Raw genomic sequence first — 144,179 nt, 5'->3', positions numbered from 1 at the left:
CACTGTACTCAGCCTCATCCAGCCAAAACTCCACCTTCATATTTTGCTCATAATTTGCACACTTCTCACCTCCTGGGCTAACCAAGATCAGGGTATCTTATGCCTGTGTATCTCTTTTCTTCAACGCACTCCATTAGATAATCAAGGCATCTACCAGACCAGTGGGGATTATGGCTAAGTGACAGGAGCTGCCCTATAAGGACATCTGTGCTGGATCAGGCCCTTGAGCAGCAGTGATGGTGAGGACTCTGTTTAGCTGCAGTGGTGTTCACTGCCCCTGTGCTTAGGTCCTGGCAAGTAGTAGTACACGGCTCCTTGGAAGTGTTTGGGAATGGTCATATGGTAACAATGTCCCTATGGTGGTCTTCTCTTTTACTAGGCTTTGCCAGATGCTTCTGAGAAATCAAATAAAGTCAGTCTCTCTCTCTCTCTCTCCCACCTCCAGGAATGTCTGGATAATGTGTTGAAATCTTATGGTTTCTCTGCTATCATCTGTGAATATCAAATACAACTAGAAGCTTGCAGGAGCAGCACAGACAACACCAAGTTAGGTGCGTGTGTCAATCTGCTCGAGGGTAGGAAGGGTCTGCAGGAGGATCTGGATAGGCTGGACCGATGGGCTGAGGTCAACTGTATGAAGTGCAACAAGGCCAAGTGCCGGGTCCTGCACCCGGGGTGCAATAACCCCAAGCAGAGCTACAGGCTGGGGGATGAGTGGTTGGAGAGCTGCCAGGCAGAGAAGGACCTGGGAGTGATGGTGGATAGTCGGCTGAATATGAGCCACCAGTGTGCTCAGGTGGCCAAGAAGGCCAACGGCATCCTGGCTTGTATCAGAAACAGTGTGGCCAGCAGGGCTAGGGAGGTGATCGTCCCCCTGTACTCGGCTCTGGTGAGGCCGCACCTCGAGTACTGTGTTCAGTTTTGGGCCCCTCGCTACAAGAAGGACATCGAGGTGCTTGAGCAGGTCCAGAGAAGGGCGACGAAGCTGGTGAGGGGCCTGGAGAACAAGTCTTACGAGGAGCGGCTGAGGGAGCTGGGCTTGTTCAGCCTGGAGAAGAGGAGGCTCAGGGGTGACCTTATTGCACTCTACAGATACCTTAAAGGAGGCTGTAGCGAGGTGGGGGTTGGCCTGTTGTCCCATGTGCCTGGTGACAGGATGAGGGGGAATGGGCTAAAGTTGTGCCAGGGGAGGTTTGGGTTGGATATTAGAAAGAACTTCTTTACTGAGCAGGTTGTTAGGCATCGGAATGGGCTGCCCGGGGAAGTGGTTGAGTCACCATCCCTGGAGGTCTTTAAGAGACATTTAGATGTAGAGCTTAGGGATATGGTTTAGTGGAGGACTGGTTAGTGTTAGGTCAGTAGTTGGGCTAGGTGATCTTGGAGGTCTCTTCCAACCTAGATGATTCTGTGATTCTGTGATTCTGTAATCTATTTGGACTACTACTGAGCACTTGACCTCCTTTTATCTTGGGGCAGTGAACCACTAACAAAGTGGTTCTAGGCTGTCACTCTTTAGCATTACTCGGTGCCATCTTTCCTGAAGAGAGACCACCAGGACCACCTTGTTCACGGTGTGCAGATCCTTCCTGTATGAGTGTAGTCCAGCTGTGAGCACTACAGTGCTCATAGGTCAGAGTCACTGGTGAGTTGTACAATCAGCCTGACCTGGGTAAAAGGCTATTATTGTTGGAGAATTTTTATTCACTGGCATTTTGTGCTCACTTTGCACTGGAGCAAATGGTATGAACAGTCCAGAGAGAATCAGAAATCTATAACATTCAAGGACACATTTCATTCACCTTTGTATCAGTTCTGACTTGGCTACATGAAGAAAGCTCATGTCATACTCTGACAGCCTCGAGTTATTCCAGTTATGCCCCATAAAATGTAAGAAATGCAGAAGCAAATCATTAACCCCAGTGAAAAGCAGCCACCCCAAGAAAATCATTAATCTCTGAGCCCAGTAACCCTTTGCACATCTGAAGCCTCCCCGAAAGCTCAGACTAATAAATGGACTGATTATACTATGCCTGAAGGTCAAGAATTTGGAGCTATTTTTGTACAAAGGGAGGAGGAGTGAATTCCATGACTGAGGAACCTCTGCAGCCTCCCCAAATCCCTCCCTCGACTGAAGATGCACCAGCCCCAGCTCCCCCCTAGGCTGCTTACTAGTGCCTCTGGGACCTGTGTCTTTGCAGGCTGGCAGCTAGAGTTTCCCTTGGGGTTGCTTTGGTTTTGTAGCCAGAGCTGGGTTATGCTCACCCCTACACAGACAGCCTGTGTTTTGGGCTGTGCATGGGCCAGTCGAGCAGCAAGGCTGACACATATCCTTTACATTTTCTGCTACTGTGTTACAGGGCATTTTCTTCTTGCTTTTTGAACACCTCTAGGGTGAGGGAGGGTGGTTAAAGGAAGACGGGAACGAGTTTGAACAAAGCCAGGCATCTGATATTTTCCACCTGGGAATAATCCATGAATAATCATCTTATTCCAGTAATACCAAAATTGCAAATCAGTTGAAATAAACAGTACAAGATTCAATGGGTTTAAAAAAAATATTCTGGATTCATCTTTAAGTGCTATGTAATGGTAAAAGTACCAGGCTTACAGACAATGGTATGATATGCTCAAGGCCCAGCAGATCTGCTGTTTTATTCAGAGAAGAAACACCCTCAGTCTTAATTCTGCAACTCTAATGGCTTGTTCAGGTCATTCACAACAGCCTAAACTTGCCCTCAGAAATCCTGGGAAGCTGTTTTAGAATAAATAAAAGGTTGAGCATAATTTGTTAAAGTGTGGAGTGGCTCACTTTGAGATGTACTCAAGCACTTGGCAGCTTGAGGTGTCCATAGCAGGTGCTGGATTTTCTATAAAGAGACAATTTATAAACAGAGCTGACAACTGGGAAAACAGAGTGGTGGGAGAGCGGCATTCCAGAGCCGGCAGTGCCTGGATGCGCCGGCGCACAGCTCAGGAGAGCAGCTCTGCTCAAGGGGTTGGCAGATGAGCAAAGGGGTGCAACTAGGAGTACTGCTAGGTGTTTTCAACTGGACACTGCAAATCAGTTTTTAAATTTTGTCCTTCCTTAATCAACAGTAAATGTTGTTTAATTCCTGTATTGACTGCTCTTAACTACTTAACTATCTGAACTGTCTAAAGAGAGAAACCCTCTAACAATTTTACTTCAGCTTGCTTTTAAACATGATATAGAGTTTTGCTATTTTCTGCATTATCAGCTTGGCTCACCATGTGTTTGTATCTCTCATATCTTTGGAGATGACTTATTTCACTGACCATTCCTCAAATTAGACTGAATTTTTTGAGTGATTTAGAGATACAGAACATCCCCCAAAGAGGCAGGGCTTGGGGGTGTTGTTACAGCAGATGTGTTTGTAAGCACTGACGTTGCAAGGTAGCTGGCAGAGAGGCAGGGTCCAGCCCCTTGTACCATTAAACTTCATGCTTCATGGGTTAGATGGTCCTTATTTTCATTTTGCTTTCCAAGGCCAAGCAAGTTCAGCAGGAATGCAGACATTTCACCACTTCTTCCACTGGTTTTATTTATCTGAAACAAGCCAAGGAAGAGAAGACAAAACCAAAAATACTGCTAGGTCTTGCTTCACTTTCTCACTTTGAGCAAGAATGCAATTGATCTGAGGAAGAGGAGAGGTCTGGGGTTTTACTCCCTACCCTCAAAACACAGGTAGTGTCGCACATGCTCTCATTTTTGTATCGTGGTTGCAAACTCATAGTTTCATGACTTCATTCAGGGCTACATCTGCTTCTGCTTTTCAATCAGCTTCATTCTACTTCTTATCTTCACATTCTTCAAGAGTTCAGATACACATAGAGACAAAATCCTTTTTAATTTGCAGTCCTTCTTATAATTCTGCAACAGAGGGGCTGCAGCACATAACATTTATAACTCTGACATGTTAGGTTCAAATCCCTGCTTCACCTGATTCATACTGGGATTTCGTTTAGGAGAAAACATTTCCCACTACAGTTGATTCACACTGTGTAAGTAATTAAATATTCATTGGGCTAGAAAGAAGAGTTTTGCCCTGGGCACTAGCAATATGCATGGTAGAAGGGTTTTCCCTCTCTGGGTGAAGCTCAGCATATCTGTGGTTCTGCAGCAGGGCTTGCATGTGTGCTCTCTTTTTCATTCCCTTTCTCCAGAATCTCCTTTCAGGAGCCAAGGATCATTTATTGCTGCAGCTGACGTTTTGATTTGCTGCTATTTTTGATTCCAGCAAGGGCACACTTTCAGTGCAGAACTGTGTTTCAGTACAAGACTGCTAAGCAGTTGTAGATGTGCTGGCCAGGACACTGTTGAGTTCTGACAGACGTTAACTCAGAAAGAATGATAGCAGGTTTTAATGATGGAAATTTGGAAGGTTAGAACTCATAGTACTACTCTGCTATTTATAGTCCCAAATTGGTAATTAAGGCCTTTAAACATAGCTGTAGCCCTGTGATTTAGTGGGACCATTTACTTGCTTTCATTGTTGAAGATCCCAATGTACATTGCTGGATCAAGCCTCTAGAGAGCAGGTCATGAACATTCGTCTACACACTCTCAGATGCGAGTCTGTAAGATGTATATATATTTGACCTCTTAATTACCCATGGGTGCTATACTGTAACATATTACAAGCTGTAGGCCAAACTAGTCATGTGTCACCTACTGCAGCATAGGAGTGATGTAAAGTATATGCCTAATTTTAAGCAATTGAATTATATCTACTAATAGCAGTTGCTGTTATTCTATTTTTCTGACTTTTTTTTTTCTTTTTTTTTTTTTTTCAGGTGGATACTAGAGGTCCTAGGGAATAATTTGAATATATGTTTAAATTCAGGCTCATCTGTAAAGTTCTTCAGCATGTGCTAAACTCCAACTACATACCTACTAGCTTTTCCAAGCAGGATAATTTCTGGAATTGATCAAATTCCACTGAAGAAGGAAAATGACAACGATAAATTTTTCATTCGGCCTATGCCATAGAGATCAGTGAACTCTTGTTGACTTTTTGGTGGTCTCATGTTGACAGTGTTTCAGTATCCCTGGAATTTTAAGAATGCCTCAAAACAGGTTAGATCCAACCCAGGGGATTCTTTATTAGACCTCTCATATTCTCAGATAAAGAAAAATTGCATATAAAATTGCAAGTTATTTATTTATTTATTTTTTAATAATAAAGTGATTAGGATACATGATCTTGCCATTTTATCTGTAACAAATATATGTGTATATGGTATGTTTTGCACATACAAACAAATACTTAAATATATATATCACCTTTTCAAAGGACTATTTTGCAAACTTGAAAATAATGAGTGAGAATAATATAAATAGGAAACTGTGGCTAACAGCTGAGACTTATTCACAAATACATGTAGCTTAAAAGCAGCAATCTCTAATCAGAAAAGAAATTTATATTGATTTAAAAATGACTTTAAAAAGGGGAAGAGATGAAAATACAAAATTCAAAGAAACAAAGAAAAATGATGCCAATGAATATATAACTGGGAGGACAAATGTTGTAAATGACTAATAGTGAATGGAATAAAAATCCCACAAGAAGAAATCTAAAATGGGTAGCAAGAGATATTCAGGGGCAGAACTCACAAAATTGTGGATTGAAATAGAGGAACTTAATAATTATGATGGAGTATCACAGCTGCTCAGTACATATTAAAAATATATATCCATACTTGCTAATAGCAGTGAAACCCTATTAATTGCAAATATATTAAAGGATAATACGGAAGTGAAGCTAATAAAAAAGTCTTAAATAAGTCAGTAAATCAAGACTATTTATACCTGAAGATTATAAAAGGCTTGTAGATCAATACAGTTGACTTTTAATACCTCCTGGAGCCCTGGAGAAATTCCAAAGAACTGGGAGGCAGGTACTGCTGAGCTAATATTAAAAACAGAAAACAGATAAGTAACTCTAGGACTTATCCTGTTCTTGACCCTAGGAAAATTAATGTTGTTATAGGTTTCAATTAATAAAAACTGGGAGATGGTAATATAATTAAAGCCAAGATACAGAGAGTTGTGGTAAATCCATCTTCCTAGGGTAGGCTGCTGTTCTTTTTGAGATTGCTCATTGAGTGCTTATTATGTAGTTGACATTAAAAAAATATGTTTATTTGGTCCCATATGATATTTTTATTTAAGTGTCGAGAGACCATCAGAGCATTATGCAGATTAAATACTCTATGTAATATGTCACAAATGTAATAGCATTAAAGGTACTTCCACTGAGTTCTATTCCATTTTATAATTTGGTCAATGGCCTTAAAAAAATGAATTTTCAATTGACATAAAAATTGAGATGTGGAAGAGATATGGGATGGAGATACACTGTGATCTGGAGGATTCCACAGAAAAGCAATGTTCATTTCAGAAAAGCCAACCCTAAGACGATATGCCTGGGCACAAATGCAAACTAGGCTTACAGGACGAGAAAGCAACCACTGGGAAGAGGTGCTGGAAAGCCTGGCAGACAATCAGCTACATGGAGCTTCTCTGATTAGAGCAAGAGGATTTATGAGTTTTGTAGTCATGGCCATAGACAGGGGAAGGACAACAAATCAGCAACCTCTGCGCAAAGTGTGGCCTTCCTTTCCTCTTCCATACACCAGGAATACTGTGGTTCCTTGGCTGTGTGGAGGGGAAGAACACACAGGCAATTCATGATGCCTGGAGGAAGCCATGGCAGGGGGTGCCAAAATGTTACCTGCCATCACAAGACAGATTGTGCCTCTACCTATGTTTGGTACTATTGCAGCTCTTCTTGTTGCTTCTCTGAATAGCCATACTCCTCTCAGAGTGATGCTGGAGCAATGAAGATGGCTCAGAGAAGAGCACTGCGAGTGACTAAGGAGTGCAGAATTTGCTGTATGGGGAGAGACTCAAGGAGTTCCTTCTTTCCAAGTCACTGAAGAGGAGATCACATTCCCTGTCTGTCCTTTCACATCTTCACTCAGATTCTCTGCTTTCCTTAAGTGCTATTTCAGAGCATTTCCTTGATTTTCCAGGGCTTTCTGCACTGCAGCCCTGCTTCCACGGGTTGCTGTCATGCTGGAGAGTAAGAGTCCCAAGAGTCCCCTTCACTCCTGTGAAGCTCGGGCCTTTATTAAACTTTTGCATTAACTGTGGCACTCCTGCAGTCTTTTGGAGCTACCCCCAGTACTTTCCGTGCAGAGAAATGCTTTCTAAGCTTTCCATGTCCTGTTTTTAGCCTATATCTTTTTCATTTTTCAAGAGTTTTAAATTATGTAGGAAAAAAATCTCCATAAAATCTTCCAAGTGAATTCACTTAGGAAAGAAGAAGCTGCCTGTGACAGTAATGGTAAGTGACTCTGCCTTGAAGGAAGTCTAGGAAGTCTAAAATGAGTGTAGCTAGGTCATAAATTAAATTTGGTCAAGAAAATCTCTTGACTTGTTTTACACTGGAGATAATCAAAGCAGTGATAGTTGTTATGCTTTTGTTGTTTTTGCTGTTTCATTTTGTTTTTATATTGATAACCAGCTAACTTCCTTCTTCAAGAACAAGTTACCATATTGCTTCATGCTTGGAGTTTGGGTGAAATAATGCATCAGTCACTGCAGGTCAGAAAGTGTCCTGAACTGGAGCAACAAATCAGTGACTATTCCACACACAGATCTTAGCAAATCTCATGCTAAGATACACAATTAATTTACCTTGTCTTTGGTAAAACAAAATTATGTATCATCTCATCCACATATTTTTTTCAGTTAGCTAACAAAAGGTGAAGAATATGAAGAGTACACAGATATGAAGTATATAGATAATACAATCAATCCCTGAATGAGTTACTGGTAGTGGGTTTTAGCTAGTAGCTAGTACATTATATCTCTCAGCATTTTGATATGTATATGAGAAGAATTAGTCTGTTGGCATTCTGAACATTGGGAGTGACTCTGATCCTACCAGCTTGCCTGATCCTGTGTCTAAATTAACTTAGTATGTAAACTCAAGATTGAGAATGAAATAGCTCTTTATTTTCTTTTAACATGAGAGCTTTTCAGCTGTTCGAGTTCTTTGCAAACCCACTGATTAATATGGGTAAACAAAGAGAAGATATACCAGAAGCTGCAATTACCCCACATGCTGCTGATCACCAAACAACATCACTGAATACAAGTTCTGCTGGTCTCCCCAGTAGGCTGAGGGTGACCTGTAGAGTGTGGGTAGAAAAGGGATGTTCAGTCCCAATGGACTCCTCCATCTCTTCCATAGTGCATAAGAAATGAGATCAGAAGAGTGTGTTCTGTATGAGACCTCAAAGCAAGCGCTGGGCAAAGTCACACTCCTATCTCCAGTGGTTTTTCTGGCAACTTTTCTCCTTGACTTTGAAGCATCTTTTACCAGATTGCTCCAAGAAAATCTAGGTGACAAAGGCAAAACTGATTGAATAATGGTGCTGTAGTCCAGACAGTCAAGAAAGCGTGGTGAATTTTTGTAGCTGCCTAGGTATGTAGAAGTGCTGCTGTTTGTGCAAGGCTCTTTGGAAATATTTATGTACTTGTGAGCAGGCATTTCCTATTACAGGTCTGCACAAGCCTGGAAAACACATTCACCTGACAGTTTGAAACCACCATGCATTGTGTCAGAAACAAAACTTGAATTTCAGAGAGTGGGCCCTACGCCTGTCTCTCCTTTGATACATCCCGTCCCCCTGCTTCTCAAAGCAAGGTGCATACCCTTTCTCTCTCTGGGTTTGAAGAAGTGCTGTTTTCACTTGCAAGGCTCTAACTGTGTGCATTGAGCTCTGATTAAAATCTGACCCTGCACATGCAAATGAGATGTGGCCCTCGGGCTCTTGGCAACAGACCACGGAGGTCCTCCGGCTGTGCAGCTGATGCCTCAGTGTCCTAAACCGTGCTGTGTCCTACTCGGACACCAGGATTTGAAGGACAGGCTTTGTTTGGGGGTTTTGCCTTGTGAATAGTAATTTGTTCTGTGGTGACTTCCCAGCTGTTTTCCAACGGGCTGGCGTGTGACAACTTGATGTCTCCAGCCAGTCTGAAGCTTCCCAAACCTCCAGCCATGATGAGGGAATATTTATATCTCACACGTACAGTGGGCCAACATTTTCTAAGTTATCTTGGCTCTTTATTCCACCCAAAAGTGTTCTGTATCCACTGTCTCTTTCCAGGGGGAAGGGCAATAGGAGCTAACACAGAGTCAGTTGGATGTCCTTTTGTGTCTAGCATCTTGCCTCTAAGAGAGAATAGGTATAAGTGGTTCAAAGTAAGGAGCAAGAAAATTTATGTAGGAAAAATATGTCTGCTAACTAACCACCCCTTGTATTCATATCTACTGATTTATAGCATGAATCTAGGTAGTTTTTCTCTCTTTAAGTGATTTTCTTGGATAAATAAGGAATGCTAAATTCCTGCTAAATTCTTGACTACAGTAATATCTTCCAGCTGTGAATTTCACAAGGCAAAGATAAGGAAAAATACAATTTCCCATTCCTACATTTAAAATTGGTTGCCCATCCATTTCTTAGGTATGAATTCCATTATAAGAAATGTTAACAGACTGCTGTAGTATGCCTTTCCAGCCTAGGCAGCTATTTATATATATTTCCAGTTTCTCACCTCAAAATTAACTGTCTGTAATCTTTCAGACATGTCTCACATGCCTCAAACTCCCACATCTCTTTGAAGATTTCCTTTGTTTTCAACATGCTGTCTCTGCCTCCTCTCTAATATTTGTGATGAGTTAGATATTCATTTAAATGCAGTTTTAGTGTATCCTTTTCTGCATCATGTGACATCCCTATGACTACATTATCTACAATATAATCACAATTAAAGGTAATATGAGCCTATCTAAGATCAAGCACCCCCTCCCTCTATCTTTTATGAAATGAGTTTCTTGGTCCTAAATCTTCTCTATTTCAAAATAGAAGTTAATAAATAAAGCATACTTTAATAAGATTTTCATGTGCAGCTACAGAAATATCATCACAGAAGGAATTTTCCAGCAAAATTTTCACAGCATGTTCAGCAGCATATTAATGTGCATTTTTCATTCCTAAAATGCACCGCTGAAACCAATCTTAACCAAAGCCTCAGTTCACTGGGGGAAGAATAGGACACTTCTGTACAGATTCACAAGGCAGTTTCTGTGGAGGGAGGAAACACCCTTCCTTCAAGTGATACTATTAAACCTCATTAAACTTTGAGCAGTACAATGGTACTTATTATGAAGAATTTCAAGCAAAAGCTTGAACTCCTCCTCCTTGATCTTTCTAGCCAATATGTTATGGACTATTTTAAGAAAGGAGCTGTTATTATGCCCGAGCTACCTCCGTACCATAGTCAGAAAGAGGGTAACAGGATAAATCCTCAGCTGTATTAGATGTGTTGTGTTCCTACACACTCCACCACCTTACAAAGCTTGTAAAAGGAAGAACAGGATTTTCAGTATGTGTTTTTAATGTGATATGAGAAATGATCTGTTGAAAGATTGTAAGCATTGTACGTGTTCTTAAGAGATGAAGCTGTATTTCAACTACAGCTTGTCAAGAAAATGAATGAGACAAACATTTTCCTAAGCATTAATATTACGGGAAGCTTTGCCATACCCCACTACGGGGGTCAAATCTTAGCAATTAGTTTTGGCTACTAAAATGCAGACCAAGTTGCATTCTGTCTGTTTTCAATAACATTATTGACACAACAGTGTGCACCAGGTCTGCCAAAGGTAATAAGGTATGCTAAAAGGCTTGGTACTTAGCATACTTCACACCAGTAACAGGGTTTCACACAACAGATCCATCTTTTATATAGGCTATTTCTAAGAAGAAATTGGAGCTCACTGTTGTAACTCATTAGAGCTACAACTATAGTGTGTTCTTGCCTTGATGATCATACCGAGATTATGGAGAGGATTAGATGTAATGTAGATCAACCTGAAATGGAATTTTTCACTTTTCATGAAAAAAAATATTCTTTGTTTCTTTTCACTTGATATGTTTCTTTTACTTTCAAGTTGCATATTTCTATTTTGATCTTATTTCTTAATGTTTGGGTCTATTTCAGAAGGACCTTTACCAAATAAAAAGTGGAAAAACAAACTTTCAAAATTTGAAAAACTAGGCCTTGATTTTTTTTTTTTTTTGAATGAAAGATAACAATTCAAAGCCTTCATAACACTTAAACTTTTTTTGAAAATTAAAAAACAAACAAACAAACAAACATACAAGCAAAAACAACAACAAACTCCTGTTTTCTAAATGGTGACTGATTCCAGTCAAAATTTGCAAATTGTTTCTTCCACATTCTACAGCTTTCAGTGAATTTGCTAACTGAAAGTATTTCACCACCTCTCATTCTCCTTCCTTTGAAGCAATTTTTGAAGTGTTTCATCTTTCACCCAATTACATTCTTTTGTATTCTGTCCCTCCTAGCCTTCTAAGTTCCCAAATTCTTCCTTACGTAGCCTACAAAATATTCATTTCCTTTTGAGAACATGGAAGCCTTAATCACTGTGGATTGTGCAATAAAGACCTCCAGGAAAAGCGTTAGTTCACCAGAAGAATCTCTAATTCTTGAGCAATTCACCCAGATCACCCACCTCGGTGAGGATCCCAGCCCAGAGGAGCAGCACAGCTTCCCCGAGACACAGAAACCCATGGTGTGGAGAACTGCATGGTGTGGAGCCTCCAGCACCTCAAGTGATGTGACCAAATTGGCTGTGGCCAACGTGAGCAGGAATGAGGTTCAGTAGCACATAATAGGGAGGATATAACAGAGATAATCTGATTGTAAGAGTGAAATGTCCCAAATGATGACAGAAAAAAAGGTTGTTCTGTTAACCATCTTAACTGCATTACATTTTAGTATACACTGTGATACGGCAGTAAAGGTTAGAGCAAGCTGACAAACAGGAATAATTTTTAGAGTAGCTCAAACTATCTGTCTAGGGACTATGTGCTCCAAAGACCATCTCACAGCAGAGGCTGTATTAATAGCTATGTATCTAGATGTATTTACTTAAGGGCATGCAAGGAGTATGTTACTCAGCATGTGAGGGAGTGGAGGCAAGCTATCCTAGAAATGTCAGGCCACTTCATGGCCTAAGCCACTTAAGATTTTGGGGTCTTGCTTTGTGATTTAGGGTCCTGGATAAAAAAACCGTGACCCGTGAATTCTTGTAATAATTCTTCATTTCTCACTCACCACATTAGTGTGAGAAACATCTCAAATAATTTTCTTCAGACAGGCTCTTCTGTGAAGCTATTTTATTCACGATGGCAATGGTGGGCATCCTGTCAATCAGAAGCACATTTTAGTAAACAAATCATAACCTTTTATTCCCTATTACCCAACACCTGATCACCTCCCCTGTTTCCTCATTGGCTGAGTAATACAGGTTCACAAGCTACTCGACACTCCTCTATACCATATATGTACAATTTTTCTTTTTTTCAACCCTTTAATTTCTCCTTTCTTATGTTTTGAGAACTTGTGATCTTTGTTTTACTGTGCTCACACTGCTCATCCTGTTTTTCTCAAGCTTCTACCTTATTTTGGAACAATGAGGTCTTCTACTGTCCATTTATCTATTTAGCATTTCTCCTCATTATGACTGCACAACTACCTTGGAATACAGAAAAGTAATTCTCTACTGAAAAAAATAAATAAATAAATAAATAAAACACACAACTTTGTTTCTCACATTAGCACACTGCTTTTAAGGCAGTGTCCTTTATTCCTCTGGAAATGTGTGGCTCTGGCCCTGGTGAGGCCAGCCCAGGCAGTGGCCAGACCCTGCAGAGGACGCAGTGCCTGCTGGAGCAGCCAGCCACAAGATCAGAGTGTTTAGCACCCTTCAAGTCCAGGCTCATGTAGCACAAATCTCCATAAATCTGTGAAAGCCAAATACGTGAGCTACTGGCAGCAGCACACATGCGTACTCCCATCAGCACAGTCTAACCGGCACTCTGTTTATGAAAGATATTTGAATTGTTGACTTTTTTTCCCAAATAACTTATGTGCTTGGTTTGGCAACCTCCCCTAAATTTGGTTTTGGCCTCAGCCTCTTCAGTCTCCAGGCACTTTCCATGCATAACTGCTAAACCCGTAGAGAAGCAGCAGCCCCCACACCATGCCCACCACCCCTACTGCTAGCACAGGCACCCTCCCAGGCCCTAACACAGAGACCAGCCCATGCCAACTTTGTGCAACCCCCTATCTTGAAAGAAGGAACAAACACTGCTGGCACAGAGATGTGGCTGCCTGAGCTTGAGCTGTGCCTAATGCACAGGTGCAAACGTGCTATGTCTCTGCAGCCATTTCTGCAGCTTTCATCTGAGGAAACTGGTTTCTCTTCTGTCCCCAGGATCTCCATGCTCAGCCATTTTCTGTCCTTCCCCATTGCTGTTTTACCACCTGCATGCACAGTCCCACCCTCTCTTTGCTGATGGTTGTGCTCTGCCAAGCAGAAGTGCTGTGAGTTTCGCAGGTGCATCTCTCACATTTGTTTTTTCTTCTCTCTCCAGCCAGCCAGTTCTGCTCTGCTCTCTTCACTTCTGTTTTTTATCTTTAGCAGTGTTTTTTTCCACCTCAAGCATCCTCAGACACTTTACTTTTCTATCACTCTTTTGACCTTATCTCTGGTCAGGATCTTAAAAAAAAAAAATGCACACACTATTTGTCTAACCACTTCCCTTTCTCATCCTCTTCACAGGAGAACATATCATTTTTTTTGTCCTCTTTCCCTTTCTTTCTGCTAGGTCACCAAGGGCATCCTCTAAGAAGGGTTAAATTGACTCTCTCCTCTATTCCTGCAAGCCAGGAGTTGGAATTCATTGGTAAAACTGTGGCCTGCTGTGGCCACAGAACATGCCATTAAATAATAAAACAATATTTGCATTAAACAACAACAACAGAGTTCTTTATTTACCCTTCCAGCAACCTCTACCCTCCATTAATTTACCTTCTCTGAGCGTTGCTACTGTGACTAGCCTGACTTTTAGCAGGTTTTCCACTTCTAAGTTTTACCATATCTTTTATTTTGCCTTTACAAACAATTCTGTCTCACTGTCCCGAGTTGTCCTTCCTCTTCTTCTCCCTCCTTTCTGTCCCTCAGCCTTTCAAAAATGCATCTTTGGGCATATCACCTCTTCTCCCTGCAAACTGGGTTTCGGGGTTTAGCACTTGGGAGGAATGCCCTCCACTGAAGCAGATTTCAGAGAAGCAATCAGACACTTGAATTATTATTATTATTATTATTATTATTATTATTATTATTATTATTATTATTATTATTTTCCTGAATAGCTGCAAAAAGGTTGAAGAGAGGGTAGGGAGGCCAGCAAAGGTCTTCCCCTCCAGACCTGCACAGCTGGCCATATACATGAAGAAATTAAATCACCACAGAGCAGCAGTGGTAGCCTTGGCAGGAGGCACAGGACAGCGGGCAGGGTACCACGGGGACATCTGACTTATTGTAAGTGCTGTCTTCCTTGCACTGCAACTATGCTGTAATTATCAAAATGTGAATCTCCAGTTTTGCCTGTCTAAAAGCCAGATACATGGTCTGAGACAAAATATTTCTCTACAGCCCTGTGGTGTGCTCCCAGGCACATGCCCTAACTGACTGCCTGGACCAAACCCAGGAGCATCCCAGTGTATTGGCGAGAGCTGTTCAGGAATGGACATCTGTGTGAATATACTGAATGGGGCCAGGAGTAGGCCTGAGACTATGCCTGTAACATTTTGGCTCTTGACAACCCTGGCAGTGGCAGACAAGTTCCAGTAGCAGGGTTAGCCCATGCTGGTGACTGTCCCAGGGGCAGCTTGACTCTGGCCACCCTTTGGAAGTGAGATAAGCTGTGTGAGCACACTGTGCCCTGCTAGCCACCCTGGGGGTTAGAGAACCCATATTCTTCCCCAAAACAGATGTAGCCTCTCAGTTTGTCTTAGGTGTGTCCTGGTATGCATAAAAAATCACCCTCTTCAGGAGATTTAGGCACAGGGGCACTTAATTTCTGAATCCTTCAGAGCCATAGGCAAGGAGATAGGTGCCTAGATAGTCAGAGCAGCCAAGAGAGTGCTGCTATTGGGCATGCAAGATAGCACAGCTACAGTTGCCTGAGGATGTTTTTGCCAGAAACTGTGTTTTTGGTATTTCAAGTGCCTCAGCAGGTTAGACAGGTTTTTGAAAATTCGGTTTCTTGTAGATAGTCGCCTGAAATCCACGTATTCATCACTGAAGCTCCTCAGTGCTATTTTGGTTCTCATCAAAATCTTATCAGCTGGTTTTAGGCATCTTTGCTTAAAGAACTGAGCAGTTCGCATTTAGATCTAGCTTGAAATTCTGCATGCCACGTGTTGTTTCTGGCTTGGCAAGTTGGCAGCTTGTATCCCTTGGTGGGCATTAAACTGGTGCCTGTTTTGTCCCTTGCAAGGCACAAGAGAATCAGTAGAGTGAGTCCATGTGCTGTGGGATTGGGGAGTAAGCAGGATTTTCCCCAGATGCCCATAACAATTTTTGCAGCAGCAGCACTGAGCCCATGGGCCTCATCCTCCCCAGCTCTGCACATCTGCACCATGTCTTTAGAAGGACAGAGTACACCAGGCATGCCCACTGGCAGATTCATAAAGCAATTGCCGCTGTAATGGTTTACATCACTTCATCCATTTCCAGGCTGGGCCTGGATAGGGCTTTTTACTTTCCACAAGGGAGGAGCTAAATAAGTCCCAGAAATCTTGTGAACTGTGCTAGCACAATGTGCTAATTTACTTATATGCAGACTTTTTCATGACAGTTGTTTCTTGATCTACGCAATTTTCATGATTCCTGGAGCCCATATTAAAATGACTTATTGGTTTGAGCATTGTTCATATCTTGCTTTAGCTTTGTGATATGTGGTTATTTTAAAGACTGTGCTATATGCCACGAATGATTTTGTTCAGACAGCTTTCCCCTTCTCTGTTACCTTGGTGGAATTTTACACCAATATTCCTGCCTGAGGTAAGAGGGATGTTTAAACATTCAGTAAAACTCAGAAGAACCACCCATTATCTTAAGCAGAATTCAAGAGGAAAAATCCCACCACACAGACAGAAATCAGAGATGGAGACAAGCCCACCTTTCTCCCCACTTAGGCTATCAGAAGCTTTTCCATTGCCTGGGGTGGGATCAAGATCAGCTCCTAGATGAGAGACAGTAATTTTTATGTTTAGATTTTCTAAGAGCACTTTTCAAAACCACCAAAATTGTGATTTTAAACAGTATTCTATCTTCATGTTGAGCAACAATAATGAAAGCCAAACAGGAGAGATTTCTTTGTGGGTAGTGCCCTTGTGGGTAAGTACACAGAATATTGATCTTCTCTATATATTTATGTTTCAAACAGTAAGCCATGGAGAAGAAGAGGAGACACACTGGATTATCCTGTGAAATCTGAAAAACTTGAAAATGGTATTCATAAACAGCCCATAAATTAAAAATTAAATAAATTTAAATATTTATCTACTTCAGTGGTGAGTCTTTTGTGGGCAGCATCTCACACACACACAAAATTGGTTTATGGAACACACCCTGATACAATCTGACACCATGTCAGAACACATCAGTGGTTTAAAGAAATACTCTCTTTTCAAGGAAGAAAATTATCAGGTTCCTACTCCAGACATGTGTCTATCCTGCTCATGTCAGATGAGTGTCGTAAGGTGAGTTTCCAGTGTGTTTTGCATGGCAACATAGCAGTCTTGCATTCCCAGATACCCAAATTCAAATGTGATTGCACCGTGCAGCAATTGTTCTGTATGGAAATTGTTTTCTGAACACATTTCAATATACATCTGCCTTCTCCAACTGCAATCAAAAACAGCCTGAGCAGGGTTAAAAAAATGAAGAGAATTCAGCTTCTGAAATTTCCTGTTTTTATTTTACATCATCTTTGTATGCTACCACCTTTTCAAGTGTGAGTGTTTAAAAAGGGCAATAACTCTTGTTTACCTTATTTAGCATTGCTAATTCCTTTATGGGAGAAAGGAAACAAAGCTTTATGTTATTCTATACCAGCTTCAACTGTGCAGTTAAATATGGACATGTACAAGCATTCAGGATTTTGTTGAGTGACCTGCGGAAATGTGTTGGTCGAGTTCAGCCTTTCATTTGGATATTGGACAATATATTGGGTGCAATATAAATGTTGTCCCCTTGGAAAAAATGACAATATAATAGTTGAGAGAAAAGAGATCGTCCTTGCTAAATGGAGGAGGCAAGGGGAGATAAGTAATCCCCTTTAGACAAACCACAACAATTATACAGCAGGTGAAGGATGGTGAGCGAAGCTGGTTAAAAGAGATCTTCTTCAGTGGCATATTATAGAAATAATATATTATTTATTAAAAGCAGCAGAGTCTTGCACCCCACAGATCTCTGGAGAGTTGTTAGTAGTAACTACAATATTCTCTCTATAGTGATGTTCTGCTTTATTATTAATGCACAAACTCATGAATTAACCATATCTATAAGTGCAGGCGGAACAACTGGCTTTAGGAAGCTAGTTCGTTATTCACAGAATAGGGGAACAGTGTGGCTGGAAGCAGTGTGGGAGATGATCTGCTCTCCTTGTCTGCTAAAGCTGTCTGAACATTTTCACTGAGATTCTGACCCTTCTATACGGGTCAGAAAAGCTGGGGGGGGGGGGGAGTCTTGAATGACATTTTTACTTTTTGACTAGCAGCAGCATCCAGGGGGATGTGCAGAGTGGATGGGATCTTCAAGAGCAGACTTTGCATTAATATATTAATTAATTAAGAGACCCCCACAGAGTGGGGAAGATCAGAATTCAATCCACAGGACTTCAGCAGTTCATGTGACAACTGTGAAAAGCAGCCATCCCTGTCAACTCCTCTCTCCCAGAGCTGTCTTTCCAAGGTTAGTCTACACCATGCCTGCTGTAGGGTGCTCCCTTCTTACAGACACAGAGCTAGCTGCAGTTCACCTTGCAGCAAAAAGCACGCAGCCCAAAGAGACCAGGTTCTATGGGCTGGGAGAGATTTCTCCAAATGTTGGCTTGGGTAGCAGCCTGCAATAGAATAAGTGTTTGGAGAGATGTTATTGACTCAGCTACAATGTTCAGAAGGTCTTCAGCAGAGTCATTTAGCCTTAATATGGTATCCAAAAACAGCTTGCTTTGTTGTTTTTCTCTAGGTGTGTCTGTGTTACCAGGGAAGGACCGGAGAGCTGAATTTCCACTTGTCCAGTGCTAGCAGCTCAGCATGGAAATGTTACGATTACACTTTGCATCCTATAAACCTCTCCATGCCTACAAGATTAGAGATGTAATATCAGCACTGCTATTAGATGGCACATTTTTGAAAGAGACCCTGCTTCACCTCCTCAAATGGTAAGTAGTTAAATCAGAGCAAAATTGGAGTCAGAATCTGCCATTTTAATGCTTTGCACACTTAATCTCCAAAGGGGAAAGGCAAGCAGATGGTTGTAGGTGGGTTTTAGGGAAGCTGCATGCAGGCACAGATCATGCCAGCACTAAAAGGGAGAAAGGACTATACTGACCAATGGATTATCTCTGCATATGTCTCTGTCACCAGTGCAAGCTCTTCTGTTTATTTTCACATGACTGTCAAATGTGAAGCTTTCACTGTCACTGCTGAAGATGTGAGGTTTATTGCAGTGTCTGTGCTGACTGCTACTGGCTACCAGGGACTGGTCCCACCAAAAGCAGGCACCAGGCTGGTGGGAAGGAAGGGACCCTATGGCTCAGACCCTGGCACTCACTGGGATGTGCACCTTCCCATGCACTGGCACTTCATGGGATGGAAAGCAAAGCTCAAACCTCCCCCAAGACACAGGAAAAAAAATGAGACTTTCCTTCCTCTGGGAGTATGGGCTGTGCTGTCATGAACCCTGTTTGCCATGGTAACCTCTGTAGAAATTAATTATACTTTATAAAAAGCCTCGTTTGGGATCAGTGCAGTCGCAGCTCCCAAAGGGACATCCTGCAAGGCAGCTGTGTCAGGATGAGCCCTTGAGGCAAATGCAGCCAGCAGGGGAGAGGCTGCTGACCCCTGAGTGAGTGGTGAGCAGGAAGGTTTTCTACAAAGGGGTGGAGGCAGGAGCTCAGTCACCTAAGTGCTCCGGGAGAGATGGAGAGAGGTTGAAGCCAGCCAGCCCTGAACTGAGGCCACTCTGAATCTGGTGTCACACTGAATTTGAAATTCATCAAAACATGCTCACTTTAACAAGAATGATATCAAAAGTCCAGGGAATGTAGAAGTACTGGCTGCCACAGGATGAGAGTTTGGTGATCAAACACACAAACAGTAAACAATGACTTCAACTCTGTTAATTTCTGTCTTTCTTTAAGGTTAAAATATAAAATAATGAAAATAGAAGGAAAGTGGTCCTCATTTTTGACACTGCAAAAGTCTTTTTTTTTTTATTTTTCCTAAAGAATTGTTATTCTGTGTTCTCCATTTCATACCAATATATCATTCTTTCTCATCATGAGCAAATTAAGAATGTATCTTATGCATTAAGTTTGATAATTAATTAGCTAAAATTGTAGCATTCAGAAAGGCGCCATCAATAACTCGATGTTCTCAGATGCCTACAGTAGTCTGCATTGGAGCACTATGTTCAGTACCCTTGGTTATAATTTTGATGAGGGAATAAAGTGTTTTCCTACAAAATTGGCTTAAAAAGATTGCCAGAACTTTGTAGGATAGGATAAGATGAAAAGAAGGCCTTTCTAGACAGGGAAAAAGAGTAAAAAATAGCAAATAACTATTAATTAAGACAGATGTGACACACTGTAGTTAGGATGCAGAGGTCAATGAAAAATGAGTAGGAAGTGTTCCTGCTAAAATAATTCAAGGTTTTAGTGGCATCAACAGTGTGAGGCTGTTGGAAAAAAAGGCAAATATTGTGCCATTAGATATTGGAGGAGCGGGGACATCATGTGAAAGTCACAGGAGGTAACTGCTGCATTTGCTTGGGTGAGGCTCCTCAGTTGAAATGAGATTTCTATACTCAGATTTAGCACTTGCAGTTGTAAACAAATAAGAGAAAGTCCAAAGAAGATCAGAGAGAACATCAAGAGAAAACACAACTTATGAGGACTTGGATATACTCTGAATAGAACAAAAGACGGCTGAGAAGGGACATAGAAGCTACCCATGAAACAAAAGATAGGAATCAATTGCTTGCCAAATTCACTAAGGGTGAGATAAGATGCAATTAACTTAATTAAAGGTCAGCAACGTTAGACAGGAAGAAAACTTTTCCAACAACAGATGTAGTTTGCTTCTGAACAAATTACTTATGAACATGGTGGCAATGCTATTGTCCCTATTCCTATATCCCTGCCACTTGACAAATATTATCTGGGATGCTGTGGTTATGCTTGATGCTGCCTTATTGCATAGCATTGTAACTGAAGTCCTTTACCACTGTACTTTTCCATGATTTTATGTCAAGTGAACTGTCACTGTACAAAACCTCCTTTGACATGTTCCTCCAGAATACATCATCTGCTAAATCCCTTGTTTAGATAGTTTTCTTACCACACATATTTCAACCACTGTTTTCAGTAATGATAATAATGATAATCTATAGGATGAAGATTATGCCTTTCATCTATTCCTCTCCAAGCTCCTTACAAAGGTGAAGTTAGCACTGGACTTATTCAGAAAGTAGGTGGCAGATGTACAGAAAAGTTATGGGATTTCTGAATGTTTGTGAAGAGTGGTGGTATAAAAAATGGCACATACACCAGGAACTGTGTATCCCGGCCTCTTCCCGAGCTGCCAGACTTTAGTACTTATCCAACAAATTATGTTGATGAAGATGGAGCACCCAGTTTGTGTCTCTGATATAGATTATTTTTTCTTCCAATATAAAGGAACAGTAATTCTCTGAAAGCAGAGGAAGCTCTGTCCAGGGTAAAATCCAGAGATTCCATGAACCTCTTGCAGAGTGCAGGTTAATGCAACCTGAGAACTGAGGCCATCATGTTAAAACAGAATTACTTTTTTTTTTTCCCTATGGTGAAAAACATGTTGTTCTGGTTGCGAAACCGTCTATAATTTGATTTAGTAAAATAAGAATACTTTATGTCAACAGAAGCTAATATTGTCTAATTAATTAAACCACTTTATGATGCAATCTGTAATATAATATGTTTTCACATGGTATTGAGTTTTCACAGCACTGTCATCCACTGTAAAGGTTACTATCTTTCTTTTCCTTTCCTCACAAAAACTAACCGTAAAACTTGAAACCATTCTGGGAAACTGTTTGGATACACAAAGAATATACAACTCTTTTTTTTTTCTCTCTCTCTCTCTTTTTTTTTTTTTTTCCAATTTTCAATGCTCTCTGAGCTTCTTATAAAGGGTTTTTTTTGTTGTCATTGTTTTTGTTCTGTAAGCTCCGTTTGGTTCATAAGAGAGTAGATGTGCAGAACCAGGTCCTCCAGGGTTGCGGTTTATTTTGCATCTTTCTCACAACCTTTATAATTGCAGATGTACATTGAGATAAAGATGCAGTTCTTTTGCAAGAGTCTGTTACAATTTGTAGATGTCTGTGTTGCTCAGTTTCCTGTTTTATAAAGAATGCTCTGTATTCAAGAGCAAACTAGGTTAATGCCATGAAAGTGCTGCCTTTTCAAAGTGTTCTTGATATGTGTTTTTTGCAGAGAGCTGAGTAAATAGTTTTGTGACCCTTTACAAATGAATAAGGAGGAAATAACTTGGCTACCTTTATTAATTGTTGTTTTGTTACGACTGAGAGTGTTTGTATTGGAAAAACATCTGAAAGTCATATGAAGAGATGACTGCTTCATTGTGCTGAATATTCTTCACACATTCATCTTAGTTTGTGCTCCAGCCAACCTACCATGCCATTTTTCCTTCCTTCCATCTTCTTTTCCTTCTTCCCTTCTTCCTTTATCAACCACAAGCAGTCTGTGCTTGCCAAAATTAAGAAAAACAACCATATATCACAATCTGAAGTAACCACAGAAACTTCAGAAAAATAACTTTTTCGGTCTTCTAGTTGCAAAAGTCTGTAAGAGAAGGTGGTGGCTTAGTAGTGCACTAGTGAAGAACCTGGTAAAACTTCCACTGCCCCATGCAGATTGCCTGGGGCAGAGCAAATGTCCTCCAAATGCCTAGAGGAGACGCCATTCCCAGGTCACTCCATGAAGCTCAGGGGGCCTTGTCCAGAGTCACAGGGGGCTTGCATGGGTTAGGTGCTGATGGGCAGCTGTGGCCTGCAAGCTGAGCCTCTACCCTGGGCTGCATGCTGCATAACAGTCAGCATGACCCAGGTTGGCCAGGAAGGGGTTTTCCACTTCCATTAAGATTTCTGAGACTCCAAAACTGTTACCATCCCCCTTTGGGGAACAAACCCATGGCCTTTCAGGCTCATGCATGTGCACAAGTATGTGACTGAGAATTTGGGACCGGAGAACATGGTCTGGTGTCAGAAGCAGCTGCAAATCCCATGAGTTTTCCCAGTGCCAGTTCAGGTGTACAGCCTGTTTTATCAGCAGTGTCATGTGCTGTGGGCCTTTCATGCCCCCAGTCCCCCTTCTGAAACTAGTGACCAAGCATGCACACAACACCATATGCTTGCCGTGCATAAAATTTAGTGTGAAATACCAGTCAGGATGTTTTTTTTCTGTTACTTGTTGTAACGCATGCTTGTTCCAGACAAGCAGACTCTAGAACGGCCACACACCTATGGTATCAACCAGATAATAACAAGATAAGCACAAGCACAGACTGATAAAATATGAGGAAAAAGAAATGTAAGTATCAGAACAATTTAGACTGATTCAATAACTTCTTTGCATTTATGGCAGGAGGAGATTGTGTGCATGCAAACGTAGCAAGCACATAGACTGGGCTATGCAAGGCAAGCATGTCTGAACATGCAGATGTGAACATGCCCACAGCAGAAGAGTTTCGGTGCAGGGCATAAATATATCTAAGGGACAAATGACACACAACTCAGTGCAGTTTAACAGTGTTCAATTAATAGCCATCCTTTACCATTCAAATGGTTTCAGTAATAATTTTATCACATTATAAATCCAGTCCCATGAATTAGTCAAAGTGCATTTGCTTAAAAATTTAAATCCCTTGGTGCTTGGGGAAATTGATGGTTAAATTATTGATGGTTACTTCCACATCATTCACTTGGCCTTAATAAAGCACTTGAAGTGTTAGTCTGACTAACTTTGCTTCCACTCGTATGGTACCAGTGTAATAGACATACCTCAGTCCATTTTGATGCTACTTTTTGAAGATAATTTGTTGATAACATACCTATTGATGGCCCTGTCACCGAGTGCACTTGCTTCTTAGGCTTCCACTTCCCTGGCTTCTAATTAGTGCCTTATGAGCTGTGTATCTGGTTTTTGTACTCATCTATACAAATCTTGTACTCATTTATACATGATCAAAATATTATCCAGAACTAAATGTGATACAAGTCTGAAATCACCCAGTTTCCATGGATCACACTCAATGAGACAGTCTAACTGGAGTCCAGCTGAATGGGTAACACAGCTTAAAGCCAGAGCTTAAACCAGGTTGAAAAGGAATGTCCTTGTGCTTTCAGCACTCTCCTGTCTCCACTGATGTAGACATCTTCCTCCTGCAGGGCATCTGCAGGCTCTGCAGACTGTGCCTTGGATAAAGATGAGTTTGCTCAGAGGATGCCAAGAGGTAAAGGAGGGCAGAGGCTGGGGCAGGGCAGCCCCATGGTGGGTGTGCAGCAAGGATCAAAGCAGAGGGGGACATCACAGGTAGAGCAGGAGCTGGCACACGCACTGTATCCCAGGAGGGTATCCCAGAAGGTGCACTCCAGTTGGCTCTGCTGCTGGGTGCAGGAGGGCAAATCTGTTTGGAGAAAGGGAGCAAGGGACCGGCCCTCAGTGTAAAGAGGGATAAGAGGATGATTTTGTCAACATGATTTTTATTTACTGCCACACAGGAACTCTCCTTCCCTATTTCACCTGGGCCAGGCTCTCATACAGGCTCCCTTTCAGCAGAGGGACCATGGGGGTGGTGGTTGCACCATGTGTGCCTCTTCTCAGCAAATTAGCCCCCTGCATCTGTTTTTCTGCTGCCACACAGCTGCAGAAGGACACGGTCACAGTTTCCATCACAGTCTGATCTCTTGCAGTTTCTGTAAGCCATCGGGAAGGAACCAGAACAGGAAATATTTGTTTGCGCGCAAGGTGCATTTTAGCAGCAGAACTGAAACTGCCAATGTCAAGTCTGAAAAACAGATGGCTGATAAAAGTAAAATATAGTTCATTCAGGAAGCACATAAATTGATGCAGCATGTTAATATTTCAGTGGTTTGGGCAGCTGCACTGTATGTGGTGCGGTGAGACCACCCCTTTCCTCCACAGCACAAGCTGAGCTGCAGTTCTTGAGAAGCTTTAGGTAGTCAGATAGCCACTTTCTAGATTTCTCCAACAAAAATCTGACCAGTTCTGGCAGAGTTGTTGTTAAAAAACATGGTTTGCTTTGCGGTTGAAGGAAATCATCTTTGAAGGGAACTATCACTTCTCAGTTTGTTCTGCTGAGCAGCAGAGATGTGCTTGGTCTGCAGAGCAGGAGCATGGTCAGCAGCTTCCTACAACTATCTCAGAGCACCAGGAGCTTAAATGGGGGAACTGGGGTGGGGAGACAAAACTTACTCCCAAGCCCATGTGAAAAATCCTTGTAGTGCATAACAGAGCCCATTAAAAACCAGCTACAGGGAATCACAAATTTTGATGCAGCTTCTGTAATTAGGAATTGCATGGGTATAAAATGTCTCAGGAATTGCATGGGTATAAAATGTCTCAGATTTAAAGGATGAGTAATAATCCAAATTCTTGCAAGTAAGTGCAAGTCCAAATTCCCCAGTAAATCTCTGAGCAGTTGCAGCCTGCTTTGAACTTGCCTTGTTCGGGATGATGAAACTAAGGAGGCTTACAGTAAATTTGACTTACCAAAAAAAAAAAAAAAAAGGAAGAAAGAGAGAAAAAATCATTTTTCTTTAGAAAAAAATAAACAAACAACACAGTTGTTTGAACCTGTTTTGAGATATGAGGCTTTCCAAAGCCAGGGAAGAATATGGTCCCTTGTGGTCCGTTGCTGACAGTGTACTGAGGTCTGCGCAGAGATTTGGCTTCTCTGCAGAGAGGCAGGAGCTGGTGCTGAGGGCTGCGCCTCTCAGCCGGGCAACCACTCCAGCTCTTAGCCTGCTTCTCAGGGCTTGTTTGGTTTGGTTTTGCTAAGCACTGCTGCTTTCGGTTCCTCTACAATAGCAGAGCTTGTGTACAGAAAGGTCAACTTCAGGCCAAGCCAGGATCTTTTAACTTTTTTTTTTTTTTCTCCAAACCTGGTATGCAGACAAACTTTATTCTGAAGAGATAAATAAAATTTATTCATTTTGAAAAAATGACACTGGAAAATATTAGAAATAATTACTGGACTATAGCTTTTGGATTCATTCTTTTTATGTGAGCATCATTAATGTACTATAGATGTCAACTAAATGCTCAGCATCCCTGAAAAGAACACAATAACATACAACATCTGGATCAGAGTGGGTTTATAAAAAGCATTATTAAAATGAACTGATGGGATTAACCACTGCAACTGAAGAAAATAAAATCCACATTTTCCCACTGAAAGTGATCTGAACTTTTACCATATAGGGAAGTACGAGTCTCTCTTTTCAGCTGTTAGCAAGAATGGATCCAAACATTGTATCCTGATTTTAACTTCAAGGGTAATCAGCGTAATCATCTCCTGTGATGACCCAGTGAGCTCTGTGGTGGTGATGGCTGCTGTTGTGATGCTGAACTCTTCCCCGAGAAATAGATTTTGGCCAGAGGCAATGTCATGCGTTGTCCCCCCTCCTGTGTCTCACTGCTGTGTATCTAAAGTCCGTACCCGAGCAGACTTTAGAGCAATTTTTTTTTTCCTTCCTGGATATTTGGTATTTCTCTGTATCTTTCATTTTGGGCAAAAGGTATTAAACAATTCTGACTTTGCTGATGATGTTTAGGCAGACACAAAAAGACATGTAGCAATGACACAAAAGGATTCATTTCAGCTGCCTGTGTACTCACCAGAGAGCTCTCTTGATCAGTCTGCCTAACCTCTGTAGGCTGCATCCCACCATGTGCAAGCACATAACCAGAAGGGAGCTTTACCTGAGAATCTTCCACTCTCCACTGGAAATACATGCTTGGCCACTTGAAGCCACCACCAGGTGAGCTAAGATGCTGCCCACCTACAGCAGTGCTGCTAGCCATGGGTCACCCAGTGTGATGTCCCTCTTACCATGCTGAAGTTCAGCAGATGAGAGAACTTTCTCCTCTGTGAGCAAGGGACGACATATGGTGGAGAAGCATTGTGGCCCAGACCCATAAGCTCTGGCCCTCTTCAGGTTCTTGCTCCCTGTTCCCACTGGCCTGCTGGCCCTGGGAAAGAAGCCACCAGAAATCTGAAAGGAGTCTTGTTCTAGCAGCAGAAAAAATGTAAATGGTTTCACTGTTGTAACACCATGCTTTTTCTTTTTTTTCCCCAACTATTGTTGGTTAAAGAAACACCCTGGCTTGTTGAGGTTAGACTTTTCCTGTAGATGTCTTTTTTTCTGTGTGTGTATGTGTGAAAACAGGAATCTGGCATGGGCTTTCATGGGAGTGGATCTGAGCCTTACTGCCACAGCCTGTTTGTGCTTTTTGTCTTCACTTGCCCAAACCTGGGGATAGGGAGGCCGGTCCTGGGGCTGTCTGTTGAACACAAAGGCATTCTGAGGTCCATAAGGGACCCCAGGTCTGACAAGATAAGGCCTTACAGCTGCAATAGCAGATGACTAAGCATGTAGAATTTTGTGTGACCAAAACAGCTGAGAGAGCAAAGGGGTTAACAGCAGCGGGGTGCCAGCAGATGTATAGCTTGAGCAAAGGCAGGGCAAAGGAGTGGCAGAAGGAAGGTGGCTCCCTTGCCATGATGACCATGGAAAGCCTGGCTCTCCACACCTAGACACATGGGGGACAAGGCACCCATAATTCATCCTATTTGAAGATGGCAGTGGCCAGGATTGCAATCTGTGTGTCGGATCTGTCTTACCTGCAGGGGACAGTCAATGGGGTGTCACTGGAGGGACCATGCAAGGGCTAATCACAGTGTTGTACAACAGCCCTGGCCATGGCCCAGCAGAGTGGGCAGGTTTCATGAGTCAAAGGAAGGTCCAGCTGACCCCAGGCAGAACCTGGTATTGGGCTGCAAGGCAGAGGAGGCAAGTGTGGGCAGCTATCTTCAGTGCCAGGCTGGACAAGGTACATTCATTCCCTACTCATGACCCCTTCAGCCTCATGATGTGGAGGGTTTTCCAGGGAAATAAAACATCAAAGTGCTCCACGGCTCCCACACGCCCTCCCTCTTGCCCTTCCCCAATTCTCTGCACTACATCGTCAGGTCTATGTTTGGCTCCTGGGTTAAGCATGAGCACATCCATGGGAGTGCAGAGTGAGGCAAACCCACTATCCATCTTATTTTGTAATTACCCTGATTTTCTGGATCTCCAGCATGTCTGAGCACCTGCTTGTGTGCTGCCAGAATTTGGCATGGGAGTATAAAATGATGGATCCTGTCTCTGTCCCTGGGCTTCTTTACAAAGGGTAGAGAACCAGCACAAAATGAGGTCATTGAGCCAGGGACTTACTGTGAGAGACAGATGAAGTAAAGGATATAGCCCTGCACCAGGCAGTCCAGAAGCAAATAATGAATAATTACCCCTCTGCCTGCTGGTTATCTACTGCTGGAGTAGTGCCCAAGAGGGACAAGGGGAGTATTTCCTGCTGCAGGTGGTTGGTTGACTCTGCAAACTGCAGATAAGGTAAGAAGCAAAGAAAAATGTTGCCATCCTAGGTATCAGACAGGTCTCCCTTGGATCAGCCCTCCTTGTAAAGACATCGTGCTGCCTTTGATTTACTAAACTGCAGGCACTAACAAACCTGTAGAGTAGGTTTGCAATGTAAAATGTTAAAAATATGTGTATTCTGTGAGCCAAAAGTCTAGTTGTCTCTGGTGTAAGTCAGTTAAATTAAGTATAACTACATGGGGAGAGGGTGGAGGCTGTGAATTTCATCAGCCTGAGAGATCTCTTTGAATCTCTCACATTTTCATCATAGAAAAAAGGAACATCTGGACATGTTGTGCAAGGGCCACATTCTGCTTTCAGTTGTGTTGAGGCAAACCCAGAATCATCCCAATGGGATAATACAAGATCTACCCCAGGATAAACAAGAGTGGGATCTGTCACCATATTTTTGGCTTTACTGCTTTGTTCTCTAAGCTTAACCTGTTTGTGTCCAGCTTGCACTCATTTTACGCTCCCTGAATGACACATAGGAGAAGTAGGAAAAATCTAAGAAGACTCTATTTTTTCGGTCAAGTAAGTTTTTTTATTGTTCTTAGCATTCTCAAATAGATAAATAAATAAATAAATAGAATAAACAAACAACCCCCCCTACACACCATTTATCCCTCTTTCATAGAATCTTTTCTCCCTTTAGCAACCTGTAAATTATTTCTGCTGTCTTCCTCCCCCCTTATATTGCTTATTTTTCTTTCTTTTCACTTCCACTAAAGAAGAGTGAAAAACTGAGAGTTTTGTTGTTGCTTTTCTTTTCCCACTGGCTCCAAAGGCCTCAGCTAAGAAAACAAAACTTCTCAGCTCACTTAGGGCCATGCTGGGAATTGTACTTCTCAACTGTCTCCACTGTATGCCTTTGACACTCTTTGGACTATGAAGAGTTTAGGGAACACTAAAAGGCTGTCAGATACAAGTCTTCCTTTTTTGATTTATATCGAAGTCCTTTTCTTGCTTTCATGCCTTCAATTCTCTCTTGTTTTGGCCAAGCCAAATCTGAAGCTCTATTTTTAAATGAACAGTTGATTTCACTTCCCAGCTAAGACTCATGCACAGGGTGTGATTTATGCATCTGCTCTGAACACCTGATGGGGTTCAGGCTCAGACACTTTATGTAAGCAGGATGTACCAGGGGGTCTCAGTGTAAGCACCCCAAAAGGAAGGCACCCAGAAGCTCTATATGCAGCTTTGCATCCAGAGATTCTCAGCAGCCAGAGCCTGTCCCAGGGTGCCAAACCTGGGCTGAGTCAGTGATGCTCACACAGACGTTTTAGCAGGGTCCTGTCCAAGGCCTTTTCCACAGTTTATATTTAAAAATGACAAAAGGGGAAATTTACTGCAGAAGTTCCTAGGATTAAATCTGCAAATAACACTAGGAGCTGCCTTTTCTACTTATGCTTGCCTTTCCTCCAGCTCCCTGCTCTGCTTTCCCAGAAGGTACCTGGGACTTTGCAGCTTATTCTGCTTGATGCCACTGCAGCTCTGAGATAATTGGCTTTGTTCCTGGGAAAGAAATGTTCTTGCCCCGGTAGACATGAAAAAGCATCTCCATGCAGGCGTTTCCTGATACTTCTCTCTGCCAAAACTAGAACAGTGAAGCAGGAGTTGATGCTCGAATAGCCTTGGCATAAGGACAGGCTGATGCATGTAATGCATATCATTAAAAATAGTTAGCACAAAGAAATGGTTGTTGTTTTGCTTAAATCGAGCTGGACTCAGTAGCTAATTAAGTACAGACTTTTTCCATGGTTATGTGCAGTTTTCAAATTCCTATAACACAAACTGTTTTAGAGGATAAGTTAAATACAGAATGCATTGAGTTTGGTAGAGAAAGTTTAAAGGTCTGTATTTTCCCACCAAAGCTATTTGATATCAGCTACAGAGTGGGTGTGTGTGTGTGTGGAGGGGTTATGACCTCTTTTATTTTTACAACCATTACCATGATTTCATAATACTGGCAGCAGTCACTTCAAGTGAGGGACTAGACTTTATTACTATAATTATATGCTAGTATGTGGGCATAAAACAGAAAAACTTTTCTATAGATAAATGCCAGTAGCAAAATCCTTTTGTCCAACAAATAGTCCTTTAGCAGTGTTATGAATATTATATTAACCTCGATAAAGGCAATGCCAGAAATGTCTACTGTACATGGCACAATTTCTGTGTTCTTGAAGCAGCTTTGTTCTAAGAAAAGAATATACTTAGTGCTCAGAGCATGCAGTGCCTTCCCTTTGCAAAGCCTATTAAAGATGTTCACTTGTTAATCACAACGGCCCATTGTGGGAGACACAATTTTAAACAGAGGAGAAACGGAGTCAGGGAAGGTTCTGCTGAATGTATTGAAAGCAATTTTGGGTGCCTCCACTGCAGTCCAGTGGATTTGTCCAGACTGTGTGATGCAGGTCGAGGGTGACACGGGGTGAGACACGGGGCTCCAGCAGGACCCACACCCCCCAGAGCATGTACCGTAATTTGAGTTTCTGGAGGGGTTGCAAAAGAAAAAGATAAATCCTGCAGGAGAGACGTGGGTGCTGGGAAGGGCACATCTGCATTGAGCCCCATCCCTGCTGCAGCCTGGGCTGCTACAAGTCTTGGTTGGGGGATTGGGTACCCAGGTGGGACAAATCCCTGCAGCACCAAGAAAGCTGGAGGTGGTAGGGACAGGTGCACTCTGAATTTGGGTCCAGACAGGTCTGGGAAGGATACAGCAGGCAAAATTCTGATCCTAGGCAAGTGGTGGTTTTGCCATCAAGGAAGCGTTAGCATTTGGCCATTTTTCTCTCCCTAACCTGCAGGAACCCCAGCAACGGTTGGTCTCTCATCAGCTGTGCAGGACTCACTAGCAAATCAGCTAATAGAAACACAAGTTTAATAAAAGAGATATAAAACCCAACAAAATGTTGGTCTTGAGGTATGTACATTTGTTTCCCCACCCCTGCTTTCCAATAACCTAATGGAAGGGTAGAGAAGGACATCCAAGAAGACATTTACTTTTTCTCCACTGTCTTGTATTCCAATTGTATTACATTTTTTATCAGTAGATAAAAATGGGCAATTCAGTAAATAGCACATTACAGTGCAAAAGTAGGTTGCTGCAACTTTGTCTCTATTATCATGTTAGCAAGGAATTAACAAAGTTAAATTTTGTGAATATTTCATATTGTCATTTTGAGTATTTTTCCCTATTTGTTAGTGATCTGATTTTGACAGATGAAATTATTTTTAGGTTGTTGCCTGATAGCATATGGAAACATTTTTGATGCATGGCTGAATCACAAGCTGTTATTATTAACACAGGTTATCACTCCTACAGGCCATGCAGCATCAAGTGTGCTCTGTGTTTCTGCATGACTGAACCTTTTTTTAAAAAAATGGCATATTATAAATATGGTGCTTTCTGATATACATTTTCAGTGTAACTATTTGTTTCTGCTGTAAGCCAAGAATCAGAATTATATTCACAGATCTCAAAAATGGGAAATAGTAGTGAATAATGAATTATATCATCTTGCCACCCCCAGCTGCATTCATTGCTTATTTTAGGTGGCTATATCTAAAATGAAAGGTCTGGTCTAAAAACAAACAAAACAACAAACACACACACACACACACACCAAAAAAAAAAAAAAAAAAAAGAAAAAAAAAGAAAACAGAGACTCATCCAAAGTAGAGGATATCATCTATTGATTGTTCACCAGGAATGACGAGGAATTTTTATACCAAAAATTATTCCACTGCAGCACTGCTGAGGACTTCTCTTGCCTTTTCTCACTGCAAGCAGAATTATTTTGGTTATAGGATTCCTTGGCTGGTTATTATTTCCATTGTACAAATAGTATGGTGTAGAAGAACAAGTGATAGAGCTGAAGGAATGAGAGCTGAAGGCCTGATTCTGCCTTGCTCATTTTCAGGGCACATACTGATTGTGTTCTCAGTGTATGTATTGAAAACCCTGTAATGATGTTGAAACTTGAATCAAAAAAGAAAACTACCACACACAAAAGTCAGCCTTCTGCTTTGGAGGATGGCCAGAACTGGTCTGTCTTCCTTCAGGCACCAGCTCCATTTTGGAGAAGGATGTGGACCATACATGCTCATGACAGAAAACGAGGAGGCAGGCAGTAAGAGAACCAGCACAGTATTGGGCAAGCAAGTGCTCAGGCAAGGATAACAAATTCCCTATTTACTCACCTGATAAATATTTTTGTCATTGCTATCCTTAACTGACACAGTCTTCCAGACGTGGTGCTCATCCTCATCAGGTTCAATGATAGACCTGACTCAGCAAGTGTAATAGATTTTTACTTCTCTTTCAGCAAGATTAATGAGCAATGACCAGCAATACTCTGGCTTGTCTGGATTGCTGGTTTGAAAACACTCATAAATTGAACTTCAAAGTTGATCAAGTCAAGCAGATATAAGATAACTTCACTGTACTGTTATTTTGGTTATTATTATTCTTTATAATTAAGTTCCATGCAAATTGTCTCTCTCATGGAAAATAAATAAAAATAAACAGAAACCCATCTGGTCTCTCTTCTGAAACACAGAACTGCAATAGGAAGGGGAGAATACTGCCAGGGTAGAATAGGGCTGATTTGGGGATTTGTTCAACCATACTACACTTCCTAGTCCCAAGTTAGAATGTGGAGACATATTTGGTAAAAGACAAGAATTCAAAGTAGGTCCCCAAACAAGCAAACATTAAGGCTTTTGCTGCACGGTCTTGAGATTAAGAGCCTACATTACTAATTTTGTTCTGTTAAGAATAACCTAAGTTAGGGAGCTTGTTCAGCAACAAAAAATCTGAGTTTGGCTGAGCAAAATGATAACCACCTCTGAATTTCTTTCATAGCATGCCCAACACAACAGAAAACATGCCTGGGAACGACCTGCCTGCTTTATCAGGGAGAGGAATAAAAGTAGTTTCCCCCTTTGAATGGAGGTATGGTGATCTGAAGAATGAATATAAGCTTCGTCTCATTTTTCTTGGCTCAGCTGAGGTGGAACACTCAACTGGCATGCCTGATTCTGTGTTCTTTAGATCAGGCATCATCATTTTTGTTCATCTCCCACAGCACCTTAGTTTTTCTTATGAGTTTTTTGGATCCTCACTTTTCTTCTCCTGTCTGGTATTTCTTCAGAAATGAACACATCAGCAAAAATACTTCTCATTGCAGGAGCTCTGAGTGTCTGTCCCCTTTCCTGTGTGCTTCCTCTAATTTTCACTTTCCAGGTACTGCAGCTTAGGGACAGAGTACTTCGTATCTGAGTTGTGCAAGGACATATTTATGTATGAACTTTCCAGTCTGTATCCAGAATTTCTCATAATAATAATTGCACAATACACTTTGCAGAAACTGTTTATTACTCATCTACTTTTTAAGTTGTACAGGCCAGGGGAACCCAGCGTACCTCAGGCCACTTCGCACTCCAGACACACTAGATACCAAATGGGACCATTTACATCTGCAGCTGTTGGTACTTGTGCTAAAATTAGACTAAATACAAAACAGCAGCTGCATGGGTAGAAACAAACCCAAACTGATTTGCAGATGAGAGGCGGCTTGGAGAACCCCGGCATTGTAGCTGGATTTGACACAAAGGCTGGTCTAGTGTGAGTGCCCTGTGCCTACAAAGACACAATAGCATACATGTATAATGGTAAGCCAAAACTATGTTCTACTCAACCCCCTTTCTGGGGAAACCCTTTCACCGCCCTGGACTTTTTTTTTTTTTTTTTTTTTTTTTTTTTGCTTAACATATGTTACAATGTCTCTTTATGTAGGAACACACTTCCCTTTAACATGTCTGTCTTCTGCTATCCCCTCAGCCTCCCCCACAAACTTTCCCTGGACAACCACACTCATTGTGGCCAAGGCCAAGAAAAGCCCACTCTCCACTTGTGTCCAGTCCGATAGTCCCTGCTAGCTCCATGCCAAGACATTGACAGAGTGCAGGATTTCTCTCCACAGCCGTGTCACAGGCTATTTTTTTTTATAGAATTCCCTTTCAAAATGCTAGTGCAGTGGAATTTCATGACCTCTTCCACCAGCAGCTCCGTCCCGCGTAGTCCCATGCATTGTATTCAGATAAAAGGATATATTGTGGGTTTTAAGGCACAATCTGTGTTATGGGGATGAGGGCGCAGAAGGGCCAGAATGCACAGTCCACACTCTCTGCACAGCCAAGCTGGGCTTTCCAGGGGCAGAAAAGACCAAAAATTCCAACTGGTTTTCATTTGAAATCTCAGCAAAAATCTGTCCAGCAGCATTCAAATAAAATGTGCACTCTGTTATGAAGGCTCATGGCTGCACCCCCCCTATTCATGGAAATACAAGGTTATTTTGGACCTGCCAGATTTCTAGGCAGTGTGTTGCAGAGAGCAAATGTCTCTTATTCTTTGCCTGCACAGTACCATGCCAGCTGCAGTCAAAAGTGGGTGCAAGTCCTTCAGTGCCTATCACTCCTTGGGCCGTAAAGACTGAGAACTGAGGCAAAGGTTTTGATCTGTCCCAGGTCACAAGCAAATGAACTTGCACTCAACTTCACATGGCTTCTCTGAGCCCGTCTGTCAGCTGGTGAGGATGAGTCAAGGTGTAGGTGTGTTCCTGTGGCACTCCCCCTGTGCTCACTCCTTGCCCCATGGGTGTTTTCCAGCAGAGCCTGTTGGGTGCTGGGCTCACCTCCAGAGCTGAGAGGGCAGCACTCGGACCCAGGCTGAATTCCTTCTTTGTCCCAAAGAGTCTTATCTCCTAACCGTTACAGGCTCACCCTCTCTCTTCTATAAATTCTTTGACTTAATCTTGTTTTCAGCTTCAGCCAGAAAGCAGGACGATGTCTTCCATGCCCTGGTGCTTAGGGCTCTCCCTGGGAAAATGGGAAATATTCTTTAAGCCTCCTCAGGCTGAAGATGGAACTGTACATGTCTCCTATTTTGGGACCTATTAAAACAGAGAGAGTAAAGCTAATGGCTGCACATGTAAGCAAGAGAAATTATTAAATGTATCAGATCTGGGCACCCCAAGGAACAGAGCCTGATATACCCTGGGACTGTTCAGCTAAACAGTAGAGACATCTATATTTATGAACATTTTTTGAATTGCAATTTTGTTCCAAGGCATAACAGCTCCACTTGAGCCTTCCTTTAGGTGAATCCTTTACCAAGATTTAGGTGCCCTGCTTAATGGTGGATGACCTTGGATGCCATAGCAGCAGACGAGGGGAATCTGAAAGCCCTCACCCTGGGCCAGCTGTGAACCATGTTTCAAACCCGCTCGGTAGCCCTCATGTGAATAGGGCCTTTGTTAGGGACTGATGAGTAGGACGTTCAGAGAACTTGGGAAAGTATGCTTGGCAAGTAAACTCACCTAACTAATAATAAAAATGGTCTTCAGATTGCCAGGCTTCTTTGCCTGAGGCAAGCACAATTAAAGTCAATGAATTGTTTAATGTGAGGAAATAATAAGAGAGGGAAGAAAAAAAGCACACTGTTCCCTGATGTTGTTTTGGAATTTCTCTTGTGTAGATCCTGCTCTGGATTGATGATAAAAACCCTTGGCATGCATTCTGCAAAGAAATCAAGAAGCATAACAGAGATATGCGATGAGAGCCATATCCTACCTTTGCAGGGGCATGGACTCTCTGATCTAAAACATTTTTCATCCTTAGCTGGGATGATCCTTTGCCTGGCAGACACATATGTGATTTTGGACATTTTTAATAAGCCAGAGTGCTTTCATGGAGCTCTCCCAATGACACGGAGAGTTGTTTCAAATATGTTGGCAAACTTCAATCCTCCTCCACAAGAGGCCCAGAGCAGGCACTAATTACAGGATGGGTGTAGCACATACCTGCCTCCGGTGGGAAAGAACAGAGCCTGAGAACTGCATCTCCACAGAGCAGACCATCATGCTCTCCTCTGTGGAAACCAGGAGGCAGAAAATATTTTTAATGCTTTAAAAGAGGCATAATCCCTTAAGATAAGGCAGGGACTTGATTTAGAAACTGTCCTTCTCCTGACCTGGACATTTCCACCTTTTTTTTTCCACCACTTTTCACCACCACCTCTCATTTTAAATCCTAGCAGCCCCGAGTGTTTTTAAGAGGCAGACATCCCCAAGAAGCTTATGCTAAAATTGTCAAGATAGATATGGTGCTAATCCTGTGCTTTGGGGAGACTTTTAATCCTCTGAGATCTGCATCTTGAGTGACTCCTTACATAGCTTACAATAGACTGCATTTTCTTAGATAATTTGTTGGAAATCTTGGCTTGAATGAGAGGAACACATTTCTAATGGTAGCTTCTGTTGTTTTGCAGTTCCTAGTTAACTGCCAATGGACGTTTAGGTTTTTAATAGCAAAGAGACAGAGGAAGAAAGATAGATTCCTAGCTATCCCTCACCAGTACTTTCGTTTTGTGGAAAAAGAATCACAAAGATAAAATTTCTTCATTCCTCTGGCTAAGGCTTTCACTGGGGATCAGGGAGAAAGGCTTTTTCTCCAAAATGTCAGGGTGCACTATTATGCCAGACCATACAATGTGGAAATAAGGACACACTTGTTGTTGGAACATGGCAACAGTTGAGTTATGTCCTCATGGCTCCTCTTCTGCTGCTTACATGTATTTATGGAACCAAAGACCTCAGCAACTCTTTGGTCTGGGCAGTTCTTGGGGTGGAAGAGGGTAAGATGTGACTGTACACTGCATGGGCTTGGGTTAGCATTATCAAAACTTTGTGTTTTAAGCCATAGAGAGATGGTATGCAAATGGAAAAAACTCATGCATGCTACGTGAGATAGATTAAAGCACATCTCCAATCCTAACTGCATGTAGGCTCAGCCCAGGGTTCTAAGCTTGCTTTGGATGAAGGAACCCACATTTCTTCCTGCCCTTCTTTCCTGTTCCTTATTTAAATAACCTCCCCAGCAGCTGAAGGAAGATGAACAGGTGGAAAACAGCCCAAAACAGTGCTGCCCAGGAAAGAGTTCAAGGGAACACCAAGTGTCCCATGGCTCAGAGACCCATCAGAGCTTATGGAGGGCAGAACTCCTTTAATCACCTTCTCTGAAGGTACACTGCATACTTTCCTCTGTTTTCACTCATTGTACCCCTGTGTTCTCTCTCCAGTTTGGGCTAATGACTATTGCAGCTCCAGGCACAGGTCAAAGTTTCTTGTGCCCAGGGACTCTGCACACAGGAAAGCTCAGCAGGAATTTTCCCTTCCCCAGCATGTCTCTGGACACTCTTTCTAAATCACACTTTACCTGAACATTGATTTGAGTCTAAATATTCAGCCCTAAGGACTTTCTGCAGCCCCATTCCATTTGGATATGCCTTAATTCAGACATCAACTTCATCCTGTTTTTTTACTCACAAATCAAAGCATGGGAGATCCACCCTCATCCTTCTCCATCCCTTTTCTCTTTCTGCTACATCTATACATAATAATGTCTAATGCACAATCTAACTATAGTTCCTCTTTCTTTTCTCTGTCTTCAGTCTTCTAAAATTTTTCTTCAAAACCAGAGCACTTGGAAGTAATGCTTTGAAGTTTGTGATGCCTGTAATTTTATCACTCACAAATATGCTGTGTATGGCACTCAGAGATGTCAAGGTTAGCTGTCCAGGTAGACCACAGGAAAAAAAACATTTACAGAGTATGCACAGGTCGTGTTTTAGGGGTGCCCTGAGCAGAAGATATGGTTGTGGAGTAGCTGGGCAGATCCGAGCAAAGTAACCAAGCTGTCAACCCAGGCCTCCACCAGTGGTTGATCAAAGGGAAAAGAATTAGCTATAACAATGTCATTTCACCACTTGCCAATGTACAAAGGCCTCCTTGACATTAATAGAATCATTAGCAAGGTGCGATATAAAAGAAATCTCTGAGTTAAAGAGCTTTGGGTGAGAGTATGGTCTTGGACAACATTCTTTTCAGGAGAGGTGAGTTATAATATGCACCAGGTATGACATTGTTTTGTGGAAGCAGGTTCAGTGCTTGAGGACAGGACAGGTGCAGGTATCTCCCATGGAGTCACAGCTCTCCTAAATATGGCTTTTGCTTTTCTTGGTCATGGCCCAGGAGCTTGGTGAAGCTGCAAAGCAAGGTGTGCACAATGGGCAAGCTGGGGCATTGCTCAAAGGGGACAGAGCTAAGATGCTTAGCATGTGTCCTGACTTTCAGAAGTTTAAGTTTTGCTGAGCTCAGTACTCCGAAGTGCGCAATCTTGGCACTGCATTAATACATATATTTGCCAGTAAATTTCTTGGTGATTAAAAGTAGGAGCAATTTTCCCATTAACACACATTTAGGCAGCTGTCATTACTCCCATGTTGTTCAGGTGGCATGTAACTGTGCCTACCTGTAGGTAAAGGACCTGCCGACATTCTGTGGAGATCTTCCAGTTCTGCTTTCTTCTTTGCAAGGGTGAGACATAAAAAATATTTACATTTATTTAATGAAATGTTTTTTAACAAAAAACTTGACATCTCCATTCTTGCTGGTCCTAATAACTCTCATGCAGTAGAAACACAGACCTCCCCATTTCATCAGTCCTGCCCCATCACATCTTGCAACATACATGCACTTTTATAATGTTCATCTTAACATCTCCATAAGTCATTAATTTCCTAGAAGCTACAGCTTCTACTGCTTGCTTAATGTTGTTTTTATGTGTATAGCTGGTGGTTGGAGTGAAGCACTCCTTTGCTTACCTTGGCTGAGCTGTACACTGAGCCACGATAGTATCCTCCTGCATCCCCAGCCAAGTTTTCCCAGCCATATCCATGGTTTACCTTCTCTCCCCCACCACAGGACAGTAAATCTTCCTCCCCGCCCCCTGGCTCTCCACCACTTGAAGGTGCTATATGTCCTACTTTCATCTTTCTTGCTCACCCAGAGTAGGAATTTTGTGTTAACTTAATTCATCGCTCCCAGATATTTGGAGATTTGGGCCTGGATTATCCTCAATCCTCCTCCAAGATCCTGACCTCATGTTGGAGGTCAGGAAAAGGGACTTCCACAAGAGCACAATCATGGCTCTGCTCCCTATCCCAGAACCGGCACAGCTGTGTGAGGGTAAGGGACTACAGCTTGCTGGCATGTCCACTGCCAGAGTGTGAGCCCTGGGAGGGAACCATGGTTTCAGGAGGGACGTGCAGGGCCAGCTCCTCACCGTGACAGTGTTCCCACCAGTGGTCTACAAATGTTTGTGCTTTGGTAATCCTGTGAGCTGCAAAACTGGCCAGTCCTGTTCAACTCTCAAACTTTGATCAAGAAATTCCTCTTGGGGCCTATCAAAACATAACAAACCCTGCATTTAAATGGGAGCTTGGCAGCCAAAATACAGATAGGCCAAAAATCATCAAATTAACAAACGCAGTGACGCAGCTCTGTTTTGTAAACATGCTGGATGCAGCTAAGCTCCCATGAAAAGCCACAAGGCTGTGAAAACTGAATTGTTTATTCTTCCATTACATTCAAGAACACTCATAAAAATAAAATAAAGTAAATAGACACTGAGACTAGAGGATTCCCAAACAGCAAGTAAAGAAGCAAGTCTGCAAGAGGAAGAAAGAAATGGGGCTGAGTGACTGGAACTGTTTTCTTCTGTAATACCTATTTCTCCTCCTACTGCATTTTGGGCATCAAAATATCTCAAGGAAGATTTTTATGCTGGAAAAAAACCTCAAGCAGCCTGTCTACAGCAAATAACTGTTGCCCACGGCAGAATGCATTTTACTTTGTCCTGCTGGCTAGGGAAGAGGTGCTGTGTGTTCTGAAGAAGAGTTTTCCCCCTTGCAGGATGCCCTAGTGACTCCTCGCAGTGTGTGCACTAAGTGAATCACGCAGAGAAGTGCTAAGGGACTGAAGATCTTCCCTCACAGATGTGTCTGCCTCCAGATGTGATCCTCAGTTAACCAGCCAGGCACAGGTACCAGGCTATACACACAGGTATACACATGTGAATTCACTCTGTCTTCCTTTTTGAGCAGGAAGGGGAAGGAGAAGTGTGGATATATGGCTATGAGTATCATGAGCAGTGGCTCTGACCTCTTCACAGATTCCTTTGCTTTTCAGCTGTTTCCAGCCTCATATGAAGTCAAATTGTCAACGATATTCCAATTCCTTTGCAGAAGTCACAGTAAATCCGTTATTTAGTCCTACTTTATTTATTTATTTTTTCTTACAAAGATTATACTCCCTTTCCCAATCCTTCTGTTGCCTTTTTTGTTGCAGGTTGTCCATTTTCAAAGTCCAGCCCTTGAGGCTCTCTGAATAGCACTGTGAAACCTCCCTTAAGGAAGCTCCACTCTCCTGGCAAACTTTCCTGCCTTCTCATTCTCCATAATCCCTACTTTTCTCATGACCTGAGTTGTTATCCCTGTAATTTGTCTTGTCTTTGTTTGACTCATCTACCTCTCCTTACAAGCAGTTTAGGGCAGGGAACAAGGCTTGCTACATCTGTAAAAGTTTGCTACTGTGTCCTCTTAAACAACAATAAATCCTGCATCTGCCTCTGAGACTGCTTTAAATTTTTCTCATTCTGGGCCAGATGGAAAATCCCTCTGACACATTCGTATAGCAGAAAGGGTCCCACAGAAGCTCCAGAAAAGTTACACTAGCCTTTCTCCAGGAGCACAGACCTTCCAGCGTGTACTGAGGCCTGGAGCTACAGAGGATGCTAAGGGTGCCCTGCAGGAGGGTCGTTTTCCCCATTTTAAACCAGAATGAAAGAATGGACAAAAACTGGGGAGAATATTACTATAAATGGAGAGAATCCCATTCTCTGCTGGCAGGGGTATTTTGTGAGTCATGGTTATATTCTTTTGAATACAGAGCTTCTCTGAGCTGATTAAGTGGAATTAACAACACGGTTGGGAAGCCTCACAGCTCCCTGTTGCTCTGATCCCCGTGGCTCTTGTTTTACCTCTCCTGCCTTTGGGAACACTTGAGGAATTTATTAATGAGGCCCAATTACAGAAGGTTGTGGGTTTATAATCAACATTCTGGCTAATGCTGGAAAGGCTCTTTTAACTCCTTGGGAATTTAAAACAAACTCCAGAACCTGCCTTCCCAGGCATGTTTGCTCCCCCAGACACCCAGGGCAAGAGCTAGCCCCAAGAGGCACTGCAGCTGTCACCAGTCTGGTGGTGGCTCCTGAGCAGCAGCATGTTACAGACCCCTGATGCCTCTCAACAAGCTCTAGGTATGTGGGGAGGAAAGGGTTTCAATTAACTGCCCAATTATTGCCCAACATTATTTGATCAAATGAGTGGAACTGTGTGCGAAGCAGGGATGCCCAGGAAAGGTTTCTGTTGATTCTTGACAGCAGGGTTCTGCTGAATCGTGCCCAGCAGGTCCTGGCACCACTCTGTGGGTTCAGATGAGCTCTTTTGGCATGGATTTAACATCAGCGTTCAAGAAGAAGCTTCAAGCTCTTTCCACAGAAAATAAATAAATAAATAAATATTGAAAATGGTCAGCTGCTACTACAGTGCTGAGAGCCCAGAGGTGGCAAGGGGTTCCTGCTCCAGGAAAGCAAATTTCTTGGGTTAACGGGAAGGTCTACTGAAAAATTAAAATAAAAAATAAAACAATGACTTACACGAGTAAAGGAGCTCATGAAGGCTGAATTTTTGTGTGTGTGTCTATATAGCTGAAGAAGGGGAGTTTATGATTGACTCCTCATCTTGAAGACAAGTAGGACAAGTAACGCAAATTGACTTTCTCCACTAGCTGATTCTGGAACAGAACTATCATGCCAACATAACACTTGTCAAAGTATCCATAAAAAAATATTGCTATTATTAGTTTTTTTTGTTTGTTTGTTTGTTTTGTTTTTTGTCTTCTCATGTTGCTTTAAAGTAGTTAAGAATAATGGTCAGATTTTGCATACTTTTTTTTTTTTTTTTTTTTTTAATAGTGTACAACTTAGTATGTGTTGCATGCCCTAGGGTAAAACATATAGACATTGGTGGTGCAACAACTTTCAGATAACATTGAAGAACTTATCAGCTGGGAGGAACCAAGTCTAATGAGAAGAGTTCATTCATGCAACATCCTGAGAACAGCCTCTAGACAAATTGTTTCCCAAGACAAGGCTGAGTGTTTTTTTGTAGGGGCCATGTAAGGCAAAGCTAAGAACTGAACAAAGACACAAGTTGTGTGGATGAGCAGGTGTCCAGAAGCTAAGATTCCTCCACAGCCCTCTTTTATTTCACATTGTGAATACATTTAGCATGTAGCTCTTGCAGCTTTCCAGATATCTGATAACAGCTCACAACTGAGACACTTTCCCCTGCCTACCTAAAAACCTAATTTCAAAGAACTTACACGGATTTTGGTTAATTTCACCATATTGTTAAGGCTGGTTCAAAGGTTGCTGAGGTCAGACTCGGAATTAGACAGCTCCAGATATTGTATAGTATGAACACACATGTTCCCTTTTGCTAGGAATGCTGGCTAACATCAGATCACTTCAACTCATAATTTTTACTTTTTCAGCAGTGTTGTAACTTCTGAGCATTTCTGGCCCAGAAAAAAATGACACCAGTAGCTCAGCAATCAGCATAAAGCTCAACACTGTAGGATTTCCTTGATTCCTACCTATCAACTAGGGCTGCCCACCTGCTTGTAGTCTTCTACCACCCCAGAAGCAGGGCCCTAGATATTCTCTATTTTAAAGGGGAAAATCTTCCCCTTTCCGGAATTCATTTCTTCCCTTTGAAATGTATCACAAATTGTCCCTCTCCAAAGTACCCAGCCCAGTTCCAGGTTCATCAGTAACTTGCTGGAGGTTGTTCCTTCCTAATGCATACTCGTAATTCTGCTTTCATCAGCAAGAAGCTTCAGTCAAGAAGGTAGCTCCAGCAAAGTCTGAAGAGGCTGGTATAGTCCTAGAAATTTGTTCCTTGCTATCAAACATCATCTGCCGTAACAATGCATCCTCTTCTCCTTCCTCCTCAAATACGGCAAGGAGATGGAAGACCTCCACATCAAGCAGATTACATTTCTTAAGCAGAGAGATTGTCTTCAAACTGGGCAGGTAGTCATTGTCCCACCTGCTGTCCCAGCTTCAAGGAGAATTTTGGAGTCAGAGAAGAGGACCTATTGAAGACAAAGCTCCTGTACAGTCATCTGAGGGAGGCTCCAGCATGGGCTCTGTTTTTGAGCACTCTGCAAACATTTGCCAGTGAACCACTGATCTCCTAGGGCATGCCAGGGTGGAGAGGGCTGGGCTGGGCTGGTGATGAGGAGCTGACATCTGTGGCCTTGCACAGGCTGCACAGCTCATGAGCCTGCAGATTCTTTCTGCTAGATGAGGCCCTTTGGGATTTATGGGGTTATTAGCATTATTGAGATTTATGTCTGTTCACAAGGGAGAATATACTCTTCAGATTACATTACTCATTGTGTGAGTCACCATGTTGAATAACATATGTTTCCTATATTTGGTATATGACCCAATACATTGGACTTCCATCCAGAAAAATGTTCTATATAAACACCACTAGCTTTATAATTTTTTTCTACTATAAAAACCCCCAAACAACAACAACAACACAAACAGCAGCAAAAAAATTAGGTATACTTCAAATTGATTTAATAAGTTTGAATTTTTATTATTAGCATAATGTGCTATGAGACTTGCAATATGAAGCCAGAGTAGCCTACCTTAGATGACTGTGTCTAGATTTACCAAGTTTGCATGTATTCTAATGGAAGATATGTTCACTTGACAGAGGAGGATTCCGGGAACTGACTATGTCAGAACAAAAAAAAGAGCATTTAACTTCAAGAATTTTTGTACTTCCACTGGAACCAATAAGACTATTCAGGTGCTTAAAACTAAACACATGCATATTTGTTGGCATGGTTGCTAAACTATTGTTCTTGCAAAGAAGGAATAGTGATCCATCATCATCAAATGTAATGAAATGCTAGGGGCTACTTGCATTAGAGAGAATGGCAAAACTCCCATTGATTTGAATGGAAGCAGAGCAGGCTCTGACACTGAAGCACTAAGCTTGGGTAAACAAAAGATACAGCGAAAGCTCCTCATTAGGAGTATTTATGATGACTGTGGAGCCTGGGAGTCTTTTGGGTGTGGAGCCTCTGAGGTAAAGTGGTGCACTGTGCAGGCAGGGTTTTCTGAAGTTAACCAGTGTAGTGCACCCCATGGTAGCTAGCATGGTGGGTGGGTATGAAGCTTTCAGTGGACCCCCTAAGGCACAGAAATAGTGCAAACCATCAGTCACAATTTTAACCATAACACTGGGTGCCGATGGTGAGCCTTGTGTAATCTTGTGGATCTTTTTGACTACCAATGAAAAATTACTCTGTCTTATCTTTGAAGCCTGGTGTAGTGCAGATACATGGGCATTTCCATCTGTCTTGCCTTGACAACATATGAAATGCCAATGGTGTGACTGAGGTTTGGAGCCTATGCGGTCTAGGGGAAGCAGGAAAAGGATGGCTTGGTTCAGGAGGACACTGACCTTCTGGCCTTGGGTCAGCCCAGGACTTGTCAATGTGCTTTGTAAGATGCAAGTGAGCAGTCAACTTTGTTTCCAGCCTACCCTCCCATCTCTCTTCTCACTGGCACAAAGAGGGAGTGAAAACAGATCTATGCTAAATTACTTGTGAATGACCAACCTTTTGAATTCAGATTTGCCTCAGTAAAAACTAGTGGTTTAGTTATTGTTATATCACTTATCTCCAGTGTGATTAAAACCATCAGAATCACTGAGGCTGGGTAAGGTCATCACCATCAACACACTGATTTTGAGTATGTGGATATAGATTGCTAAAAGTGAAATTGCCTTGAGAGAGTAGATTCTAAGAAGGCATACATTTATTATAATAAAAACAGCGTGATAAAATAAAGTCACACATAAATAAACACTGTTTTTTCTACCTTCTACATGTTTACTTCTTGCACTTTACTTTCTGCTACAGTGAAGCCAGTTTTATTTTGTTTTAGCTTTACTATCTTGGTGTTTCTAGAGCAGTGGTTCTCACCTTCTTCAGAGTGGGGAACCTCAAGTCTTTCCTGGTACTTGCTGAACGCTATTACAAATGTCACACATACAATAACTGTCAAACTATTATGTGAATTTGCCTTTCCTATCCCCTCTCTCACATCTTTAAGCAGTCAGTAAATCCTTTGCTACAGAAAGGCTTCAAATTGAAAATGACTGTTATACTCAATTCTGGGGTTTTGTGTCATACAGAAATAATAGTTTACAAAGGAATGTTCAAATCCAAACAAAAAACCCTACTTTTATTGAAAAGTAAACAACTGACTGTTCTGTGACTCTGTATCAATATGCAAAAAGCAGGATGACCAAATAAGGGATAAAAAAGTTATTTGAGTCATTTGAGAGTATATGAATTTCACAGAGGTTTTAGCTCAAGACCTAAAGAGTGTGATTTTTGTCTTATGATTACAAAGCTATTTATATGCATCATAAATATTTTATATCATAAAGATTTTGTCTATCTTTCATTACTAGAACCTCAAATTTAAAATATATAATACTTATTTCTCAAATGTGAACATAGCAATTATTGTCTAAGACTCTGGTTATGCCTTGGATCCAGATCTAGTAGACATCAACAACAGAGAATTCAGGAAGAAGGTACAAGAAACCCAGTAGAAGAAAATAATCAAACAAAATCTACCACAAGTGTATTTCCATTCCAAATGTTTCCTCATTCCCTTTGACTCAAAGTATAAATGCTCACACAGGTAAGGTATTTACTCAGTGAGTTTTATGGTCTGTAATGGTCTACCCTTACACTCCAGAGGAGTGCCTTTAATGCTTTTGAATCTTTAAGATTTTGAGTTCGTGGATGTTGTGTGGAGGCAACTTCTACTGTGTAAAAAAGTAACTTGTTTTACATTTATATCCCTTCACTTGAACTAAGTATTTCAATACTTCCGACATCACATTTCTTTATCATGGTATTTTGTTTGCCTTCCCTTAGTATGACAGAAGGACCAGAATAGCCACAAATACTCTAGTGGCAGTCTCATAGTTTTAGTTTTTAAGTCTAATTGCTAATCCATTACATGGAACACTTTTAAATGAATAGATACACAATGGCTCACACAAATGTTATGAATGTGATATGGAAAACTTTTCACAAAAATCTTTAACTAGCGTCTTGCAAGAGTCAGATTAGCTCATCACAGAGGTATCTGGCTCTAAATCTTTACATCTCTGCATTTTAATAAAAAATACTTTTTTTTTTCTTTTTTTTTAACCAGATAAATTACTTGATTCTTAAACTCCCCCAGATATTTGTAAGCATGCTAACTGATCTTGATGATCTTGATGATTTGTTTTTTTACTCAATTACCAATTTATTACACCTCTCTTATTGCAGTGACTGTTTTATATAGTAACTCTCAAACTTTAAAGCTAAAAAAGAGCAAGTGTGGGAGAAAGAAGAATTCTACCTGCTGAAGCTTAAAGAATTTAATTCCCCAAGTCTTGATATGGAGATTTCTTTGACTAGTTCTCTTATCTTTCTGAAGTGTAGTTTCTCAATGTTAATTTCAATCTGATCTCTAACAAGTGTTGTGAAATTTATTTCTCTTTTGGCCAATATTATCTTAGTAAGAGATATAGCGACTACTTGAACAAATAGCTCTATGTTGCTTATGCTTACAAAGTTAGTCATACTATAAAAGACCATGCACTCCGAGTGCAATGAAAAAATGCAGATCTTTTCATGACAATTTATTTTTAAATATTATCTAACCTAGCACTTGGCCATTTAATAACTGTATATGAGCAATTAAGAAATCTGTGAAATTTTGTTGAGATTAATGGTTTTTCATAAGAGGATTGTCAGCTCTCAGCTATCTAGTGATATAAGCTTAGGTTTTTCTGTCTTTTCCCACTTCTTAGTAATTATTCCCTGAACATTAGATTCAGGTTGAATCAGGTTGTGTAATTTGTTAACTCTCTACCACACCAGTTTTGTAATCTATTTAGGCTCCATTATCCTGAAGATAAAGGATTTCTTCTCAGAAGGAAAGAAAAAGAAAAACATAACAAACTTTTCTGTGTTTTCTTGACCTAGAGTTCTCCCTTGTGAGAAAGGCTGTTACATCTTCTGCATGTGTCTGTCTGAGATATTACACTGCAATGTATGTACTTGAAAGACATGATCAGACATGATGAGAAGAGAAGCTGTTAAATCCAAAAAACTTTTGTGCAGATCCTGCCTAAAACATCATAATCTGTTTGTTCATCTGATAATGGGAGAGGCTGCACCTTTAGAGAAAAGAGGACTGCAAGCCTTGACTTGAATCCTGAGAGTTTGTTCACAAGCAATACAAAATTTGCCTGTAGCTTTCATGAGCATGCAATGTTCAGGAGTTTGCCAAAGACATAGCATGTCAAGTGTGTCTTTCTCCTCCTTTCCTTGTAAGCTCTCTTCTCAGTGGTGAGGATGGACTTTTGATTAATGTTGTGAAAAGTTCCTTGGATGACCTTCAGTGAATCACCGTGAAGGGGTGTCATTGAGTCAATGAGCTCCGGATTAGGGGCAAAATCTCCCAGTCCCCACTTACAATAGAAGATAAAATACTCCTTTCCCTATCCCACTTAATTTTAAATTGTTTTCCAGAGCAGGGACTGATTCCAAAGCAGATATGTTGACAGTGAATTTACAGTGTGTTTTTTTTTGTTGTTGTTTGTTTCTTTGTTTTTGTTTTTTTTGTTTGTTTGTTTGTTTGTTTGGGGGGGGGGGGGTCTTTTTTGAGAGAGTGTAATGGCCTGAAAGCCATGATATTGCAGATGATTGCACAGTACTTAAACTTCTGGGACACTGAGCATATCTACGGCTTCATGGAGGAAAATATACCCTATGCTCCATACATTGTCACTCACTTTATTTTAAAGCAAACTGATAGTACTGTGATGTAAGACACAATGTCTTGCTTTTTTTCCTTTTTTTTTTTTTTTTTTTTTTTAAGAAGGAGATGGCAGTACCAGAATGCCAAGGCTGAAAAAGTTTTATTTTATATACATGTAACACCAAGAAAGAAGTGAAAAGATAAACAGAATAGATATATCTGACTTCTTTGTGTGCCTTGCTTCTTGCTTTGAGTGGTTCTTATAGAAGTAGTATTGTCTGTGCACAGGGTTTATTGTGACTATTTTTTGTGACAGCAATCATACCCAGGGTAAAAATACTCAGACATGACTCACCAATAGGAGAGATCTTTGCTTTGGGTAACAAGAGGAACAATGGAGTATAAAAATACAGAATTTTTAAGAAAGTTGTTTTCTGTGAACACTTTTAATTATATGCAGCTGCACCTGAACTCTTCAGCGCCTATGTGTCATCTTGTATTTATCTTCAAATAGAAATGTTCTTTTCTGAGGTGTTTGATTAGCCAGTCCAATGCCAGGATTTTGTATGTATAGTATTGCCATGATACATGTTTTAAGTGAGCAGATTGAGCCATGTTTAACTTCCAGTTGTTTATTGTGTATAGACAACATTGAGATCCCATGTCTGATGCTGGACTCTGGATTCAGAATAATTTCAAGGCTTATATTCAGTTCTGATGGTGCCAAAGTCTCAGAGAAATCCCTGTGGGAGGTCAGCTCTGAAGAGGGGGAAGACAAAGTCTTCTCCCGCTCTCCTGAGGCTCCTGCTGACTTGGGTCAATAGAAACCATTTCAGGAAGGAAGAGCCACTCCGTGCTTGACCCAACTCAGCCCTGGGAAGGAAGAGGATGGAGGCTCTCAAGTGGAATAAGGAAGGGTGGGGGACTGACAGGGGTTTGACCCGTATCAAATAACAATTCACCATGACTACACTGGCTCATTATTCCCTGTGTTATTTTTCTTGTCTACTGTTAGATGTCTACATGTGTACATTAGTATTTTGACACCCTTAGGCAGACCTTGAGTTTCAAATGCACTGAGAAGCCAGGGCTCTGTCTGGCCTTTCAGAGACTTCAGGTACATCTTTTCAATCCCTTGAGCAACCTGCAGCATTTTTATTACCTCCCACTCCCTTTTTTTTTAATGTCACTGTGACTGAATACTGTTGTTCTGAGTATTCATAAGCACAACAGCTTTTAGATAAATTGGCCTCAAAATCTGTTTCATCATAATGCAAGCATTCACGTCTCTACAGAGGATTATTTCCCTGCTTCTGCAGTGTTTTCCACGTGTGTTGGCCTTCCTAGGTTATTTTAATTTATGATTCTCAGTTTAGCCACAGGCACTCTGCTGCTGGAACAGAGGGTGGTTTTACAGAACAAACATCTGTGGGGGTTTCCAGATGTAGGAAGAGTATGGAAGTGGGTGTTATCTCTCAAAGGAAAGGGAGGAATGTGGTTAGCAGCAGCAAATATTTGAATAAAACAAAGCACGTGAGTAAAATATACTGTTCCCTTTAGAAGAAAATAAAAAGAGGAAGGCAAGGTAAAAAACTACCAAACAGTCAGGTTCTATTTCAGTAAAAAATGGTAGGATTGAACATAACTGCATGTACCACAATCAACCTCCTTCTCTGGTCTGCCTTTGGCATTTATCTACATCAGACATGCCCCTGTGTGTTCTCATGTCCTACAGAAGTCAATGAAACTGAAGCATAAGCTTAAAAGTAAATATATGTTGGAAGTTTTTCTTCATTAAGTCCCACATGAGGAGTGAGTCAAAGGTAGAGAGTATGAAAAAGAAAAACCTGCAAGAAATGGAAAGTCAGTCGTGTTTTTATTTATGCATGCATGTTGTCCGCAGCCTGGAGCTGTTCAAAGCACAAGCACAAGGAGGGACTTTTCCCTGGAACTTCCCACATTGACACAGCTGGGAATGGCAAGGGCAGATGAAGACTCATACATGCCACCCAGACACTGTAAAAAACAATCCTTGATAGCAAAGGGAATTAAAATTTTGTCCCCTGAGTATTAGGTAAAGGAAATTCTGCCTCCCTGTTTGCTTCCCTTGACTAACAAAGGTTGCACTTCTACTGCTGCATCTTAGGCCACGTGGAGCATCAGCTGCCAATTTCAGCTACAGAAAAGAGCCTCCCTCCTGCTCAGTGTGCAGTGGGTGTCAAAGAGAGTCTGGCTAAATGCCCTTTAACAAGTAATTAAGCTTAATATCTATTTTCTCTCAGGTTTCACTTGATGTGAAACTGCCCAGGAGATGTGTTTGTATATCCACAACACACATGAAAAGAAAATCAAAACACGGCAGAAACAGATAGCTGGGAGAAAACATGTGTGAGGAAAGTCTTGAAGCTGGGCCGAAGATCAGACAAGCTCATAAAAGTGCAGGGAATGCTCATTATTTACTGAGTCAGCCCAGCAGCTGTGAGGCTCCTCCCTTCCCACTACAGTTTTTTATTATTATTATTGTTGCTGTTCTGAGCGGCTGGCAGGCCCTTTCAAGAATTTGTTTTGGCCCTGCATACATCTCTGCTGAATTCAATCAAGTTTGGCCACTTGGTGCTTAGGTTGTCCTCAAGAGGTCTCACTTGATGAGACCTTTCCTGATAGTTTGCCAAGAGGCAGAATCCAGGGAAGCCAGGAGCACAGTGCAGCTTCAGATGCTCAGATTAGATCTTCTATTTGGTCACAGGTGTAGGATTCCCAGCTAAGCTAATAGTAGATTGGACTGGTGTGTTTATCAAATTTTGGCCTTCAGGACTGCTTTGGGCTGGGCATTCACGTAACCCTGCCACTTGCTACACTGAGGCACTGAAAATGCAATATATTTCAACCAGAATAAAATCTGCTCATTTTAATTTGCACTTTTCCTCTCCTCATTTCTTTCAAAGGCAATTTTGGTGAAGCAAAGACCCAAAACACCAGGAGAAAGGCAATAACTGCCCTTTCTTTCTCTTTTCTTAGTCACTGTGGGGAGAAGATTGGTTGGCCAGTAATGAACACCATATCTTAACCTCCAAGCCCCCTCTCCTCTCTGAAGCAACTGTTTTTCCCTGTATGTCCTGGTCTAAGCTATAGTAATTTCTCTGTCCCATGCTAAAGCAACAACAACAACAACCACAACAAAAACACAGAATTTTATGTATCACACATCTTAAAGCCAAGGCTTCATACATCAAAACCCAAAAGATGATCAAAGAAGAGTTCTGCTCTGATCTTCCCTCACTGCTGCAAAAGAAACTGAGCTTAGGCTGGGAGGAATATAAAGGGCTCACCTGTCTTACATCAGTAAACACCTTTCACAGTCCACCAGGAGGATGCAACCTCAGATAGATTACACACTTTTTCTCTGACAATCGGAGGCTTGGGTGGATATATTCATTTTTCAATAATCTTTTAAAGGCATTAGGGGTCACTGGTGTTGTATCCTCTGCAAGGAGCTCATTTTCTAAGGTGCAGTTGTTCTGTCCCCACAGGTGCAGTTCCTTCTGCCACACTGTCTCACTGCTTTTCACCTCCTGCTACACCATTTTATTTGCTATCTGCTTTGCCAAAGACTTTGCTTTCATTTTCAAAGCATTTCAGTGGTATTTTGATGGAGTCATCCCAACATGCTGAAAGGTGAGACCCCCATCCTACAAAGACAGAAACAAACTTATGGAATTGTAAAAGTCTTGCTCCAGTGGCAGAAAAAACACCTGATGCAGGGTCACAACTTAAAAACTTAGAAACAAACCTGATCTCTTTGATCACAGAAAGCAAGACATCGATTCTGTCAGAACAAAGAATCAAACCATAACATCTCGTGTTAATAGGTCCTTCCCCTAACAAACTTCATAGTGTAGGCAGCTCATCAGAAACACAGATCTGATACCCAGCATGTGTGTGTTAACCTCCTGGCTCTCCCCCCAGTGTTTGTTGGCGTCATTAGGTTGCTAAATTAAAAAAACTCCATCTCATGCTCCAGTGCTTTGCTTTGTATCATATATATATACACAAAAAATTGTAACAGAAGAGCAGTAAGAGCACTTTTATGTTATATTAGGAGTCACATCTGAGTCCTTTTTGAGTTTAAATCCATTGCACTAAGTTAGTGTGTTTTTGTGATCATCCCCAAGGGTTAGGCACCACTACTCTTGTTATGAGCACTATTTCCAGCAAAGGATGCGAGCAGTGCCTAAAGTACACAGCAGAGAAGTGGCTACAGATCCCCCCCCCCCAAAACAAAACAAAACAAAACAAAATAAAACAAAAACAAAACAAAACAAAAACCACCTGACTTTTGCAGCTGGGCTGGAGAAACAGGAAACATCAGGCATTGACTAGACAAACCCACCAAAAGGCATGTTCAGGGGTGATTTACAACAGCAGGTAGAAATTCAAAACCTGAAAGGCAATGTTAGTATCGCTTGTGCCAGAGAACCTTGACTCTGCAATTTTGGCTGACTGGTGTGATTGTGTGTAAATCTTGTGTATGTACTGCAGTGGTTCGGTCCTAGGAAAGCCTCGCTTCACCTTTCCAAACAGCCCAGCAGAACACAATAGCACCATTTTAATCTGTACCAAGATTAAATCTGAGCACTCCAGATCAGACTTTTCCTTTCATTGAATGTAAACAATCAAATCTCACTCTGAAGCCCTTTCCTGCTTTACTCAGCTATGGGATCTTGCATTTGCCTTTCTTTATTAAAGGGACATGCTCTAATTTAAAAGCTGTTTTAAATAAAAAATATATATTTTATATTCAACAGGATGTATCTGAAAACATATTTTATCCTGGCAGAATGAACCTGGAGGAAATCTGACCTGAGCAACTCTGAGAAAAAGTTTTTTAAGCATCAGCGTCAGATTGTTATCTCCTTTACTCCTGTCAGAATTCCGAATACATCCACTGATTTCTGCAGAGCTGGTCCAGACTTTCATCACTGTAAATAACATGGAAGAGATAATTTGCTTTTGCAAGGCTCTCTCTTCACAGATTTCACCTTTGCAGTGCTCTCCCCCAGATCTTACTCTTGCTCTACCTCACAGTGCCCTTCCTCAAAAATCCCCTTTGCCAGAATAGAAAGTGTAGGTGCTTGGAAGAGTTCCAGAAGCCTTCCTGGTGCCAGGCTCCCCAGCCACGCTGGCTGGGCGAGCCTCCCACCCGCTGCTGCAGGAAGCTGCCTGTGCTCAGGGTGGGTCCTCCTTGCCTTTCCCTGAACAGCCGGGGGAGGCAAAAGAGTATGCCAAAAACACCAAAAAAAAAAAATAAAAAAATTTTTAACCCTCTGTGGCCGAAACAGGAGGTCAGGGAGAGGCCACTTGTAACGTGACATCCCATGTGCGTTGCCTGACCTCCTCATTTGGCAAGCATCTTCTTCTGGGCGAGGAACTGCAGACAATGTCAGTCATCAAAAAAAATGCAGTTCGCTTTCTAATCATATCACATGGAGGGAGGGGAGGCAAAAAAAGAAGAGAAACTGGCAAGGAAGTCAGTCCCTTTGGTCTGTAAATAATTAAATGCTGAGTGGTGTTCAAATATATACATTGAGAAAGCTTCGTTTGCCCTCCCCCTGCTTGGTGGCGAATTGAGTCCATATCACAGTTTTTGCAAAGGCATTCCTAATACTATTGTGCTGCAAATCCTGTCTGATCCAACCTTCAAATATTTATGTAAACTGAAATATGTCTGGAAAGAAGTCAAAACAAAACAAATATGCCACACAGTCTCATTCCCGTATATCCCTCCCTCCTCCTTTACATTTGTGCTAAACCCTCTCCAACCAGATCTTTACTGCTGGATGGTGGTTAATGAGTGATAACTGCAGAGCCCATTTCAGTGAGCACACTGATGGCCTTATGTCTTGGCAAATAATTTAGTCTGGAGATTTCAGGAGTTGCAAAATGCTTTTGCAGCAAATTTTTCTCCTCCCTGCAAAAAGTGCAGTTGTTTGGGGATTTTTATTATTTGTTACTACTGATAGCATTTTCAAAGAGTTAAATAAAAATAAATAAATAAATCAAGTGGGCATCTTTTTACTCCAGGGCGTGATTATACACCATTATCTATCTTGGTGGAGAGATGCCAGTAAACTCTGGCTAGCTATGTGTAAAATGCAGCCCATTGTAAAACCCGTTCACACCATTTGCAGATCGCAGCTGTCTCTGTCCTTGCAGAGGTACGGCTGACGCACACTGCCAGCTTGCTCCCGGAGGATCTGCGGTGCCGAGCGGTGCAAAGGACGTGTGTGAAACGTGCTGTGTTCACAACTGACTGCTGCGTGTGGCCGTCCGGAGGTGATGAAAGCCTGCAATTTTATTGACTTCAGTGGTGGAGAATGCTGACAGGGCTGGAGGGCTCAGGGTGCGACAGGCTGCTGCTGCATCATGCAGTGTCAAGGAAGCTGGGGACCCCTGCTCAGGGAAGTACCTCCTGAGGTTTGAAAATAGCTGTGCCTTGGTGCTCTCCCTTCTTGTATTCTCTGAGCATTATGGGGCAGGTCTTTGTGGGAAAAGCAGTGATATTCCCTTCATGAAACATTCAATCCAGCACCTATGCCTTACATGGGGCATTATAACAGGTACTTTTACCCTTAAATAGCTATTTCAAGCCCTTCAGTTGGAATGGAGATTGCATTTGCCACTTCTGTGAAAGGTCTCGATGACCCTGCCATGCAGAGCAAACTGAGGGTAGCCATAAATCAGAAAAACTCAACTTCATGAAGCCACAGAGGTGGCCACATCCTCCTCTGCAATAGTGGGAGGAAAACAGAGCAGAAACCAGAACTGTGGCTGTGATGCAGTAATTATCATATAGTCACAGAATCACAGATCCATAGAATGGTTTAGGTTGGAAGGGACTTTTCAAGACCACACAATTCATGGGCAGGGACACCTCCCACCAGATCAGGTTGTCCAAAGCCCCATCCAGCCTGGCCTTGAGCACTGCCAGGGATGGGGCATCCACAGCTTCTGGGAAACCTGTGCCAGTGTCTCACCACCCTCTGAGTAAAGAATTTATTTCTCACATCTAATCTAAATCTTTCCTCTTTCAGTTTTTAACCATTCCTCCTTGTCTTATAACTATATGCCCTTATAACAAGTTCTTTTTACAAGCCTCCTTCAAGTACTGAAAGGCTGCAGTGAGGTCACCCTGGAGCCTTCTTTTCTCCAGGCTGAACATCCCCAGCTCTCTCAGCCTTTCTTCACAGCAGAGGTGCTCCAGCCCTCTGATCATCTCTGTGGCCCTCCCCTGGACCCTCTCCAACAGCCCCACATCCTGCTTGTGCTGGGGGCCCCAGCCCAGGACGCAGCACTCCCGGTGGGGCCTCACAAGGGCAGAGCAGAGGGGCACAATCCCCTCCCTCCACCTGCTGCCCACTCCTCTTGTGTTGCAGCCCAGGACGTAGTTGGACCTCTGGGCTGCAGGCACACACTGCTGGCTCGTGTCGAGCTTTTTGTCCACCAGAGCCCCCAAGTCCTTCTCTGCACGGCTGCTCTCAATGGGTTCTTCTCCCAGTCTGTGCTTGTGTCTGGGATTGTCACGGCCCAGGTGCAGCACCTTGCACTTGGAATTGTTGAACCTCATGAGATTCACGTGGGCCCACTGCTCCAGCTTGTCCAGGTCCCTCTGGATGGCGTCCCTTCCTTCTGGTGTATCACCTGCACCATTCAGCTTGGTGACATCTGCAAGTTTGCAGAGGGTGCACTTAATCCCACTGTCTTTGTTGTTAATGAAGAGCTTAAACTACACCATCCCTGCACATCCAGACACCTCTGCACTATCTCCAGGCCACATGTCCCTGCTTCCACAGCCTGTGCATTTCCTTCTCGTGCCTGTCTGACCAGCAGGTCCTTGCTCAGCTGTGCTGGTTTCCTGCCTTCTTTACTTGCTTTCTTACACAGGAGGCATGGCATGAGCATGGCACCTGCCACACAGCCATTTATTCACCTGATCTGTTCATCTCTTTTTTCTTGGGTCCTAGCCTCCAGCTGGGAGGGTAGAGGAGAATACTGCTATAATGGTCACTGGTGGTGACCTCAGAAATGTGAGGCAAAAAGTACATTTCCAAGTGGGTTATTTGATGGAGTTAAATGTGCTGATCAGCTCCTATGGGACTATTTGCAAACAAGAGTGAGATCAACTAAATTAGGAATCTATATAGCTTTGGGCATATCTGGGAAAAGAAAACCAGTGTCCCACTCAACATGAAGTATCTCATTAAGTAGGTAGCACAACAGCAGCAAGAAAAGGTTGGCTTAATTCACTTTATGCTTATATGTTTGTAAAAGTTTGATTATGTGACAGACATGCAGGTGGGGCTAAAACAGGTGACACTGGACACAGTTTCAATACCCCACCCCATCTTTTTTCTTTTTTTCTTTCTCTCTCGTTAAAAACAAAGCTCTGGTTCTTCTCAGTTTTTCTGCATTATCCCTCTTGGCAGTTTGAATCGGGTCCCTAGCCAGCTTCCTGAGGGGCTGGACACTCATGTAGTCAAGATCTCTGTTTTGGTTTCAAAAGAACTGCCAGCGCAAGCTTCTCTCCAGACTATTCCTGATGCCTGTTGACCTCACGAGTGAGAACCTCACCTGAGAGAGAATCTCATCCCTCCAAAAACTGGGAAAGGTGCTGGGTCCAACTTGGTTCCATAATGGCAAGTCAGTTGCATCAACCCAGAGGGAGTTTGGTTTCACACTTAATTTTCTTCTTTCCTGCAAGCACCTCCCAGTGAGTGTAAGGGATTTGCCATAAAATAGACCATATACATGGCCAAAAAGCATTTTTCAGAACTCACGGGATTTTTTTTTCTGACCAAAAAAGTAAGGCTTATTGTCTGCAAGTGTATGTATGTATATTCTTAACCACTGAGAGACTTTTAACTGTAATGGTTTTAATTGGCTGGTGGCTGTATAAATAGTTCCTCATAAGACAGGACTGAAACAAGAAGTCCAGGATTCACTTTGCTCTTTGCTCTGTTCATTGTGTACAGTTGTTTACAGTATATGGGCACAATCAGAAGCAGAATTCAGGCAGAGAAGTTGGCACTATTTTTAACCCTCTCTTTTTCAGGCATGCCAAATGATTATTTTTTTTCTTTTTTACTGGCAATATTACTAGATACTACTAGCCCTTGACAGCAAACTATGCTTTTTTTTTTTTTTTCTTTTTCTTTTTTCTGGACTTTATGTCAAGACCATTTTTTTCTGTTATACCCATGTCATTTAAAGTCACTTTCTGTATCTGCAAGCTGTGGTAGATCACAGTTAAAGGGAGTTTTGAAACTCTGGAAGTAGACTGGCAGCTCTGGGGGATTCTGTGATGCCCTGGGACAAAAGCTGCCTTTACAACCATGGGCAGAAAACAGAGCTTGGAAGGAGGGAGAAGATCCTTATAGAGGTTCCTTAAGGGGTGTCCCTCCTTATAGTCACTCAACCATAGATGGACCTGCCTGCCTCTGTCCTGCTGAGATTCCCTGGTTGCCCACCCCTATGACTAGCTCAATAAATAATGCTTTATTCTCGTCTCTTCTGGTGCTTCTGAGAAAACACAGAGCAGGTAACAGGAAACAAATACCAGATGAAATTCTGAATCTAAAAACCCAAGTGGACCTTTTTTTAAGGAACCTTCCCAAACCATTCCCAGATATTCACCCCTTTGGAGCACTGTGCTGTTGTTACCATTTCATTATATACAGTGCATTTTCACATTATTTCTTCTCCTCCTTTTACCTATGGAGGTAAAATATTTCACAAATATTTCACAAATCTTAATCAGTTCTTAAATCTTTCTGAACATGTCTTAGTGAACTACTTAGAGAGAAATAAATAGAGATTCTCCTGCACTTGGGGCACAACAACCCCATGCAGTGCTACAGGCTGGGGGGAAGACTGGCTGGAAAACTGACCAGGAGAAAGGGACCTGGGGGTATTGATTGACAGCCAGCTGAATATGAGCCAGCAGTGTGCTCAGGTGGCCAAGAAGGCCAACAGCATCCTGGCTTGTATCAGGAATAGTGCAGCCAGCAGGACGAGGGAAGTGATCACCTCCCTGTACTCTGCTCTGGTGAGGCCACACCTCGGGTACTGTGTTAAGTTTTGGGCCCCTATGTACAAGAAGGACATCGAGGCCCTGGAGCTTGTTCAGAGAAGGGCTACAAAGATGGTGAAGTGTCTATAGAACAAATCTTATGGCTGAGGGAGCTGCGGTTGTTTAGCCTGGAGAAATGGAGGCTCAGGAGAGGCCTTATCACACTCTACAGGTATCTTAAGGGAGGCTTAGCCAGGTGGAGATCAGTCTCTTCTCCCAAACACCAACTGATAAAACAAGAGGAAATGGTCTCAAGTTGCACCGGGGAAGGTTTAGGTCAGATATTAGGAAAAAATTCTTCACTGAAGGGTTCATGAGGTATTGGAAAAGGCTGCCCAGGGAAATAGTTTAGGCACCATCCCTGAAGCTCTTAAAGACACATGTGGATGTGGTGCTTAGCAACACGTTCTAATGGTTGACCTGGCAGTGCTAGGGTAAAGGCTGGACCAGATGATCTTAGGGGTCTTTTCAACCTAACCGATTCTATGATTCTAGTCATGTTTCTCTGGAGATTACATTATGAGGAACATCTTTAATCTCTCATTCAATAAATAAATAAATAAATAAATAAATGGGTTTTCCACATAATCACAAAATTTGTTACCACTGGAAACAAACTCTGGAGATCATCTGGTCCAAACCTCCCATTCATGGAGGGGCACCTAGAGCAGGATGCCCAGGACCATGTTCAGGTAAGGACAATCTTTTATGTAAAGACGTGTTTCTGTTAATTACTAGGCCATCCTGAAAGCATTCTCTATACAGACAACTCACTTGTGAAACTTCACTACATGGAATATGAATGGTATCAAGATTTAAAGCCTTCTCTGTCATCTCAGTATTTTTTTCAACTGAATTATAACTCGTAATAAAGTATTAGAAAACTGCACATAGTCTCAGTGGAATCTCCAATCTGGTGAAATACTGCAAATGGTTGGACTTGTCAAGGGAAAGCTTCTACATCCTGACTATGGCTAGGCAAGATTAATTAGGAAAAAGAGTGAAAAGTAAATTGCTACATGAAATATGTGTCAATTATTTGCCAAAGTAGAACCCAAAGTGGAAATTTTGGTGAGGTAAAGGAATAGGTTTCCATTATTCCTTCTACATGCAATTATTAAATCATGTCTTTTTTACATATTTAACTTATTAACACTTCTCTTTTGGCACTAAAGGTGCATTACTGAAGTGGGAGTAGGCAGATTTTTAAAATTAGAGCTAGTAATTTTACTCTCTTTTAAATGTAGAGAATTTTATGAAGTGACTTAGTGGAATCCTTTGGTGAAGACTAGGCAACTGGAAAACTAGTTAATGACATGCAAACTCCTTTTTATTTTCTGGTGTCAGTATAACTGAATATAACTGGTATAACTTAATCACCTGGTATCACTTAATCAGCAAGACTTCTTTTTCCAAAAAAGAATCTTCAGAAACTACAGAGAGTTTATAGGTAATGTATCGAGACAGCAGAAGGATTAAATGAAAAAAAAAATTGCTCTCAGCCACTGATACTAAGTACAGATGACTCCTTTAATATTCCTGATGGACTCCTTCCCACACAATCTGGACTGAGATGATCTGCATATAATCCAAGAAAGAATCTTTACTTCTATTTTAACAGTGGAAGACATAATGGTGCTAAACAATTTTAATGGAAGCAAAAACAATCAACAGCCAAGGGACATTTGTACAGCTTTCAGCTCATTTTACAGTCACAAAATGTTTGATGTAGTAAGACACCTCTGGAGATCATCTAGTCCAACCCTCCTGCAAAAAGAGTCAACACAGGATCATGTTCAGTCAGGTGTGATCATTTGGTTTTATTATCAGGTTTGATTAGGACAAGAGGAAATGACCTAAGAACAAGAAGAAATGGTCTCAAGTTGAATGGGGTTGAGGGTTACATAGCATACTAGGAAAAAAATATTCACTGGAAGGATTGTGAAGCACTGGAACAGGCTGCCCATGGAAGTAGTTGAGTCACCGTTCATGGAGGTATTTAAAAGATGTGTAGATGTGGTGCTTAGGGACATGGTTTAGTGGCAGACTTGGCAATGTTTTGTTAATGGTTAGACTTGATGTTCTTAGAGGTCTTTTCCAACCTACATGTAAATGATTCTGATTCCATGATCTCTGATGATAAAGACTTCACTGCATCTTCAGGAAACCTCTTCCAGTGTTTGATCATTGTCAACACAACCATATAGTGTATCAGCCACTATTCCTTATTTTGCATCATCTGCAAACTGCTAATTGGCTTGACCAAGCCAATTATCTCATTGTAGAAGTCTATCAGGTTGGCCAGGAAAGATCTCCCCTTCAGAAAACCATGCTGACTGCTCCCAATTGCCTTGTCCTTCATATGACTGGAAATGGCTTCCAGGATTATTTGCTTCATCACTTTTACAGTGATTGAGGTGAGACAGACTGGTCTGTATTTATCTAGATCTTCCTCCTCACCATGCAAGAAGACACCAGTCATATTTGTTTTCTTCCAGCCCACAGGAACCTTTCTCTATCGCCATGACCTTTCTAAGATAAGAAACAGTGACCTTGCAATGATGTCAGCCAGCTTCCTCAGCAGTAGTAGGTGTATCATGTCAAGCACAATGGATTATGTGTGTCCTGTTTGTTTAAGTGCTCCCTAAGCTTATTCTCCTTTACCAAGGGTAAGTCTTGCTCATTCTGGACTTCTGGACTTTCCTCACAGGCCTGGGTTCACTGAAGGCTGACCTTACGAACAAAAATCAAGGTGAAGAAGTCACAGAGTACTGTGTCCTTTTCTGCATTCTTTGTCAGCAGGTCCCCCTCTCCATTCAGCAATGGAATCATATTTTCCCTAGTTTTCCTTTTCCTGCTGAATAACCTGCAAAAGCCTTTCAGGTTGCCCTTCACCTCCCTCACCAGTTTCAGGTCTAGGTGGGCTTTGGCTTTCCTTAACCCCATCCCTGCATGGTTAGATAGCGTCTCTATATTTCAGCTGGGTCCATTTACAGAGTTTCTCCTAACCGTCCATCCCACACAGCGCTCAAGGCTACTTTTGTTGTTGTGCTTTTTACTATACAAGAGGGACAGCTGAAATGGAGCTTGGATGCATTCTGCTGATGCCTGTGAAAAAGAACCTGTCTTGACCTGCACTTCTAATATGGCAACACATCATCCAGACATCAAAGGGAAGAGGAGAGGAGCACATAGAGAAAACTTTTCATTAAAACTCTCCCTTGTTTTTCACATGGCTCAGACAAGTTATTCATTATGTGCTCCTAGCCCTCTGATCACCTGGATGCAATCTGTTCTTTCATTTGTAGCATTCTGACAACTCATGGCAAGAGGATTATAGGTAGCAAGGCTGGCAAGAAATGAAAAACATTTCATGGTTTCAAGGTTTCAAGATTTTGAGATTTCCTCTGCTAGTTTTTTATTCTGCTTTGGAACAAAACTGAGACCTTATGGATTAAACTCTCAAACTGCCCTTACAATAACATTACCAATTCTAATGCAATAGATCATGGTTTTCGTTTAGCTTTGCTACTGTGGGAAGAAAAAACAATAGAAACATGAGACCTCACAGTGAGGCGATGACTTTGCTCTGTCTCCAAGCCTGTGTTTCCCATTCATTTTTACTCTACTCTTTACCTGGAAATGCCTTTTAGACCTTCCTGTTTCCTTACTTCTTATTCACCAGAAGGAAATTTTTGTGGAATTCTCCTGAATTCTTTCTATGATTAACATTGAAAAGGTGGTGATACCAATGCACTTCTGATTTTGTAATGTCTGCACTATACATCCTATGTGTTGTACCTCTTTAATATGTCCACTGTTATAGGATATAACAGTGTTTTTTCTGCTGTATGAACTCCCTCCACTTATTTGCAGTGTGATATTAATATATAGCAGCTCAAATGCAATCACTGTGCTCTAAAACATCCCTGGGTCTTACTTCTCTCAAGGTCTCAGCTATCCCTCCGATTTTTATTCCTCCCACCAATTTGTCAATTAGATTAGGGGAAACAGATTACATTCCCCACAGCTCTGCTCATTCCAGGCCCCCACATGAAATGTCAATCACAGAGGAATGTGCAGATACTCACAATGAGATCACTTTAAATGTTGCTGACATTTAAATAATTGTTTTTAAGATCTCGTTTTAAACTTTCTCCTGAGAATAGAGGCAGTTCACCCTTTTCTGCATTGTGGTTTCTGGTTGTCTATAAGTTCATAAAGACAACTTTCTGTTGATTTAACCTTAGCACTTGAAAACTCTCTTTGAATTGGCCTTAATGATTATTTTTGAGCTTACCTCTCTCTCCCAGAGTATCTTAAAAGCCCCAGACCTTCCAACCAAATAAAGAGAATAAAGGTATCAGACTTGGCCACATATGACTTCAAAATGCCAGGTGTTTCCAAACACCTAGTCTCCTCTAAATATTTACTGTGTCTGTATCTCTCCCATGCTAGGATGTCCATTCACATCCAGAGCAGGTAAAGAAAGTTGTTCTGGTAGAGGACTTGTTGTCTGCTACAATAGGCCTGGCCCTGAGCAGGGGCACACTGATATTTTATTTATCTTTCCCTTGAGAACTGTTCTCACCTGGGCTCAAGTTGCTGGTTTGGGGTGTGTCACACAGCACTGGCATCAATGATCAGTCAGCAGTGGCAGCTACACCATTCATCTCCATCTCTATTTCTCTAAGCGCAAGAAGCCCCAGTAGAATGCAGGACCATAACATAGTTGGGCAAGTAACATGGAACAGTCCCAGATTAGGGTATCTAAAACAATGAAAATCATACCAAAGAATGGATGACAGAAGTCCTGAGAAGAAGGACCTGGGGGTGCTGGTTAAGAAGTTCAACATGAACTGGCAATGTGCACTTGCAGCCCAGAAAGTCAACCATATCCTGGGCTTCATCAAAGGAAGTGTGGCCAGCAGGTGGAGGGAGGTGACTGAGGTGGTTGTTCCCCTCTGCTCTGCTCTCATGAGATCCCACTTGGACTGTGTTCAGCTCTGCGGACCCCAGCACAAGAAGGACATGGGTCTATTAGAACAAGTCCAGAGGAGTGCCACAAAGGTGATCAAGGGGTTGCAGCACCTCTTTACGTCTTTAAGGTCCCTTCCAACCCAAACCATTCTGTGATTCTATGATTGATTCTATGAAACATGCCAGGTAAGCAAACAAGTTGGTAAGTAAACGTGAAAGTGATATTTGCATGTTGTTTTTACGTAGTACTGGCATACCCCATGTATTTACACCAGAATATAAAAGAACACATGAGAAGTTCTATGGACAGGCTCATTTAGAAGGAAATTATGTTCCATCTTAAAGATGTGGTTAATAGAGATATTTTGATAGATATTTTATGCATGTCTCAAATATGTTATAGGAGAGATGATCCTTTCTATCAAGAAAGGGGGAAGAAGAAAGTGGATGAATCTTCTGATAACATTTTTTGCCTGGAAAAGGGACTGTTTATTGTTTAGTTATAATCTCCAGAATTATAGCTAAATACAACTTTAATGTAATAAAGATAAAGCCATCTTCCTGAGCAATTAGGGCATAAGTTTGTGTTTGGTTGATTTTCTTTTTCTTACATAGTCAGCCTTTTCCTAACAAATAACTTGTACACTTTGAAGAAGTGATAAGCATACCCAACTCCTACACTGGAGGGACTCCATTCACTAGCATAACACAAACATACAATGCCCACAATATCCTGTACGGTCACAGAATAAGTTATTAGAAACACGGATTCCCTTTTGAAAAATGCTATTTAGGCTAGGTCAAAGTCATCATAGTAAGGAACTCTCCTCCCTTGGATGTGTGGAGGGCAGTGTGTATGGTACATGCAGTAAAAAAATAATTCACTAATGCCTTTTTTATACCAATAGGTTTGTGTTTGGTACGATATGACATGATAGGCAGTCTTGCCCTATTTTAACGTGCTTCAGATGGTGCTGTGAAACATGAGCCCAAAGGATGACTACAAACTATGGCATGGTTTTGCTTGTAGAACAACAACACCCCCCACACACCACCGCCTTCCCCTCTCCCCCTCTAGAAAAAAAAAAAAAAAAAAAAAGTCTGGTGTACACCAATGCTCTTATAACAACGAATTTATAAACACAGCTTAGAAGTGGCCAGGCCAGTACATTAACTGGGATCCAGCAAGAGAACTCCAGTGAGGTCTGGGTCTCTGCAATTCTTTCATAGCTGAGGGCAGCATTACTGGAAATATCTTCAGTTTATATCCCTGTAAACAGCTTTCTGTGCTAAGGATAAACGAACTGGGAGCCACACTGTCCCCCATGACTTTTTGGCCAATGTGAATCCATTTCATCTTGTGTGGGGCATTTGTGAAATAGGAGCTGCCAAAGCATTTCCATGAAAGTCAGAGATTGCCTAATCCTTTGCAAGTGTACTGTTCAGAAGTTACACCAATTTCGGCTTCTCTTTTATTTGTGAACATTGCAGCAAATCTTTCCTTCTTGTTTTTGGTCTCCAGCCTATGCTAATTCCACTGACTCATATTGTGGGGAAAATACATTATGTGACAGACAAAAATGTTGGTCTTACTGATTCAGTGATAGAAGAAGTACATCTTGAGCCTGCTGTGTGTGATACACCTGGGACCCAAGCTAGCAAGTACTTAGATGTTTGCTGCAAGAGGACTGAATGAATACAGCAACAAAATAAGTGGCTGACACAGGGAAGAGAGGATGCAATTTTGTATTGACTGAGTGTGTATTGACCACTTATTTTGGTCCCCAGGAGGGACCACAGAAATAGGGCAGAGAAAAGCAGAGAAGAGGAAGATCATTCTTAGATGTTAACTTCCCCTCAACTTCCCTTTCCCTAATCCACAGACATGTTGAAATTTGCTATGTGACAATTCAGGGCAGTGACCATTTGATTCTGGAAGTGGTTTTAGTTGGAGATCCATATATATGTGTCTTTTTCTTACCACTTGTGGAGGTAGAGCTGTGTTGGGGGGTCTTTGCAAGAAATACCAACTACAGTAAAGGATCTCAATTTATAAGCAAGAAAAGCCAAGGCATGACTGAAGATGTGACATCAACCTTTCTCATTTGCCTCTATCTTTAATTATTTCACTTTCAAAATAATGTAAAATAAAGTAGAACCTGAGGGGAGGACAGATCTGTTCTGACAAAGGAAGAAAAGAAATGAAACTGGCAAAATAAAAATGAATACAAAAATCTGGAAAACAGAGAAGAGTTGAGTTAGTTATAAATTAAACAAAAAAGCTGTTTTGGAATACTGAAAGATTTTTGTTTAAATGCTGTGTAATTAAAAAAAAAAAAAAAAAAAAAAGTCATCTTCTTTTGAACCTGTAAATCAGGCTCTCCATGTAATGTGGAAAGAAGATCCCACCCAACTATAAAGAGACTGCACATGAGCACAAAAAAGGTTTATGCAGCTAACACAACATCCTGCTTGCCAAGATCATCTTGCTCTAATTCTCTTGTCATCAAAGCCACTTTATAGAAGAACTATTAACTCACAATTTGTTTACTCATTTTTTTTTCTTCCTAACAATTTCATCATTTTGATATTCTTTAGGCTTTTTTCCAGTCCCAAAGCACTAAGAAATTCAGTGGAGAACAAAATAAAGTAAAACAAATCAATACATGCAAATGGTCACAAATGTCACATTGCTTATCTTGCTCTGTGAAACACCAAGCAGCTGCTGGCTTTTAACAAGCAGGAAAAACAAAGCTCTGTTAGTATTCCTGTGCACACTTTGTTATTTCACTTAGCAGCTGATTGTGGAAGAAGAAAGAAACAGAAATGATCTGATGTCTTTCCTCTCAAGATCAAGCCACATCCTTCCTTAGGGCAGGAAGAGCAGGTGAATAGGACACAGGACGTTTGCCACTTCTATGGCTTCAGTTATGTACTTCATTCCATGGCATGCTTGAGAACAGCCTCCAACAACATAATTAGTCCAGCAAAGAATCGAGGATGCGAGAATCTGCTGAGGCATTTTGGCTCTGAAAAATCTCTTCTGCAAAGGACAGCTTGCCTGGCTCCATTAGTAAATCTGTAGGGAGCGGTTGTCTCCTCTGATGTGCAGTCTGTCCTCACATGGGGAAGAACAAGTTGCATCTGTTATGGTAAAAGAAATGGAAGATAGAGGTGAAGGAGGGGGTGGAGGGAGCACTGGCACAGCAGAGGAAGCACATACAGACTGAGCAGGCAGGCATCGAGCCTATGAATCCTGCACAACAAAAGGGCATGTTAGGGAAAAGGCCTCTATGCCAGCCAGACACCGGTGCCCTTCCACCCGCCTCCATTTTGCAATTCCCTCAGCAGCTGCATGATGGGGCTGCGGAGATTTGACCTTTTCTATCCTGCGGCCCAATGCTGAATCATCTGAGGTCTCCTGTCCTACCTGTCTGGACCCACGTCCCAGTTTCCAGCATAGAAAGGGTGATGTGGGGAAGGCTGTGCCCCTGACCCCTCAAAATAAGAACTACACTGCTGGTTGTGTTGGGCGCTTTGCAGCCTCACCCTGGAGGTGCATCTAGTTATGATTGGGAGGAAATAGACAGGGTTTCTATAAAAGATTGCTGTAAGCATCCTTCTGTGTGACAAGCCAAGGTAGGAAGCTATAAACCAGAGATAAGGAGTCATTAAGACACTGACAAGCACTTTTAAGTAAAGCGTTGTCATCTGTTCATGGCCAGGGGTATTTAGAAGTTTCAATGAGAAAGGAAGGATGTAGGTGATAGCTCTAAGTGCAAGCATGAATTCAGCAGCCTTCTGCCACCCGTGGCCCCAACAAAGCAGGGGTTATGTGAAACAGACTATACAGACCCTATTCAGCTCTCTGCCAGATCCAGACCAGTCTATTTAGCTCCTTATGCCTGGATACATGTAATGTTGTTGTGTTCCTAAGATCTTCTAATGAAGATCTTTTTATAATATCAGAATGAGATTGTTGTGGGGTGCAATGATGCTTGCGTAAGGATAATAACATGCAGTGGATATGGTATTTATAACCCTCGAAACTTATTGCAGGGGGACATCTTTCTTTCTCCCAGAGTTGTATAATGACTTTCTTGAACTTGTTGTTCAAATGTAACATAAGGCACTGCAGGTATCACACACCACTGCCCAGCTTTCAGCTCACCAGCAGCTGAAAGCCCTACAAGCCCTACACCTGCTGGGGCAGGATGTGCCTGTGCCACCTGTTCCAAGGGAAGGTGTGCTTGCAGGACTGGCTCATGAAACCTCCTCAAAATAATAACAATGTTCAGATGCTTCTGCATCATCTGCATTAGCCAGACAACAACATTTCTTATCTCCTGGACAATTTTTATAAATACTTTTTCCTTGAAGCCCTTTTGTTCAGCAAGGGACAGCAGAGATGATTTCTCTTTATTAAGAAACGAGTATCCCTTTTGGTTCAGCATGCACAGCTCTCACAGAAACTACCTTCTGGAGGGGCTTCCAGAGTCAGGAAGTTTGTCTTCACCTTCATATCAAATAACAGTTATTTTGGCACCACAGATACACTTAAATCTATACTAAATCAGAAGTATCTGTGGTGCAGTCCTGCTAATTTGTCCTGTACACAGAAGCCAGTAAAGTCAGCTTTCACCACTTCAAAACCTACCAAGGCAGGGATGGAAGTGTTTATTTTGGGCATTTCCCAGAATATAAAAATAGTAGTAATAAAAATACAAAAGGCATATGGTGGTCTTATGTCCGGGGATGCAGCTGAGGCTGAGCAATATGCACACATTTAATTTTTCTTTCAGAGTGAAATTTGTTTATTCTTTGAGGCTGTAAGAAATATAGTGGTTTCTTATTTTGAGCCAGGGTTCATATAATTATGTTGTAATGAAGCAGTCATTGTCCTGTATCTGATAAAAACAATATCCTAGGCAACATAGGTTTAGAAGGCAGTTAACTATTCTTCTGCTTTAAAGTGCTTGGGGTTTGCAAACAACTGACAAATAACTACATGGTGAGCACTGGGAATCCTACCTGTCTCTGAACTTGTTTGGATTACAATGTTAGAAATAAATCCTAGGGTACTAAAGAGATTTTAATAGCATGCATTTGAAATGGCCGTGAAGGGAGAAAGGGGACACCAATTACACTATGGCACCAAAGTTTTAAAGGTTAATTGCTTTTCCCATCCCCCAGCAGGCGGGTGTAGAACAAGATATTGTTCAAATACAATGAAAGGGGGAGGTAGCGGAGCTTGAACAAAAGCACCACAGCCTTTGCTTGCAGTGGGTCTCAGTTCGTATGCTTCTGCCACAACTATGTTAGTTGAAGAAATCCAGTAGAGATGGTGTCAACCAAGAGTTTGTTTTGCCTAACACCCTGGAAAAAATGTTTTATACTGGTTCATTTTAGTAAATCTATTACTCTTCGCATGCTGGAAAGGTCAGCTGGGATTATCTGCTGCATAAGTAGTGGCTGCACACATTTCTGCAAGGGAGCTGAGCTCTTGCATTGTGCCTCCTGAAACAACAATTTGTTGGTCTTTGTTTATGAATCTGCCTACCAGTTTTCAATCCTTTTCTCTGCCCCCATTCAGATGACCTGTAAACAACTTTCCAGATGGGCTCACATCTCACTGTCAATGGAGAGCCCTGGGTGAATATCCTTTTGTGTTATTCCAGTAGAAGATGTGTGTTGTACAGCTTCTCTTCTTGCATAGCCATGGGTAGGAAATTAAAGTTGCCTATGGATCAAGCTGATAACACTGACTGGAATCCCACTGGAAGTCAGCATGCTCTAATTCTTCTCTCTCCCTCTTGCCATAATTGAATATTTCTGGAGTATGTAGGTGAGAAAGATATGCATAGGATATTAAATACTGTTAGAGAAAGATCTAAATCTACTTATCTGATTGCTAGGTAAACAAGAGATTTCATTTCCTTTTCAGATGGTAGAGCCTATATCTGACAGTGACTTCTGCTGTGGATTGATACAGTCATTTACATCATGCCTGAGTTTCCTCATCAATAACAAGTTTGTAACAATAATAAGCTACCCTCTTAGCACTTTATATTACAGAGGCTACTTTTTGGATTCTGTGCCTGCTTATGACATTGTTAGGGAGAATAGTGTGCAAGGCACAGTGAAACATACATCAGACAGCTACAGTCCAGTTAGTGGCTTTGAAATCATATTTTGACTATCTGACAAAATCCTGCTGATTTGAACTCTTTACTGATCATCAGGTTTTGCAAGCCAATAATCTTCATCCCCAAAAAAGTGTAAATTGACCAGGTTCTGGTCCTTACTGCATTTAAGTAATCATTGCATCTGCAGCACTGGTTAATATGCACTGCTTCTTAATGACCCACAATTCATTCAGTCTGAACTCTTACAGAAGTAGCCTCAGCTTCAGTTTTGGGTGTGTAAGAAGCCTGTATTGACCAGCAAGAACAGTGAATTATTGATAGCACCAGACTAATAAAAGATGGCATTTATACACTGCAAAATGAAATCCTAAGTGGTTTATTCTAATCCTCAAATTCAATTGTAAGGAGATAGTTGAAAACTGAGCTTTTCTTAGGGTTGTTGACTAACATGTCTGCCATTACATGTTGTTCTCCTTGCATGAGAACTGGTCAGTACTGAGGAAGAAATTGGTTGAAATGAAAACATAAATGTTTATTTTTAATTAAAGTTCAATTTTTCCAGCAACATTTTTTTTTTCTGGTCAAATAGTTATCTTAATGAAAGTCTTCAAGGAGCTTAGATTATATATATATATAATACATATATACATACATGTATAATCATCTTTATTGTGAGAAAATTTAGTTTTTACTTGTCAGGCCAAATACGAGCTGTTGGCAGATCATCATAACTGATTATTAATTCTAAATAGTTTGGGTATGGGATTAATTATTTCATCTCATTTGTTAGTTGATAGTGTATTAATAAAGGCTTGTCTATGGGAGAGTTACAGATCCAGGCAGTTATTGCTCATCAGAGGTCTTTTAATGTTTCATCTTCTTACTAGCAATGTGTTTTTGACGTGTCTAGAGCTATCCTGACAAGAGCAGATCTCCATTTTTCTTTCATTTCAATAAACTAACCCAAAACATGGGACTCATGAGGAATTTATATCCCTTGCCTGTGAAACTCCTTCTGAGCTCTCTCTCCCTTTGGTTTGCATACACATCTTGTAGTGCCTCTGTGCTTTGGACTTTGGTCTGAGATCTATAAAGACAGGAAAGTCATCTACCCCTAAATAAAAGTTTCTGTATGTTTCATAATAGATAAACATCTATGCCCTGAACTCATGGTCCCAACTGGCATCTTGGTTGTCAGAAACAAGAGAGATATTAAGACATAAATGAATACTGAATTATAAGAATTTACCTATCTGGAGTTGATTTGAAGCATATTGAAGGGCAAGGTTAAGACAGTTTTGCTCTTGGGCCACATCTGTTTCTGTATGAAGCATTGCAGTGTCCAGTACTGACAATCCTCTGTTTTCTACCATGAGATGTGCTGTAGGAGTAGAAGTAAATAAACCAGAATGATCTAGAAATATTTATCAGAGTACATCAGCAAATTCATGCAACATATTTTTTCTCTCTTGAAACAGTAGACTTTCTGACACAGAGTAATCATCACATATGTCAATCAAGCTGTTGTTCAGTAGAAAACTGATTTTTGAAAAACATTTGGATGAACTCTTGTTAATCACCACTGAAAATCAAAGAGGCATTCTTGAGTGTGCGAGTGCATATTGAGTAATTCCCAGTTCAAGGCAAACAGAAAGTACCTATGCTATCAATAAAACCAGTGTGTGAGTTCTCTATACTCCATTATTTGTAATCTGTACTAGAGCATCTGGGCAGACACCTTCTTGTTGTTGGGATTATTTTTAATTTTGGTAAGCATTCATAATTCTGAAGCTCCTGATCTTTGATTTGATGTTATTTGGCTCTGCAGCATTGAAATAACAAAATTGAACAGCAACCTGTTAAGTTCTCCTTTAAAGAGAGGTAAATCTGGCTTAAATGTCTATTACTTATCAATTGAAATCAAAGCTATGCTTCTCACTTGACTGTTGTGCCATCACAGGCTTGCCGGGGCTCCGAATATAAAAACATGGGGAGCCTGTGAGAAACTTCCACAACTGGGTTTCACAGCATGCAGAACCTTTAATACACTGACATATGCACAGCTCTTATTTCATTGCACTGGGAGCTCAGAATAGACCTTCTGGGAGAACCTCGGCTCACGCCAGAAATCTGGATGCGCCTGACTCACATTAAGAAACAGCGCAGAATTATTACACACTGCAGGCAGGATCGCCTTTTTCCCCAGCACTGGTGGTGGCCTGCACAATGCCATCATCTCCTGAAATGAACTAGCTGTGGATGACAGCAACTTTCTGCTGTTGCCAGGATCACTGTCATGTATCTTGTCTCCTGACGGTGAGGGACATTGCTTCCTCCTTGAAGAGCAGCTTTTCAGTGTGTGAGCAGAATAGTGCCAGGTCACCTGTTGAAATTATAGCAAATTTTGCATCTATTTTCATCACTTTCCAGACTGAGATGTTTCAACGCATTTGTGTTTTCAAAACTTTATGTGAAAAAGTAGACATGATGGGATCCTCAGGATAAAAGCAACACTGTCCCTACAGCACTTTTCCTTTCAATAAAAAGTTGAAATTTGCATCAGGTGTCAGTTTAAGTAAAGAGTGTGGTTGCCTTCCTTTTTTCCCCACTTACATCTGCCTATACCAAGTGACTTCTGAGTATTTATTTTGGATTTGCAACAGATTAGTGATCATTCAAGATTTAAAAAGCTGAAAGCAGTGCAATTCTTTCATTTTTGTGGGCTGATTGTAGCTATCCTTATTCTGAAGTGCAAACTCCCACTGAACATCCCATTAATTTAAGGTGTTTTTCATTTGGTCTCAATAATATTTTGTTTTTCCTGGAAATCTTGTACAAGAAACATCCCACCTCCAAAAGTGCTCAGAGATGCAAATACTAACACAAGAAATGAAGGATAATCCTGAGCGATAAGAGTGATAGGGTGGTTTGATATTAAGAAATACCTCTGAACAATGAGTCATGGATATAGGTTCTTTTCCATGCATGTGTGAAAGTGCACTAAACCCAACAAAGCCTTGGAGTCAAAGAATCCTTAACCAACGTGAGAGATCAGTGATTAGCCATGGCTGAAAATCTCATTACAATGGTTTTCTGTCTTTGAATACTATTGACACGACACTGAATTGACGTGCTACACAAGAATGTGCTACCATGGGCAGTCCCAGGGAGTATTTTGGTTTGAAGAAGCCAGGACATTTTCTGTCACCATAGCAGTTTCCATTTTAATTCAGTATGTCGAGTAAGAGATGTTAACAGTAAAGTCAAAGGTAGCCATTTTGATACAACTTTATAAACAAGTATTTTCCTCCATCAGGTGAGTATCAGAGAATGTCATTTTTTGGTCCCAGTTAGGGGAAATGACAAAGTTTCAGAACTTCAGTGCCTCCCAGTTGACAGCATTTTTCTTTCTGGAAGAGACTAGTGGAACTGTTGTATTGACTCTCTGCTCTCTGCATGGCTCCCTGATGGAGGTACCTCATGGTTCATGATGAGGAATTTGAGGGAAATCAAAGAACCTGCTTTCACATGACCATGCAAAGGTATTTCCTGCTTAAAGGACAGGTCTGAGAAGATATTTCAAGGCAATGGCAATACTGAATTACAAATTTTTGTTTCAGCAGAGCTACTCTGCTTACAAGCCTCAGGAAATTACAAGAAAATAATTGTGACAGCAGTGTGCCATGGAAATGGAGAGCAGAAACCTGTGACATCAAAGGACCCCTTAGGCTGTGCTTGGTACCAGCATTAGTTACTCAACATGCCTGTGAAAACATGACTGTACTGAAGACAACTCTGTGGGATCTCATGGCTGCAGTTGGCCTCACAGCAACACAGTGCAGCAACATGGATGCAGAAACATCTCAGGAAGCCTGTATCCCCCCATGCAATATGCTACACCTGGTCCTGATCAAAGATAAACTAGAGCTTAAAGTACATATACCACAGATTAAGTACCAGAAGGAGCTGATGAGGCAGGATTTTCAATGTTCTGCATATAGTAATAGGGCTAATTTAGACACTGTATTTTGAAACACCAGAGCCATGCTCAGACACACCTCTACTACATGGTTCTATCCCCTTTGCTCCTTCTCTTTAAGTATTTACAGACAGTGATGAGATCTTGCCTAAACCGTCTCTTCTCCAGGCTGAACAGTCCCACTTCTCTCACCCTTTCCTCACAGAAGAGATGCCTCAAGCCTTTTATCATTTTCCAGTCCATCACACTGGATCCATCACGTATCCCATAACTCCTTGCCATATCTTCTAGGGTAGGAAGCAAAGAATTATATGTTTGACATGCAGTCTTACAAGTGTGGAAGACAAAGCTTCTTCAAGGTTTGTGAAGACTACAGGTCCCCCACCTCTCTCTCCAGCACCTTCAGACTGGCACTTTCTGGCCATGCACTTCTGTGTGAGTTTTTAGCACAGCAGCATATGTATGGTTACAAGAAAACTGGAATTGTTTCTTGAGAAGAAAATATTTCTCCTTTCCTTCTCATGAAAACATCTGAAACAAAGGGGAAACTTGCACAAGTCTAGCTGACAAACTGGCCTCAGTTACAGTGGAAAATAAGCACCCTTCTGCTTCAGGGGAAATTGTGTCTGAACACAAGGTCCTGCAGATATTTTGCCTTGGTTTCTACAAACCTGAAATTGGGTAATCTCACTTCATATTTAATCAAATGCCATCTTTAAATAGATTATCTTCAGCCAGACCAATAAAGAGAAATTCAAATCTCTGGATGTCAAGAAGTCTCTCTGTGCTTGTTCTTCCTGCAGTGTATTTGCAAGGATCTGCCCAGATTTGCCATAACTGTTCATGTGTATAGTAATATAAAATTGGGACCAGATTTTTTAAATGATGTTTCTATATTGGTTGAAGCTCTTGTATTGAAGCTCTCACTTACTTCGCTTTTGTGAGCACAGCTTGCATATTAATTTTCTGTTTTTGTTGTTGTTGTTTGTTTGTTTTCTGTGTATCCAAATAATAACAGAAGGAATGTCTTTACTTTTTCCTTGAAAAAAATGCACGTATTTAATAGCAGCAGCATATGAACTAAGTTCTTAAGGAAAATTAATTGTTTACATTGAAACAGAGTTATTATGGATGACTAGAATGATTCTCTTTGATGAAAAAAAAATATATATATTGTATTTCAAGTACTATTCTTACAGCCACTCTTTTGATGAAATAAGGCCAAAAAAGTGAAAATGTCAGTAGAGTAACATATATGCAAGAAATTCCCTCTGAGAGCATAGGAATAGCGGTAAAGACAGATCTTACTCTTTTTAAAAATGTAGCACTAGTACATTCGTAGTTATATGAAGATTGATTTTTGCCTGGATAGCTGGGGGTTCTTGTAAGATTACTGCCAGACAAAAAAAGCTCTTCACTGTCAGGACTGGACATTTTCTCTCTCTCCCTCTCTCTCTCTCTCTCTCTTTTTTATTTTTTCCTTCTTCTTGTTGTTGTGAGATTTTGTTTTGATTGATTTTTTTTTGTTTGTTGGTTGGTTGGGTTTTTGTTTGTTGTTTGCTTGTTTGTTTGTTTTTATCATTCTCCTGAGCCTATTATCTTTTCAGTAACTGATCTCTTTCCTTTCCTTCACTTTTTTTCTGTCTCTGTTTCCTGTGGAAATTGAAGTCAATGTTTATAGGTAATTTTGTAGGTGTAATGGGAAGACAAGTGTCTACTGTCTTCCAAAAGACCTTGAATTCACCCATACTTGCTAATCAGCAGTGTGAACCATGTGAATAGTACAGTTAATACTCAACATGTTGATATGATCCCTAGCAAATGAAAATAAAGTCCTATCTGAAGCAAAGGAAGGTGCTGTCTCCTGATAGTAACACTGTCCTAATGGAACGCCTTCAGGAAAAGATAAAAAATAAAAATATAAAAATATAGATATGATTGAGAGTTCAGAACGGGGTAGTATCTTCTTGCCTTTGGGGATTTTATGTATCGTAATTTGACCTGGAGGAGCAATAGAAAATTATAATAAACACTTGAAAACTGTATTAGTACAAATTTTCTCAGCTGCATTCATACCTCTCCTTGCCTTTTTACAGACAGCACTTTGTGTGAGATTTGGTTCTTTACAGAAAACTGAATTTCAGGTCTTAAGATTATCATAATCATGATAGTCTTAGCCACAAAAAAAAAATGATTGTGACAGCGGCATAAAATTCAATTTGGGCAGAAAATAGTTAAACAGTTCAGCAAATCCTTTGCATTAGGGCAATTAAATCTACAAAAACTGTCTATTTTGTCCATTCTTTTTCTCTTCTCTTAGGAGAAGATCATTTATTCCAGTTTCAGGAAACTGAAATTTCCTTTTTGCCTACTGCCATAGAAACTGTTATAGTGGTTATCCCTTTTACACAATGTTCAAATACACCTCCTTTATATACTCTATCTCTCCCATAAAACTGCTTGCCCAGACTTTTCCAGAATTGTTTCTTGTAAAGACAGTATTTAGAAATTATTTTAAAAGTTATTTTTGGGACAAAGCCATATGGAGCAATAATTGTCACCTATCCAAATTACCAGGAACATTTGGGACTTCCTGTCTAAACAATGGAAAATAAAGCCAGTGCAGATGTTCACACAAAGAGCCCTGCCACCCTGCTCCACACCCAGGGAAGGTAAGCACACCTCTGGACACAATCATATATCTCCAAAATGCCTATTGTCATTGACGATGCCACAATGAAGATTACTCGTGAATGCTCATTTCTCTGAAGGCTTATGAAGACATCAGCTATTTTTGCCAGCTTTGTTATTCTCTTATATATAATTAAAAAAAAAAAAAAGTGGAAATGGCCAATTATAATTTGATAGCTAAACACATTTATTAATCTATTATATTGTGTTAATCAAGCTAGCTGTTCAAAGCCAAATGGATTCATGTGTTTATAACAGCTTAAATATGATCAGTGTTCAATCATTTTTTAGCACAATCATAGTCTGAAATGACTGTTGAATTTCTAGATCCATGTCTCAGACAGCTCTGTAAACTCACCATTCCTTGGATGTATTTCCTAGCATTTAAACCTCTTGTGCTTGGAATAGCAGCTGCTTTAAAAATAATAGACAAGGGATTGTCGTATCTAATGGTGAATCTAAAAACTTGTTTGGGTTTCTTCTGTTGTCTGAAAACAAAATTGCAATTTGGAATTTAGTTTGAGTCTTGGAAATGTAAATAACTAAGGTCTATCAGGAAAACAGCAGTGGTCCTACACGATTAATGATTATAGCAAAATCAGGCTGGCTGCAATACTGTAAATAATTTTTATATGGCATCAGAATGTAGCTGGCTTGTGAGCCTTGCTGTTATGTATCTAAAATAAAACATGGATGAAAGTTATCTCTGTCTCTCAACATGAACATTTTTTCTTAGACAAACTAATCAGCAAGACCACCCAACTACTAAGTGAGATGAAATGTCACTTCACAAGCAAAAAGTAAATTCCTTGTAGCCTCTTTTTTCTTCAGCAGCTCCTCATCCCTCACCATGTTCTTTAACATTGACCCAGGTGAGGGAAGCGAAGAATCCTGGTAGTGCTACAGAAGGTGAAGCACAGGGACGTACAACATAAGCAACAATGTTCAACACAGAATGAACCAAAACAAGTTTTCAAAGTAAACGCTTCGTAACCTCTGGATCCACTCCTGTAAATTTTGGTATCTCCAGAAATTCCCAGCATTCCCTTCCCATCAAGATGGTGGCAGGAGTTTAACCTTATGGCTTACAGACTGAGGACATTTCACACGTTTACATTGTTAAGAATTAATAATGCAACATGTTTTATTCTGCCATTAGAAATAAATCCAAGTTAATCTGAGAGCTAAATGAGACATTATGTGCACAAAAATTCAAACAGCTTCACAGCATGACTCAAAAAAGTTATTGTATTTAGCAGCAAATTCAGGAGCCTTGCCTATATGTACCGGTAAGGATGCACACAGGATGGATAAGGCACGACAGTCAATATTTTGGGCACACAGCAGGTACCATCTTTGCTACAAAGAATTGATACTTACCAAGATACATCACACAATTATGTCAGATAATACATAGCCTGTCTACAGGGCAAAGTATGATATCTTTTGAACTGAGGTGTTTGCAAAGTGAAATTCTTCCAAGGTTGTTAGTATTAGGCAAAGGTTGCTAATTAACAATGAAACATACTGAGCATATGTATAACTATATACATATGTATGCTATATACACATACATTTCATGATCTTCCATCACATGAGAAGTTAATACAGAGCACTTAAAGGCAGCATCAAAGACGTCCACAAAGTTTTGGCTTTTATAACTTCACCTTTGTGGTTGAAAGAAAGAGAAGTGAAGCCAGCTGGAAATAACTGAGCAGCAGAGCCTGGAAAAGCCAACCACACCCAAAGCCCTTCTGCTCCCTTGGAAGAAGCAGCCAGGGGGAATGGAAAACAGAGACAGTCCCCTTTACAGTCCTTTCCCAATCTGTGAGTTCTTTTCTCCCTGCTTTCTTTCTTCCATACAAGCAAAAGCTGCACCACTTGAGCATTGAGATTGACAGGGACTTCCATGGATTTCCTCTGCCAATGCTGCAGCTGCCCTACTCCACCAGTCACCCTGCAGCATGGATCCCACCTGTCCCTTCATGTGCACTTCCAATAAAACTGGAGGAAAAGTTTATAATTACTACTTTATTCATTCTGCATGGAGGGCTTGCAAAAATAAGTACCCTGGGGCTTAGAAACTGCTGTTTCAGACTCTGAGCTTCCTGCCTCTGTGCCAGGGGATGAGAGGGGCTTAGGAGGAAGTGCAGCACTCCAGAGGGTCCTACAGGATAAGTAGCATATTTGAACTTCTCACTGGAGTTAAAACTTTTTATAGTATCATTTCTGCTCTCTGTCTGTGTCTAAATGTAGAATGGAGCAGCAAGAAGTGGTCTTTCCCACAGCCACCTGGCTTAATCAGGGAACAAGGCCAAGGGAAAGCCATCAGAGAAGAGCAGAGGATTGCATAAGGGGCTTTAGCGGTCCTTTCACACACTATTAAAAAAGTAAATTCCCAGAAGGTTGATTTTTCTACTTATGCCTCTCCACATGAATTCAAAATGAAGTTTTCCATGTGGCAGGGGAAATAGGCAGGACAGGAACCCAACTGCTCTCTGAATAGCAGCCATACCATGAATGATTACTTGCTATCTTCGTCTGTTGACAGAATGATTTGAGTTGATTTAAATAGCTCCCAGATGGCTGGCTTAATACATAAATCTAATATACACCCAAGATACATCACCCTTTACTGATTTCTCAGTCTACCTGTCATTTCTAAGTAGTTCAGTTCTCAGGTCTGTTGTGCGTGTTGGCTGAGAAACCATGTGAACTTTCACTGGACTGCTACTCCTCAGGCCACCTCTTCCTATTACTAAGGTGAAAACTAACTGCTTCTGCCTGTTGATAATACTACTAATAATAAAACAGAATATTATCTTTGCTGTAATAGTTGTAGGAACAGAAACAGCATTTCACGTCATCGTGTTCCTTGAATTCAGGGCTTAATGCCCTTTGAGACCTACCAGCCAAGTACCCAGGACCTGGATTCTGAAACAAAACTCAGCATCTGCCCATGGCATCATAGACCTTCCTTCTGACTCAGTCTGCATGCAAGAGGCAGGACTGTGCATTGGACTATACTACAAGGTAAGGTTTTCTGGTCAGGTAGAAGAAATAACTTGAAAATATGTTGTATTCAGCTAGAAGCACAATGCTAATGCAGAGTTCAGAAACATATTAAGAGAGATGGAATTTTGTACATCTTGATTTTGTAGTTCCTGAGGTATTTTCCACCAGATTTGCAAGTTCCAATGTACATCAATAGACAAGCATTGTTGGAACTTGAAAGTCTATTTGGAAACCACCAGATAAAAGTCAACTTACTCTCAGATCATCTGAATCTTCAAGACAGCTAATGTGCTTAAGATATGAAGATGTTACTGGAGCATAAATTTTTCATGTCCTAGATTACATAGACTGAGAACAAACACAGCTTCAGAAAGCATGACAACAGTTTTATTAAGGGTTAAGCTTCTTCACAACTGTATAGCTACCGTCCATTTGACTACACAGCATGGAAACACCAGTCCAAAGAAGCATTGATTTCTGATGTTCTTTAAATGAATTTTTGAAATTTGGCCCTATTTCCCTTGACTTCTAATCCATATCCAAGTTCGTTTCTGTATCTGTCCACTTTACAGCTTGTGCCCAATATCATTAGCTACATCCAGTCTCCAGCATCCTGAAATAATGTGGAGGTCAGTGAGCTATACACCACATTGTTCAATAATGAGATTAAGGAATTACTAGAAAGACATTCAAGTTACAGACATAAGAACAAGGTATTGCAAGATAAGGAAAGATGTGGATTTACACCACACAACTTGCTTCATGCGTCAAAGGAGCCTGTAGTAAATATGAAGTAGCTATTAATGTTCTGCAAGAGCAAGGAGTAGAACAATGCACTCTGCACTCATTGTGGGGTAATCCCACGTACATATGCACTTCTCACCCTACCTCACTTTGCAATAACTTCACCTGAGTGCCCTCACTGCAAATTATCCACTATCTAGATCTTGGTCAGTCATAGACAGGGGATCTCAACTGATATTTTAAAAAGATCTCCTGCAGCACATTTAGTCCAACTGTGATTGGTGTGGCCCTGATTTACTTGTTCTAAAGAGAGAAATATTTGTAAATGCTGCTAGCCAAAAAGAGCAATTTACAAACAGCCGAGTTTACAGCTTTCTCTCTTGCTGGAGATGTCTTGGAAAGGAGTGAAAGATTTTGTATTTTCTATTATAAAAATATAGTTGGAAACCCAAGAGTAGCTACGTGCAAGATAGTACGTGCTTTTGTCTTGTCAAGTTTAAGCACTACAGATTTTGCTATAAGCTAAGTGTATGCCATCCAAATCACTCATCTCAGGTTCTTACCACGGAAATGGTTCACTGATATCAATAACAGTTTAAGTATCTGTGTTCATCTCAGAACCAGAAATACTTGGCTTGTATCCTTGTTTTAATTATAAAGTTAAATCATTTAAGCCTTCATAACATGAGAGTCACTGAGAGCTTATTTTCTTCTTGATAAGCTCTCGTAAGTCAACAACATCAGTGGAATTCAGAGAAATTAATCATAAGGGGGAGAAGCCCCAAGAACCTGCGTTCTTGGTCTAAGAGGCTTCACAAGAGGAAATGGTACCTAACTCTGCTCATGCTGTGTGTTGTTCATCAAGGGCAGGATGCAGTCTTAAAATACTCCATCACCATGGAATACACATCTCACTTCAGCATGCCAGTCAATCATACAGTGTAATCCTCATTTCTGAAAGACAGACCCATGTTAAAATCAGCTTTCTCAGTCATTTGGAAAATGCAGCCTCAGTACCTCTGATTGACCAGAGGCAATTTAAAGAAGCTGGGCATGCTGTTTACCCCTCTCCAGGGAATGCCAGTGTTCACACTATATATGGGTCCTGTGTCTCACTCTCTTGTGCTAACATAGCTCCAAAGACTGATGCAACTGCATGGAGAATCATCTGCATGCACACTAACATAAACCTTTAGATATAGGATCCCATGCACTTATTTTAAAAAGAGCTGCCTTGGTTGGTAGTGATGAAATAGAAATACAGCAACCTAGCAAGAGCTGTTGAGTGGCACCCAAGTGCGAGGATGGGCTGATGTGGGCTTTCTGCTTATGGAAGCAGAGGGGGACAGCATTTGATTATGAGGAGACCCTGTTTCGTGTCTTTCTTTTACATAAAAATGTTCTTACATAGTAGACAGAAATGCAAATTGTTTTCTAGAAACATATGAATGAGTTTTAAGTTGGGGAGAAAGGGGAGAACACCATTTTTAGTGATCAAATCACCATATTATCTGGAGAGTTTAAGTTAATGTAGATACGGCACGTCTAAGACTCATCTGACTTAACCCATATTTATATTGAAATAACACCAGAGAAATTCCTGCTGATTTACACCAGCTTTACAGAGCCCAGCCCCCAGACTGGGAATGTCACCCTGTGTCCCAGTGTCACAACAGCCAGGATTTCCAACAAAACGTGGTGCATCCTGACCAGGGAAGTCGATGGCAGTCTAAAAGAAAATGACAAGCTCTGCACAAACACATTAACTGAACCAGACATTAGCAGGGAGGCTACTTCTCGTGAAACAATTAGAACCTAGTGGAAAAAAACACAACGTGCTTCATAATTTCCACCCGATTTCTATGCAGTTGGGAGTGCCTCACGTCCAAAGAAAATTGTGCTATAATCACCCAGCCTTGTGTGGATGTCATGCCCTCTAACACATGCAAACACCTTATCGAGTTATCCCAGCGTATCCTTTCAAGGACTCTGGAGGCAGCTGCCACCCACGACGGCTCTCACTGCCTGTAGCATTCCAGGCTCTCACACCTCCCTTAATACAGTAACAAAGACAGCTTGGCTGCCACGCAGCCTACAGCCTGCTATTACAGCTGCGAAACAGCTAACTTTGGCAGCCATATATCATTAAGGCTTTGTTTAAGAAACTCTCAGAATAGCTTTTCACCACGAAGCTGCTAGCGTTGTGCTCGCGAACCAGCACAAAGGAGCACAGCATCGAGTGTGCTGCTGAAAGTAATGGCTGGTCTTTGGAGGTGGTCAAAGGAAAACGGAAACCAAACCACCTCCATGTGCTTATGCCACTAGTAATCACTTAGCAATAGCTCCTCTCTGGATGCCCAGGGTTTGCAGGTCTCAAATCAGTAAGTGCATTTGGGCTCTTCTCATTTTCAGATACTAATAAGGGACCAGAGGAGCCCAAGTTAACGGCTGAAAGTCACTGGGCTGAAGGCAAATTGTTCTGAAATGGGACAGAAGTAATGCATGTTGAAACCTGGGACTATTTACACAGCAGGGCTCTGCTGGTTATTGCCTTCAGGATACTACTACCCTTCCCCCATTTCTCTCCCCCCTCTATAAAATCCTTTTGTCCTTTAGTGGTGGAGGCAGGTAGTCATCATAGAGAAAATGGGCCAGATACAACAATCCAGTTACAGCAAACAAAATTCTGCTTGCACTGAGTACACTAACGATGATGAAGCTCAGTACAGGTGCATCCTTGCTAGGATAGGATTTTCTACCAGCACTTATTTTGCAGGAGGTGAGTGATGGCAAAAGTGAGCCAGGGCTAGATGCACACAAGTGACAGCCCACTGCTTCCCTGCTGGATCAGCTCCATGGGTTGCAGAGCAAAGGAGTGGCTAGGGCAGTGGTCCCAGCTTCCCCACCCTCTCCAGACTGTGACTTGCTCCCCTGCAGTCAGAGGAGAGATTTCTTTCTCTTCTGGTCCTTTTTTTATGTGTTACATACATACTTGTATGCTGCACATGTGAGCAAGTGCAACCTTTCATAACCCAGTCCAGACATTGTTAGGAATAAAATCAACAGTGACCATAAACAAAATAACAATCTCGTACTGGAGAATCCCTATAATTGCAGTTTTCCCCTGACTTGGAAGATCATCTTTCATCTACAGGCCTCAGGGAGAATGGACTTTCTTTTCTGCGTTTAGATTCATGCTCCTTTGCATCTGCATTTTGCATTCCCTGACAATGTGTGTAGAAAGGGCTGAAGCAGTAAGTGTTTCATTTGGACTCTTCTCAGCTTATCTTCTCATCCTGTTCTTAAGGAGACATTTATGAAATACAAGCAACTGCTTAAATAATTATAAATGTATAAAATACAACACAGAGGTTTTAGGAAATGCCAGAAATGAGGTTTCTTTTACGGTCTTAATTTGATCCCATTTGCTTTAGTCTTTAATCAATGATGACATTTCTGTTACATTTCTGTTACAGGATCGCTTTCCTGATAATTACTAGCTGTCACTGCAGCCTTTAGGTTGACACTACAAAAGAGACTTGGATGCACGGAGGGGATTAAGATTGAAAGAAAAGGCTGAATTTACGTCCCAGCTCCCAATGTCTGCTGTACGGCTTTCTTACTTAAACATTGCTGAGTCTATCAGTACCTGGTTGTTCCCTAGAAAACTCTAGAGGGGAAGCAACATCCCTGGTGGGTGACAGTGAATCTGTCATCAGAATCTGGTCACAGCCTGCCAGAGGTGTAACTCTGCCTGACCAAGGCACAGAGTGCCTTCTGGGCTTCTGCTTTCTGGGCACAGAGTAGAGGGCAGGAAAGTGGAGCTGGAGGAGGTGTGGAGGTGTCACTGCCTCTTCTGGCTTCAGCTTCCTCTAAGGCCAGCTTGCAGTGATAACGGCAGCATGTGCTGCAATCACTATAGGAGAGGATCTCTGGCAGCCCTGCATCCAGGCTCTGCCTCAGATCAGTGCCAGAGGTGAGGGAAGCACAGCTAGAGGCCACTTATGCAAGGGTCAGAATAAGCAATCTGCCTGCATCAATTTTGTGGCCAAAATGAATCCAGTGGTTGAATCCAAACACAACATTTGGGTTCATCTACCTCAAGACAACTCACTGCACCTCCCTGCCTAATTTATTCGTATTGCAGTAAATGAAGCAGGTTGCTTGACACAAGAAGTCAAAGTCATTTTGTGATCCTAGTGCATACTGCACGACAACAGTCAGTGGTACCTCAAGGAGTTCATCAGTACCCCTGCTGCCTTCACAAAAGTCACCATAAAAAATATCAACACCTCTTCAAAGAGTCATAGAATGATAGAATCATTAAGGTTGGAAAAGACCTCCAAGATCATCTGGTCCAACCACCCCCCTACCACCAATGTCACCCACTAAACCATGTCCCTAAGCACTACGTCCAACCTTTCCTTACACACCCCCAGGGACTCCACCACCTTTCTGAGAAACCTGTTCCAATGCCTAAAAACAAAGCAGATTCCAATAAAAATAATTTTAAAGACCTTTGGCTGTGGTATGAAAATACAAACACATGCAAAGACAGGGAACATCTAGTAAATGTCCATTCTTTGCTTGCTTGTTTGTTTTTAATAAAAATTATAATACTACCAGAATAACCTGTTGAGGCCTTCATCTCCCAGCCCAAAGTGCCAGATTGATTTGACTGCTGAAGAAAAGAGGTACTGTTCCAGAGCAGATAGGATACTGTGACATTGCCTCTTCATCGTTTTCTTCTGAGAGAGAAAGCTACATGGGGAAACTCTCCTGTCTGCCAAAAGTCACTGTGCTAGAGTCATGGCAAGCCTGAGTTTGGGGTACTGTCTGGAAGTTAGCAAAATTCATCAGATTCATAATGTTAAGGATTTAACCCACTGGCAGCATTTCAGCTCCTTTAGATTTGCATGTTAGATAACTGGGACTCTTGAGCGTCACAGAAATGTCTTCAAAGACACACATATTTTAATTAGGTTCCTGCTGATTTAGGAAAATATGTGTTTTCCATTTGTGGGCAGAGCAAGTGCAAAACAGTGAAATCAGACAAGTACTATCAGTGGGATCAGTAAATTAACCTTTCTGAGGGTGGAGTGCCCTGGAAGACATGGTGGAGGTTAATAACCTTCCTCCGTGATGCTCTTCTCTTGATCACTCTGTGCTAGCAGCTTGCTCCTGCAGTGCACAGTGAAGACAGCAGTAGGGACAGCTGCCAGATGGTAATGGACCAGTACTCTGAGCCTTTCAAAGTCTGTTTTACCCTTCAGCAGGAGCTGAGAGCAGAGGAGCTCAAAAGCAGAGGAGGAAATGGTGGCACTGAGGGTGCCTGAATATTAACCCACTGATCTCATTCCTTACACAATATACAGATGGTCTGATATGTGCCACCAAGTCCAAATCTAAATACCTGTGAATGGTAAGCATTCACAGAGGGACATGATTTTGGTAAAAAATAAAAAAATAAAAATAAAAAATTGGTCCAAACTAATTTATCCAAGGCAACCTGTATGTGAAATTGTTCACAATAAAAAGAGATTTGGTTCCCCAAACTATCTCAAAACCAAAATGGAATACCATCATTTGTGTTTTTGGCTGTATAGGTACACTGAGTCTGCCCCTGCAAAGAAAGCAACACCCTCTCCATATGATTAATTCTTTTAAATGGTAAAAAAAAATTCAAAATATTAAAACCCTGCTATAGCTATGTTTTACTTACCAATTGTGTTACTGAAAGTCCTGTGATTACATCAAATAATGCAGAATAAAAATTATTGGACCTACACAAAATCTCCAAAAGGATGTCAGTTCTCTCTCTTCTCAATTTTTTATCAAACCATTAATTATTTTGCTCTATCCACTGATGAGTGAATACAAAACAGATAACCGTGAAGAGAGTCCCAGCATCTTAAAGAGAAATCCAACTTCACAGGAAGACAGTAAAGGAAAAAAGTTTTCTAGGGTTAAAAATCAAGGGTGTATCTTAGTTGAAGGAACTCTCTAAAATTCAAAGTACCAGGGCAATTTCCCACAAGTTGGAAAGAGGAAGGTCTCCAAAATCTTGACCCCATATATATTACAAGAAATGCTGCATTTGGCATTGCTAATACTAAGTTAGATTAAGCATCCAGGTAACAACTGATCTGCTTCATCAAGGAGGGATATTCCTACTGCAGCTAGGTTTAATAAATGCTACATTTAATAAAATCTTATTATCCCTGGTAGCATCTCTTCTGTGACCACACCTACAGGAGTAGAACCTCATTTTAAGGACTGAAGCCTGCATTTCTGGAAGCAGCAATACCATAGGGGGGAAGGGGAGAAGCCATGCTGCAGGTCTCCCTGAACTCTCAGGAGGTGGGAACTCTGCTTCCTTGCTGTAAAGGACTAAAGACCCAGTCCTTGGATTTAATGAAATTAGGAGGGTGATGGGCATTACTTTCTGCATCAATTGGTGTTGGAGGATCTCTGTACTTGACAGGTGGCCAGATGTTGGATTACATCTAAATTCAGAAACTTTCTCATTATATTTGTCCCAAATAATTTTAAAAAATCTGAAAGAAAATTACAGGCTGTATCCTGACTCTCAGAGGTTGCAGCACTTGGCACAAGCACAGCATTTGTGTTGTACTCAAAACTTTCTGCTTGAAGAAGACAGATATCTGCTGAATGTGCCCAGGGTCCTGAGAGAGCACACCCAGAAGTGAAGGCTGCTCTGTAAATGGGGAACTACTAGGGAAAAAAAACATTGTCCCCTTTCTGGTCTGAGCAGGATAGGTGCCCTCTAGCATCCCAGTACCATGATGGCCTCCTTTTCCCTCTCCCTCTGGGGGTGCAGGCAGGGCTGTCCCATGCACCCTGCTCCATCAGCTGCTCCACCACCCCTGCAGGCATTGTGTGCCTATGGCCTGTGCCCAGAGAAAACATGCTGGGTCTCCTCTCTCAGAGGGAGAAGCCCAGGACAAGTATAATACCTGCACCTCCAAAAACCAGGAGGTAGAGAGGATACAAAAGGGTGTCTTGGAAGGCAGTGCTGGGAACAATCCAAGACAATGTGAAAGCCTGAAATGAGGTTTATGCCATGTTGCTCAGTGACTGCATTTCAGTGCTAACCTCAGTCGTGCTGCTGAGGGAGCAGAGATACATCAGAGTAACATGGGAGAAAGCCTTTCACATCAGAGCTCACCTGCCTCTGCAAACTGTACCCCCTTTTTTCTCTGCTGTTTTCCAGCCAAAGCGAAGGACAAGGAGGCTGGACAATGCCGGAGAGATAATCTCTTATGGGTCTTTTATTACATGGCACACACAGTGGATCACATCCTAACATGGATTTTCTTTTTTCTGTCCCCCAGTCTGTTTTCCTTCCCTGAATGTGAAAGCTATGAAATCAACAACAGATGACAAGTGGGTTTAATTTGTGAAGTAAGAGGAATGTAAGCCTATCTGAGTAGTTAACAATTAACAGTTCCAGACTGAAAACAGGATTTTGTTCATTTCAGAAAACACCTGGGGCCATTTGCTTTGCACTAATATGTACAGAGATCTGGAATGTACCACCTGATTATCCTGGTGCTTATCAGTACATGCACGAACGTTCACATGTAGAGTAAATCCAGTTATGTCTGGATGCCTTTCTCCTTTGCTTTATGCAATTATGCCGTTTAGTCATGAATCACAGACCTTCTAATTAAGGCTCAAGGTCAGAAAAAGTGATATGGAAAGTGACCAGACTTCTAGCTAAAGGCCTCTAAAGCTGTCGGTTGTTTATGGGAATTGCAGGGCACTTTCCCGAAGGAACTAGATTGACAGGTCTAGTATTAACAGAACAAAGTTAATTCCTCTAATTTCTCCTGCATTCTTTGCAGGCAGTTTCTTCTAACCGTGGAATTAAAGGTCACACACTAGCTCCCTCCTGCACTACCTCAGCCATGCCCTACCAGCAGTGAGCCCCAGGTCCGGATGGGGGAAACAACCATGCTCAGCTACTCCAAGAGCCATCAGCTCTTTAGCATCTTGATCTGTTGCTCAAAATGATACAGCATGTTTTACTTGCTTCATGTGTTACTGGTGGTTTGGTAGGCATAAAAATAAATAAATATATAAATAAAAAGTCAGAGAGAGAGATTGCTTGGAAACCTGAAATTTCTTTTCAGTCTTACATCTCGAACAGAAAAGTTTTCCCCATGAAGTTCAAGGGTCTGCCACTGAGCTGTGCAGTTTCTGATAGCTGGTGACCTCCTACAGTTCCTGTAGCCTCTCAGTCTCCAGCATCTCAGCCTTCTGAGGAACCTTCTTGCCACGGCCCCCTGGCCCCATCTCCTCCTTCAATTTATTGGAGGCCAGGCATAGGGACCCTTTGCCATGTTCTGCAGAATTCAGCAGGAAACTGCCTCTGCCTTTTACAGGTCCTGGGGCACACATCAGATAAAGAGCCTCCAGTGCTTTGGCATTGTGATGAATGAGGATTTTCCTCATGAAAGGCAGCAGCAGTGAGACAACAGACTTAGTTCTGCCTTAGTTATACAAGATATAGGAAGAGAGAAGTAGCATCCTGATAAATGTTAACAGATGGGATTCCTCATCTACATCATTTTAAGGGATTTCAGCATCTTTTTCCTAGGTTATATACATCACCATGTTCAGCTTACTATCATGGGATGACCTTCGTTACCTCATAAACAGGCCATGCGGAGAGGCACTCCTTTCATACCCTGCTGTCTAACCCCAGGTCTTTGTTTTAATTGAACTCATAGGAAGAAGGTAAGATAATTTCAGAGGGCAAGGGTGGAATGTGCTTCACACTGGGGCTTGACCTAGAGCTATGGCTTGTGGGGTGCAGAGAGGTGGTCTCCCAGCAGCATCCCCTGCTTTGCCCCTCCAGCCAGCCAGGGCTATAAAGTCAAGGCAAGGAGCAGAGAAAGCTGAGATCAAGTTACCTTCTCTCTGTTCAAGGGAACACAGGGAGTTTCTGCTTCAGGTGGGTTTGGGGACATGGGCTGACCAGGGACCAGACAGACTTCCGCCTTCCCTCCAATCCTTTTCAGTAACATTGGTTCTCAGAGGGAAGGAAAAGTAATCCTAATGATGGAAAGAAAATAACAAGAGAAGACTGGCTCTAGATATGGTAGGCCTCCGCAGTCCAATGCCTGCCAATTTTTATTTATTAATTTATTTATTTTTTCCAGAAGACCTTTACATAATAACGAGAAAGAACAGAATTGGTCTCAGCTGTGTCCCATGTCTAGCCACACGCCTTGTCATGTCTAAATAAACTGGCAGCTGACATTTTAGCTGTTCTTAGCCATGGGGTTTCCAGAAAGCAAAACATTTATTTTTTCCACTTTGTGTGCATGTGTGTGTTAACATCCTCTTCAGAGAAACTGCAAATGAACTGCAGAAACAGACACACACACAAAAAAAATAAAAAATAAAATAAACTGAACTTGGGAAAAACAGGCTCATGGCTGAGGGCAATATGTTTCCACAGGGGAAGATGTGAGTTGGGGTTCTATGGTTTATTTGTTGAAAACAAAACAAAAAAAAAAAAAAAAAAACATTCTCAATGTCACAGCTATACCTGGGTTTAGTGATGGGCACCTCGCCTTTCATCATGCCAGCTTTCTCTCTGTGGCTTTTCTCGTGGTTTAGATGAGCTGAATTATTCTCCAGCATGGAAGTGCAGTGTTTCTTCATCCAGGTGAGCTCAGCTGGACTTTCTTTGCCTTTCACTCATCTTCCTCTCTCCAGGTCCAGATCCTTCCCTCTGCTGAGAGTAGTGCCACTTGCCATGGCTGTCCCTCAGCCAGATTAAAAGACTTCAGTCAGCACCTCAGTTGAACACATTTTCATGCCTACTGATGGATGTTTGTCACCCCGGGGAATGCTACAGAGCAGATGACAACTCAAGAGCATCAGATCTTGGAGCCTGCCCAGTTAAGCAGCCAACTCCCTAGACCCACTTCCATGAGCATTTCTGAGATGTCATGTTCTCTTAATTGCAGGGAGTTTTGGAGTTAAGGCGAGCTCTGGTGTCCTTCCTCTGAATTAGGACTGCTACTCATGTGCCGTGGACACCAAAACTGGCCCAGCTTCTTCTTCACTGAGTTTGGAAGACACAGCAGGGTAACATAATATCTCCTTCCACAGGTTTTCTCAGGAATCTTACAAGCAGATCTCTCTGGACACAAATAAATTTATCAGTCTGTCTGTGGGATTTCTTTCACTAAGTGAAACTGCATGTGGGACTTTATATCTTTGTCATTGACAAAATATTCTTGGGTCTTCTCCCTTGCTCATCAGAAAAGGAAAACCTAAAAGCAAAGACTATTTCAAATGTGATTAATGGACTAGTCTTTTGATGTAATGCCAAAATCTCGGCTGCTCAGAGCAAAATTTGGTCACATGTATAAATCTTGAATTACTCCCCCCGTCCCTCCCTTGTCTGTGATTACACTCTTTTGAAAACAAGTTGTAGCTGATTCTAATCAGAATTTCTCTGTCCTTTAAAACTGTCACATTTTGTTGTTGTTAATTGCAGGGGTCTCAGAAAAGTATTTGGTCTTGTCCTGTTATAGCTGTGGGACATGTGCTGCTTGGTTAAAGAAAGAAGCTCATTCCTAAATTCGGTCGTTATTTTTTGATTTACTTCTTGCATGTTTATGTTTGAATTAACTTTACTTTAAAGGAATTATTTTTTTTTTCTTCCTTCTTTTTTCATGGATGAATTATAATAAGAGTGACCTGATGAAAAGCAGTAGAATGGAACAAGAGAAAAAAGGGTCTGGCAGGCACAGCATATGGAAAATAAACCTGACCTCTTGCTTAGTGGGGCCAAAGTTAATGGTTATAGACAGTCTTTGTTCATGGAACATGTTCTCCTGCTCTGAAGAAAGCAAGCAATTGTTCTGCTAAATTAAAACTTAATGTGAAATAAACAGCCTTTTTTACGGGAAGAGAATTCCCTGTTCTGCAGAGTCCCCCCAGTCAGCAAGGAATCACTTCTTGCAGAAATCCTGCTTGACCACAAAATAATGTCCAGGACATCTGCTATGGCAATGATACCTGATGTAAAGTGATATTTTTATGTATGTATGTATGTATGTATGTATGTATTTATTTATTTATTTCAAGGGGAAAATAAATGAATCCCACAGAAAGAGGGTGAGTGCACACAGCACACTCATTCCCTACTGCTTTGTCCACATTGTGTGTCAAAACTCTGATCATGGAGTGAAAATTCCTGGGCACAATGACAGGACCTGTCACTTCATCCCTCATCTGTGTTGGGACAATGTTGTAAAAAGCTAACACAAGCCACCGAGCACTCCAGCTGATAAGGAAGACCTTTGATCTTTCTTTGGTGTTTTCTGGGAATGCTCACTTCTGAACCATGCTTAAAGTGGGGGCAGCACTGGGGCACCTCTCCTTGAAGCATATTAACATATTGACCTCAGCGCCTTTGTCCCAGAGTCAGAAGTATGATATGGCTAATGAGTGGGATCAGCAACAAAATACCAGCCCTGGGCTGGAATAAAGGAACAATGTCATATTGCCTGTTTGATATTCCATAAGACCTATCCTGGCAGCAAGATAGGGAGGACCAGCTGTCATTTCAAAGGCAAGGAACTTCTGAGCAGTAGAGTTTTCATTTCTACTTTCTATACATCTTTTTCTCAGGAATTTCCTCATGAAGATGCACAGCTTCTCAAGTGGATAAAAGATTTCATATGATAGGGCATTAACCACACATCTTAGAGAATTAGCCTGAAAGCACATTAATCTCACCATTAAAAAATGTGCACTTTTTTCCCAGTGTAAATCCATCTAGCCTCAACACCTAGACATTAAGTCTTCCTAAGTCTCTGCCTGATTAAATTTCTCCATAGTAGCTGATACCCTCTCTGTATGATAACATGCAAACTGATCAGTCACCTGCTTAAGTTCTCTTTGATAAGCTAAATCATTTGATTTGCCCTTCATAACTTCATAACTAAGGTAACCTCAGCCATTCTTCCTGCTGATCCCGATTTTTTCCTTTCCCCTTAAGATGTGGACACATGATCTGGACACAACCCTGTAACTGGATAGCCTTTCCCCACTCCGTGTACAAAGTGAGCAACTTTGTTTAGTCCTACTGCATCCAGCTACTTGGATCCTGCATAAAAATACAGGGCTGCATCTTGCTGGCAGGTGGATCTTGTTAGCTCCAGCTAAGATGTGAGAAGAGTTCGTTTCTTTGAAAGAGAACAAACAAGCTGCTCGGACAGAGGAGATCCATGCAGAAGAACCCCAGCCAAGTTTGGAGAGAAAACTTTGGCTGCAGTTTGTTTTATTATTGTTGTTGTTTGAATTGCAAATAAAGGCCAGGAAGGAGGCAAGTTTGGACTATGTACAGAATGTGAGTACTCTTTTTAGAGCCGGTGGGAACATTGCCTGCTCACCCCCACACACAAATACACACACTCAACTCTCAGGCTTCTCTATCCCTGGAACAGAGGAGTATGATGAGCCACTTGCAAGGGAAAAGACGAAACTCCAGATGCAGATAAAGAAATACTGGTGACTGAATTATAGACTTGAAAAACAGACTTTATCTGGGGATAAATATAGGTTGTACTTAATGTACAGGCACGTGAGGTGCCTGAAGTTGTCACACAGGAATGTACAAATCACACATAATTCTGCTCCTTTGGCAGAACTGGAAGAGCTGGAGGGCAAATATAATGCCTGCAACAGAGATGGCCAGGCAATGCAGTTCTCACTTTGAGGGGATTGCCCTCTTCTAATGATGTATGGAATGGTCATCTATCAGAGTTATCATAATATTGATATCACAGAACAGGGCTCCACTGCATAAGTACAGGCAGATGGCCATAAATATGCAACAAGAACAGGATTAAGGAGAAAAAAAGCACGTATTATCTTAATACAGAATGACAGCTCGCCACACACATGTGCACACACACAGCCTTCTGAGCTTGTCAATACAGCTCTTTGGGATGTTAACTGTTGAGGATCTGAACATTTCTGTTCCACAGTAATCTCACAGGAAAAAAAAAAAAAAAATTACATGGTGCAATACCCATAACAAAATCTTCTGACCTGCTTCAAAACAAGCAATAAGTAAGCCTCATAAAGAAAAACTAATACAGTATGAAAAAGTCCAAAGACCAGGGGGTGTTTAATTTCCCAGGGCTTTGATGAGTAAATTTTCCACTCTCCACAGTGCAGGTCAGGAACCCATGTCCATTCCAAAGTGAACACTATTGTTTTCTGATCTTTGAACCCTAACACCTGTCAGTGCCACATTCCCAGGGGACAGGACTGGGGCTGGTATTTCTGTTTAACAAAGAAAATATTTACAGACTGATCACTCCCTGAGCAACATCCATCCTGTTAACTGCTAGAAAAGTAATTTAAGTGCAACTGAAAGATATTAGGGAAATGCTGCAGATCTGAATGTAATCAGATGTCTTTTCCTGTTGCTCTAGAGATATCTGAGATAACTCCACTTACACGGGATAGCTACACCGGATTCATGTGAGGCAACTGAGAGAAGGGTTTAGCCCCAATAACTGGAAATGTTATTAATCAACTCTTATTAAAGCTTCAGGAATTCATCTTTCAAAAGCAAGTTTCCATGACACCTTATATTTTGTCATAATTCTTTGTTTGTGCAGAAGAAGGCTGAAACAAGAGCTTTCTATAAACAAGGAAATGGCCTAACTCTCTCCCTCGTGCAGGAAAAGCCAGAAAAGGACATCTCCAAAGCCAGTTGTTCCCTGGAGCGTGCCAAACACCCACCCCCTTTCAAAAGCAAGCAAAGCCTTTGGCTCCCCTCTCCTGCAGATCTGCACGTAGAGCAGGACATCCCCCAGGAGGAGGGCGGGAACCCGTGGGGCTGTCCTGGCTCCTGGTCCCTCCCTGCATCTCCGCGGCACACACACAGCTCCACTGGGCTCTTCCCTCCCCAAGCACCCCACCGTGATGTCCCTTGCTGCGGGTGGGCGTCAAAAGGGAGAGTCCCCTGCAGGGTCTGGGCAGGGTGGTGCTGGGTCAATGGGCAGGACATGTAGCACAGAGCTTCCTCTCCCAGCAGGGCTCACTCACAAAGCCTGACTTCATGTTTCGGCTCTCTGCAGGAAAAGGTCTCTCATCTTTGGGTTAGTGAGGCAGTAGCACAGGCTGCTCAGAGAAGCTGTGGATGTCCCATCCCTGGAGGTGTTCAAGGCCAGGCTGGATGGGGCTTCAGGTAACCTGGGCTGGTGGGAGGTGTCCCTGCCCATGGCAGGGGGTTAGAACTGCGTGGTCTTTAAGGCCCCTTCCAACCCAAGCCATTCTGTAATTCTATAATCACCTACACAGCAGCTTGGCCAGCAGTGACCTGCAGACATACAGGTCAAAGGGCAGACAGGCACAGCATTCACTAATAACCATTTCTTTAGGCAGCATCTGATGCCACTGGATCAGTCTGTGGTCACAGATAATAAGAGCTAAGGCTTCCTCTAATAAGGCTTAGGTAACACTTTCTGGGCACATCTGAGTGAGATCCGGGTTTTTGTCTCTGAGTCATGGTAGTAGGCAGCCCTGCTTGTTACTTTGACATAAATAAAGGTCACATTTGAGGGAAAAGAACACCTGAAGCTGCATGAGGAGTTTGGCAGGTTGGTGGTTGAACTGAGAGATTTGCATTTAACTTCCACCAGCTAATGAAACACTACCTCAGCCAGGTAATTTCCAATGCTTTCTCATCTGTGGCCAAAATAGAAGCTCGATCAATAAACAGCAGGAGCTGCTTTTGGCACAGAGGTGCCAGAGCTTACTTGCAGTTAGGACAACAGGCTGAAGATGTGATTGCTGAGTAATAACACTAGCTCTGTTGGCTTGTGATGCTCCACCCTGCGTGCCTCTGTTAGCTATTGTGTTGATGTTGCCATTAGTTTCTATACCTCAAGGTCAGGTCAGCTTGCAATTAGCAAGCAACTAGCCTGAAGGGAAAAGATAACTACAGTGGTTCAGTAATAGGGATTTGTGTTGGCCAAATATTTCGTAGGAAAATCTTAATTTTGTGATTGTTGCCTTTCTGTACAGGTATTGATTTTCACTAATTAGATTGGTATTTAAATTACTGACTAAGAGGTTTGTGGCAAATAGCTGTTAAGTCATAGCTATTTCTGTAACTGGCTCCCTGGGAGTACTGAAAAGCAAGCTGTTCAGATCACACGATCCTGTTATATGTCCTGATTGGATAAGCAGCAGTCTGATGATCGGGTTTCAGTAGTACATGTTCATGACTCTTACCCTGAAATCTCATTTCTGCAAATTATCTGCAATATCCTCATAAGGTGGGATGTACAGCAGAAATCATATTCACTAAAATATTTAGAGGATGCACATACACAAATTACAGCCTCTTGCCTAGGAGGCATGCATCCTTGTTTAATGCAGAAAGGAGCAGACATAGAGGCTTCTCCTCTGAAGAACTTTCTGCTTTGCCAGCCCTCTTGGGGCCACCTTGATGAGCAGTAAGAACTCACTCTCCAAGTCAGTTCAGCCTGTGGCTTCTTGACAAATCTTGTCAGCATCATGGCTAATTGATGCAAATTGCAGTGTGGGTTTCATACTATGGCTGCGTCTGTCTATGGGCTGGTATGAGGTTAAAGGTATGCTCATCAGATGTTGTAACCCTAGTGTAAGCTTAACTGTGCCATCAACACCCAGATGTGGCCTGCTGGGCATGCTTTCTCATCCACACAGATCATAGAATTTTGTGTTCATTTTCACCAACAATGACTTGAGCTCTAAGTCAAAGCAGAATCTGGTGCTATTTTACAGCTTTAAAGCCCTTCAACTGATTAAACTAGATGTCTCAATATGCATACAATTATAAATGTAGTGTCTTTTCTTTCAGCAATCCTGATATGGGAACATGAGAAATTGTTGGATGAATATTATGTTTTCACATTTTTAATTATGATCTTTCAACTTTTTGTTTTGTTTTGTTTTTGCATTTTAATCTTGATTTTAAAATAAAGGTTAGGAAAATATTGAAAAATAGGAAATTAAGTGAACTACATTTTTGGGGAGAGGTAGACATAAGAATGAAATCTGATGGATATTTTCACTCTGACAATTTCCAGATGAATTTTGGGTTTGTTGTGACAATATTTTTCCAGCCTTGCAAAAAAATTGTAGCTTCAGTAGTTACCCTTCTACTTGGCACTCATTAATCAATATGTATGACAGAAGCATACAGCTCTTATAGTCTGTAAATCTTCTGATTTGCAAGAGGAGCTTGCAAAAAATAGTATCCATTTAGAGAATAATTTGAAATGCTTGCAGTTTAAATTTACTTTCTGAAGACTCACAGACTAGAATCAAGCTCAGCAATATTGCAATGTCATAATACTTGACAGAGAAACCAATAGAAGATAAAAAATTGATATAAATAAATTCTGATATGAAAATCTGATGGAAAAAGTTAATAAGCCCTGTTCTGGGGAGAAGCAGACAGGACGAGACAGAGATGGGGAAGAGTGAGAGAGAGAGATTCTTCTTCTCAGTGTCTTGTTTTGTTTTCCAACATGCAGTCAAGAATAATTTAAATCAAATTTGAATTTGATGCATATGTAACTGATTTAGAGACTAAAACTCAACCATGTGAATTTGAAGACCTAAATGACTCTTTATGATGAGAAAAAAAAATAGCCTTATGTGTGGAATACACAATGAAGAACATTGCAAGAAAATGATTTAACTTTAAGAGAGCTGTGGAAAGGATGGTTCAGGCTTTTTATAAGCTAGTACCAAATAAGTCTCCTCACCCAAGATAGCATGATTTCAGGCAGAAATATACAAATATAAGGAAACCACAGGAGTGACACAGTGAGGAAGTGAGTTCTAGTGAGGAAAAGGTGTGGTTACTTCATCTGCAAGTACTAGAAAAAGTAGCAGAAGGGGGAGGTATCTTTTTCTATGTTTAAATGCCAGATGTGACAGGCCAATGGTTATAACAGATTCCTAGAATGCTTTGGGTTGGAAGGGACCCTAAACATCACCTCATCCCAACCCACCCTGCCATGGGCAGAGACACCTTCCACTTATATCTGTTAACTTTCCAAAGACTACAGAAAAAGACGTGCAATTCTCCTAAGACATGCATTTCTGTAAAGAAGGAGTGTTGAGTGCTCTGTAGCAGTGGGGGCAAGGTTGTGATGGCTGAGCTGACACCACACAGGCAGGCATACCATGGCTTGTGGATCCAAATTAGGAGCTGGCAGTTAGGTTCCCAAGCCTGTATCATCAGCAGCACAGGCTGCAGAGCTCTGGGAATAGATATAGAAGGGGGGAGCACTTTGTGCTGAAACCTGGTGTCTACCTCATACATATTTCAGACTTCCAGTGAGTCCCCAAGAACTGGGGGTTCATCCATCAGTTTGGTTTTACCAGTTCAGGGGCTGTGAGTGAGCCCTCTGATATCAACCTAAATAAGCCAAGTGGTAATAATTGGGCTTTTTTTTTTTCAAAAATGCCATTCTATTCCAACTAAAATGTTGCCCTAAATTTACCTTTCAACCCTAATAATTCTAGTGTGCTTTCCAAAACTGGATGCCCAGAAGCTTCTGTTCTTTTAGGAAGAAAATCTCAGCTGTGCTGCCAATACTCAGTCTCCTTGCTTTGGCTCTGTACCCAAAGCCCACGTACCAACAATGTCTTAAAAGAGGTGCCTCTGCTGATTTCAAAGTGAGTGATGTTAATGGCTGCATTCTGAGAACTTCTTATAGTATAACTGACATGGATTATTTATGGCAACCCAAATGGCCCAGAACAGCTATTCTAAAAACAATATACGAGAGTTGGTTATGCATCATGCTTTGCCTCATGTCCCACCTACCCCAAGTAAAATGTGTATGTAGCCATTGACAGTAACATTTTCTTCAGGCCCACATGTAACTTTGGGGATGCACCATGTTCCTGTAAAGGCTGTTTTAATGGCTAAGTGTACTCACATCCCAGTGGATGTTCCCCAGTGCTCAAACAGGTGTCCCAAAACAGACATATGACAGACTGGCACAGACAGCTTTTGGGACACCATGCTCTGGGAGAAGCTATCCTTTGTTGCAGAAAGGCCATAGACAGAATGTCAGGACAGCCACATAAGCATCTTTTGCTGGTCTGCTGCAGGAAGAGGGATGAGTGAGGTGCTGATGGTGACTCCAGAGCTGGACATGCCCTCACCACCAGTCCCATAGTGCCTGAACCCATGGCCAGAGCCTAGTGTTGGTCACAGCTTCCATCCACAGCCCTGCATGCAGCAACGTGACAAATCAGGTCTGGAGTCTCCCAGGGAGCCCAGTGAGGAGCAGAGGAGGCAGGGCTGCAACATGGGGCCAACAACCCAGAGACAAAGATAGGGCTGGGTACAGGCACACCCATGGCCCAGCATTGTGTGTCAGAAAATTATCAGTTGGAAACTCCTACTGTCTGGAGGCACAGAGAATTTGCAGCATTCTCAGCTGAGGGAATAGATGCTGAAAACCTGCCAGCAAGGGTTTTATGTTGGAGGTAAGGGAATGTAGTAGGCCTGTACAGCCTTAGTGGAACAAGAGAGGCACATCTGTAGCCTTTTCAACATTCAGCATACTTTATTTGAGCACATGTAGGTGGTTTACTAAGTCGAATAAAGTTAAAGATTTATAGATTTTACTTCTTGCAGCTCTGGCACTCACTGCACACAGCTACATTAAGTCCCTTAAATATCAGTCTGCCTCTTTCCAAAGTTAAGTTAGTAAAATTTGCTTCCCCCCTCCTCAGAATGCTGTAACCATAATTAATGTTTCCTTAATGGTCTGAGAAAAACTTTTAGGTAAAAGACACTGTGAAACCACAAACTAATAGCATTCCCAAAGAGAGAGTCGAAAAGTTAGCTGAACTCATTTTTTAAGAAGCTGAAGATTTCTTTGCAACTATTCCAAATAAGTTAGCTAATTTTCCCTTCCATCAAAACAATATAACGTCAGAGGGATGGCATTTTTTAGCTGTTATAGACTAGCCAAGGTCACATTCCTCTGCAAGGCGATTGTCTTCCAATGCATACCATTCCTTGGGATAGATAAATAATGAGTTAATGTTTACAGGGAATACTGTCAACAGAAAATAATCTAAAAATATCACATTTTTGTATTGATTTCACTTCATCTGAAAATAAATAAATAAATAAAAACAATATCAGGATAAACAGTAAATTTGCTTAAGAGTTTAATGTACAGGAACACTTAAATCGGGAAACATTATCAATACAGCTATGGTAATGTGACTACATTTTCTTTCAATGGCAAGGTGATTTTCTTTTAAAGGGAACACAGCCACAAAGCTTTGTTTCACATTTAGAAAAGCAATAAAACATACCCTACTCCCTTAAAGTGCATTTGTGCCAAAAATCAGTGCAAGACTTCTTAGTTTGTTGTGACTAATGCCACAACCTAAGTCTTTCATGAGCAACAGATGTTGCTTTCATCTCTGAACTACACAGCCCCAGTACAAAACCAGGACTGACAAAGGTTGTAGACTTCCCATAGGAATACCAGTACACCCCACATTGCCCTTCCTTTCTGCATGTCTCATTAGACCTCACCACAGTGTTGATCCATTCCATGATGACCCGCTAAAGGTTGGTCATAAGGGATGAATATAGCCCATGGTCTTGTCCAAAGATGGTCTGCGTTAACATGTGGCTGCATTTTGCTGAACTTGGTTTTCCAAAAAACCCACATAACTTCCAATTAACATGGTGCACAAGAGGAAACCTCACAATTCACTCAAACATCTGTACATCTTTACACTTATATTTACAATAGCATATTAATTTGTTTTCATATATATTGTATATATATTTAAATTAAGAAAAATATCCCTTCTGCTGAAGGAAAGGGTATCCGTTTTCAGGCTGTTTGGTCAATTATTCAAACAGTGCTCACAGCATGACTCAGGACTTGCACTTATCCAGAGACTACTGTTCAGGACTACACTGAGAATGCACATTGCAACCCTTGCACTATCCCGTGTTCCTGGTATGTGCCTGGCACTTAGTCTTTCCATGGAGTCACTCCAGGAGGAAATATTTTCTGTATCAGCCATGTTCCCTTTGCTGGGAGCAAACCAAGCCCAACAGTCCAAACTTTGAGTCATTTACTGGTTTGCTTTGATCCAAGACTGATGTTTATGCTTGTTAGTGGACAAGACAGAGAATCTCATCTACATATTTTAGGTTATCTTTCCCAAGGATGGCAGTTCAAAGCAGCAGTCCTGTGTTAAACTTCAGTGTGGAATCCAACTTTGTAATACATGTTGAAGAAATTAAATCTGAAGTAAAATCCATCACTTTAAAAATTCTCCTTTTAATTTCTTTTCCTTTCTCTTCCTTTTCACATTATTCCTATTTAATTTTACTTCTTTTTCCCCATTTCTCTGTGGCTCTTCCTCTTCACTGCCTTTGTTTTTTTTCCAGTTTATCCATTTTTTCTCCAGGTATGGCCTCATTGTTCCCCCATTACCCTCCTCCTTTCTTAATAGTGACGCTCTCTGTTAGCATGAGTCCTGGTGTATGGCATGAAACCACTGCCACTCTGCTCCCAAGTTCTGGTTTTCTGCTGATTTTTTTCCTAAAAGCCCTTCATGCACAATGACTAAAGCACTATTTTCTCCGGCCTTCTGAGCACTTCCTCCTTGCCCTGGGTTTATTTTTTCCCTTCTTGCCAGCAGTCCATCTCTCTCTCTCTCTCTCTTTTTTATTTTTCTTCTTTAAATCAGTTATACAACTCCCTCTACACACACTTGGGGAGGCTCTGCAGTGATTTGCTCATTTTCATTTAAAATCACTTGCACATCTGATGCAATGCAGGCAGAGCTGCAACACAGCAGGTTACCTTAAAATCAACAGTGCTCATAACTGCCAGATGAAGGGAGGAAGGGGACCAAAGGGCTGAATGTATCAGGGCTGGGGACGTCCCCATCCTTTCATGGAAGGTGGTATATAAAGTACTGAGTAAACAAATAATTGAAAACATCCAGTACCTTTTCATCTTAGGCTGCCTCAGGCATGGGAGGAAAAATGGGTTAATGAGGGAAAGGCTTTTAGACTAATCCAAGGCAAAAATGATTGTCCTTTCAAATACGATTACTAGGAAAGTCATTTGGAAGCCAGTGGGACAGAGCGGTGTGGAGTAAGCTGTCTCTCTGATACACATCAGAGAGACCTTCACACTGGCTGATTATAGTGAATACATAGTTGACATTAGCAGAGACAAAAAGCTACATGAGTGCCACGTTGCCTTCAACAGCTCCCTTCGTCCCTGAAAAATTTCACAGGGAACAAAAAAAGCATTATTCTTTTTCTTCCAAAGAGCAGAGCAGGTAAAGGGTCTTCTGGAAGTCAACAGCATTTCACCTTATAGAAAGAACATGAAAACGTCTCTGAGTCATCTGCAATCATTTTTACAGCTCCATGGCAATGCAGAGGGTACTTCAAATAAAGTTGGAACAACGATGCTGGGACATCTGCAATGCCCACCCCACCCTGTGCATGTCTGTTTAGCACTGAGGAGAGAGCCCCTGGAACCTGGGGAGGAAAGGTCTGCACACTCAGGGCTTGTCAGAATCAGAAGGAAGCCAGCCACAACCTTTACATGCATTGCATTGTGCCAGGAATCTAGAGCCCTTCATAAACCTTTTCTAAAGCTTTGCTTGCCATGCAGTATGGCACCAGCAACAACAGAGCCCAACCTTAATTTTGTGATTTTCTCCACTTGCAAAAGCAATTTATTAGAGAAATATAAATTGAAAGTAGTCTTTCTGAGTGCAACATGCATGTTTAACCTCTTGTAAATGACCACTAGTCTTTGTTTTTTGCTTTGTACTAATCAATGCCTGCAGTCCTTATTGCACATTCATTCAGCCTTTGCTCCTAGCACGTTAACTAGAAGTGAATGGGAATCTTCTAGTACAAAAGGAAAGCATTTTTTTAAATACATAAATAAATAAATTGCCTTGGCTTGCAGGAGCTCAGACTATTGTGTTACAGTAAGTCTGTGGAGCTGGACAACAACAACCAAGCAGTTGAAGACAGCTAAGTGTATTAGGAAGATCAATCAGAGTAACATATGGGATATGTTGCTTTGATAAAGACTGAGACTTCACAAAAGCAGAAATGATTAATTACCCGAAGTAGGAGAAGCAAGAAGATTACTTGACTTACAAGCATGGAAGCTGATGTGTGCTTTGGGAACACAGGGTGCTTGAACGTTTGGCTTGTTTTGCAAGTTCCTGGGTATGTTGATCTTCTCTGATTCTCTGCTGAATAGGCCTGTCTTTCTGTTCAAAATATGAGAGAACCTGTAAAGACTTCTTTATCAGAGGACAAACACTCTAAAAGCAATTAGTTTCCAGGTGAGCTTGCAATTTTCTTTTCAAGTTTGCATCTGTCTTTCTCCTCACCTTAAAGGAAAAGAAAATCAGAAAACAAACATTATTAATACAGCATCTCAGAAATAACACATAAAAATATCCCAAGAGCTCTCACCTGGTATTAAGAGTACTAGGAAATAAAGCAAAGGAATATTGCATGCACTGACCATTATGCACTTAACTACATCATCCCTCTCCTATCTACAACTTAAAACAACAATATTCATCCTTTAGCCTCAAGGCACAAATTCTTAAAGCCCCTGTGCAAGAGTACGTGATGACACACATGAGTGGAGGTTCCCTTAGAAACACAAACAAACAAGTTTTTTTTTTTTCCATCTGCTGGACCAACCCCACCCTCTATATGCCTGTAAACAGAGCTAGTGGTGGATTACAGGATCCATGTTTTTGCTTCAGGTGATCCCTCTAGCAACAGCCATTCATTTTGCAAATGTTTTTAAATAGTGCTTTCAGAGTAAAACAACTTTTCAGTAATTTGGAACTGTTATTTTTGTTCTAATTGAGGGAGCCAGGAATTTGTTGGAGTTTTTTGGTTAGTTTTAGTGTCATTTCCAGTGACATCTAGGAGAGCAACCATGAATCATGATTTGCTTCCCTCAATAGTTGCTTCTGTTTCAGTTTATTTTCCCAATGACTTAAGTCACTTCTTACTAGGTGCCACATTGTATGAGCCTAAGAGCTTTCTCCTCTTGAATTAAGTTTCAAGAGTTTTCTTAAAACTTCATCAGATGCAGAAAACCATATGATGTAAAGCAGAAACTAGAAACACTAGAAACCTTTGAGAAACATGAAGACTGTGGTTTTAGGCAGAGGATGAACTAACCAGCTTAGATAGAACAACACCCGGCGTCATCCTTCTACCATCTGAAATGTGAAACAGAAGAGTAAAATTAAAACTAAGCCTGTTGAGTGGACAGACACCTAACCTGTGGTTGAGTGAGATATCTAGGCTATTACCAGTACTCTCAGACTTGTCTTTTTTCTTCCTTTGACAAATTATGTTCCTTGCTTGTGGTCTTTTATTGTAAGCCCCTCTCCTCTCTGTTTTCTGAAATCTCTGAAGTTCTGAAGTCTTTTGTGGAGGCCCCAGCCTAGATATGATGTCAGCCTTGCTACTCATGGAAAAGAAAAGGGAAAAAAAATAGAGTGGGACAGGACTAGACAGTTGAAAAAACACTGACTTCTTGGACATGCCCCTTATCTTACATACTTTGGGGTTCACTTTCACTTTTAAAACACTTATTATATGAATAATTTCTGAAAAACAGGTAAGCAATGGTAAGCAACAGGTAAGCTCTGTGAGTCTTTAGGAGTTAGTGGCTGTCTTCGGAGCTGTCTTATGAATGCTTATCATGAAGGAAGAGATTGTTAGGTATACTGCAACTTGAAGTTTCTTGGCATACTTGTTCAAAAGGTACAAGCAATATGCAGAGCACCAAGGTGTAATCACCACCTGATAAGGCACACCATGTCCTTTGGACTGAATTCCATTGATTCCAGGCTCATTCAGATGAGATTAAATAGAGAAAAGGCTTCAGGCTCAATTTTTCCTCATGTCATCCCTATCCTTTTATAGTAATTTCTAAGAACACGCTGTAAGTTATTACCAGTCTTTCTGCTTTGTGACTCATACTTGACTAGCCTTGATATAGGTGTTTATTGTTTCTGCCAACAATATATGGTGCAAGTGCATAATCCAGACCTGCATGTGTTACTGATTTCACCTGAAAATCCTTGTCTTTTGTACATGGTAGTTGCAGACAATATATTATAGAGAAATGAAGCCAATCTCAGTCTGTGGTTTCAAGCAGCATAACTTTAGGGAAATGTGGATCTAGGAAAGGCATATGTCTAGTAGCATTGTTAAAGTAGTTGGTAACATTTTTGTTTTTTTAAATAAAACATTTCACACTCATTTAATGTTACTATTTAATTAAAAAAAAAAAAAGTCACTTACACCAGCGTGAAACAGGTTTATGCCATGAAAGATCTCAACAAACAGTTTAAAGTTGAAGGGCTGATACTTGTCCTGTCTTGTCTTGACAGTTACTGCACAGCATAATCCAGCTCTGCCAATCAGATCTGAACAAAGGAAACAGCAGTTGTCTGACTGTGAATCACTTCTCACCTCAATTAATATAAATATTGAGTTTGCACAAGCAGACTTGACAATTTGAGACATGCCCCAATTTTCTGTGTAACCAGCACTTAATGACTGATACCCAATACTTGGACCTAGTGCTGAGGGTGAAGTCAACGGTTTAGCACTTTGTTTTGTGAAAGTGAGTCGAAGCTCAGCAGAAGGATTTCAGGTGTTTTGTAGAAGTTTTGGAAATAACTTGTATCTGTAGATGAAAAGGTTCCCATTGGTTTTAATAGCTCTCAGGCGCATTTCTTAACATTTCTGAAGTGAATTCTCATTCCTTTAACTTCCTGCAAATGTTTGAATGAATTCATTGACTCCAGGAAACATTCCCTGGAACAAAGGATGCTTAGGCTAGATCTACAGAGATCTGGAGAGAAAAAAAAAAAAAAAAAAAAAAACACCGAGCACACTCTCCTATGTGTTTGTACCAGCAGTGTATGATTTTGAAGTTATATTTTTTCAACAACAAGAATCATAGAATCATAGAATTATTTAGATTGGAAAAGACTTCTAAGACCACCTGGTCCAACCTTTACCCTAGCACTGCAACATCTAACTTTAAAACATGTCACTAAGTACCACATCTACCTGTTTTTGAAGACCTCCAGGGAGATAGTCTCAACTACTTCCCTTAACTACTTCCCTGAGCCTCCTGTTCCAATATGTCACGGCCCTTGCAGTGAAGAATTATTTCTTAATAACCAGCCTAAACCTCTCCTAGTGTAATTTAAGGCCATTTCCTCTTCTCTTATCAGTTCGTGCTTGGGAAAAGAGACCAATCCCTACCTCACTATACCCTCCTTTAAGATAATTGAAGAGGATGATAAGTTCTCCCTTGAGCCTCCATTTCTCCAGGCTAAACCACCCCATCTCACTCAGCTGCTCCTCATAAGACTTGTTTTCTAGACCCTTCATCAGCTTCATTGGCCTTCTTTGGACATGCTCCATTGCCTCAATGCCCTTCTTGTAGCAAGGGGCCCAAAACTGAGCACAGCATTCAAGAACCAAGTACAGGGGGACAATCACTTCTCCAGTGCTGCTGGCCACACTATTTCTGATCCAAGCCAGGATGCTGTTGGCTTTCTTGGCCACCTGAGCACACTGCTGGCTCACAATCAGCTGGCTGTCGACCAATACCCCCAGGTCTCTTTCTGCTGGGCAGCTTTCCAGCCACTCTTCCCCCAGCCTGTAGTGTTTCATGAGGTTGTTGTGCCCCAGTTGCAGAAGAAACTTGCAATCTTATTAGTAGGTCCAACAAAATATCTAATTTTATTTAACATGTTTGCAAATAACTTGCAGTTCAAGAACTGCTCAATTTAGCTGAGGAACTGAGGACCACACTCAAAAAAAAAAGAAAAAAAACAACCTGACAAAACACTTTCCAAACAAAGTGTTTGCCCAACTCTGTCTCCAGATAATTAGCTCAAATCTGGCAAGAGCCAATCCTAGATATTGAAAGGCACAATTGTCTAATAGCATCTTACCAGACCCTCTAAGATGCCATGGTGGTCTTATTTCATTTCCTAGACAGTTGACAAATGTCAGCAGGAAAATTACTCTCAGCATTAGCCCTAGTTAGTAACCTCACCTTCTGTCCAGGGTCTTAATCAGCAAAGACTAAAGTGCCTCATGATCCTTATTAAAGGGGTTCTTCTGGGCTAAGATTTGTTGACAAGGACATGAAGGAAAGCTTTTAGGTTGGATATTGAATCTACAAGAGAAACATAGCTTCTGAGTGAAACAGACTGGTTAGCACTGCTGTATTTTCCTGAAAGATAGTACATACACAGAGAACTTCAGTATATTCTGTTTCATATTTACCTCTCTAATCAGTGCTGAGAAGTTTAGTTGGTCAGTCTGACTTCCAGCAATCCTAAGTATCCACAGCTCTTGATCCCTCCACAGGAGCAAAGAACAGTCAGCAAGTCTGGAAAATGGACCACTTAATTATGGGTGTAAGCAAACATTCACATTTGTGTTTGAGTTGGTTTGATACATAATACTAGGGGAAAACTCTAATTCATACCATTACTTGTAACCAGAACAAATGGATAGATATGCATGCATGTCTGAAACAAAGAGAAGGAGAGAGAGACCATTTATGTGGTAGGGAGCATGACAGTAAAAATTATCTATATTGCATATTTTGCTTATGCACTCCATTTCATGCTCACAGTATGTGCAGGTGTAAGTGGCCTCTTCGTATGGTAATAGGCCGCACACTGGCCTATATTGCTTGTTGCATGGCTTTATGCATCTGTGTTTATCCAATGCTGGTGGTAGATATGAAATATAGGAGTCTTTATAGAAACTGAAAATGTTTTACTGTGATGAGCTGCAAGAGTTTTGTTCAGCTTATTGATCAGAAGGCCATGTGGTGGTAACCCGACCATCTCTAAGTCTATAAATACAAATAACATCTGCTGGCAGAAGCAACTTTAATGAGGTTGAGTAGGGGCCAGATGAAGCTGGATACATAGGAGTAAACTGTAGGTTTCTGGCAATGAATAAGCTGTAGAGTTCTGGCAATGAACATAATTAGCCTTTGGAGCAGCACAGAAAGCAATGTAGTGGAATCTTTTTTTTTGCTAGAGAAAGAAACAAAGACTTTTTAGAACTAAATTGGACATCTGTATAATATATGTGTTTAGATCAATCAGAAATTATGGGGTTCAATGAGACGCCCAAGGAGGAACATTCTGTAGCCTGTGCTATGTATGAGGTCCAAGCAAAGGGTCACCACATGCTTTCCAGAATATTACAGATTTGTGATATTTTGCCATGATTCTCACAGTACCAAATGTTTTACATGCAAAGTCAAGGCCTGGAGGCAAAGAGCTGTGTTACAGGCTCAACTTACTTTATTCTGTTTCTTGTTAAATGTCTACTCCTTGCCTTCACTCTTAGAACCACAGAATTCCAGAAATGGGGAACTGGAAGACACATTGGCAGGTTATTCCCACAGGGCAAGGGAGTAGGGCTGCACACAGCCTGCATGATGCATGCCAGATGTTTGCCTCATCTGTGCTTAAAAACCTCCTGTAAAGGAGATCTTGTTTCTGAAAAGCCTGTTCCAATGCTACACTGTGTTTGTAATCAGATTTTTTGCTAAGACTTAATCTAAATCTAAGAGGTGAATTAGCCAATTACTTCATGTCCTGCCCTCTGCAGAGAAGGGAAAATTGATTTCTGCCTTCTTTAAAACAATTTTTATGTATTTGCAGAAGTGTTATCATCTTCTTTCTGTCTCTGCTTCCTAGACTAAACAGTCCTAGTTCTCTTAACCTTTCTCAGAGGTTCATGTTTTCTAAACTTCTTATCATCTTGATGCAGCTCACTAGCTCTCTTTTCAGCTTGTCTGCAGTTATCTTAAAATGCAGCACCCAAAACTGGACACACTACTTCAGCCGAGGCTGTACCAGTGCCAAGTAGAGCAGAATAATTACCTCTCTTGTCTTATACCCAGCATTCCTGCCAATACGTCTTGGAGTGACATTTGTCTCTCTCTTCTCCCCCCCCCCCCCCCCCCCTTTTTTTTTTTTGCAAAAGCATCACATTGTTGTGAAAAGAAGCTTGAAAATGTGACCCGAGTGCTGGGTGAGGTTTCCAAATCCAAAAGGCACATAAAAAGAAGGGGGGGGGGGGGGGGGGGGGGGTGGAGAGGAAGGTTATTTTTCAGTCACTCGCACAAAATGTGGGCCTGGCTCAATATATTTAAATGTCTTGTGTTGGCAGTTCTGACTTAAAATCAATGAATGTCTACAGCCAAGCTTCATTTAATTTGTACCAATGAGTGGGAAAACCCTGGCAAACTGCATATTTTTGCAAAGTGAGACATAAAAGAGCAACACAGGAAAAGGTAATGAATCACAGAACACATTTTGATCACTTATGTGCAAAACGATATTAATTCTGTAAAGCACTTAAAGTACAAGAAACTGTACCAAGGAAACCCTGTTTGCAATGCTGGGAAACCAGGGGAACCTTTCAGGACTTTGTGGAGAGCACGATGCGTAACTTATACAGAGTGCCAGTTAATGCTGTGCAAATTAGAGAGGTTTTAATGGAACTGTCTTTGTAGGTTTAGCAGCTGCTTTCTAATCTGTGGCCCTGTTAGCCATGCTTTTCAGCAAACTGTGTTGTTGTTGTTTGTTTGTTTGTTTTGAATTTCCCAGGCCAAAGCATCATGCTCAATTACATCAGTCACCTCATGTATTCTTGTAACTGATTTTAACACATTCTAGCAATGGCTTGTCATCTTAGCAAAATCAGAAAGGGAGAATATAGGATGCTAAGTACAGCCAGGAGGGTGAGGAGATTGCCAGTTGTTTACAGGCTATTTAAAAATATTTCTATGCATTTGATGATTTATCACAGGATTCCATGAAACTCCCTGTCTTTCAGTAATAAAAATAATAATAATAATAAATTAAATAAATAAATAAATAAAAGCCAAGAGACCCTCCACAGCTCCTCTTCCCAGGACCCTTCCAGTCTAGGAAAATCTCTCCTTTCAGCCACATACCTGTTTAAAATGTAAGTCTGACTGATTTTACAAGGAATAAAAAGTGCGTGTATCACTGTTTCAGAACCTTTATCAGGAGTTTGGCCAAGACTGTCATGGATAATTTGCTTGTTTGCTTGATGAGAGACCTCATGAGTGTTACGGTACAGAGGCTGTATAGGATGTCTGGAGTGTCTAATGATCCACAGTCAAGAGAGAGGGTACGTGTTGGGAAGAGAAGCATGGCCACAAGCATGCAACATGATATAATTGCTTGAGCAGCAATTCACTCCCTTTTGGGGGAGGTGAAACAAATAAATAAGGTCCACACCTGTACTCCCCTCTCCTGAGGCAGGAGAGCTGTTATACCAAACTGCTATCTCAGGGCTGTGAATCCAAGGTAGACCCCTAGAGCTGGATCCTGAAAAATAAACACCAAAAGGCACTGCCTCTCACAGAGCAAATGCATTCTGAATAAAAGTTCAGGAAAAGGAGGTGCATAATTTACAGCTGAGAATGTTGGGTATGCTGAAATGGCATGCACTTTTACACATCACTCAGTCCATACATGTCAGCCCATTCCCAATGCAAAGCTCCTGTTTTGTCTACCATATATTATCATGTAGTATTGTATAAACTGAGGTTCTGTCCTAAAAACTCTTGTCCAGCTATGGATCTATGTACCATGAAGAAACACTACCTTTCGTGTTATTTCATATATTATTTCATGTTATTTTACACAACATTCCCATTTACCTGACTGGGGCAAGTAAATGGGAGCCACTAGGTAAAGACAAAGTTTTCTTTCACCCATGTATGTACAAACTGTCCTGAGAAATGACACACTTTACAGAAATTGCCCACTGATACACTTAGGCTTCTCCCTCAACACATGTGCATGATCATCCCTCTGTGGTCAGAGCACAGGAACGGGAATTAAAATAGTAGCCCTTACAACTGTCTGATATAAATATGCAGTCTTGTTCTCTTTTGGCTCTAAAGTACAAAATACTTGATGTGAGGGAACCTAAGGCAGATCACTGGGATATGTTAGTAATTTTATTACAGCTGAAGAAACATGTAGGAAGATGGAGCTGTCTTAAATGAATTCATTTCTTTCACATGGAAATTTTATGGGGGTTAAAGATTCAGGCTTCAACCTTCCCAACTATGCAGTAATAAGAGGGCAGGGAAAAGACTTCCTCCCTTCTCCCTCTTTTTTTTTTTTTTTTTTTTTTTTTTAATACTATTAAAAAGCCCTTTCTTCTTCTTAGGCATTTTTACCTTTTGTGTACTATTGTTTCAAACTAGAAATGCATTCAGCATAAACTTAATGAGTCATCACTTGCCTACCCTCTTCCTCACCCTGTAAGGAAATGTAATCTCAGGAGAAATTTGCTATATGTTCAAAGATGAAACAATGTGGATGTTTTCAGAGCCAAGGTAAATTCACACTATAGAATATCTTGTGTTAGAAAGTTAATTTTCTCTTTGACCAAAGTATGGGTGACTTTCTGCAGCATCTTTTTCTATAGCTGTGACGTGTTCATTTAGGCAATGAGAAGCCATGGTATAGGATCAGGCAGTCCATGACAGTTTAGCTGTTAGCATGTCCCCTGCCATTAATTTGACCCACACCAGATGAATTGGGTGATTTTCAGAGTCCACGTAACAGATCCACACTGAGTTCTGCCAAAATAAGCCTTGAACTGAGCAAAGATTTACTGGGGTCAGACATGCTAGTGCTGTGTTTGCATTAGTTAAACTGCATCACAGAAGGAGGAGAGGATGGCTTTCTCCTGAGAAATGCCCTGGAGAGACTACATGGGAATCTTTCACCCTTCCAGATAGACAAGAAGAAGGGGGAGAGTGGCAAAATTCCCATAATGGGAAAACATCCATCTTTTTTTTTTTTTTTTCTTTTAATTGAGCCCATTTTAGGATACAGGATTTTGAACCTGAACTTCCACTGCTCAGTGAATGTGCTGCCCAATAGACAATTTGCAACATATTCTTTTCTCCATTTAAAGTTATAACCTAGATCTGGGATCATTTCCAAGTTTCCTAGTTACGAAGAACACATGCAGGTTGACCACTGACCACTGGCTGGTCAGAAAATGTGACTTGCATCCGATACCTCAGATGAATTTTGCCCTCACAAGTTGCTGTATCTGACTTGTGGCAATGCTTCTCAGTACTGAATACCAATGATGGGCACCATGACTCAGAATGGATGGTAGAGGGATGCTACTTGCATTTTGTGTGCTCACCTCTATTGCAGGGTAAACACTTTAAACCTCTCCAACTGGACACCTGAGGAGGACATATCACTAGTTGGTTATGATCAAATATTTTGTCCTTCCTATTTAATACACAATTTAATTTACAGTCCACAACCCTTGAGTGCCAAATATCTCTACTGGTGGTGGCAACCAATACCATTGCTCTCACCTCTGTGCCAAGCCATGGATAGTCTTACTGAGATTTGAAGATCTGGGTTTGGAAATCCTTGACCATGGTCTTATTACAGACCTCAGGATCTCTTCTGGATTCTTATCCCAACACCTCAGACACATTCTTTCATTGGAAAATAACTCAGACACTTCAGTGCTCTGTCTCAGTTTCCCCGTCATAACCAGAAGAATAATATATGGTGAAGCCTCAGAGAGACTAAGATACGGGGGGCTACGAAGATGGTGAAAGGCCTGGAGGGGAAGACGTACGAGGAACGGCTGAGGGCACTGGGCCTGTTCAGCCTGGAGAAGAGGAGGCTGAGGGGAGACCTCATCGCAGTCTACAACTTCCTCGTAAGGGGGTGTCGAGAGGCAGGAGACCTTTTCTCCATTAACACCAGTGACAGGACCCGCGGGAACGGGGTTAAGCTGAGGCAGGGGAAATTTAGGCTTGACATCAGGAGGGGGTTCTTCACAGAGAGGGTGGTTGCACACTGGAACAGGCTCCCCAGGGAAGTGGTCACTGCACCGAGCCTGTCTGAATTTAAGAAGAGATTGGACTGTGCACTTAGTCACATGGTCTGAACTTTTGGGTAGACCTGTGCGGTGTCAAGAGTTGGACTTGATGATCCTTAAGGGTCCCTTCCAACTCAGGATATTCTATGATTCTATGATTCTACATCTGCATGCCATACTGAGGGTGTGCATCCTACTTGCACCCCGTCCTGACTTGTTTGTCACTCCTGTTGCTTTTTGGCTGGCAGAAGCCTGAGTCAGGACTGTCATTTTCCATGAAGCACCTCATAAGGCTGGGCCCTGCCCTAGGCTCTTGGTTCTCCACCAGCACAAATTTTAACAGCAGTAAATGCTGAGAGGATTAGGTGGAAGCCTGCTCAAATATTTTAGAGGATGCATGAGGTTTTTTAGAAGTAACAGTGTAAAATACTAGTAAATCCAAGATGGCCATGTTTTACACTCACATAGAATGTATACAAAGGGCTCTCTGAGGTGCAATGGAGGAGGAAAGCCTGGCCTGATGCCTGCTCACTGCCACCAGTCCTGTGTGGCAGGGGTCAGCCTTAAAGACCTGGGTAAGAGAAAGCAAAGTTAATTCAAGGGGAGGAAAAGGGCTGCAGGCAGGGTGTGATGGAAAGCAGGCGAGTGAACTGAGGCATTAACTCTTGCAGCCAGAGCTTCCTGGTGGGACCCCTGAGCAATGCCCTCAAGCACAACGCTTGACATTTCGCCAGCTTTATTTGAGGAGGAAGAAGGGCGGGAGGAATGTTTTCTCAAAGGGAAAAAAAAAAAAAAAAAAACAACCTCACCCTGCAAAAGCTTTCCGTTGCCGGGGAACTTGAGGGAAAACTCAGGAAAACTCCTTTTCATGTTCTTTATGATGTTTACTCTGCCGCACGCTGCCAAGGCGGGGAGGGAGGGGATCGGCTGGGGCAAAAGCAGCACGCACAGCGGGATGGCACAAACGGCGTGCTGCTCCGTGCCCTCCACCCAGAGCCGCGGGGAAAGCCCTGCCCAGGAGAGGACACCACAGCCCCTGGCTCTCCCTTTCTGCCCGTCCTGTCCTCCGGGCCCAGCCGGCGGCTGCAACGGGAAGGCCACAGCGGATGTGTGATGAAAGGGCTGCTGCAGCTTATCTCCCCGCGCAGGGGCCTGCTCCGAGGGCGGCGCGGCCCACTGCACCGGCTTTGTTGGCTGGCGCTGTCGGCGTGGCCGCGTGATTCATGCAGGGCCCACGCGACGCTTGCCAAGGAAAGCTTCCCCCTTCCCCTCCCCAGCCAGGAATCAACGCGGCAGAGGGCCACCGAGGTCACAAGATCTGCCTGTTATTGCGTTTTACAGGAAGGAAGATACGTTGCCTTCAGATCAGTTTATCAGCTGACTTCCCTGTGAAGAAGACAGGGGCTGTTTTTCCTGTTCATCGCCACCCCCGTAATTCCCAAACGAGCGCGCTCTGTTTGCATCTCCTGCCGGTTCAGCTGCGCACGCTTCTGAAACAGCCCAGTATTAAGCAAACAAATAAAAAAGCCATTGTGCGGCCGCGCAGAGCCGACGTCTCTTATCAAACTGCCCTGCACGAGGGGATAAATCTCTTCCTTGGGGCCGCCTGTCGTCTCGCTGCCTGCTGGTGTCAATGCACAATTAAACCCGTTGTGACGAGATAGACGCGGCGGGTGAGCGCGGGGCGAGCTGCTCGCAGGGGTGAGCTGCCCTCGCTGCTCTCAAGGTGCCTTCCTTTCCGCTTTGAAAACCCACAAGTATTGCAGTGTGTTATGTTTGTGGGTTTTTTGTTGTTTTTGTTTGTTTATATTTTTGAGGGGGGGCTGTCTTTTAAAACCCAGGATCTCGGCAGATTATTTTTAAGCATCTACCCTTTCCCTGTGCAAGGGATAAAACAGTGTGCAGAGTTGGCCTCCTCCCTGAGGTCCCTCTGTTCGTAAGGTTTTCAGCTGGGGACGGGTTGCCTGTTTCCTCTCTTTACTCTCTGTGACAAATTCATTTCTGTGACCAGGAAACTGCAGATGTTGCAGATCCACCAAGGCATAGCTTATTATCTAATGATTCTTAATCTCGGAAGGATTACACGTGTTGAATAATGCCATTCATTGATAAAGAGTTGAAGGGAATCATCCTGATTAGAATGTATGCACAGTGGCAGCTTTAACTGATTATACTCTTTTTATATAGCTGTAAAACCAGAACAACCCTCCATTGCTCCTGGCATCTTAACAAGTTTGATTAACCCAGCAAGAAACAGTACTTACCAGAATAAAATTGCTGTTTTTACTCTCTGCTGGGCTGCACACCTGCGCTGCTGCACAGCAAAACAGCCACTGATCTTTGACCTCTTCAGTATCCACTAATTTCTGTGGTATTCATCTGGTTAGACTTTTCACCCATCTTTGCATTGCATTGCATTTCCTCCATCTATACAGAAAACCTTTGGCCTCTAGTGCTCTGGGTATGCTGAATCCTGCAGTAACCCAGAAGGAGGAAGATCCCATCCAATGTGCAATCCACTAAGAATTTTGTTCTTGAGGCAGGATCAGGATTCATATCACTATTCAAGACATTTACATTAACTTTCCTACTTTTTCAGTTGGTGTCTGTCCACAAATGTTTCATGTCCAGATCTTAATGCCTGCACTCACATCCAAGCCTGCAGTTTACAGTTATGCAAGGTGAAGCAGTAAACTTCGCCTGTAATCTTCAGTGCATTACTGTACAGTGAGTACTTTTATGCATTTTGATTGACCTTCATCTAAAATGATATATATATTTGGAAGGACTGCAGATATCCACCACATTTATTTTCAGACAGTACTGTTTTATTTATTAAATTGTGGCAGCTGAATCTGTACTGGGCCTGGGTATAACCCACACTGCATAAGAAGCTAAACTACGGTGATTTTTGAGAAGGGTTTATAAAAAACTCTTCTTGATATCAGAGCCTAAAAATGCCTAAAGCATGAGGATGGCATTTTTAATAGAATAAGTACATGTATGTTTTCGCAGTACAAAAAAAAAAAAAAAAAAAAAAAAAAAAAAAAAAAAGACTTGTTTTGTTTATTCTGGATGATTTAGAAAAGCACTAATCATATTGAATTTAAGTTGGAGTATCTAAGAGAAAATTATAACAAAGCTGAAATGGGAGGAAAAGAAGATGCAGAACCCTTCCAAGCTTCGTTGTCATACAAATGGGTTTTGGTTTGAACTCTTTAATTTGCCACTTGCCAGCCTACATCTAAGAAGCAACCTTGTTTGGATTTCCACAAAGAATCTCATTCTTTTTCAATAAAAAGACCTGGCAATAATTCTGTTGGCACTAGATGAAGAGCCTGCTTATTCCACTGGTGATGGTTTCTTTTGTTATCTATTTTAATGAAAACTTCATTAAAAAAAAATAAAAAGACATTGAAAGTTTATGGATAAAGCTTATGTACATTTGTTCCAGTCATATGCTAAGAAGTTACTTGTTATTGAAGACATCACACCAGGGAGAAATAGGGTTAATAATAACACTTTTTGCAAGCAGCAGTTTTTATTCAAAAGCATGAATAAGTGAAGCAAACTACAGGGCCTGAGGCAAGCATGTGGGCAATTCAACAGGTTTGACTTTACAGTAATTTTTTGCAGCTATATTTTGTTTACAACCTTTCGGGAAAGTTCTGTGAACCTTAAATGGGTTGCATGTGTTCTTTAAAGTCAAGAAAGTCCAAAAGATCTGTGTACAAGGATTTGTACTGGGATTTACCAATTCACTTCATATAAAGCAGGAATCTGGTTCTGTACTTAACTCCACGTAAGTGTCTTCAAGACCACAGTAGGAATACAGATACATTTTCTCTCAGTAGTACTGGTCAAAATGCTTTGCATCTGTTAGCTTTTTGACAAAACATGGTACCAGTTTTTTTCTACCATACCTGCCATTTGCCAAGCTCTGTGGTGTCTCACTGATTCTAATACACAGCTCTAAATTCTAGGCTTTCATCAGGGCACACACAGTATGATGACAAACCAAGCATCTGTTCACAGCAAAGGTTATCAGCTGAATGTTTTCCTCAGTCTTCGGCTCACAACACAGCACCTTCACACTCGGAAAGGCACTGATGGATGGACTGACCTCGCTGGGATTTAGGGTGACCTGTCAGCAAGTGAGCTTGGGAGGGAGGGCATGCCAACAAGATCAGGATGTGGCTGCTGCTGAGGACCACAGCAGGAGAAGGCTGATGGGAAGCACCAGCTCCATCCTCTTGACCACAGCTCCGGCATACGCTACACAGGTGCTGCTGGCCCAGAAGGTGCTGGCAAAGGACAGGTCTCATGCAACAGCAGCCATGGTTGTACACATCCATGCTGTACAGCACATTTGTCTATAAACAGCCTTTTGATTTTAACTTTTGTAACAGATGAATTATGGCTCCAAAGTAACAAGGCGTAATGGTGTAATGTTAGGATCTTTTCAAGTTTTTCTCTTTAGAAGAATAAACTTCACATTTTCCTCATATACAATATTACTCTAAAGCCCTTTCTGGTGGGGCTTCACAGATGTTGGCTCAACAGCCCCTGAAATCAATTTGGCTTCATGTTTGAAATTTGCACAATTTTCCTTTTATGGCAGTTCTGTAAGTCCCACAAATCAGAGTTAAATGTAGTTTCTCTCCAAAGCCTCCCTTGTGTCTCGCTGCTCCTCCTCTATGTTCTCTCAGCCTTTGCAGAAACAAAAACTAGGAAAACACCTCAAGCATGGAGTTATTTTTCATTATTATTTAGTCATATTTTTGGAAAGAGGTAAATAAAATACAATCACCATATTTTGTCACTAATAAACATAGTCTATACACATAAATTAATGTTATTTATTTATGCTATACACATAAATGAACATACACACACACACACACAAATAGTCTGAATGTCTGCTCAGAAAAAAAATGAGATTAGCCCCCATGAGGTATTTATCAGCAATATAGCAATATGAGGCAGTAAACATCATGATACTTTCTGATTTAGAGGTAAAATGTGTCCTCTGAGCAACCTCACTGTCTCCAGACAAGTTCTTCAGTTCTCCACTAACAGATCTAGATGTGACTTTGTATGCTGTTCATGGAATGAATGTGTAGTTTCATTATATTCTATTCATGTCTTCGTATGCTGTTTGTGGGATGTTTTTTTAATGGGATGAATACTTTTTTCCTAAACACAATAGTGCCGCAACACTATTACAAGAATATTTTTACGGCATTAATATTGGTATAATGTTCATGCGTGGAAATTTGCTTTGCCTTTGCAGAGAAAAGTTTTAGGACAGGAAGGTATTGTCATACTCGCAGATGCTGCTGAAATGTTGGCCTTCATCTCTGATAACTGGCTGCTGGGGCTCAGAGGAATATGTACTAGATGCTTGTCTTTAGGAGAAGGACAGTTTTCTAATATAAAAGTTTTGAACTTAGCAAGGTGTAAAGTAGAGATGGTCCTTTGAATATCCATGGGAATGTGAAACAATTCCATAGAAAATTATTTTCCAAAGGGATGTAGGAGCTTACATCCCAGACCTGACTGCTCTCTGTTAAGATCAGAGGACTCACAGGGGACAGATTTTTCATTATCTGCCCCTTGCTGAGTTTCTATACCTTCCTAATCATGATGCCATTATTAGAGACAGAACAGGATATGACCCTATGTGAATCTGATGGCACTCGATATGGACCAGCTCTCAGCCTCCTAACATTTGCTTTACCGTGTGGAGGTGCTCATGGAGTTCATTATTCAGGACTATAAATTCATATCTGCTGGGTTCATAGTCTCCGACCTATGCAGACAATACTCAAAGTCTCAGCAGGAAGGCAAGATGCTCTGAGCTAGTCCCTTAGCTGATACAAACAAAGGTCCTCAGACTCCAGCAGCCAGTGCTCTGTCCTCAGATGCTGAAGAGCTAGATATGTACACACAGATTGAAGGTAATATTGTTCTGGTGGGTGGCTACTACAAACAAGGTTATGTAGTTAACCACTACTAAGATAGTTAACCATTACCACTATTGCATAAATATTAGTAACTATTTGGGAGATTATTTCCATGTTCTGCAAAACACTTATGAATTTTGCTTAGTAAAAATGCCATCTCTAAATCTGTTTTTGTGCATGCCTAATAATTGTCAACATCACTGCATTAATGAAGCTTTATTGACTTTTTTCCTTAGACTCCATTCACTGTTATCTTTATAAAGAAACACATGGGACAGTCTTGGGTACATCTGGCAGATAATAACCCTGTAGCATTAATAATCATACAAAAGAGACAGCTCGAGGCAAAGATACTATTTTCATTTCACCATCTGACTCACCCCTGACTTATTACAAGATTCCCCACTGTTTTCAGGTCTGGAGGAAACAGAGCTGTGAAAGATGTAAAAGACCATCTTGCACAGTCTGGACACCCCTTGCAACCCTCCATGCCACATGCCAAAGCTTTTGAGTAGATCCTGCTCTCTCAAGGGCACTCTCCAAAAACAGGACCTCCAAATCATCTTGATTTTGTCCTAAATGTAAAAATCATCTTGATTTTGTCCTAAATGACTCTCACAAGAAGGGTTTTCACCATGGAATCCCGGATATATGTGAGACAAGTCCAGGCTCAGACTAACTTCTAGTTCAGTTGTTTTCATTTTTGTCCTTGATAACTGAGCAAACAATACAGACCACTTCTTTGCCTTGTCACATTTTTCCTTATTATACCCTTCTGATCCAAGTAGCCAATGCCTTTCACTTCCTGAAAGAGATGTCCTTCTAACATTTTATTCATACTTGTTTTAAAGATCTCCTCAAAGCCCCCCACGGCATTACAACTTCCCTCATGTGTGACACAGCAACTACCCGATCCGCAATGTTTCCTTAGGCTGGGACCCAACATGACCACAGCTTTCTTGGTAGATCCCTGTTTCTTCTACAGAGTGCAGAAAGAAGAGAAAGAGGAAAGTGTGAAACAAGTCTCTTGTTTCTTTTTCTTCTTACCTCTGAGATGTTTCTGCAACTCTCCCAACATGCCTGTTGATAAGTGTCATGTTTCCTTCTGTCAAAGTAATCCCCCCTTCTTCCAAACCACATCTATTGAATAGCTTTTTTTGTGTGTGTGAAAATATATACTTGAATGCAAATGTTTCAACCAGTCCTTTTTAAAGTCTGATTAAATCAAATATATAAATAGGGTAAAACTCTAGGACTTCTGGGAGGTTTCCCTAGGCATAGGAGGGCATCAGAATAGGACACTTTGCAGTACAATAACACACAGAAGTTGTGACACAGCTTGCTGAGGGCATAACCCCAAGTGTGAGAATTCCTCCTCCACACCCTCACCTAATTCATCACTAGTATCTCTTCCTTCTCAGTTTCAGAGTGTAGAAATGCCCTGGTGCTTCATTGCAAAGGGAAAGATAATGAACAGCAACAAGTGGAAATGCAGGAACGGAGATAGAGGCCTGCATACCGAAATAGCAGTAACACACTGGAGTATATCCTGTTGTGATGTATATACTTTTCTCTTTAATTCCTCCCTTGGGCAGTTTGAGGATGGAAATGTTTTTCTCAGAGGAAGTATTCTTACTACTGATTTTATGGAGAAACAGCAATTTCCATAAATGGGATAATACTGGAGAGTAGTTAGAGATCCCTTTGTCAGATACGAACCTGTGCTATTTCTGTATATTCCACAGGATCATTCATTTATGAATTATGCTATCTATATCCATTTGCTGTCCTATGCCACTCTGGGTACTGCTGTGGCCAGCCCTGGACATACTAACTGGCTACTGACCAAAAGGGGTAGCACCACATTGCATTTGCTAGGGCAGATCTGTAGCATCCTCACCAGGAGCCTGCAGATCAGTTTAAAAAAAAAAAAAAAAAAAAAAAAAAAAAAACAGCAAGCTCATTTAGAATCCTATCAGACTCCTACATACAAGGTAAGGCTTTCACAATCACATTAAAGTTATGGATCCCAGAATAGGTTAGGTTCAGCTCTGGTCTGGAATGCATTTTCTTTATTTAATTGAAACTGAAAGTCGTTGACAGATAATTCCACATGTAAATGAAGTTTGCTGAAGCACAAATGCCAGATAACCACTTTCACCTTTATCTACTACAAATGTGCATTAGGTGTAGAGGAATGCCCTGACCTGTCTGTGTGGAATGAGGAGATATATCCCTCTGGAGAATCAGGGAGCAGAGGGTGCAGTGCTAAAATAATAAATTCACATATTCCTCTGAGCAACATGAGGGGACCATAAAACCTAAGGAGAAAAATGAGAAGCAGCTTCATTAGCTCCAAGCATATTTTCTCATTTATGTTATCAGAGATCTGGCCCTTTGTATAACCTACTCAGTATTTTGGAAAAGTGATTTTTTTTTCCAAAACAAAAAAATACTGGAGGGAGGAGGGATTAAGATCAGAACAACTTCCAAACTTTCTTCATATATTAATGTTCTTGAAATTTTCTATATTTAAATCTTTCATCCAATTAAATGGCTGTATATTGAATATAGCAGGGTTTTTTTCTTCCCAGGGGAAAAAAAAAAAAAAAAAAAAGGCATCCTGCAAGTTGAGAATGTCTCCAGATTCTGGGTGTTTATGGAGCATTTCCATCAGGGTGCTTGTTTATTCTGGATTCATTCCAGGACACAAGGCTGGTCCTAGATGGCTGCCATTGACAAGAGAACAATGTATGACTGATCATGAGAGATTACTCTGATCACAAAGCACCTACACGGTTTATTTGTGCACTGGGCTACTCAGGAGCACATATAAAAAGTCCTCAAGATTCCAACATCTTGCTTTTTCCACAGAGAATAATATAAACAGCTACTGGAGGGACAAACAGAAACATTGGGCTGTGAGGCAATACTTGACTTTCTCAGAAAGTTCAAAAGGTTACAGTCAGCTGCTCCCTTTCTCAACCTGTCTGTGTGGCGGGGATTTAATTTGCAGTCCTTGGTGCCACCCACAGAGTGTGATAAGCCTTTCTGAGTTTCACACTCAGCAGCCAAAAACCTGAGGAAGGGAAATGCAGCATCAGGCCTGAAGAGAAGGTACACTCAGCTCATGCTGGTCGTTGTCAGGAAGCTGTGGGTCTTTGTTACAACATGGGGGAGACTGCTGAATCAAGTGGGAATACCTGGGACACTGCTCATAAAATTGCAGGTAGCAGAAGCCAGGACCGTGCTTTCCCAGTGCCTGCAAAGCAGCCTCGAATTGAACTCGTAACCTTTGTGCACATTTCAGTATCAGTTTCTCAAAGGCACTTCAGGGGTTTAAATGTCTACTTTGTACTGCAGTCAGTAGGACCGACGCATGTAACCCCTCTAAGCAGTCATGGAAATTTCACCACCAGTAACCAATTTTCGCAGCGCTCCAAGGGATTATCCCTGATACAGAAAGCTGAGACAGAGAAAATCCCAAATGAGTGGAAGGGAGTTGTGCTTTCCTGTGTTCCCCACCTTCCCCTTACATAGCTCGTTCTCTCTGAGGGAAGCTGGTGTTTGTTCAGCATTTCCACTGCAAGCCCATATATCTTCCCTGCAAAAAATGCTTGGGGCTGAAATTTAGCTCCATTTATAACTAAGATTAGTGAAAACAAATGCTGAATTAAATTGGCAATGTAAACATTAAATAAAAATCCCAAATTCTTTGTATTCCTCTTGCCCTAAATTGGAGTTGTTTACAATGCACTCTCTTTAAGGTAGTCTGAACATCAGGTCACAACCAAAAATAAAAATCTCTGGAACTATTCACGTTTAAAATGTGGTTATGCTTGTAAAGAAACTGTTTCCTCTTAGGAGACTGTTCTGTATATATATACATCCCTTTCATAAGCATACAGATTATAAAGGATCTTTTTTTATAGTGTTTTACTCAAAATATCACAGATAAGAGGAAGGACATCAAAGGAGAAAAATGACTGTTTTACATCTGATCACTGGGGTAAGGAAAAGTCCCTCTACTGTGTCTTCATGTACTAGACTATTCTAATGCCAAAAGACTCTGTTTTTTCCTATGCATTACAATGAATTACAAGGTGAAGTAAGAACCATATTTTTACTCAATAACCAGTGGGTTGCACATATAAAAAAGAAAAAAAGAAGAAAAAAAGAAAAAGAAAAAAAGAAAAAAAAATGAATAATAAAAAAAAAAAGAATTATCAACAGAAAGGGTGTATATCTAAGTGTGATCAACATGTAGGAGAGATTTTCCCCATTAAAGAAGGAGCTTTCTTTTCCCTATTAGACTCTCTGCTTTGGAGAGAGAATGGGAGAGACCCATTCTCCCAAAGGAGAATGGGAACAGACCCTATTTTCTGCAGCACAGTCTTGACTGCAAGCTGTCGCAGGAATTATGATAGAACTTTAATTGTTAAGGTTAGCTACATGAATGAAATATGGTGCAAGATACTCCCAAAGTTCTTCAGCTGACAGCAAAGATTATTTTAAACAGCTGTCTAAATGCTTTTAGAGGAGTTCATCACAGCTCATGAATTTATGAGCTACACAACATAAATAGGTTATAAAAACTAAAGTAAAAAGAATTAAAATTTGTATAAACCACTGACTGCCAGCATCAGACCTGTGGTCAGGAGACCTGAATTCAGAGACAATGTGAGCTAACATGCACCTATTTCTTGATGCTTGGATTACAATATCTGTAGTGGCCCCAGGGACAAGCTTATTGTTCAGAAGACATGAATGGAAATACATTCACCTAATAGTAAAGCAAGGAATGGGTAAATTGAATAATAAAAGTGTTGAATACATCTGGGTCATATGTGGTAAAGTTTATACTTTGGAGTGTAATATCAACTGGAAAATATTTAGCTATCAGATATGCGTTGATTAAAATTTGTTTCAGAGGTATTTCAAAGAAATGCCACTGGCTGGGTTTACAACATTATTTTGCAGTTGTTTTTCTTTCCTCTGGGTCCTGACTGTGTGCCATACAGGGATGTCTGCCGGTAAGAGCTGGGAAAGTGAACAGCAGCAAAATGGGCTTTTGTTTGTTGAGCAAAAACTAGTTTCTGATTCGATAACCTGGACCTCAGAGACTTCAGGTCAATTTGTTATTTACTTCAAGTTTCTTTCCTGTTTTCTCCATGGTTTTTGTGGTTTTAAGAGTAAGACAGCCGCCAGAAGAGTTGCTGTGGGGCTGGACAGGTTGCAAGGCTGTAAGATTCTCTGACGTCATTGTAAAAAATCAAGGAAAAACATAACAGTTAAAATAAGGAAAAGGGGGATACAGAGTTTGCATCTCGTAGTGTATGAACCTAAGCCCCTCCGGCTCTAAGGATATACCACAACAATAGCATCAATCTGACAGAGGTGGTGCAACTGCTGAGCCCAGTAGGTCTTTCACTCACTGCTTCTGGAAGATGTAGGATACTGGATCCAGAAGCAGGTCAGCCCCTGAGCCCTACATCTCAGGAAGCAGCCAGATGAAATGTTTATCTTTGCCCTAGTTTGCCACTGACTGGCAGCTCTTCACAGCCTGTGGACTTCCATCTCCTCCATGAATTTCTAAAGTGTCAGTGACGTGGTGGACACTGGGTATATTTGATGCCTCACAGTATAGGATTAGTCATGACAACTTACTATGTTTCATCCTAGCCAGGAGACTTGGCTGGCACAGAGCTTTCTTCCTGTAACCAGAGCAGTATAACTTCTTTTTGGGGTGCCAGGCCTCTAATCAGTGACTATTTTGGCCCATCCCTTTCCTCTCCCACCACTTGCATGTTAGGTCACCCACAGGGCTCTGCCGTCTCCATTGTGCCTGTCTCCAGGCATGGCCCCTAAGGGATACACCATCCTTCCTAATGTGGTGGCATGGGACAGTCTGCCCAGATCACCCAGAATGTGTCAATATGTGTGCAGCTCCCCAGAATGACAGGTAGAGGGGAAAGCATATTTTTGCAACTGCTTCAGAGGAACTCACTGAACCTTGTTTTTTGAAACTGGCTGTTTTCTTTGCCTAACAAGTGAAAAAAAAAATAAATATGGGTGTGATTCACCCTCTTCTGACCATATTTTGTTTCGGTGGCTTCTGTCAAGGGTAAGGCACAGCCCTGATGCAAAGGAAGAGAGAGTGACTTCTACATCACTCCTCTTAGGTCAGCTACATGATGAAAGTGTCATGCTGTTATAAATGCAAGGTCCTTATGATTTTTGGACTATTTCATATCTTTTCTCTGGCTTGACAGATGCAATGTATAGGTTTGAGCAAGCAAAGGAAGGTCGTTGTCCTGTACCTTACTGCACGGACTCCCAGTGTCACCAAAGAAGAATGGTAACAGACATTATCTGTAAGGTATCCACCTTTGCATGACAAATTCATTTTTAAATGTACATCTTTCTCAAGAGGCATCTGAGGTAGTGTGTTGGTTGTAGTACTCAGTCTGTCATTATTACAACATGCAGAATTTGGCAAAGCAATGTAAAATTATCTTGCTTTGATTCTGAAATCTCACTTCCCATATTTAATTTTAAGATAATGTTGGTTATTTCCTTTCTGTCAATAGCATGGAGCAACACCCCTGCTTACCAGGCTTACTCAGTAACTGCCCATCCAGCAATTGCATGCTGCCAGACTCAAGATACCAGAAAACATCCACTCAGTGCCAAGGAGCACCCTGCAGATGTTCCTGAGAGCCAGCAGCTCCAGGAGACAAGGTGGGGCAAAGCTCTGCATGGACATATCAAAAGAAGTATGGAAGTGCCATAGCAGCATCCATGGAGGCCTGAAGTGCCCTGAGGGACTTGCTAGTGACAACAGCCTTCAGCAGTCTCTTATCTGGCTCAGCCTGAGGCAGTTTGGCTGCTTCTTCTAGTTTGATCTCCATAAGCAAAGCAGAGATGTCTCTTTGTGGAGCACCACCTCAGCATCAAGTCCTCACCCAACCTGTTACGTCCTTTAGCTACTGCTTCCTGCGTAAATATTGCCTCTCGTGCCACACTGGTGGTGACATTGCCACTTTGTAATATGAATATGAAATACCAGTACTAACCAGAGCTTTTATGTCCTTTGTCTGAAGGAAACAATATTTCTACTCTGGAGGAAAGTGCTGCAAAGCCCTTATGCCTGTCAAGTCTGAGGAAAATTTTATGCCAAAACTGTCACGTAGGAAAGGGAAGAAGCACCCTATAAGGTCATTGTTTTCATCATCCTGAATAATAGAAAAAGCACTGTATCCAGTCCATCTAGTCTGAAGCTTCTTTGTGCAGCTCTTAAGATCAAGGCCAGGGAAGTGAAATGCCTGCTAGCAGCAGCAGCTGCAGCTAAAGCAGTGCTACACAGCCCAGACACCGAGCCCCAATGTTCAACAAAAGCCCCAGTCATAACAGCTGCATAACCAAAACCAAGCAGTGTTGCATGATGTTCACTCCACACCACCAATGTCATGACATACCAGTTGTGCTCCCATATTGCACAAGTGAAATGGTCATGAAACCTTATGACCAGCACTCTGTTGCCATCCCCCAGTTAAAATCTCCCCCAGTCTCTTTCCTAAGTAATAAAATGTGGCTGCAAACTGAGCCTATAGTGTCACCTGGTTTGCTCAGAACAGGTCCTGTTACAGCATTTCCCACCTGCCCGCCACCTATGTGCAGTGGTGCTAGTATCACCATAAAAGCAAGACTTTTCTTCTCATACAAGTAACATATACCCAAGTCTGGTTACTTAAAAGATGCTCCATGTGCTGTCAGAGTCTTCCATGTTACATTAATATTTTCCAGCTATGCCTATGCCACATTTCTGGCCTGATTAGCTTCAGGCTGATTAGGAATCAGAATCAACAACTGAGAGTGAATGGGTCAGGGATACATTTGCTCTGCCCCTGGGATAATATCATGTGGCTGCAAGGATTTGCGGGCATCATGAACATAGATTTACATTATTCTATGTTTTCACCATATTCAAACTTTCAGTTATAGCAGAGAGGATGAGATGGATGTGTGCATCCCAGGTTCTGAGCCTAATTCAGGTTTATTCCCTGATTTGGTGCCCTAAGGCCTGTGTAAAATGAGTTTTGATCCTGGGAAGAAAAAAAAAAAAAAAAAAAAAGGCAGAACAAAACAGACGAACAAACAAAATATAGAATAAAAATTGTAGGAATTGTCCACTTTTAATATCTATGTCTTCTTCCCATTAGACTGTAAACTCCTGAAGGCTGTATCTTTTACTCTGTCTTTCTACCATCCCACAGTGTCTATGAAAATGGAGCTATAATTTTAGCTGAAACTTTCAGATCCTATTGTAAGAACAATACTAAACAAAATGTTCTGCCTGGTGTCTGAGTTTCGCCTCCACCACACTCTTTCTTTGGTAGTGCTGAAATAGTTCTGATTTTCTGCCTGGACCCTGCCAGTGGAGAGAGGAGGTTCTGAGCACTCACCCCAAAGCCACTAAAAAGTGGAAGAAATTGTTAATGTTATACCTCTGCCTCCATGAGGCCTTTGGAGCAGCAGCACCTAGATTAAATGTTTTGACTTTCCTATTACAAGAGGAAATTTTAATTAAAAAAAAAAAAAAAAAAAAAAAAAAAGCTGTTTATAATGGTTCCAGATGTTTAGCTGGCCCTACAGGCAGAGGGGGGGGGGGGTAGATCTACAGGCATTTTGTTGGTTTCTGGACCAAATGGTCTTTCTAATGAAATTGAAAGAGACTGATTCAAAATATAGAAATAATGAAAAGTAGAAAGATGGTAAGTAAAGTTTAATAAGGCATACAAGGAACTTGGCTCCTTGTCAACAGAATGGAAGACAGCTGATCTGAATGGGGCACAAAATAATTCTGAAAATTATTATCAGATTTGATGGAGCCAGAAAGGTAAAATACTGTAAATTCAGCCAGTCAGGCAAATCTCATCTTTACTCAAAAGTACACATCTAACACATAATGGGGGCACTTCCCCCATTTAATCATATGATGCAGGCCAAATCCAGCTTAAAAGATTCTCTGTCACTTCCCTATCATTAAATTTGGCAGATGGCTGAACAAAGCATATTGTACCAAACTCTGTTACATCATTACCACTGCAATTTAAAATGTAGTAGGATGCTACTGAAGCAACTGAGGGATGCATTTGCCATATTATTTGTGTAAAGGCAATAGTTCTGCCTTGATCCTGAAGAGGTAAGGGTGAAGAGCTATTGTCTCCACATGTCTGCACATGACTCCTTACCTACACACCTCTTTCACAATATTTTTGTGACTGCAGAAGACCAGACTTTTGTCTCAATAATAGAGTCAATGCAGTCATTGTCAGGCTGATGGAACTTGTTCCAAAACTTTCCATTTACGACTGGTAGATCAAATTGTGGGCTGATCTGTGGGCTTTAGGGCTTTATATACTCAGGAAAAATGCATCAAAAAGAATCGGCACTGTAAGCTGTCTTGAAAATAGAGATGTGGTGTATTAGGCAGCTGAATAATTAAAGCAGGCAACAAGAATGCCAATCATAGAATCATAGAATGATAGAATGGCTTGGGTTGGAAGGGACTTTAAAGATCATCTAACTCCAACCCCCCTGCCACAGGCACGGATGCCACCCTCTAGATCTGGTTGCCCAAGGCCCTATCCAGCCTGGCCTTGAACACCTCCAGGGATGGGGCATGATTTAAGTCACGTATTTAACTCTATCAGCAAAATAAATAATTAGACACTGCTTCACTTCCACAGAAAACAAATTAAAGAGGAAATGATTAATGTTTAAAACCACTTTTGTGCTTGTGTCACAGATGTCTGTTGAAATGCTGTAGCATTTCAACATTTCAAAGAGGTTCTTCAAAATAAAGTAGAGACTCTTATTTACAGCAGAGAGTTCAAGGTCAGAGCAAGAAAGCAATCTTTTAAATAGTAATTTACATATCAGTGACACCTAGCTCATTATAGAGCTATCTTACAGTCCTTCATCCTTTACATTCATCCTAACTTCAAGCTTTCAGTGGGAAGGGCATCAGAAGCCAAGATGAAAACAATAGTGAAATCTTCACAGTAGATGAACATGTTTCACTCAGAGGAAATGGTCTCTGTTCTCTAGAATGACCATTTCAACATTACAGTATGTTCACAAAAACATAACCATTAGACAAATGAGTAGGATGTATGCTATCATAGAGCACAGAGAACCACGACTATTTGATTTGATAAAGATAAGTTGGCACATTTTATTAAAAAGATAGGGCCAAATTGGTAAAACTCAGATCTAATTCCAACTGTAAAAATAGGCAGGTATAGGGCCAATTGGATCATCAGTATGATCCTACATTTACTTTCTGGAGGTAACAAGCCTTTCTCCAGTGAGTGAAAACCATTCTTGAACATGTTACTGATAAGTGAAATATAAAATAGTTTAGTACCTGGTTAGTAACTGCATTTCCTCACACAGATAATTACCAACTCCTGATGCAGATGAAATAAGCAAAGTACTAGTTAAGAAAAATGTTATCTTGCTGTGATTCAAATAAATTCTTGTATTTTTATGACTTTTGTAGAAAAATGTTTTTTTTTCACTGTGCCCATGCTGGTGTTTAGTCTTCCAGCATTGGTTAAGTGAATCTTATTCAATGCCTCGATGAGTTGAGCAGTTGTCTATCGCCACCATCTCTGAACCCCCTTACAGATGATTTCCTAGCTGGGTGTGATTTGACTAGAGGTGAGAAAACCTTGTGCTGCCTAAATCAAGACACATAAGTGTGTTCTTGTAGCATTTAAGGAAGATGCTACAGCTATTGCCCTCAAATATTGAAATTATGATTTTATTGATGGGTAATGTCAAAGGGTGTGTGTTATTTTGTGTGTGTGTCTTTTTAGTGGCCTTGGTATGCACAGTGATGGTTTCAGTTACGTCTTTTTGCTGCTCAAGCATATTTTTTCCTCTTTAAAGGAGATAGTGTGTGAAATGGATATGGAAAGCATTTTCTAAGATAGTGCTAAATAAATTCAGCATTGTGGCCTGGAGTATTTTATGACTTGAAGGAAGGAAAATTTAGAGTATGTCAGAGTGATTTTGATTTGAGAGTATGTCCAGATTTACAAGAATGGTTTGGCTGAATGTGTCAGAGCTCCGTAGAAGGATATGACGAGTTTAAGGGACTAAGAGAAGTCAGGTTTTGTTTGCGTCCCTGGTGACTTTGTCAAACAACTTAACTAGAAAGAGATAGGACAATATTTAGTATCTAGTTCAAAATGGGTCTTATAAGTTATTTCTTTCCAGCATAGCCGGACAGTACAGTATTTAATGATGTAATTTAGCACTACTGATATATTGGGGTGGGGGGGGGGGGGGGGGGGGGGGGAGTTGCATATTTACACATTCTCCAAAATTCAAGCAAACAGGCTTGCAAGTCACCACACAGATGCTGGGTAGTTTTTACCTCATCCCACAAAAATGAGGAAAAGATTCATGCCATCTCCTGAACTAGCAAAATCCCAGTTTGTAGCAGCTTCTGACTGGAGTTAGTGGGGCAAAGAAAATACCCCAAAGTTAGCAAAAATGTTTCTGTTCCCTGTGGACAAAAGAAAAATTAGATCTTGTTTTCACACACAGCAACAGCCTGTGACCCGTGCTTCCTGTCTCACCCCTAATCTGGCAGTTCACAGATGAGGTGCCTTTGCTGTGACTTTTCATATCCCTGCCTGCAAACAGCCACTACCCAGAGAAATTCATGTTATGACATGTAATTCAGTGGGAGATGGCTGGCTGAAGGACATGTGTGGCTAAATGCTGGGAGGAGGGGAGCAAAACTAGATAAGGTCAATCGTGATGAGAATGTATTTATTGCACCATATACAATGCTCAGGCACTTAGAGAAAATAAATTATGACAGGCTCCATAAATCTTACATTAGCCACAGAATAGCCTGCCCTGTACATTTTACCAAGTGAGAAGCGTGTGCTTCATCACAATCACACTTTCATGCCGACCTATAATTGGAGCAGTGTTAATTACATATCCTCTCTGGGGTTTGGTACCTTAGAGACATGTAAAACAGAAAATAATTAATCTAATTGTTTACTATGATTTTGCAAGGCTACACAGAATGACTGTTTCAGTAGGATAGGAGAGCTACAATAAGAAGCCTGTTACATAATCCTAAATGTGCTTGTGTGTATAAAGGATGAAAGATGTGATTAAACCAGAGACCTTTCATTTTCATATTAATTGAACTAAAGCAAATAGACAGATGGGAGGAAAATGGAATAGGCACAGAGTGCAGCATCCTGCCATTATAGGAATATTCTCACTAACAAAATAATGAATTCCAGTTTAATACTGCTGATGGACACAGGAACGGGGTAACAACATCCTAAAGCCCTAAAATTGACTTATGGATTGAATGTAAGCCACAGGATAAAAGCAGAGGGAAAAATTTTATTCCAGCTTTGCAGAAACATTCCACGGGAGATTAAATCTGACAATGTCAAATCCATTTTCCATGGCTGGGTCATGAGAGTGGGAGAGCAAAGCACGGACTTTGCTGGGGAAGCCCATCACAGCCTCAGCTGAAAATAGGGTTGGAGTCTATGGAAGGGAAACAATGGATTGCTTCCAAGGGGAAGGTGGAGCAGGCTTTTTTTCCCCCTTTCTATAGAGCTGGGTGTTTCCACACCCAGGGATGATGTTTACTCTTGGATCCAATGGCAGCTTTTCAGTTTGTTTTGGGGGAATGCCTCAGGAACAGAACAGGTCTCTTAGCATGGTGACAGCCATTCTGGAGGTACATCTCTGAAGGGACCTGCATACACAAGAAGCCAGAAACTTGGCAACGTTTATGGGCCACAGTAACTGTATCACTGAGAAAGCTGATAGTTTAAAAGGAAGCAGCAACTTGAAGCATAATCAGGCTGGGATCTTTTTTTTTTTTTTTTCCCACAAAAGGACTAATCGCAGTCATCATAACTGAACAACAGAGCACATTTTCAGCAGCAACGCTGAATGGAGAAGACTGCCACCTTCCTGTTTTTTAAGCAGACACCGCCACCCCCCAATCCATCCTTTTGGCTAACAGCCTGCCCTCCTTTCGCAGCTTTTAATATATCCACTTCACAATCCTACTCTTTCACAATTTTCATAGGCAAGTTAACATTGAAAGAGAAATGAAAAGCAGGAGAAAACTACAGAAAAGAGCATGTCTCTGACTCCAGTACAAGAGAAGGGCTGTGTTAATTTGACGGAAATTCCATTTTCTCCCTTCTCTCTCAAAACCGTGTACAAATTAGACATTTACATGATAGATGAGTATGTTCCTTTCTTAGGGAAAGTACTCTGCTGGAACTCAGGGCTCGGGTAAGTTCCATGTAATGTGGCCGTTGCCAAGGAAACTACTTGTTCTTAATTGAATAGTAGAGAAAATATTTGTGTAACTTATTGGCACATAAATTAAGGTTGCCCTTGAGCAGCCTTAAACTCACACAACGTTCTTTTTTAACCAAATTGTCCTAGTTTCTTCGATTTTCTTTTAATGCACAGTCATTGAAGAGTTACAAGATGCCAGTGGCCACTTCTCCAGCTTGATCCACTGTTAAAGTTTCACAGTGCTTAACTTCAGCACCTAAAAGAGAAAAAGATGCTTAACTTCAGCATCTAGAAGAGAAGAAGATGCCAATGCAATCTCAAGCAAGTATGGGCTAAGCAGAGAAAAGGTAATAAAATAAACTGTCACAGTTAAAACTCCTCCCAAAGAGAATGTCACATCTCCAGTGATAATGGAGTTGATAACCTCAGTTTGTCTACACTGGTGTAGCTCCACTGAAGTCAATAGATTCTCGTTGATTTACATCTGCTGTGCCTTTTATTTGTTGTTTTTGTCTTTCCCCTGTCACTGGTTCTTTATTCAAATTAGTATTAGTTTCCAAAGGACAAAAGAAGTGGCTTTCTAAAACAAGTATTGTCTTTCATACAAAGCCTGAAAGACCATAAAACCCCATGACAAGCTGGTTAAGATAAGCAGTCCTCCACTAGTAATGATGCACAGGAGCCAGAGATTTTGCATGACTTCTGTGCAGAGAGAGAAGTGGGATCAGGGTGGACCATATCACCTTAACTTTCCATTCCCCATGTGCCTCCTTCCCCGGATGCTGCTGAGAAACTGGGGAACATCAAGGACCCTCCGTGGTCAGTTCAATTATTCTTCTTCAGTTTTTTCTTGCTTTAAAAAAAAAAAAAAAAAAAAAAAAAAACATGATGTCTTGCAGGAATTGTCAGTAGGGAGACCTCTGAAAACCTAATAATCAATTCTGCTCTTCCAAAAATGAATGTGCTTTTTCTTTTTTTTCACTCTGCCATACATAGGATGCTTATCAACTTTCATTTATAATATTTCAGATTTTTAATGTTACATGTATCTGAAGATTCTTTGGAATACGCTTATTAAAGTACTTCACAACAGGGACGCAAAAAAATAAGATTAATTTGGGACTTTTTAAGGAACCAATTAACTACAGAAAACATTAAACTATCTAATTTTCACTCTCTTGGCAAATCATGTTCTCTTCAGCTATGGTCCTACTATTTTGGAGCTTAGGAATGGCTCTTCCATCTTCCAGTCCTGCAGGAGAGTCATGCTCTGTCATCATCCCAGGCTGCAGGATGCCTAGGACACAGCTGTTACATTAGACGCTGTAAAAATGCCTCTAAATAATAGACCACTGTAATACTTCCCACATAGTCCCTTGCCACTAATTGATTTCATTTTCCTAATGAAATGTAGCTTTTAAAGTTCAAATAAAAAGCGGATTCTTATCCAAGCAATTTCTCCTTCCACTAGCGATATTGTAGGATGGTGGTGAGTGCAACATCCTTCAGCCAGTGATGAGTGAGTGCAGGGTCTATACATAGAGATAACTGAGAATAAATGATGGCTAATTTGGGGTTATGTGCTTGACAGATAAACCCTCTGGATAAAGATGTGGCAAGATGCTATGAGACTAAGGCAGGGAATCAAAACCTCATCATATATGTGACCCCGTCATTTATGCTGAACTTGTATTAATAATGGTCCTTAACAAGCTGTCAATCTTGAAGGAGAGCCTTTGTGCCTTTTCCCTGATGCTTTTGTGTTCACTTACTTGATGGCCACAAATCAGCCCTGGCTGAGTTGCGGTCAGTCCTAGGGCAGCCTGGGAAAAATGAAGCTTCTTTCTCCTTGCCTTCCTTGTGCGCTTGTATTTTTCCCCTTTCTTTACCTTTCACTGCCACACAAATCATAAAAATTGCAGGCTGGGGGTCAAGTTGCATTAAACAAGCATACACCAGTTTCCTCTTTGTTTCAGTGCAGAGCACAGATGGGAGGGGGGAAACTGCTGTTCCACTAAGATAATTGCCATTACAGTAGAAAATCCAGAAGCAACCCAAGGCACTGGAAAATACTTCGGCAGAGAGTGTTTTTCAGCCATTAGGAAATCCAGATGGGTTTCTTAATACCTACTGAAAAATAGTAACAAACAATTCACCGAGTAACTAAGTTCTGCTCCACGTTTCCAATCTTTCATGTTAAATGAAAAAAAAAAAAAAAAAAAAAAAAAAAAAAAGAGAGAGAGAGAGAGAAGGAAAGAAGGAAAAGAAAACCTAAAAAGACATGCTGAGGACCAGAAAATAGTCCACAGGTGTGGTAAGGACGCCACAAAGCCTGGTACTCCCAAAACCTCAGGGCCATCTAGTAAAGGGAAGTGGGACGGCTTTGTCTTCATCAGTCATCCACTCAGGTCTATTGGTGGAGCTGCTCCAGGACCCCAGACAGCCAACACGCAGAGTGAGAAGTGCAAAGCCTGCCTGGAGTAAGGATGTCTGTACCAGCTGCATGTGCAGAGACATGTTCTCAACTACTTTAAAATACAGTGACACAGAGCATGTTTGGGTTGTTCTGGCACAGGAAGGTTGGTTTGAGCATCATCTCAAGACTGGGCCTGCTCACCATCTATGATGTACATAGACACAGTATATAAGAGGACACCATGCTGTAAACTCCATCAGTCTCTGGTGAGAGCAGGCCAGTGTTCCCTTGTCTCACAGGCTCCAGCCTGCCTGTCCATGCAGTCTTGGGGGGGACACAAGACAGAGGCAAGCATTCTGCAACAATGCAGGCCTTGAGCTCTGTCTGCAGCCAGGATGTAAGCAGCAGTGTGAGCAGATGGCATGGGAGTTACAGACCACAGGATCATTAGCATGGTGATGTCTCTTCCAAGCCCAGCTGATGGCTTAATGCAGCATGGCCCATGCTACACAGTTCTTGAAGAGCGTGGCTGCACCCTCTGCTGCAGCATCACCATCAAGGCAGCACACCACAGTGAGGGTGTGACTTTTGCTCAACCTCCCCAATCTCATTTGTTGTGAAAGCCATTGAGATACATTCAGATTATCTTGGTTTGCATCAAAAGTCATAATTTATGTGGTGACTGCAATACTGTTTGGGCTACGACATTTCTGTTGACATTTCACTAGTTTAAAATCACAGTTGTGGAGGAGGTTGAACACTTTGGCAGGTAGTAGGTAAGATGAGAGAAGGGGAGAGAAAATAATATTTTTCTTCCCCTGAATATTTGCCTTCCCCTGAACCATGCGTGCAGTAATTTCTGCCCCAGATTCCATTTTTATTTTTGCCACTAGCTCCAGTAAACAACTTTCAATCTCTCTCTTCCTAACTACTGCTGCCACGGGGATCCATAATCCACATCTATATTTCAGTACTGGGAGAGGTGTTTGACTTGTGCAAAGCACTTTGACATCTCAGATGGAAGAACATCTAGAAATGAAAAGTGTCTTACTACCATTGTTTTGTTACCACTACTCATTTGAAATGCAAATCTGATAAGGCTCTGAAAAACAAACACCACGCAGTGCTTGAGAGGCAGCAAGGCCCAAATCAATTGGCAAAACCTTCCACTTCTACAGACTTCGGGACCTGAATACACTACAAAGATTCAAATTTCACCTTGGTTATTCACAAACTAGGAAAGTGATGAAAGGCTGCTTTTGGTTGCTTGTTTTAGGTGTAGCCTTTTTCAAGGTCAGGATTGTCCCCTTTTCAGACCAATTTTTCTATATTTCCTATGGTTCTTGAAAAGAATGAATGGAAGCAGTTAGACATAGTGATCTACTTGCATTCAGCATACCCAAAATAAAAGAGGAGTTCTCATTGACTTTAGTGTGTCAAAAGATGTCTGGTCCCATTTTTGTTTCTTGAGACACACCTTGCTCACAAGTAAGACATTCTCTGTTTGAAAAGATGTATACGAAAGAGTTACTTCCCTCATGTCTAGATCTGATTCCTCCACAGTTTTATACCAAAAAATAAAATAAAATAAAATAAAATAAGTATCTACTTCTTTTACTTTATTCTGATGTAACAGCCAACAGACTCAGGAAAACTAGCGACTATTTATTGATTTTAATCATAACTTGGACTAGCCCAGGGCCATCTATCTGACTTAACCTGTTGGCACCTCCTGCAGGGTGGGAGCATGAGGCTGACCCTGCAGTCAGCCTGACCTGGCTCAGAGGGACTGAGCCGCTGCTCCCTCTGGGGAAGGAAACAAAACAGAGGAAGGAGATGCATGCAAAACCTTTGAGAACTACTGATCTACAGAAACTCACTTCATCTGTGACCTGTATTACCTCTGAGACCAGATATTCAAGGTTAAAAAAAAAAAAGGCCCATCAGTTGCTATTCACAAACACCACTATCTAATGAAATGAGAGCAATTATTCTCCCAATTTGTTTTATCTATCAATAAGGCATTAGAGATCTTTTACAGCCAAGGAATAAAGAGACAAACAGGTTCATCCTGCTACACACTGAATTGGATACTTAAGTCTATTATCTGGTTTTAGCTTTTGTGTCTTGATGAGTGTGATCTATTTACTAATGGAGTTAAATGGAAGCAGAATTAGGTCTCTTAAATCAGGTTGGCTATTGTGGCATTTCACATCCCATTATCACATCAGTATTCACAACCTCTAGTTCAATTTCCAAATTCAACTTAAGAATATTTTAAACTCAGGGAGGGAAGTGCATCATGCACAGAGCATTCATATGCAGAAAATATTTGTCATGAACAATCTAGATAAATTCTCATTTCATAGGGTAGGACACACTCATAAGCAAATACAGGTATCATGCCTTTGTAGTAAATTACCCTGCTGTTTCTCAAAACAAAATCATCCATTAGGTCTTATTTTGCTGATTATAATGTGCACAATGGCGTATGGACAGGATACTGAAGAATACAAAAATTTTACTGTTCAGACGTTGGAGTTTGACTTAAGTAATTAAGAAAAAACAGGGTTTTGGTTTGGCTTTAACATTATTCTTATGTATGCCTAGCTAAGGATCACAAAAAGTCAGCCTTTCAATACCAGGTCTTGGCAGGGATTTAAAGACTAGCTGACAACAGTTTGAAAGTGAGACCTTTATCAGTACTGCACATAATACCACTCTTAGTAAATTACATCAGGAAATTTGCCAAGGCTGCAGAGACTGCAGGTCATCTGGAGGAGCTGTCTGAAGCTTTATCTATTTAATAAAAAAAATAAATAAATAAAAAATAAAAAAAAAAAAAAAACAGAGACTGCCCTTTTCATATATTAAAGCCCAATGAAAAGACACTATCAGAACCAGATATTCAGATAACAGATAGGCACAGGTGGCTTCCAGTAGCAAAAAGCATCTTGGAAGTACTAAGAAAATAAAGCCAATGGGCTTACAGTTTTTGCTTGCAGAACTGTTTTAGAGTGATGTTGCCCTTTTGTGCATTCATCATGCACTGACATAATATTAATTACAAAGCAGCTGGAACAAGCACTCTTTAAAACCTTCCTGCCTCAAACCAAGTTCAAGTTTGACTTGAAACCTTCCTGCCTCAAACCAAGTTCAAGTTTGACTTGTCCCGTCTGTTTCATTGCACAAAACAGCTTTGAGATTGCTACACTCAGAGTCAGCAGCTATTGTCTAAACTGATCAAATGAACTTCATACATGGTTTAAAAAGCTGGGCTTGGAATAGGAATTAAGATAAACTAGCAGATTTGCTGAATTCCAACAGGTGAGGATGAATAAGAGATTTAATTAAGAGAAATACTTTGTAGGTAGTAAATTCTGGAAATAATGACTGTCATGAAGTTAATCTGTAACCAAAAAGCAGTCATTGGCATAATTTGTCACACCATCAGATGAACATAGGGTGGTGCCAGGAGCAGGATGGGGGAATGGGGACAGTGCTAGAGACAGAGGTAGAGAAGCCCAGAGATTTCTATCACATATGTTTATGGGAGCATGGGATTTCAGCTCCAAACACAAGTTTGTGAGAGAATCAAAGAGCCATGGAAATGTTTCTTGTAGCTCTGCAGGTTTTTTGTATGACCTTCTGCTCACGGAGGCCTATCATCAGCACCAGGTCAGGCCAGCTGTGGGTTTGAATAGCCAAGTGCTGAAAACCTTGAAGAGTTAGGTTCCACTGTCTTAGTAACGCTGCTTCAAGACCATATACACTGTTATAAGATCAGCCTTCATTTCTTCTCATTGGATTAGACAAGCTCAGTTTACTTAGTCCCTCCTTACAGGTCCTGGGATTTAGGTCCCAGTACCTTGTAGCCCTCCCTTGGACTTTCTCCATTTTTTCTACACCCCCTTTGAACAGAAGGCCCCAAACTGAACTCGGTCATCCAGTTATGACCTCACCATCACTAGGTAAAGGAGGAAAATTACTCCTCCCAGTCTGCTGGCCGCATCCTTCCTTACACAGTCCAGCATGCAGCTTGCCTTTATTCATGATGGGAGCACAGCTCTCTCTTATTCACCCTGGCATGCACAATAACTTCTGGATCCTTACCACCCAGGTGCCATTCAGCCAGTCACTGCCAAGCCTGCGCAGATGCACCAGGTTATTCTACCCCAGCTCCAGACCTCCACATTTCTACTTGCTAATCATGCTGAGCCCCACGAGGGCTGAGTTCATCCAGGTCTCTCTGGGCAGTTCAGTTGTTCAGCCAAGCTCCAGGTCTTCTACCACCTTCAATTTGCAGAGGGTTGGCTATGAGCGCATCTAAGAGCAAAACTAATAGAGAGGTTGAATGACACATTCACTGTCGGAGAATGGGCGGGCCCAGAGGAAGGCACCAACATGGATTCCTCTCATACATCTACCCATGGGCATCAGTGTCTGTCCAGCTCTGGTGTTAGAGACCGGCAGCAAAGAAGCAGGAAACAGGAAAGAAACAGCAGAGATTGTAATGATAGGATGAATCTACACTTGACTGATAATCAGCACATTTTCCACTTCATCAGAATTGTTCCTAATCTTGCACTTCCTGAGTATTAGCTACCATACCCCAAGTACCTGGTAACCCACTGAAGGAGAAGAAACCAACAATGGTTTCTTCCCAGAACCTTTCAGAAATGGAAGCAGGACCAAAGGGTGTTAATTACTGCTGGCCCTAAATGCCTTTCTGAAGATGGTTTTTCATGGAAAATGATTTTGGTAAAAGGTATTTCATGCAAGCAAAATGTCTGTTTTATTTTAGATTGTCTCCCATCTTCCTCGTTGCATTGCACTTGCGATCCCATCACAACAGCTCATTTCTCCAGGGGAGAGTGAAGTGCAACATGGGGAAAAAAAGTGTGACAGAAGGCCACAGGCTTTGAAAGCAAAGGGGAATACAAGATTAATTTTCCAAGACAAATATTTAAGTGTCAGCCAAGAAATGTGGAGGTCTGGAGCTGGGGTAGAATAACTCTAAGAAAGAGGGAGAGAGGGAGAGAGGGAGAGAGGCTGAGAGACAGAGAATAGTAAAGTATTTTCTGTGGGTACTTTTTCTTTTTTCCTTTTATTAACTCCAGAATTAACCCTAATTCTATCATCATTAATTCCTGGAATTTCTCTAAATGTTTGCCAGGCTTTTCATGAGGTATGAGACAGTACATGATAGGATCAAAAATTGTCTACAGTAGAAAGATTTACTTCCACCTACCAGCTATTGCTTATCATTATTCATAAGAGCACTATTACTAATCAAACATAGCATTGCATCATTTCTTTTAGCATTCCTTACAGGACAGTATAAAGTAAGCAATAAGAAAGCACAGTTCACTTATCTAGAGCACTTCCATTAGCATACAAGGAGAAAAATATACAAAGGAAACCCAGGGTAATTGTGGCTTTTCAGGCACCACTGATTTTGATAAGGATATCACCAGCTCATGCAGTAAATAAAGGCCTTCTTCCAGGAAAGGGTAGTTAGGAAAAGTGTGGGCAGATGTTTTTCAAACTTGCCTTGAAGCTTTCTGAATATTTTGTCACAGACCAGAAACTTGTACTTGCATTCCACAAGCTGTTGAAATGCAGGAGCTGTGAGCTCCATAGTTTTTTTCCATGGGCATTTACCTATGCAAGTTTCTTTTTTTTTTTTTTTCCTGGGGGGTGGGGGGTGGAACACGACAAAAGGAACAAACAAAACCTGTTTGTGAATTACTGACTAAGTACTTTACAGCAGTGTCATTGAAAGAGCTCTTGGAGAGAAGGGGACTGTAAGAAATTTTTCTGAGCTTGAGTGGGTGCTGGGAGATTTGGGTGAGGTATCCAGTGGTGAGGCAGTGGATAAAGGTAGTTGTGAGCTGGGTCAGAGGCCGTGTCAGAGGTGGGCTCTGCAGTGATGGAAAGCTGGCCTAGAATAGTCAGAGTGGCTTCAGAGAGTGAAGGAGGTCTGGGGTATCCCTTCAGCATCCCCTTTCCTCCCAGGCGACAACAGCCCTCTGCTCTCAGAGCAAACTGCAGATGCCCCTTGGAGCCACACTGCATGGTTTCTCATCTCACAAGGAAGCAACAGACAGTGTGAAAACTTCAGACAAGTGTTCACTACTTTATTTCAATAAATAAGGTACTCAGCCACAGAAGAAAAATATAACAAAGAACAACAACATCAACAAAGAAATAGATTAACAAAAAATCATATTGTCATAAAAAATCTGTCCTTGGTCCAGTCTTAAAAAGAAATGTGGTTTTGAGCTGTAGATGAATTTGAACATATTGCAGGCCATTTCTAGAGTGCCTGGGAGTCAAAATTTGTTGAACAAACCATGTCCTATAGGTTGGGTTTGGGAGTCACTGCACTGTGTACCCATTCATGCAGCTTCTTTCTCTCCCTAAAAGCAAGAAAGCAACATGGATAGTGGCAGGGCATGCAGGACTTTGTTCTGAGCCTTTCTCAACATAACATGCAAAGCTGAATTAATTAACCCACACAAACTGTTTCTGAGGTAGCCCAGCCAGAGGTATTTTCCCTATGTAACAAGAGATGAAAGTGGTTCTCAGCACTGAATTTACATACAGTAATTTCCACAATCTCACCAAGAAACAGCAAAGTCCATAAGTACATCTCTGATTTCTGGCACATGCCCAGGCTAGCAGGAATTGAGAAGTTAGAGAGCAGCTCCTCACAGGCCAGCAGCAGAAGGCCCTGTCCTGTAGGGTGGTGTCCCTGATGCAATGTCCTATTCTCACAGTATTTTTTTGGAAGCATTTTCTCTGGGCCCCTGAACAAATTCCAAGCAGCCATTTGAGGTGTCCCTGGCTTCAGCACCAAGCTCCCTTGCTGCTCCAGCTCCCCAACATGTACTGTCCTGACCTCCTGTTCCCAATGACAGAACAGTGGGGCAGAGCGCGGCCCAGCAGCTCCGTGTTGCTCCCAAGAGGTGATGCACTCTCCATGGTGTGCAGAGCATCCCCATTAGCAAGAAGGGTTTATAATCTGATTGTAAAGAATGTGAAGCACATTTGGATTCTTCTGGATGAATGACAAATAAATGACAACAGGAAAGTTATTAACTGGCTGACATAACTGGCTCATTCAGGCTCCCAGCTCTGCTCAGTATCTGCATGACCTCACCTCTGCTTGAGAGAAAAAAGTTTTTACTTATTGGCTGGCCAAATCTGAAAATAAAAGAAAATGAAAGAAAATAGAAAGAAAGCTTTTTCTTTTTTTTTCCTTTTCTTTTTTTTTTTTTTTTCTGGCAAGAGGAATGAGCAATGACAGCAGTCTGGGCAGGGCAGTCTGCTGGGCAGCTCTGTCAGCTGGGGAGGTGACTTCAGCTGGGAGCAGAGGGAACACCACCCTGGGATGCAGCTGAGCAAGGGAGACTGGCATTGATGTTGTCTTCTTAGCATTGCTTGGGAAAGGGGACACAGGCAGGGCTGTGGGAGATGTTGGTAAGTTGGAATAGCTGGCAAAATTAAATGCAAGTCTTACCTTCCACCAAGAGCGGGAGAAACTGCACACAGTCTTCCAAGCAAAGGCTTGCTCAACGAAGGATGAATTTTGAGCAAAGCAGAGGGTAGAACTGAAGGGAGAAATGGTCTCCTGCTGATTCCCCTGATTTACAGCTACAGCTGCACTACTGTGCTTACATTTCATCCGACAGGCTGTTGTGTCACGAGGCCTAGGAGATCACCAAAACAAACTGTACACAGACAGCAAGTAACCGGCTAGGCCTCCTGCTTGCAATCACCAATGTGAAGACAACTGGTTACACATGAGGACAGCATCTATCTTTTCAAACCCCCACCATGAGTGCATAGGTGACAGCCTCACTGCCCATGTGCATCAAGAAATGCTGCAGTTCCTTCTGCAGACAAAGAAAGTAGGAGATGCTTGCTGGCAGGCCTACAGGAGATGAATGTCTGGTGAGACATGCATGTTCAATGCTAGGTCCCCTCCAGGCAGACCCCTCCTGCCATGCCACTGCCACAGAGCAGTGGAGAGGTGCAGCATTAGGGGTGTCTGCTGTGCCCATCAGGTCACACCATCCCACCTCACTATCCCACACAAGCCCCTCTTTGGTGATGCCCAAGACTATTTCCTTAGGAAAGGGTCAGGTATGTAATACTCTGTGGGCTGTCTGGGGTTGCCAGAGGAGACTTAAACCATGAAAATAACAAGACAGAACTTTGGACTTTGATAAAAGGCAGTTAGGCATCTCACTTCATTCATTTCAGAAGGAATTAGGTACCTAAGCAGCTTTAGAAAGCTTGCACATACCCATCAAATGAGGAATTTTGTCACTTCAGGTTATTACTACATTCCTCTGTAGTCAGCAACAAACCCCAGTTTAGAAATAGGAAGCAACTGCTGAGAGGCAAGAGGAACAGGATGAGTTTTCTGTTTGTTTTGCATGGGGAATTGGCAGCAGTTGTCTCTGCTGACTGCAGTGCTACTCGGCATTCCCGCGTCCTCACCAGTCACCTCCAGCCTCGGGCATCTCCCTATCACTGCCTACCCAGGCCCCATCTGTTCAGCAAATGATTTGGTATGACTTACAAGTGAGGATTATTTTTCTAAGATGCCATGGCATTTTCAGAAATTGGTTTGGATTCCTAGCAGGAGAGAACGACCTTTTCCTTTCTATTATGTAGTTTTGAAAGTGTTGATAGCTCCATTATTGCTATTGGCTTATTAGTACAGCTTTAGCATAAAAATAACAAATTCTGATTCATTTTCCTCATGCTACAGAACACATGGGTCAAAAAATGAGGGGAAAAATACTTGTTTGAATAGATGCTGCGTCTCTCATTTATACACTTAAATTGATAATAGAATCACAGAATGGTTTGGGTTGGAAGGGACCTTAAAGACCATCTAGTTCCCATCCTCATGTCATAGGCATGGACACCTCTCACCAGCCCAGGTTGCCCAAAGCCCCATCCAGCCTGGCCTTGAGCACCTCCAGGGACAGGGCATCCACAGCTTCTCTGGGCAGCCTGCCCCAGTGCTTCACCAACCTCTTAGTGAAGAAATCCTTCTTTATATCAAACCTAAACCCACCCTAATTTAGTTTAAAATTTTTATGCCTTGTCCTATCACTACATGCCCTTGTAATGGACAGGTCAGATAATTTGATCCCCAAAGCTAATGCCTGTTTTCCAATGTTGATTCAAATATAGTACTGAATTTACTCCAGATTTAAAGATCTTTCCTTCTAATTGATTTCCTTCTAAATTGATTTCTCTATTCTTACAAAGTTTAAAGTACACCACTTGACTAGATATTTGCACTTCTTCAAGAATCTATAATGTGAACATTATTTCCCTGTCATTCCCTAAAAGGCTTTCTGGATTTTTGCCTGGGATTAAGTGCACTGGATGGTGTTGTGTCATCTGTGTTATGCTTTGCTATTATTTTTTTCTGAAAAGTAAATGAATAAAAGCAAGCATAATAGTAGTTGCATCCATCCCTTAAAGTGCATGTATTTAGCCAAAAGCCAATACAATGTGACTGTGTAATTTTATACAATCTCCCTTCTCTGAAGAAAAAAAAAAAAAACAACATAATGTGCATTAATAGATCATTACTTGTGTGATTTCTCAGCCTTGTTTAGGTTTGGAAGATTTATAACATAACACTCAAAATACAGAATATGCTGACTGTCAAAGTCTTGACTTCACTTTGGCTTGAGAGGACAATTATTGTCTGGCCAGCCTCTGTGCTCCTCTAGCATAAGGATTAACAACCTCTGAATTCATACATAGCTCCACTGTAATACACAGAACATTACATTCCAGGTCATCCAGGTTATTTCTGTCCAAAAAAATACTTCCTCTATGACCTTGTTTCAAATAATAAGGTTTTTGTTTGTTTGATTGATTGGTTGATTGATTCTGAGCTTTATTTTTTTTCCACTAAAAGCAAATACCACCAGGCAACGCTCAGCTGTTCAAAACAAACTAAAGGGTTTGGTGGAGTCCTGATGCAAGCCTCGGAGCAAAGCCTTTGAAGTGCTGGTAGTACACTCACCAACACATGGGAATGCTTCCACCTGAATGTTATGCAATGATATAATGCATAATGAGTATTGTGAACCTGGGCAGAGCACGGCTGTGATGGAGTTTCATGTCACTCCCTTACCATGTTACACAAGTCTCATGCTGCACTGGGGACCTAAAGGTTTGCCACTCTTTGTATGTCAGCATCACAGAATCCCAGAAGGGCTGAAGCTGGCAGGGACCTCTGGGTCCATCTGGCCCAACCCCTGCCCAAGCAGGGACACCCAGAGCAGGCTGCCCAGAACCATGTCCAGGTGGCTCTTGGAGATCTCCAAGGAGGAAGTTCCCAAGGAGGGAGTGTCCCTCCTGTTCAGAGTGTAAAAGCTCACAGAGAAATGTATAGCTGTACCAGAGGGCAGGAAGAGTTACTCCATCCCTACTAATCAGCACACAGACACCAGTGCAGCTGCTCTGTAGCTGGTCCTCTCCGGGGACCCTATTCATGTTTGAGAAACTGGCCACTATCTGACACTACTGACAACTGCATTTCTTTGGACTTGTTTGATTTGGATTTCTACTGGTTGGTGTTTAGTTTTGAGTTGCCAGCAGACTGTGTGATTAATTCTCTGCATGAATGGAAATACCGTAAGATTTTTGAAAATATGGTTTCTGTTTCTTGGGTATTTCTTGTGACAAATGATACCAAGTGATATCTTCCTGGCTGCATACTTCACGT

At 41.4% G+C, this 144,179-nt stretch overlaps 2 long non-coding RNA genes across 4 annotated transcripts; both read right to left on the bottom strand.

Annotated features, from left to right (window-relative positions):
- Positions 1-65,367: 65,367 nt before the first annotated feature.
- Positions 65,368-141,178, bottom strand: LOC101793527 (uncharacterized). Of its 3 annotated transcripts, XR_011805919.1 has the most exons (6): positions 112,465-113,335; positions 106,004-106,109; positions 103,994-104,118; positions 101,807-102,045; positions 70,372-70,503; positions 65,368-66,120 (listed from the first exon to the last, which is right to left on the bottom strand). It is a non-coding gene; the product is annotated as an uncharacterized lncRNA (long non-coding RNA). The 3 variants fall into 3 exon arrangements; XR_011805918.1 differs by lacking the exons at positions 65,368-66,120; positions 70,372-70,503; positions 112,465-113,335 and adding exons at positions 98,795-100,999; positions 140,934-141,178; XR_005261872.2 differs by lacking the exons at positions 65,368-66,120; positions 70,372-70,503 and adding an exon at positions 98,795-100,999 and having other exon boundaries at positions 112,465-113,312.
- On the bottom strand, positions 129,245-137,705 carry LOC113840410 (uncharacterized). Its single transcript, XR_011805920.1, has 3 exons — positions 137,522-137,705; positions 131,736-131,845; positions 129,245-131,248 (listed from the first exon to the last, which is right to left on the bottom strand). It is a non-coding gene; the product is annotated as an uncharacterized lncRNA (long non-coding RNA).
- Positions 141,179-144,179: the final 3,001 nt, after the last annotated feature.

This window comes from Anas platyrhynchos, chromosome Z (genome assembly GCF_047663525.1).
Source record: "Anas platyrhynchos isolate ZD024472 breed Pekin duck chromosome Z, IASCAAS_PekinDuck_T2T, whole genome shotgun sequence".
NCBI classification, from domain to species: Eukaryota; Metazoa; Chordata; class Aves; order Anseriformes; family Anatidae; genus Anas; species Anas platyrhynchos.
The sequence above is the reverse complement of the archived record's forward strand: the minus strand, read 5'-3'. Positions and strand labels throughout refer to the sequence as shown.